The following is a 144,179-nucleotide window of genomic DNA, read 5'->3' on the forward strand; positions in this document are numbered from 1 at the left end:
TTAAGATTTTTCTCTTTATTACTGGTTTTCAGCAATTTGATTATAATGTGGCTTCACATGTTTTTTTTTTGTGTGTGTGTGTTTATCATGCTTGATGTTAGTTGAGTTTTGGGATCTTCGGATTTATAGTTTCATTAAATTTAATGAAGCTTAGATGCTTCTTTTTCTGCAATGTCTAAATTTCACTAAGACCACCCAGGAAATTTTTCATTTCAAATATTGCCTTTCTCAGCTCAAGAAATTTCATGCTACTTAAAAAAAATTAGTTACATATATTACATAATAGTATGTAGTATAACAGTATAATAATCTTTTATATCTTGTATTCCTACTTTTATTATGTTTTTATTTAAATTCTTTAGCATATTAATATCTGCTTTAAAGTATCCATTAAAATTCACCATCTCTATAATTTCTGAGCATGTTTCTATTGATTGATTACTTGTTGGAATGTTTTATGTCTTGCAACTTTATATTGAGTTCAGGATAGGGAAAGGTTTGTGTGTATGTTTGTGTGGTGGTTGTTTTTGTTTTTGGTGCTGGGGATTGAACTTAGGTCCTAAAACATTCTAAGTTTGGGCTCTACTACTGAACTACATTCCCTGTCTTCTCATCTTTTAAAAAAATGAAAGTTTGTTGGGTCAGCATTTAATTTATTTTGAATCAGTTTGAATCTTTCAAGATTGCTTCTGCAGTTCGGTCAGGGTTTGATCAACAGCAATCTTAACACTAGGACTAATTTAACCCTACTATTAAGGTGTGATCTTTCTCTATTAAATATTCAGGTAGTTCAAAGAGGACTCCATGGTAGGGCTTGTTGAAAATAAAATATCTTTCAGTCCTGTGTGAGTAATGGGAATTTTTCTGTTCTGAGCTCCTAAATCATTGCAGGTGCAGCTTGCTATTCCACAACAGACTCTCAGTGGTAACTCTTGCAGGTGTTTGGAGTACTTGTCTGCTCTCTCTCCCTTCCAGTTCTTAGCACTTCAAATGTCAAGTGACTAGGCTTCCCCTAATTCTGGTATCTGTCACCCCTTCTCTAATTTGTTTAACTCTTTCCTCACCATGGTCCTGAAAATGCCTTCAGGTGCAAAGCTGGAAAGATCCCAGGCATCACCTCAATTTTTCTCTGTTCTCAGTCCTGCAGTGCTTGTTGTCCAATGTATGAAAACAGTTGTTTCCTTAAATTTTGTCAAGTTTTCTAATGTCTTTATGTTTTAATATGCAGAGGGTGCTAAGAGCCATAGCCAAGTAGTAATGATGCATGGCATTTTTGGTTAAAATGATATGATTATGTTAAGATCTGCATTCAAATGGATATTAGACCCCTGCTGTCCACCTCAGCCACGGGACTCCTGGAGAATTCCCATTGGTTGGGGAAGTGTGGTAAGAGGGAATTCCGGAGGAGGGATTTCCTGTTGGTATGTGTCCGGGAGAACGCCGCGTGTGTGGGTCGGCATATTTCCCGGGAGCTTACAGGGCATTGGCGGGAGTTTCAAAAATAAAATTTGTTCCTGTTTGAGTGGCTCGTGATTTTTGTGCCCAGCCAGACTGCGGCAAGAGGGTAATCAGGTTTGATTTACTTTAATGACTAAAGACAGAGTGCACATTAGAGAAAATAGATTTCTCACAGTGCCAACTGTTGAACCCTGACACAAAGAAAAGACCACCAACTCCAATTTTAAATCAAATTAAAGTAAGCTTGAATTTGTGTACACAAGGAGAGCTGATCAGCGGCTGTCTCTTCTAACATGGGTTAGAGACCAGCACCCCAGCTTTCCAGGAATGAGGTTTTAGAGCACAAAAAGTTGTAAACGGGAGTGTCTTGAGAACTTACAGATAACAGGGTTTTGACAAGCATAATACAAAGGCAGATAGTAGGTTAATGATCTACATGGCATGATATTTCAAGATAGAAAGTAAATTCAGATCCCAACATCAGAATTTATGAGGCACCACTAAGGTTTTAGAGAGGGTTGTTATCTGGTCAGGGAAAGCCAGGCATGGGTGAATAGAAGGCATGGACAGAAATTCCAAACAAGTTTAGAAATCGCAGTAATTTATAATAAAACAGAAATTAACTTTTCATGACTTTGTGATGAGATGGCTTCCAATCTTAAGCTGGAATTAGGCTGGGTTCATCACCCAGGCCAAATTCGTGATTGTGGTCAACTTGTCTTGAACATTTACTATTGAAGTTTCTGTTTCCCCTCCATCCACTGCAGCTGTACTAGCTGAGAACCCAGATTTCACCATGTAGAAGTGCTTTCAGTTTCAGAGTCAGAGATAGAAATTAGGAAAACAAAGAAAGTAGAGCTACCTGGTCCCTCAGGCCATTATTTTTGTTATTGCTGAAGTACCTCATCCTCACTCCAACTGGGCCAAATGCCCAGATTGTGGTGAACTTCACAGCTGACAGGGATTCACTTGTGGCCATTATTTATTAACCTAGGTAATATAAATTTAATTAATATTCTTTAAACTATTTATGAACACTTATGTCCTGTAGGTTTGAGATATTTCACAATAAAAATTAAGAGTTCTGCTTACAGTAAGGTTGAAACTTTATAACTATAAAATTCACATTTCATATTTCAACATTTGTGAGGTGAGCATATTCCCATGGATTCATTGTTACCAGAAAACAATAAGCAAAGCAAACAAATAAACCAAGAAACAAAAAAACCTACCTGCCAATGAACTATCAACTCCAAAGACAAGGCATCTAGAGAAAATTATTAATGTTTATGAGGAACCTGATTAAGCATATTTCACTATTTCAGTACTATTTTAAAATGGTTTTATCAATATGATAAAATGTAGTTTCTACTTTCAAGGAACTACAAGGTGTATGTGACAGTGAGGTGGGGGAAGCATAGGTTTAAAGGAATAATTAGAAAATAATAGATGAGTATAGGTGAAAGAGAGCAGATGGATATTTTTGCAGCACAAAGGGAAAGATTTTTACATAAAAGTGGCACATTAACTGACTCCAGTAAAGTAAGCAGAAATTAATTAGGCAAAAGGCATATATGTATGATGTGATGTGGCATAGCATAGTGTGGCAAAGTTAGGAAGATCTTAACCAGACATAAAGAAGGGCAGTAAATGCCGCAGTCTGGCTGGGCACAAATAACCGAGCCGCCACAAAGCCTTGTAGGTTCAAACAGCAATTCTTTATTCCCCAACTCTCACCGGCACTGCACACACACTCTTCGCGAACAACACACCTTCCACCTCATCTCCCTGAACCCCACGGGAACTCCAAAGTAGCGGGCGCCCGAGGAAGATTCCCGGAGCCGCCCTATTCCCGGAGCAGGGTCCATATACAACTCAATCAATCAATCCAGCATCACAGCAATTATATACAGATTAAATCATCATCTCAATGGTTTGCTGGCATCACCTTTCAACCATTCCCTCTGGCGATATGCCAGGCGTCATTCTGACTTCGCTGTGGCTCTCAACAAGTAAATCAAGAAATGGTATGGTGGGTACAGAAACCGGGGGCATTCTGTTGGCTGAAACATAAAGTGGAAGTCTTGGAGGACCTGGTAATGAGACAGCATGTTAGGAAAAGTTTGTACACCATGTTACAAGATTGGGCTTCGTTCTGCCATGAAGGAAAGTCAGCAAAGGATTTTAAGGTTTTGTCCCAGTTTTGTGTTTTACATAGAGCAGAATGTGGAGTTAATAGAGAAAAGAACAGCAATTACAAGAGGCAAAAGGTTACTGCAGTAATTAAGAGATGCAGCCTGTCCCTAAATGAAGGATAATGATAGGCAAGAGGGAATAATTGATGGAATAAGGACATTGGTGATATAACACAAGGAACTGAAAGATGTACTTGTCATCCTCAAGACCAGAAGAAAGGAGTATAAATGGCTCATATAAATTATTTAAAAGGTAAGAGATTGGCAAGCTAAGAAAGTTTGTGTTTCATGGCTTTATTTTTCTCAATGAAAAGTCATGGGTAAAGAGTTGACAAGATGTGTGAAGATTTAGAATAGTAGTTGAGAAAAAGGAGTCTATGTGTAAATCAAAGGATTAAGAGGAGAAGCCAAGGATCCCACTCAGGTTTGGAAATATAGCATCACTAAGACTGGGAGATTTTTCACTAGCCACATACAACTTCTCAAGTATAGAAAAGGGAAGATGATGGATTGGAGCTCTGATTGGAGGTTTTATTGGGCTGTGTAGGGAGAATGGGATATCAGAATTTCTCTGAGTAGCAGCCAAAAATCTTCCTTGAGGTGACCGGAGCCTTTATTTTCCCCAGCACTTGTAAAATCAAAACCAAAAGAAAAGGTCCCCTTTATTTTAAAACTTCTCTCCAATATACCCATAATGGGAGGGTTGTATTTATCAGTTTCTTTGGGGAAGAACAATGTACAGTCTTATTTAGAGTCATTTGGAGTTGAGGTTAAAGACTCATAAAGGGTGTCTCACTAAAATGTTCAACCAAGAAGAAAGAGATTACAAACATAAGAAAGACAGGAGCAGAAAGAGATCTCAGAAATCTGACTCCTGCACAGGAATACTCTTCATTGTCACCCCTAAGAATGTGAGAATAACTTCATGAATACTTGTTGGGAATTAATTTATCATGTAAACTAGACAAGGATGAAATTTCACATATGGATTAGTGCAAGGTATTCATATGTAGTATACACAGATACAGGAACTGAAGGCAGAATGGATCCGGAGGATTTGAGCCCCTAGGTGTGCACATCCATATTGCACACCCAGTTTACCAAGTATCAGGATGATGCCTACTACAGATTTTCAAGGACAAAGATTCAAACCAGTCCCTCTGTGTCTCCTGACTGCCTGGCTATGCCTAATACATGGGAGGCATTCAGTTGATAAACTCTATTCTGAGGCATTCCTCTCAAGGACATCTTTTATAAGAGGAACTGAAAAGAAAGAGTGACTGGATCTCTGACCTTTCACTGAATCCAAATAAACAACTCAAAGCCCAGCTCAGTACTGTCATTTTCATATAACAAGGGCATGACATTTTCAAACATCAGCGCACTATGATAGCTCATGAAAATTTTCTGAGAAAAACAGAATAACAAGAAACATATGTGTTTAGTAACTATTGTACAATTGTGTGGCTGGGCTACAAATGAAGTCACCTTAATAACAACCCCATGCCAAAACTGGCAGTCATCTGTTCCTAATGGTAAATCCTGGCTTTCAGATCTCTTCTGGCTGGTCCAGGATATTGTTTGGAAAGTTTGTCAGATTGGTCACTATTGTGGCTAATATTGGATTAACCAACAGTCATATCAAATCTGTGCTTAGGATGTCAGCCTAGCAGGGCTATTGCAACAATCATATAGGAAAATGTATTGGGCAAGATTTAGATTTCTTTTGATTTGAGAGGAGACTGAAAGAAAGCAGGAGATTGAAAACATGCTTTTGTAGGCAATTATATCTTCAAAAAGTATTCTGTTGCCTCTGTGGATGGATATTGTCAGCAGATATCGTGCCATCTAGTCCTAAATGAAGAGGCAACAAACACATGAGATACTCACTGTGTTAATCATCCATTTGTTGTTGTGACAAAATACAAGGAATAAACAGCTTAAAATGAGGAATTTTTTTTTTTTTTTTTTAGCTCAGAGTTTCAGAGGTTTCAGTTCACAGTCGTTTGACTCTATTGATTTGGGCCCATGGGAAGGCAGAATATCACTGTAGATAGGGGAGAGTGAAGCAAAATTCCTTGGCTGGAATGATTAGGAAGGAGATGTTGGGGGAAGAACAAGGGTCATACATGACCTAACTTCTTTTTACTTGACCACAACTCTGTAAAGTCCTACCACTTCCCAGTAGCATGACCCTGGTGACCAATCTTTCAACACATGAGCCTTTGGGGCTCCAGATCCAAAGTATAGCAGTCACCGAGGAGGAAAGGGAGCATGTCCAAGTTTATCTGACAAAGATAAAAGGCAGAATATGTTTCACAATATCACTTTATTCATGCAGCTACAGAGTATCAAGGAACTCAAACTCTAACTAAAAGCTAACAGCATTTTGACTAATAGAAGTCCTGAGGGGACTGATTTAATGGATAGATAATAATTATTCATAAATTAATTATAATTAGCATATCAATTGTATGTAAATCCATTACTTCTGAAGCACTTGAAGGTGTTGAAGGTGCATAGAAAAAGTAATTTATAATCTACTTTATTTTAAACATACAGCTTACAAGTAAACTGTACTGTCTTGTGAGCAAAGAATTACTTTGGCAAAGATTAACTTATTTTGAGTAACTTCTAAATTATCTGAATATTGTGAAGTTAATAAAATATGAATGAATTTTCTATTTCTCCTTCTGATTCTCCTCCTCCTCCTCTTTCTCTTTTTCTTCATCATATTCTTTCCTCCTCTTCCTTTTTTTAGGGAAGGAAAGCCAGAAGATGTGCCTATATTTGACATGAATAAATTAAGATCTAAGGACAACTTAAAAAATTATAAATCATTAAAAATTTATCTTAAAATATACCATAATTGGTCATTTTGCATTCCAAACCACATATAACATCAGAGAGGCCAGTCCCATATCTTCTATTGTACTGTAGCCATGTGACCAATGGGACAAAGTTTTTCTGTTGCTGCCAAAATCCAACAAATCTCTCTGTATTCATGGAAAATGGGAAAAAGGGATATCTTTGATGAGATAAAATAAGCTCTGTTTCTTTTTAATATCAAAATGGTATAATACATTATATTTATATTATATAAAATTATTATATTATTTATGTGAATCTCAGTGGGAAAATATACTATTGGCCTACAGAAGCTTCCAAATAAATTCCCAAGACATTATAAGTATCGTTAGAGAGCAACTAACCTAAATATCTTAGAACTTACTTATCATGTATTCTTGTTAATATTAAATAGAAACTATATATTCATTGTTCTCTTCTTCTAAGATATTGAGTCTCAGTGGCCAACTGTTGAGAGCCACAGCCGAGTTGGAATGGCCCCTGGCATTTTGCCAGAAGTAATGGTTGAGAGGCGAGCCATTAAGATGATGCAGGATTGAAACAGGCTCTGTATTCAATTGTATATAGACCCCTGCTGTCCGACTCAGGCGCCCACCCGCTACTTTGGAGTTCTCCCAGGGATTCCTGGGGAGTTCGTGTTGGTTGGTGAAGTTCCGGTGGAGGGGGTTCCAGTTGGTGTGTGGTGTTCCTGGAAGGGCCCTGTGGGTGGCGTTCACTTGAGTTCGGAAATAAAGTTTGTTCTTGCTTGAGTGGCTTGTGATTTGTGCCCAGCCAGACTGCGGCAGCCAACTGTTTTATAAAATAGTCTTGTAACTTTAGAAAGGTTAAAATCTCAAATGCTTACTTTGAATTTCTACATAAATATCTCATATACCTCACGTCCTTCTGCTCCTTAAAGTCTTGCAATAACTCCCTATTACTTTATTTAAGATAAGGTTTAAATTCATTACATGGCAAATTCAGATATTTCAAGATAAGATTCATCATCATTCTCCATTCCTTATACTAAAATCCTCAATATTATTATTTTACCGCTTTTACCGGTTCTAAGCATTCTATTCACTTTTGTGGCTTCCTATCTTTGCACTTGTGGTTCTCTGTTTTTTTTTTACCCCATGTACCTATTGACAATTTGACAGCTGAAGCTTCAGTCACTCAAAAAAGTTGATCATGTATCCATAACTGCTATGGAGATATATATATATATATATGAGAGAGAGAGAGAGAGAGAGAGAATGATTAGGAAGGAGATGTTGGGGGAAGAATGCCGCATTCTGGCTGCAGCAAAATAAGGGGGGGGGGGGTGACGGGCAACTTGTGGGAGAAGGAGTGGGAGCCCTTTATTGTAGGACAGGAGGGGTATATATACATTCCACAGAGCTTATCTTAATTAACATAAACTAGATACAGCAGTCAACCAATAAGGAATCTCCACACTTAATGGCTCGCTGGCATTACTTCACAAACCACTCCCTCTGGCAAAATGCCAGGCGCCATCTTGACTTGTTTACAGACCCTAACATTTCCTCCTTTTGTTAATTTAAATAACGACCATAGTGGTTTTTACACAGACACCATAAATAATCTGCTACAAGCAGAAGGGGAGGATACAAAATGCCACAATACCAAGCCAATTGATGGCTTCATGCAAGAAGCCTTTGGAAAAATTATACCAGCAATGACACCATTAGCAAAGGTACCGAGTTACAATTTGTTGTAGATTACAGTTTGTTGTCTCAGTCCAGGTAAAGCAGTGTCTCAATAGATTAACTCACAGTCCAGGTAAATCACAGTCCAGGTAAGTTCTGCAGGCAGCTAGTTTAAATCACAATCCAGGTAAGTTCTGCAGGCAGCTAGCTTGATCCGAAGTCTTGTCCGGTTCTCAGCAACACTGGAAATTCTTCCACCCTCGTCCTCACTGGCACTGGGACAAAGGTAGGAACTCCGGCAATGATGTTAAAGAAAGTCCTGTAGTATTCCAGCAGGAGCTAAGAAAACAACCTTCTGAACAATTTAGTACATTATCTCAAGGTTTTTTACATTTGAAATAAGCCTTAATAGTGCTCATTACTCATTAGCTTCCAGGTGTGGGAGAACCATTGTAGTTACTGGCCTTGGAAATGATCAAACTTCAGGGATGCGGGACCTCTTCCGCCTGCAGCATTCTGGGCAGCCCCAGATGGCCCCCGGAAGAGTCCGGGGAGTGTTCCGGACTCAAACTGCCACTGGGCACAGGGAGCAAGAGCCTGCGAGACTATGCCTCAGGGTCAGGTCTGGATTTGGGCTCTCGCAGTGGCGTCCTGCTCCCCGGGCGGGAGGCAGGGAAGGGCCGGCTGCCACTGCTTGGAAAGTCCTTGCTGCGCCATGACCGGCTCACGCTCGTGGCAGCCGCCGCGCCGATTCACACACCCTCCGGTAACGAAAAGTATTCAGTAGTAGCCTTCTGCTGCAACTTTTTCCTGATAATCCTTCTTCTTCTGAACTTTCTTTTTCTTTCTGACTAGAGTTCCTGGGCTCTTATCAACACATGGTTCCACTGGGGTGCCTCTTTCCCTTATCAATTTACTTAACACCCCTTCCATATTTTCGTCACAAAGACAATACAATACACTGAGACAAAACAAGACACAAACATACTGCATCAATCTTCTCCATTTTCTCAAAATGGCCATTTTTCCTCTCGCCCTATCTAGGGACGAGCAGATTTGCCCCCGTCCTATCTATGGACGGGCAGCTTTTTTTTTTCGTCACTTACCCCTGAGTGTCCCGGGGCTCCCCGGACAGGCCACCATCTGCCGCAGTCCAGCTGCAGCAAAATAACCCCGGGGGGTGATGAGCAACTTGTGTACATTGATACAGCAGGAGTGGGCGCCCTTTATTGTAGGACAGGAGGGGTATATGTACATTACACACAGCTTATCTTAATTAACATAAACTAGATACAGCAGTCAACCAATAAGGAATCTCCACACTTGATGGCTCGCTGGCGTTACTTCACAAACCACTCCCTCTGCCAAAATGCCAGGCGCCATCTTGACTTGTTTACAGACCCTAACAGAAGAACAAGGTTCATGCTGACCTAACTTCTTTTTACTTGGCCACAACTCTTTAAAGTTCTACCACTTCGCAGTAGTGGTATATATATATATATCCATATCAAAATTCACAGGTTGGCAACAATCCCCAAATTCATGTGTTCATGGTATTTGGAGTTGGGGCCTTTCAGGTCATGAAGGTGGGGCTCCCATTATTGAGGTTGATGGTTTCATAAGAAGAGAGTGATAGAGCTTGTATCTGGCAAGGAAGGCCCTCACTAGATGTTGGCTAGATATTGGACTTCCCAGACTCCAGAACTAAAGAAACAAATTTCTTTATAAATTACCAGAATGTGGTACTCTGCTATAATAACAGAAAAAAATGGACCAAAATACTAACTTTCAATTCACATCATGAAAATATTACATAGAAACTCTCTTTGGGGTTTCTCCTGGATATCCTGATGCTCAACTGAATTATAATCATTGATTTACTTGTCTCTCCTCTGCATTAGAAGTCAAGTTACTTGAGGTTGAAGACAGTTAAATTTGTTGTTTCATCTTTATGATCCCAGAAAAACCTACCTAAATTTTTTCAATTTGCAATCTTTACATACTGCTTTTTTAATTATCCTTTTCCTTGGCTTAGATGCCACCTTAACAGAATAGCCTTCCCTAATTTCCTTACTGAAAGACAGCATGCAGTTCTCACTGTGTTACACTTTTCCTATCAGGACTTGTTATTTTTCCACATAGTAGTTTCTTTGTGTATTCTTAATGGCACTTAAGGTAACATTTGTAGTTATTACTTCTGGGGGGAGGGGTACTAGGGATTGAACTCATGGGCATTCAACCACTAAGCCACATCCCCTGCTCTATTTATATTTTATTTAGAGACAGGGTCTCACTAAGTTGCTTAGTGCCTCTCTTTTGCTGAGGCTGACTTTGAACTCAAGATCCTCCTGTCTCAGCCTCCCGAGCTGCTGGGATTACAGGTGTGGGCCACTGCACCTGACACTATTTCTTATAATTAGCAAATGGTTCAATCAAAAATCCCTTCTTCCCCATTGTTATGTTTTGGCTATGAGATGTCTCCCAAATGCTCCTGTGTTATTATGCAGAAATATTCAGATGTGAAATTATTAAATATGAGAGCTGTGATCTAATCAGTCCATCCTACTTTGAATGAATTGACTGATGGTAACTGTGGGCAGGTGGGGCATAGAGGAGGTGGGTCACTGGGGGACATGCCCTGAAAGGATTCATGTTCCCTGTGGCCAGTTCCCCTTCTCTCTCTGCTTCCTGGCAGCCATCAAGTGAGCAGTGCTCCTCCACCTTGCCCTTCCACCATGATGTCTTTGGCCCAGAGCAAAGGAGTTGGGCCACCATAGACTAACCCTCTGAAACCATCAGCCAAAATAAACTTTTCATCTTTTAACTTGTTCTTGTTGGGTACTTTCGTCACAGCAATGAAAATCTGACTTACACACATACCCTGGAACTTATTGCAATTCCTGCTTGATAAAAATGATTAGAATTTCACTTTGATCCATAACACCTGTTTTATCAAACTCACAATAATACCAGCACCTAAACCTAAAAGAACAAAAGAATTAGAGAAAGGCCAGGAATAAAAAATACTAATAACCTTCCAAAGTGAGTGGGACATAATAATGGCTTTAAGGTACCGAAATAGAAATACATAGTATATCTGTGAAGTCCCAAAATACTCAGCATCATAGAGCTATAGCATAATATCTTTAGAAGTTTGTATTAGAAACTAATATAATTGTGGGCTGGGGTTGTGGCTCAGAGTAGAGCGCTCATGTAGCATGTGTGAGGCCCTGAGTTTGTTACCCAGCACCAGATAAAAATAAATAAATAAAACAAAGGTATTGTGTCCAATTACAACTAAAAAATGAATATTAAAAAAAGAAACTAATATAATTGTAATGATGGCAAAGCAGAAATGTCATTGTAAGAAGTGTCATAGGACTTATTTTTTTTCAATTAATTTAGTGTATGCCATTGGTGCATACAGAAAATTTTATTTTTACCCTCTTTACATTATTGATAGAAAACTTTATTTATCCACTCAGATTTTAAACATATATAAACTAAGGTTATAATTAAAATAAGATGATTATTGGTCATGACTCTTAAGTTGCAAGTAATAGAAATGACCAGCTTAAGAGAAAGAGGAGGGAAAGAAGAGGGAGAGGGACAGAGACAAAAGAAAAAAACAGAGAAATTCAAGGATAAGAATGTCATTGGGCCTTAGGAGAGACTGGGATTATGATCTGGGAACCCATTGTAGGTAGCTAGACAGTACAGTCCCTGTCTCTTCAGTCCCTGCCACTTAGTTTTGTTCTCTTTTTGTATCAGCTTTATCTTTTTACTCCTTCTTTCAACCAAGTGTCTCCCATCTGCTTCACATGGTGGAAAATGGCTGTCCATTTACTTCTGTGTTAACATGTTACCTTTCTAATCCCCTAAGAAGACCACGGGAGTCTTTTCTCCTCTCTAAATTTGTTAGTGGAAGAAACTGACTGGCACTCTTTGATAAGCTGCCTATTCCTGATCTAATCAACTATGGCCAAAGGGATTTCTCCCACACAGCACAAATAGGGTGGCCAAAAGCCCATCCATGTGAAGAGGGTCAAGGAATTAGGAAAGAGATAAATCATAGAGCAAGAGGATTTCGTTCATGGGATAAACAGATATCCCATAAGTGCCCACATCAAAATACTTCATAACAAATTCTAGAGCAAAAAGGGACCCCTCTCAAAAAAAAAAAAAAAAAAAAATCACCAAGTTCAATCCATTCCCAGTGCAGGAATCCCTTCTCTAGTAGATGCATTCAGCCTCTGCTTCCACACTCATAATAGAGATCTGACTAAAGCAGGAGGCAGCTCATTCCAGTGTGAGGCAGCATTATTGTTAGAAGCTTCTTTCTTATGCTGAGCTGAAATTGGCCTCTCTGTAACTTTAATTCATTCTGCTTTGTAGAACAAAAAATAATATGCCTAATTCCTCTTTTTATATGACAGCTCTTTATTTATTTGAAGATAACTAACATGTTCACTGGTTTTCCCCAAGGTAAATATCTCCAACTCCTTCAAATATTCTTTCTTTGATATGGATGACTTATCCTTCATTATTTTAGTAGTTAGTTTGTTTTCAATTGTTTAGAAAAGATATTCCTACCAAAAATGTATAAAGCAATGAGGAATGACCTTAGCTCACATCAGATTCAGTCTTCAGAAGATCTATGATCCAGCAGCCTGGCTACTCATTCATCTTTCCACACATATTTAGGGAACATGTACTATATGCCAGGCATTTGTACTAGGCATTTGAAATATTTCAGGGACTAAATAAACTGTCATTCTAGAGTTTACATTCCATTGGAGGGAGATGGATAAATGCAAAATAAAATTAAATAGTATTTTAGAATATGATATGTGTTTTGAACAAAGAGTAGAACATGGAAAGAGGGACTGAGCTTGTTGGGGAGGTATCAAAGGGGCAGTATTAATAGTGTGATTTGAGTACATTTCACTAAGAATGGGAGATTTGATCAAAGACTTAAAAATGAAGGAATGATCTGGGTGGAGGCAGGGAATATTTAAGGGAAGACCAAAGAAACATCTTAAGCAAAGGCCCTAAGAGGAGACAGTATATGACATGCTTTAGGAACACTAAAGTAGGTCAGTACTTTGGTGAGGAATGAGTTAAGAGGAGAGTTGTTAAGGACAAGGTCAGAGAGAGGACCGAAGACCAGATGATGTTGAGCTTATAAACTTTATAAGAATCTTAGCTTTTACTCAGAATGAAATCATGTTTCATTTCAGGATTCTGAGCAGAGAAGTGACGTGATCTTATATTTTATAAGGATCTCCCTGGTTTCTGTTAATAGACTGTTCAGATGCAGGATTTCTGTCAGTCTTTCTGTAGGTTTTAGATTTAGGTAAGCTTCTTTTGTGTTTAGTGTAGACACAAGCATTGCTCAGAGCTACATGCATCCATTAAATACCTTTGTGCCCATCCACAAACATAAATTACAAACATAAATTCCATACTTATTGACTCACCTGTGAACCAGTCCCTGGATTCAATGGAGTGCCAAGCTTTTATTGACTTTAGGTCTATATTACCAGAAATTATTGTGATAGAAGGCAAAAGATTACATGAATTAGTCCCCCCAGGGAGGGGGGAAAGAGAGTCATACCTACCCAAATCCCATGGCTACTCAACAAGGGAAGAATAGAATGAACATTTAGCTGCCAATCACAATACCCTCCACAATTGTCCCTAGTATTATTATTTTCCTAACTGTTATTCTAACTCAACATAATCAGTGGGCAAAATTTGAATAGAGCTCAGTGGGCCTATGGCATCTTTAAATAAATATTTTAATATCATTGACAAACTCTAATATTTTAATTGTTTTGGATCGGTTGCTCATGACTTCTTCATAGGGACTGCAACCAAGGCAAGCATCTCCTTACATGTAGGGTATTTTTGCTGCTGAAGTTTTTAAACTAAATGAGTCTTTATATTTATATTCCTTTTTAATAGCATTTTGACTGCTGATTCTATCTTCTCAGTATGTTATCCATCATTTGCAAAATTTGTTAAGCATATTTTATTGTAAATATTAAATAAGAACAAAATCACATTCCCTTCTCCTCTTAAAAGGATATTTTATTTCTGTAGTTGAAAATGGATTTAGAGGATGAGGAGATCATATATTGAAGGGAATCTATTGATGTCTTGAACAGAGACATCTATTACAAAACAAGAGACAACCAAATCAGAACTATTTCATATCTCATTTCTCAGTTCATCATTGCCATTACTAAGGATTTGAACTTCTTTGAAGACTCCAATATATTCAAAGACTTTCAAAAGGCTAATGGCTTCCATTTGTTATGTGGTTCCTTCATTTCTAAAGTTGTCAAAGAACTTAGCTTGGAAGAGTTACTCATGCCAGGTATGTGTTTAAACTTATATGGTGACTGAAATTGCAGTATTTTTGTTTACAAATCACATGTCCTTAGTTTTCACTTATATGACTATTTGCATAAAGCCACAGACATTATGATGTGGATTTTTGTAATATTTTTATTTCACAATGTTTAATATTATGAAGCAAAATGATGTTGTTTCTTTTGTATCAACCTTTCCCCCCCATCTTTTACTTTTCTGTGTCTCTTTACTTTTCTCATTCTCTCCCCACTATAAGTCTTTATGTATGATCATTCTAAAAAACTGCTGATCTACTCAAAACTATTGTGTTCTCCTCCAAGAATAATCTTCATTATGTGCGCAGTATAGAAAGGACAGCCAGCTATGCTGAGCTTTTTTCAGTAAACATGTAGATAAGCAGTCACTATTGCTGAATACAAAAGAGGCGATGTTTGTGCTAAAAATGTCCTTTGCTCCCTGCCATCTAATCCCATCTCTTTTTTAATGTAAAATTTATTTTTATCAAAGGAAAACCTGCACAGTTTAAAAAGTAAAGAATTCTGCAAGATTTATCACGAAATAAAATCCCAGACTACACTCTTCTATCTCATTCTTTCTCATCCACAAGTCTCATGTCCCAGAAGCAACCACTTTTAATTCTCCTTTGATTCTCAGGCCACTGAATAATAGGTTCATCTGCTATCTTCTCATCTATCAATTATAGACCCTATCTGCTGACTTCCTACTCTGGAAGATAAAGATGTATAACCCCATTTCACATACATATACACACATTCATACTTCCCTTCTATCCTACTAAATGATTCACAATCTTAATTTTATTAATATTTAGTGGTTATATTATTATAAAGACATAGCTTTTAAACAACTGAATCACAGGTATGACTATGATTATGACTATATTTCCAACTACTTTTTATTTGTTCTAGAGTTATTATTTTTTAAAAAAAATCTAAATATTTTTAATTAATGCTTTTCCTAAGCTTACCAATAGCCCTATAAACCTCTGCTCAATATATTTAGTGTTTTTTTTTTAATCTATATGTTCCATGTTTTTCCTGAAGATATCTTTCATGGAGACCTCTAGCCCCACATTCCACTGGAACACAGGGCCTGCTATATGGCTCTTGGCATAGGGCTTCTTTCACCAACATCCAATTTCCTTTTCCTCTCCTACATGTTGGATCTCAGATTTTCTTGGATCCTGTGTTTGATAACCTTTTTTAAAATTTAAATGTATTTTACCTAGTAATTTTGTTTATAGTATTTATCCAGCAGATCTTTATGTGGGAAATGACTTAGAAATGAGATTATTCATTACAAAATTATTTGTAAAAAACAAGATTGGAGGCAACCTAAATTTCCATCAATATCATCTAGTTAAACAAATTCTGACTGACTAACTCAGTGGAATATTATGCAGCCATATATTAAAAAATAGGGTAGTTCTAAATATACAGATAAGGAAAAATCTCCAAGATACTTATTTCAAGATTACAAAATATATTGCAGAACAGTGTGCATAGCAGTGACCACTTTTTAATGAAAAGAATAAATATGTTTATGAACTATATAAGTGGTAGAATATCTCCAAAAGGATAAGCAGTAAGCTGATAAAATGGATTACTTCAGGAATAAGAAACTCAGTAGTTGGAGGGCAGGAGTACAAAGCATATGCCTTTACTTTTTGTAACAACTTTATTAATATATAATTTATATACTTTAAAATTTACAAATATTATGTGCTTAATTCAATGAATTTGAATATATTTAAGTTATATAACTTCACTAGAATCTAGGTTTGGGTCATTTACATCATCCTATAAAAAAATCTTTATGTAAATTTACTTTTATTTCCACTCCCACTCCAAGTCCTAGGCAATCATTTAATCTACTTTCTGTCTCTACATTTTTACTTTTTTATATTTACACATTTATATTTTTTAATTTTTTTTCTCAATTTTGAACTTATACCACCTATTTGAAAATAAAACATTTAATTGACCCTGTTATTATTCCTTCTACTCATAAGAAGAAACTGACTCATGAAAAAAGTGATATATTTAGTACTATAAGCAGACAAGAGGCGGGGCTAGGAATTAAATTAGAGCATTATGAACATGATCCCATTTCCTATTTTTACTGCCTCAATATTAGACTTCATTTTGGCTTAGCATAAACTGAAATTTAGATTTAATCATTGTTCACATAAGTGTAAATCTCTGTAAAAGGTCAAAACATTTACCATTCAGATGGGAAAGAACAAATCATTGTACTGAAAAAATATATGGGTATGAAAATAATACTGCTTAAGCACTTCACTTTTTATTGCCTTATTTTGTTAGGAATCCATAAACACTAATATAATCTTGTCATCTATTAAAAAAGGTTGGCCATCTGCTAATGTTGAGATTAATAATCTACCCCATAGTTAACTCATAAAATCATACAAATTTAGATTCAAATGGGACTTTAGAAATTTATCTATGACATTTCCCCAGATTTATTCCTCTAGATACCAGCCAATCTAATTACTTTAGTGACATGTTTAACCTTTTTGAAAATCTTTATATAGATTTATTTATATGAATATTACTGGCTGTTAAAATCTAAGAACCAAATTTGTGGCTCATTCCTTCTCCAGTGAATAGTAATAGCAATAACAAAATAATAAGGATGATGATAGCATCCTATATTAAGTAATTACTGTGGCCAGTCATTGAGCTTTGGGAGGTGCTTTACATACATTAAGTCATGTAGACCTTGAAACCATCTAGGATAAAGAACTTATTTTTTAACCCCATTTTCAGTAAGGATACTTTTTCCTATGGAGGTTAAAGAAGATGCCTAACGTGACATAGCCACTAAATGAAAGATCTCAAATGTGAATCCAGGATTTAATTAACCAGTTTTTGTAGTGCCCCTATCCATAGGGAATGTGTTCCAAGACCCTCAGCAAATGCCTGAAACTGTAGATGGTATCAACCTCTCTATGTGTTGTCTCTCCTGGTACACCCACACCTATGTTAAAATTTAGCCTACATATTAGGCACAATAAGAGATTAACAGCAATATTTTTAAAAGAACATTGGTCACAACATGAAAGTTATGTAAATGTTGTATCTCTCAAAATACCTCAACTATACTTTCATCTTTTTTCTTCAAAGAAGCACTTTTTGGCTTCTCTTCGGCATCTGAATTGCCAGCTTTACTACTCTTGGATTTGGGGGCCATTATTGAATAAAACAAGTATTACTCAAATACAAAAGAACTGAGATTACATGATGATCAAATTGATTAGAGACACAATTGCTAAGTGATTGTTGGAGGGTAGAATGTATAACTTGTATACATTGAACAAAGGGATGATTCACATCCTAGGTGAGACAGAGGCATGGTAGAGATTTCATCATTCCTTACTCGGAATGGGCACAATTTAAAACTTATACATTGTTTATTTCTAAATTTTCCATTTAAAATTTCAAGATGTTTGTTAACCATCAAAACTGAAACCTTGGATAAGAGAGGGAAGGGATAATACTGCTGTATGTTGCTGAATTAGCCTCATTCCTGATTCATGTTTGTTTTGTCTTAATTCTTAGTTCATTTTTTTAACCTAGTACTTTATGTTAGCTCAACTTGTAAACTACCTTAAATCCTTTCTAGAAAATGTTTGCTTAAATAATTAAGCCTATTGACTATTGTTTATTTGCCATATTGTACTTTATTAGGAAGAAAAAGAAATTCTGTACCCCCTCATGGAAGAGTTTGTCTTTGCCAATATAAAGCAAGAACAAATTAATCAATATTGATTGAGCCAATGTGGGGAACTCAGAGAACTAATGTGATAGGTCTTGTCCCTTGGGAGCATATGTATTTAATTGTTAAGTGAAAATGCATGTATAAAACCACAAATGTATGAAAAGTGATTATGAATCGCACTGATAATAGGTCCTTAATCATAAGTCAATGATTAAGGAGAAGAGGAGAAGATTGAAGAAATTAAATTCTAAGAAATTAAGAAATTAATTAAATAATAAATTCTAATAAATTAAAAATAATTCTAATAAATAAGGTTAATTTTTAAGGAATTAAATTTTATTTTGTTTAGAAATGAAAATTCCTTAATGAAATCAAGACTATTTAAACATTCGAGTATTCTGAAGAGTTCTATGACAATAATTTTGTTTCTGTTTTGAAGCAGAGTCTAAGTTGCCCAGGCTGGTTTGGAACTCCTGGGCTTGAGTGATCTTCCTGCTCAAACTAACTCTCTGGTAGGTGAAATTACAGGCATGAACTGCGCCATGACCAGTTCATGGTATTTGGATAAGATGCTCTATAAGGTTCTGTCCTATTTAAATAGTAATAGTAATATTATTATTATTACTAAGTAGTAATAAAAATAATACAGAAATTACCATTTACTTAATATAGTGAATGAAATTCCAGTTAGTAAATGACATGAGGTTTTCTTGAAGGAGATATGGGAAAACCTAGAGTGAGTATTTATAGTAATTGGTGAAATGTAGGGAATATTTGTTATTCCCTAAGATGGTTGGTGTGTGTTGGGAGTTGGGGTGAATGGTGAGAGAAGACGGCTGGCAAAGGAGTCACCATTGACCAAATTTTCCAAATATGGGTGCCTTTTCAAACTCTGTTGGTTGTCTGATAAGAGTATGTTAAATGAAATTGCCCACTGTGCCTTTTACAATTAAAATTTGAGACCATCCTGCAAATCTGGAGGCTGAAGCAGGAAGATTGCAAGGTCCAAGCCAACCAAGGCAACTTAGCAAGGGCTAAGTCGTTAAAAAAAAGCTAGGGAAGTAGCACAGTGGTAAAGTTGCCCTGGATTCAGTCACCAGTAGTTGTGCGTAATACGTACGTTGTATATACCATACATAATAAGTATGTATAATTAAAAATAAGATTGAGAGTGTGAGACACATGGAAAACAATGTTTCTATCCTCTCTAACCAAAAGTGAATGAAGACTCATTTGTCCCTACTTTCATCCCTACTTTCCCGTTTACACCCCCAAACGTTAGACCCTAAGGATTGGTGGCATTTTTATACAAACACTAAGACTTGGCTCAACCTGTGTTTTCTACTCAGGACACTGTGATCATTTTCCACAGGTGCACGCTAATTATCAACTGAAATGAGAATCACTTGATGTGATTGATGCCAGTTTTGCAAGTAACAGCTTCTAATGAGTTACTTGCTTTCGAAGTATTGCTTTTACTAAACAATGGTCTTGGTTCAGTCGAGTGAATTTTTGTTTCAGAGGATGAAGAGAGTCTGTAAATAAAAGATGGCATAGGAGGCAAGTGATAACATATTTTCCCGTTGGTCCGCAAAGGTAGAGGGTAGCCCAGTTGGAACTGGGATCAGAGGAAACATTGGAGGTAGTCCTGCAGCCCAGGGCCATCCTAGGGCAGATGGTATCGAGGGCCGGGAGGTGGCCGGTTCATACCGCCCAGGGAAGAAGCCAAGACGCTAAGCCCCGCAGCAGCAGCAGCAGCAGCAGCAGGCCAGGTCCCGGTGGGCGGAGGGAGCCCAGCGCGCGGCGTCGCGAAGGAGGCGACGGCTGCGGCGCCCACTCCCCCTTGTCCCCGCGCCGGGCCGCTCGTCTCCAGCGGCGGGGCGCCGGCGCGCTCGGCTCTTTCCGCCGCTGCCGCTGCCGCGCGCTGCCCGGTGCGCTCCGGCACCTTCGGCAATTTCCGTCGGGCTCTGGCCGCCATTTTCTCGCCGCTTGTGTGGCTCGCTGGCTGCGTGGCTCGGTTCTTGTGAGCGAAGCTTTGTCCGGTTCGGCAATGGACGGGTATGTAATGGGGTCGGTGAAAAGATGTGTGCGAGAGAGGAGTTGGACCGTCCTTCGGCCGGTGTCCGGGGTCGGGGAGAAACCCTCGGGCGGCCCCTCCCAGGGCTGGGCTGCCGTTACCCAACCCCCGCCCCATCGCACACACCCCTCCCCTTGCTTCCCCCGGCGGGCTCTGGTCGAGAAAATGGGAAGAAAGCGGGCTCCGAGGCCGGGGAAGCATTGGGGCGACGGCGGGGGGGCGGCCCCGGGGAGGGGGGCGGGCACCGGCGTGGCGGCGGGGGATGGGGAGGGAACCCCGGGACGTCGCACCCGCCCCTGCCCCCTCTAGGAGCCATTTCGATCGGTACCCCGGGACCCGAGCCCTGGGCTAGGGGTTCCCGTAGGAGCCAACGGCGTGGGCAGAGACGGGTCCGTGGTGCGGGATTCATGGGGATTCGAGAGGCACTCGCCGTGGACCTGGCCATCCCCGGCCTCCCCGGCCTCGCCCGCCCTGGCCGGGAGAGATGCCGGTGGCGGGAGCTCCGGGGAAAGCCGAGTGGGAGCCGCTGGGGAAGGGGGGAGGGCGTGCGGCGGAGGGGGAGGGCAGATGTCATACTCCTTTGTTTTCATCCGAGTCTGGGAACGGGGGCAGGAGGCATTAAAAAAAATGCCTTTTTGTGGGGCCTAAGAACATTCAAGGCTTGGCAAAAGGGCCTAGAAATTAAATCATGCAAAAAAAACCCCGAAGTGTTTGAGGTCGACATCAGTCACATGGGCAAAGGCCAACAGCCATGGCAGAAACAAGAGCAGGTAGTCAACATTGGGCCACCTTTTTAGCTACTTTGGCTAGTTTGCGGAAAAAACAGAAACTACCAAAAGATAGAACCGCGTTGCATCTTTGAGAGCCTAAGAGTGAAGATAGAATGGTGAGAGGTGAGAAACGCGCGGGCTTTGGGAAATGATATGGACCACTGTCTCTCTGGTACTAATAAGGCTCCACATCTGAAATGACTCAGTTTAATTCATTGTTAAAAGGGGGGCACAGGTTAGGGCAAAAATATAGCAGTCCACAGCCCCTTTGGCTGTGAAAAACCAGTGTCAATTAGCAGGTACATTTATTAAAGTTAGTGACAGTGTCTGAAGAGTCAAAAGTAAAAATCTTAATTTATTTTGGTTAAGTGTAAGTGTCTAGAGTTTCATGTTTTTAAAGATACTAAATGAAAATCATGAGAGCTAACAGGCCCTAGAGCTTAATTCATCCAAGAAGTTATTTTAAAGATGATTTTCCAGCTCAAACAGATGCAAAGAAGTACAGTATTCACCCCCCTCTCCCCCAATCACCATGGGAAATTGATGGCAAAACTTGTGCTGGAATTCATGTTTTACAATTCCCAGATTCTACCTAGTATACTAAAAAGTTTTAAGTGTTAAATTATTAATATAGGACTGGCATTATAGTGTTTTTTTTTTTTTTTTTTGGATTTTTATCTTTGCTATTGAAAATGTTGTTAAAAAATACCTTATGTTTACTGAAGTGTGTCTTATGTTTGAAAGTTATTTGTAGATAACAGTTTAATAATATTATAAAGAAGTTTCATTGACCATCAGTCTATTTGTTTTCCATCTATATTATAAAGTGTCTTGAGGAATTATGAATGATGAATTACTCTGAAAAGTTTGAGAGTCAAATGATGATCATTAGAAGAATAACAAGAAGTTGAAATTATTTATTTTTTTCTTACAGAATTGTCACTGAGGTTGCTGTTGGTGTGAAGGTAGGAGAAGATTGTTTGAAACTAACTTGAAAAATAGAGGATTTTTGGATCTACTATTATTGCAATTAATGGAGAATTTCATTTAGCTTTGAAAACTAAGACACAGCTAAAAAAAAAAACCCAAGCATAAAATTAATTTGTAAAGTCAGATTGTATGAATAATCAACTACCATAAAGTTGGTTAATCTTAATAAATAACCATATGTTTTTGTTGAACTGGAAGTTTGTAAGAATACAAACTTTCTTTTGTCTTATGAAAATATTTTTTATCAATAGTAAGACACACTAGAAATGAGTTGTCCTGACCCTTAAAAAGAAAGTGTTTTAGGCAATTAGCTTTAAATTTGAGTCACATAAATTTGTCTATTAAAGGAAATTGACCTTCCTCACTTTTTGGCTAAAAATAATACTCATCTTTTATGCTTTGGTACTAATGGTTAGGTCTTTTTATTCTTTCAGTAATTAGACTTTCAAATATCTTGGTGTTTTTGTTTTTGTTTCTAAACCTGTTAGGGCATGATTCTTGTCATTTATTTATTTATTTTTCCTTTGGTCTTGGGGATTGAACCCAGGGCCTTGTACACACTACTGTTCTTACTACTGAGATGTTCCCCTAGCCTAATCCTTGTTTTTAAACTTTATTTTCCCAAGCCTGGCACAATAATGAGATTCCCCCTACCCCTTCAACCACTGCCCTTGCCAGTGTGAGTAGTCTTGGGAATGCTGTTTAGTCCTTTGAAACTGACTGTTTATTATGTTTTTTGGAATTCTTAGAATTGCATCCACAAGAGTGTGATTTTTTTGGGGTTTTTTTTTGTAGTTGTAAGTAGACAGCATGTCTTTAATTTATTTATTTTTATGTGGTGCTGAAGATCGAACCCAGTGCCTCACATGTGCTAGGCAACTTTTAACTCTGCCACTGAGCTACAGCCCCAGTCCAGTGTGATAATTCTTTAGAATATTTTTGCAGATGTTGCTCTTGTTTTTTAGTGAACTAGATATTTGTCCATGCATTAATATTTAGGCTTATTTCTTGAGTTCATATTATATAGATTGGGGGAGAAATAATGAACTTGCATATTTAATTTGGATATTGATTTTTTCAAAATTGAAAGTTATGGGATTTAAAATAGGGAATAACTCAAAGAGTTCAAAATGTAGTTGTTGGAGTTAATATTCAACTAAATTTCTAATGTGAATTTTGTAAAATAATAAATGACACAAGTTTCTTTTGTAAAAAAATAAATTAATACAAGTATGAGTTTTTCATCATTAGTGAAAGAGAAAAGAAAAAAAAAAGAAAGAGAAAAGAAAATTATAGACAAGACCTAGAATGAAAAGGAAGAAAAAAGTGATATTTGGAATAGGATGTTCATATATGATGTATTGGTTATGTCAGTTTTTTATATTAGTGATTTGAGGAAGAAACATTACAAAATGATATAAAAATAGTTACCAACAATTTAGAAAACAGTTTTATATGAAAGTTGGAATAACTAAAGTTAGTTTTCTAGGATTATGGTTAAAAGACTTTTTGCTTTGATGTCAGACTGTACAATTAGGTTTCTTTAAAAAAAGTTATTTAAAAAAATTTTTTTGGTAGTTGTAGATGGACAGCATACCTTTATTATTTATTTTTATGTGGTGCTAAGGATTGAACCTAGTGCCTCCTGGGTGTGTGGCAAGCACTCTGCTACCAAGCTATAGTTCCAGCCCTAAAAAAGTTATTTTTAAAGAAAGTAACACGTGCTTATTTTTTAAAAATGTAAAGTGAAACATTTCTTCCTGATTGAGTTCTTTTCTTTCGTTAGGTAATTATTTTAATTTTTTCCTGAAATTATTGATTTACATATTACTATGGCTATCTTTGTTTACACAGATGGATTAAAAGTAGTACGTGTTTTGGTCCACATCTTGCCTTTAAAAAAAATAACTTTATTGAGATGTAATTTAACATAAACCAACCCGTATCTACAGTCTATAATGCTTTCACATGTATATGTCAAATCAGCAAGATAGTATCTATTGCTTTGAGAAATATCTTGCCCAGAAATACCATCTTGCCCCTTTTTAATCCTCCCTTCTTCCTTTCTTCTCCCAAATAGCCACTCTTTTGCTGTCACTATAGTTTGCAGTTTTTAGACTTAAATAAATGGAATCATGCAATATGTATCTTTTTTTTTTTATGTGTGTGACTATTCCACACATCATAAATAATTTGAGATTTACTTGTGTATCAGTAGTCCATTTTTTTCTGTTGCTTAGTGGCATCCTGTATGGCTATATGGCAGTTTATTTATTTAACTTTTTTTTTTTTTTTTTGGCGGTACTTGGGCTTGAACCCAGGGATGCTCTACTACTAAGCGACATCACCTACATCTCTACCCCTTTTTATTTTGGGATAGGTTCTTGCTTAGTTGTCCAGTCTGGCCTCAAACTGGGGACCCTTCTACCTCAGCCTGCTGTGTGGCTAGGATTGCAGGCATGCACCTCTGCTATTGATTAATTTCTGAGTGGACATTTGTGTTTCAAGTTTGGGACTACTATAAATAAAGTTGTAAGCTTTCCTGCATGTCTTTGTGTGACTATATGCTCCCCCCTATTGGAGCCCATAATCAAAATGGATAGATCATATGATAGGCATATCTTTAAGAAAATGCATACTGTTTTCCATGGTGGTTGTACCATTTTATAGGCCATCTGTAGGGTATGAGATTTCCAGTTTCTCTATATCTTTTCCAATGTCTGTTGTTATCTGTATTTTTTGATCATAGATATCCTAATGTCTACGAAGTGATAGTTACAGTTTAGTTTGTATTCCATAGATGCTGAACATCTTTTCGTCGGCTATTATGATCTTCTGTGAAGTGTCTGTTTAAATCTTTTGCCCAACTTTTAAAATTTTGATTATTTATTTTATGAGTTTTGAGAAGCCTTTATTCTAGATGAAAGTCCTTTATCAATTAATATGGTTCACAAACATTTTCTGTTACTTTTCATTCTCTAAACGTATTTTGAAGAGCAGCAGTTACTAACTGAGGAATTCCATTCAGTTTACTAGTTTATTCTTTTATGGACAATGCTTTTTTGCTTTTACGAATCAGTCATCCTTTTTTTCTTTTTTGTACTGTAGATTGAATCCAGAGGACACTTAACCACTGAGCCATATCACAGCTCTTTATTTTTTTATTTTGAGACAGGGTCTTGCTAAGTTGCTTAGGACCTCACTAAGTTGTTGAGGCTTACTTTGTACTTGGAGGATCCTCCTTCCTCAGCCTCCCAAGCCACTGGGATTACAGGTGTGCACTACTTTGTCCATCTATCAGTCAAATCTTTACCTAACTTAAAAATACTTTATTTACTAACGGATATTTTATATTTTGGTTTAAAACTGATAATTTGAGTTAATTTTTTGAATATAGTACAAAGTATGGGTCAAGTTTTTGGATTTGGATGTGCACATCCAGTTTTTCTGTTGCAAGTTGTTGAAAAGACTTTTTTTCTCCATTGAATTGGCTTTGTAGCTTTGTCAAAAATCAATTATCTATGTATGTGTGATTCTATTTCTGTACTCTGCTCTTTTCCATTGACCCATTTTTGTCTATCCAGATGCCAAAAACGTTGTCTTAATCGCTAGCTATGTATTGAGACTTGAAATCAGGTAGTCTTGGTCCTCCAACTTTGTTCCTTTTGAAACTTGTTTTGGCTCTTCTGGATCACAGAAAATATGCTGAGATTTTACTGAATTTGAGTTGAATTTGTAGAGCAGTTCAGAGAAAATTGACATCTTAAGGTTTCGTCCTTTGTACCCTCTTTGTTTACATAATATTTATAATTCAGTATTGTTTTTAGTTTTGAGTTTGCAGGATTTCTACATCTTTTGTTAGAATCATCCTTAAATATTTCATATCTTTTGATGTTATTATAAATGATGTTTTTAAAAATGCAACTTCCAGGTGTTTGGTGCTAGTGTTTAGATACACAAATGATTTTTGCATGATGCTCTTGTATCCAACACCTTGTTAAACTAATATCATTGATCTGATAGATTAAAAAAATTTTTTTTTAGTTGAGGGTGGACACAATACCTTTGTTTTACTTATTTATCTTTATGTGGTGCTGAGGATCGAACCCAGTTCCTCAGGTGCTAGGCAAGTACTCTACCACTGAGCCACAACCCTAGCCTTTTATGTACATTTTGTTGGATGTTCTGTATAGACTATTTACATCCAATTGTTGGCAGACAGTTTTCTCCCTATTTGGGTGTTCCTGCCTCCTTTTTCCCTTATGACGGCTTGTACAGTGTTCAAAAAAAGCAATGAGAGTGGGCATTTACTCACTTTACCTTGTTCATCATATTAGGGTGAATGCTCCACTTTGTATTCTTTCTTTCTTATTTTTCTTAACCATGCCTGTGAAATGTGCAAACAGTTAAGGAAGGAATAATACCATTTTTAGTAATGTAAAAGTGAAGCTACATGGGCTTCTTTGTGGGGAAATTTTAAAATTATGTATTCAGGGCTCTTCAGGTTACCTAGTTTTTCTTGGGTGAGCTTTGGTAAATTGTGTATATAATTAGTCCATTTCCTCTAAGTTGCTGAATGATTATTTGCATAGAGTTGTTTATTATTTTGTGTAGAATTATATATATGATTGGATGCCTTTTGAATCTGTAGTGATATCAACATTCTCATTCCTATTAGTGAATATTTAGTAGGCTTTTTTCCCCCCTTATCAGTCTTTATAGAAGTTTATTGGTTTTTATTAATCTTCTCCAAAAGATCAGCTATTGGTTTCCTTGGGGTTTTTGTTGTTGTTGTTGTTTCCTATTTTATTGATTTCTGTTTCTATTTTTTGTTTTATGTTTTTGCTGTTTTTTCTACTTAATTTTAACTTTGAAGCTAATGTCATTGTCATGATATCTTTTCTAATGTTGGGGTTCAGTGCTGTATACTTTTAGATAGTGCTTTCATAGCATTCCTCAAATTTTGGTATGTATATATTTTTCATTCATTTCAATTTTCTAAGAATTTAAAAAATTTCTTTGCTTTATGGCTACTCAGTATAATCAAATGTTGACTTTTTAGAGAAAGATTTTAAGTATGGTGAAATTTGTAGCAGTTCTTTTAATAAGTTGACTAAATCAAGATGTTGTAATTGGATAACTAATGAAGTATACCTATTTCTTAAAATAAGTTGGGTTTTTACTAGTATTTTGAAAGCACTGATTTTAAATTGCTCAACTTGCAATTTAAGTTGTAGTATTGGTTTGCTTAGATACTTGCAGCTAAGTAATACTGAATAATAATAATATTAAATAATATTTAACATGATTTTTTTATAATAGTTGAATATAACTGCTTTTTATAATATGGTTTTCAAAACTTTGTTGTTTGTTTTTTTTTTTTTTTAGATTTTTCTTAAAATGCTTTTCTTAAATGCTCCATAAGTCGTGCTAATTATTTTTATTAAAATTTCAGTATCTGAATATTAGTAATGTGTCTACTAAATGACAGCACTGTGTTAGTAACTAGTTTATTAAAAAAAAATTGGAGCTAGAATATATGTTCCTTGAGGGCAGAGACCTTAAGTTTATTGTTCCTCCATTATTTATTGTGCTATTTGAATAGTTTATTCTATTTAATGACTCTAGAAGTGTCTGGACTTCAATATGAATATAATCTGTGAGCCATTTATCAATAGGAAGGTAAATACTAATTGTGTTGCACTATATTCCTTTCATTGGAGATCCAAAAGAGACTCTCTCTTTTAGGAGGACCTCCTCTAGTTGGAGAGATAAATACCCAGGGTTTTAAGTAAGTGCCCTATAGCTACAGTAAGAGAGATTACTTTTGGTTGAGGGTATTAGAGGAGGTTTCATTTATTAGGCTATGACCTGTACCTTGTAGATAGGTTGAAATAGGGGAGGGAGTAGAGATCAAAACATGTTGTGCCTGTAGGCTGTCATAAATTTACAGCCATTGAATAGTGAGTTGAATAATTTGCTTTTGTTTTCTTTGGGGGGATGAATATTAACACTTAAAAAATATAGAAAAAAGAATACTGATCAACATTTTTTTTTTTTTTTTTGCACAAAATCATGCTTAGCATAAATAAGGTGAAGCAGAAATACAAAAAATGTTCTTGGGAATAAACATTGCACATTTAACATCAGATACCAAGTTTTATAGTGTCAAAACGCACTACCCCTTATAAAGTAGTATTATCAAAAACAAAAACAAAAACGAAGAGTGTGATCAAGTCTTTAGGTCCAACTGAATTTACTGGGAGACTGTGTTAAACTACATCGTCAGAATACTCTCTGTGAGCAAATCTTTAAAACCGAAAACCAGTTCTTTGCAACAAATAAACAGTAATGGAAAAATGGGGGAAGAGTGGAGAAAGAACTTGTAAGTTGAAAGGTATTGAAGAGACAAAATTGACCAGTCCAGTGTTTTGCATTAGATTCTAATCCTCTCCCCAACTAAAATACCCTGTAAAAATACTATGACTTTTATAAGAAGAAATTTTTACACAAATTTGATATTTGATGATAATAGTAAATAATTATTAAGATTTTTGGTTGCCTAATAGTATTATAGAAAGAGTTCTTATCTTTTAAGGATATCCACTGAAATATGAAACAATATGGATATCTGGAATTTGTCACAGTAACAGGAAGAGAAAATTTATGGGTGACTGTTAGAACTGATTGATAGATGCATAATGGTTTGATATTATTGTATCTAAATTTTGCTACAATAGTTATACAAAAAAGAATAGCTGCTCAAAAATATCTTGTGATAACTAGTGATACATAACTGCTTTAAAGTAAAAATATTACTTAACCACCTTATTTCCTAATGTAGTATGTCTAAAACTAAATTAAGAATGCTATTACAGTTTAGCTACACAAATAGACCAACAGTTTTGTTCACATTAAATTGATCTTGAACTCTTTTTATGTTCTTGTTAAAAATGCATTAAAAGAATAATCTATTGATAGTTTTAAAAGAATAATATATTGATAGTTTTGGCAATAAATTTTGACTTTGAGAGTCTTATTTTTTTAAATTTCATTATAAAAGCTGTAATATGTTTCAAAAATAGAGGGAATGTTGTAATACACTTCTTTTTCTTTTTTGTTGGAGAGAATGTTAAAGCATATCTCAGATAATTTCTTATCATCCCCAGATACTGAGTACATATCTTCCAGATATACTCTCTCTTAATGGTGACATTGATGCCAATACAATTCCTGGTAAAATGTAGAATAATTTCTTTAATTTCATCTAATTGCCAACAGTATTCAAAATACTTTTTCCACCTTTCATATCAGGAACCAAGGAAAGTTAATATGTTCATTTGGTTAATGTCTAAAATCTCTTAATCAGTAAATGACTTTACCTTACCCCTCCTCTTTTCTTGCTTATTTATTTATTTATTTGTTATTGATGTTAGAGAAATTGGGTCATCTGGACAATTTCAATTTTCTGAATTTTTCTGATTATACCTTGTTTCATGTCACATGTTCTTCATATTCTTTGCATTTCCTGTAAATTTATAGTTAGATGAACCTTGGTCAGATACAGGTTTAATTTTTAGCAGGAATATTTTGTAGATGTGCTTTATGTAATTCCTGTTGTATTATTGCAAGAGGAACAGAACAGAATGTCTGGTTATCTTTGTGACATTGACATTCATCAGTAGGTTGAGTTTCTGTAAGCTTGAGGCATCCAATGTAGAGTGTTCTCATTATCCTTTTATTTTTTATTTTAAGACAGAGCCTCAGGAAGTTGCTTAGGACCTGAGTTGCTGAGACTGGCCTCAAACTTTGAATCCTGCCTTAGCCTGCAAGCCACTTCACCTGTCAAAAATGATGAAATTCTTTTCTCTCCAAATACTAGATAGAATTCCGCCATTAAAAACTTTGTCCATGAACTAGTTGGTCACATTGAAGTACCTTTTTTATAAGAAAAGCAGGATAGATTTTGACTTAAAAAATATTTTTCCTGATGAGTTTGTACTCTTTTAACATGTAAAATTTTCCACTCTTTTGCAGTCATCATTCTTTAAAATACTTAAATTATTTCATTTTGAGCCAGGTACAGTTTATAATACCAAATGTTTTGATACTTGCTTGAAGTAGCATTTCTTGCTTCTGATCTTTAATCAGTCACTGATTTCTTTAAAAAATCCTGGTTCCTATGAATGGAAGATGATCCTTAGAAACCACAATAATGTGCCTGCCAGGGTGTGAATTGCTTTTAGATGTTAATGCTTAGGGCCCTTTCAGTGGACAAAGATAGCATTTTTTTTTTCCTTTCTGAGCAACATCAGTATTGCATTAACATTATTGAATGTAATTTTTTGTAATCATTTTTGTCTTTTTGAGTATATTCCACAGAGAATGTATAGTACAATCATAGAATGGTAAAGTTTATTGAACTAATTCTCTTTGTGGTTTTACCACCAGTTGGTTTTAATTTTTTGGAATTTTTTCCCCACTTTTAACTGAATTTCCAAAATCAAAACTAATATTACTTACATTGAGAGAAGTCTAGCCAAACACTCTTATCTAGTCTGCTTTGTTTTTTCTCTCCACTTTTAGGTATTTGTTTTAATCAGTTTTTCATTTATCACTTTTTTGATACTGTAAACAAATGTGAACTTTTTCCTACCTTCTTTATGCAGTAGATAAAAGGTAGCATAGTATACAATGTTTTATATTTTGACTTTTAAACTTAATGGTAAATACATCCTGGAGATCACTCCATGTTATATGTGGAAAAAAATTTTTTTTCTTTAGATTGTTTCATAGCTTTGTAGACTAATAGATATTTGGGTGTTTTCCTCCAGTCTTTTAGTATTACAGATTATGTTATAGTGAATAGCTTTATGTATATATACTCTTCCAGTATATTAAAGAAAAAAAAAAGCCAGAATGTTTTTTTCAGAATAGCTCCTAGATGTGAAATTGCTGGGTCAGTGTGTAAATACAAATGTAATATTGCTAGATATTGCTGAATTTCTTTTAGTATAGAGTTGTATTTTGTTGTACAATAAGTATGAGTGGCTGTTTCCCATAACTTGCCCAACAGAGTATATTGTCAAAAGTTGCGAGTTTTTCCATTCTAATAAATGAAATGGCACCTAAATGTAGTATTAATTTGGATTTGTCTTACTGTAAGCAAGATTTTCAATCTAAGCATAATTTCTACTTCCTGTACTGAGAACTTGTCTTATTTCTGTTAACCCCTTTTCTGTAACTGGTTTTATAATTCTGAATTTGAAGTTTAGATTCCCTTTTTGATCCAGTTATTAAAAAAAGTTATTTCAAAATTTAATTTGATTAAACTTGATGTTTTTGACCCAATATGATGGATTTTGCTGAGGTATTCATTATATATGACCCGCTTTTGTGATTTTTATGAACATTTAAATAAAATGAGTTACCAAAATATACTGCAATACGTGATTTTAAAGACTGGAATAGCAATATTAGTAGAATATTAGCTGGGCATGGTGGCGCTCGCCTGTAATCCCAGTAGCTCAGGAGACTGAGGCAGGAGGATCCCAAGTTCAAAGCTAGCTTTAGCAATTTAGCAAGATCCTCAAGCAATTTAGTGTGATTCTGTCTCAAAATAAATAAAGGGGTCTGGGGGTTTGGCTCCATGGTTAAGTGCCCCTGGGTTCATCCACCTCCCCCCCCAAAATAATATATGTATGTGCATGTATTAGTAAAATGTTGTTCAGCTGTTGAGAGAATAAAGCAGATTTTCATGTGCTGATTTTTTTGTTTGTTTTAAAAGAGAACAATGCTAGTCAGCTTGTGTGATGTGATCTGTTTTTGATTTCTTTTTGTCTGAATTTTTTAGAGAAAGAATTATAGAAAATTTACGGATAGTTGATTTTGAAGTAGGGGAAAACTTTCACTTGATATTTTCTATTTTTTTTAAATTTGAATTTCCTAAGTTAAAAAGTTTGAAAATTTAAAAAAGAATTTTTGTTTTTAACATCAACCGAGTTATCTGACCAGAAAATCATGGTCCATGTTTTCTTCCTGTGTATGTCTATATTTTAAAAATGCAGTGTATGTATTTTTAAAAGCTTTGCTTGGTATTGGAGAGATGGCCAAAATATGAGACAAAATTTTTTAATGAGTTTTTTAGGTCTCATATCTTGGTCAGTGAAGATTAGAAAGAGAAAGCACATTTAGGGGTGGCTTTACTTGTGGGAGATGTCATGTAGTCTTCCCTGGTTCAGTAAATATTAAGTCATTTTTATATACTTAGTGTCTTAAGTTTATTACTTTTATTCTCACTGTTTTTTGTTTACATTGCTTATAAAATAATTGTTATATTAATCTTCCATTCTGATTGTAGTTTAATTAAATTCTTCCACTATTTATATCTGATAGTGAGGCCTCATACTTATTAAATTTTGATAAATGTGAGTAATATAACACACATGTGATGTTTTACTTGAGGGTCTTATTTAAACGTTTTGATTGTTTGTTACTCTTTCTTGCTTACATTTCTTATTGTTTATATTTTCTTTCATCGAAGTGTCCCATTTCGGGTGATAAAATATATTGTCATCCTGTCCTAATTTGTTATTTTCTCCCTAGAATCTTTTATTATTCAAGATTTATTTATGAGAATATTATTAACAACATGAATATGCCACTTAAAAAAAAAAAAAAAACAGCTTGAATGTTACCAGTATTGTTATACATATCCATGTGCTCCTTTTTTTATCCCCCTCATTACCCTGACACAGATATGTACTACTGCAAATTTTTTTCTTCCTCTTTCCATTGTGGCCTTTGTGTATGTGTGTGTGTGTGTGTGTGTGTGTGTGTGTGTGTGAGAGAGAGAGAGAGAGAGAGAGAGAGAGAGAGAGAGAGAGAAATACGCTTCAGCTCTCCCAATCCACGGGTTCTGCATCCAGTCAACCTCAGAATGAAACTATTTGTGAAAACAATTGCTTCTGTACTATGGGCAGACTTCCTTTTCTTACTATTCCCTAAACAATGCAATGTAACAGCTTTTTACATACCATTTACATTGTATTAGGTATTGTAAGTAATTTAGATGATTTAAAATATGGTGAAGGATGTTCCTAGTTTATATGCAAATATCCCATTTTATACAGGAGACTTAGTGATCATGCAGTTTTTGTTATCCCTTAGGAATTCTAAAACCAGCCCCCCTTATACTGAAGGAGTATTTTTTTTAAATTTTATGAAAATAATATACCCATGTAATGTTAAAATGTGTTTTAATTAAATAAGGATTTTAATAGCCATATTTTTGTGTGTATTTGTATAATACCCATTGCTGGGAACAACTCTTGGTAAAAATAATTTCTCTCTTTTTCTGGATATTTCAGTTGGTAGATGTTTGGGTTAAGGTTTTTGACTTTAAGAACAATGTTGCTCTGAACCTTTTTGTGTTTGTTTTCTAGTTCATTTATATTAAAGTTTTCGAGACTATATATCTAAGGATATATATTGCTAGGGGGTAGAGTACAGTGAATTTGATAAGATATTACTATTATTTTCCCATACATTGTTCTAACTTATGCCTCACCAGTAGAGCATGTGTTCTTTTGTTAAAAATATTTTATTAGTTGTTGATGGGCCTTTATTTATTTATATATGGTCCTGAGACTCGAACCCAGTGCCTTACACACGCTAGGCAAGTGCTCTACCATTGAGCCACAACCCCAGCCCTGCATGTGTTCTTATGTGTTCTTACTGTTTAAAATAGTTACCAGCTGTTGGTTAAGTATTTAATTTCTTGATTTTTGACACTGTGGTATGTTAAATCTTTGGTCTTTGTATTTCCCTAATTATTAAAGAGGTATACATGTTTTTCATTTTATGGTCATTAGTGTTGCTTTTATGAAATTGTATGAGATGCCTATGTATCTTTTACTTAATAAAATTTTGTATTTAATTTTATATATTTTAAAGAATACATTGTGGCTACTGATTGTTGATTGTGTGTGTTGCTAATATTTTTTCCCAGTTTGTAGCTAGCTAGCCTTGTCATTTGCTTATACTGTCTTGGTGAAGTTACTAATTTTATTAGTATGTCACAGGTTCCCTTAGAATTCTAAAAAAAACTATATGATCCTAATTCTTAGATGTTTTAAGTTTTTTCCTGTTTGTCTGGATGTCGTCTGTTGATAAGATAGAAACTTAAAAGAATTTTGTTGGGAAAAACAAACTGCTTTTCCTCTTTCTTACACATACCCCACAACTTTCAACAAGAAGACTTTCTGTGACCCTCCCCCAAAAAACAATTAAGGAGATTTCTTCCCACCAACAAGCAAGCAGTTAATTTGAGAGCAGCAGACACCAGCTAGGTGTCCTCTAATTCTGACACATTTACCTCCAGAGAGCTTCCTATCCCATAGTTTGAAGGCTTAATCTTCAAGACTTTCCCCAATTTCAGATCCCAGTCACAAGCTCCAGGTTGTTTAACTTGTGTTGCTGATGAATGGCTATAAATTGGAGTTACCACAATCCCCTCCTCAGGTTCAGTAAATTTTATAGCAAGGACTCAGAAAAACACATTTACTGGCTTATAAAGGATTTTACAAAGAATAGAATGAAGTAATGTGTAAGGCCAGTTACGAGAGAAGGGGTATTGAGATTGTGTGACCTCTCTGGGTGTGCTACCCTCCAGGAACCTCCACATGTTCAGCTATTTGGAAGGTTTGTGAACCCTACCCTTCGGAGTTTTATGTAGACTTCTTTATATAGGCACAATTGGTTATATCTTTGACCATTAGTAATGAATTTAACTAACATCACCTCTCCCCTCCCTGAACATTGTAGGACGAGACAGAAAGTCCAGCCTTTTAATCCTACCTTAATTTTCTTCAATTGTTAACCACCACCCCCAAGTTACCAGAGGCTGCCAGCAATCAGTGAAATAATTTTGGAGATTCCAAGGATTTTAAGAGTTTGTATGCAAGACCAAATATATATTTTACAATACCATACAATCCTTAATTACAGTTTTTAGGGTTTTTTTAAATTATTATTTTTACCATATGGTTTCTTTTGTGTATCAGGAATTGAACCCCAGGCGTTATTAACTTATGAGCTATATCCCCAGTCCTTTTTTACTTCTTATATTGAGACAGGATCTTGTTGAGCTGCTTAGGGTCTTGCTGAGTTGCTTAGGCTGGCTTTGAACTTGGGATGCTCCTGTGTCATCCCCACTAGCTGCTGGGATTACAGGTGTGTGCCACCACACTAGGCTCATACAGTTTCTTAATAGAGATTTTTGTGGCTACTTTATGGAAGAATTTATTAGTATTTCCTTTTTTGTTTGTTTCCTTTCTGTTTGAAAGTCTTTACAAAGAGCTTCTAAAGATATATTCTAAATTTTTTGAAGCTTCTCTTTTTACATTTGGTACTCAAATTGTCTTTTGTTTGCATATTGGGTAGGGATCCATTCCTCACCTCTGCCCCGCCCCATAGTTGGGCAATTAACTTAAAATCCAGAATCCAGAGTGCAACCTCTACCCACCCCACACACATTATGTGTATGTGTGTATGTATATGTATATATATCTTAGGATAAAGGATAAGCTACAAAATAGCAGAATGTAGCAAGACATTTCTTTCGTGAGAAAAGATCTCATGTAGGAAGAGAGAGCAATCTACTCCATAATGTTATACGCCAGAGCAAATTTCTTTCGTCTTCAAGCTTTTGTTTTTGGGTGCTTTTCTGATGATGTATTAATTGTGCTTTTTTTCCCCTTTTGGTTATTCTCCCTGGCAGTCCCTCTCTTTGTTGTTGTTGTTTTTAATCAGCTTTTGGTTTCATTGATCCTCTTTAGTATATGATTGTTTTATGTATTTTTACCGGTTTTATGAGTTACTTCTTCCCTAGTCTCTAATAGTGTAGCATACTCCTACCTATTCATTTCTTTGCCCTGTTTGAGAACACATATACTTGCTTGAACATGGACCTTCCTTCTCTGAAAATCTAGTTTGCCTCAGGAACTTGTTATTTCTGTCCTCTATCCATGTCTTTCTGCCATTATTCCCAGTCATCTCCAGAAGAGAAAGCTTTTGGCCAGATCTCAGTTCTGAATTCTGGCACAGTCAAGGGACTCTTACAAGCTTCAACCTACAGTTTTTAGCTTGCTTTCTTGCAGCCTGATGGCTCTAATACTTGGGAGTGGTAGATGGTAGTTGAATTGAGCTATTAGTATGAACAAAAATGTCCAGTAACCACGAGAAGAAAAATCAAATTTTTGTCATTGAAATTAATACCAAATAGTCTCTATTCTGTGTCTAGTTATGAAATTACCTTTTAAAAAACCTTCTAATTGACCAATGGATTTTTTTCTTCTGTGAACATTCTCCTAATTGTTTCTGTGGGATACTAATTTTTTAAAATTTTTACTTTTTTTTAAATGGTCATTGATATTACACAGGAAGATTACGTTTGTCAAGACATTTATTGCCAATCTTAACATTTATTTTTTTTTTAGTTGAATCTAAAATCAATTGACTTCTTTCTCAGATGAATTAAAAATTTTCAAGAGTTACATATTCTTAGTAGGTATTTTTTATTCCAAGTTTAGTACTAATTTCATTTGTTCTACTAATATGGAACAGCTACCACTCATTACCATTTTATAAATTTTATGTATATTCCAAGGTAAACAACTAGGCTGAGAAATTTTATGTAAAATTTTCCATCAGTGTGGTAATGTTAATGTTTGCCAGTATTGCACATCACTTCTTTTGAGCATAGTGGTAGTAAACCCTTTGACTCAGTGGAAAGGCAAACATAATTGCTTTTTTAATGAAAATATAATTTTTAAAAATACTCAAATTTATAAGTTCTCAGAATTGCAAATAATTTGCTATTTATTCTTCTGATTCAGTTATGATGCCTATTAAATGTATTGTCTTAACAGCAGGTATGAAATCCTTTAATGAAGAGAAATGACCACACACAATTTTTAAAAAGTTAAAAAGACTTTGTCAGGCATAAAGATTCATTGCAGAAAGGAAGAAGAGAGCCTTCTGCATACCATAAGTTAGAATTATAAGCTTTCTTTACTCCCATAGACTTTAAGATTTCCTGAACCCATCATCTTCCAGAATTACTTGTGATGCACTAGGTTGGAATGTTTTCATTCACAACAGTTAAAGAACGATACAGTGAGGAAAGTACTTTGGGTCTCTGCAGAATTTTTTTCTTTCTTTTTTTTTTTTTTTTTTTAAATATCTGGTGACACTGGGCTCTCTGTCAGCAACCTATAATCCCAGTGAGGCCCTAAGCAACAAAGCAAGACCCTGTCTCAAAATTACAAATAATTTTAGAAAAGGTCTGAGGATGTGGCTCAGTAGTTACGAGCCCTAGGTTTAATCCCTGGTACCAAAAACAAAACAAAACAAAACAAAAACTGATCTGCAATTTCGTTGATTAATGGAAGGGCTGACTTTATTTGCTCTGTGTAAGATACCTCCTATGGTTGGAGGCCACCCTTTCTTTGTTTATGGTTAACATGTTTTTTTTCATTTATTTGACCCAAGAAAAAAAGGCCTTTCTAAAATACATTTATTCTCCTTTATCCATGGTTTCACTTTCTGTGTAGTTTCATTAACCTTCAGTTAGCCTCAGTTTGAAAATATTAAATGAATATTCCAGAAATAATCCATCAGTTTTAAATTGTGTGCTATTCTGAGCAGTGTGATAAAATCTCATGCTGCTTCATCTTGCCTGGGAACATGAATCATCCCTTTGTCTAGCCTATCCTCATTGTATATATTGCTCACCCATTAGTCCCTTAGTAACCAGCTTAGATGACAGATATCAGATGGACTGTTGTGGCATCACAGTGCTTGGGTTCAAGTAACTCTTATTTTACTTAATAATGGCTTCACAGTGCAAGAGTAGTGATGCAAAGGAAGCACTAGAGCATAAAGCTTCTAAGGACAGACTAACTGGTACCATGTGGCAGTGCTGTAGCACAAATAGGAAAAATCATAATATATGCAGGGTTCAGTACTGCCTGAAATTTCAGACATCCACTGGAGGTATCGGAACACTCCCCTTCCCTCAAATAAGGGGTACTGAAATATATACCAGGTTTTAATGATAATATTCCTTCACTATTTGTATTTTTCAGCTTTCTGATAACTGTGTAACAAATGCCTGAGGTAAATCAACTTAAAAATAAAAGATTTATTTTGGCTTACAGTTTTAGACATTTCAGAACATGACCAATTGATCCCCTTGGTTTGGGTCTGCAGTGATACAGTATATCATAGCAGGAGTACACAGTGGTAGTGGTCCATTCATCTCATGACTGGAAATTGAATGAGAGGAAGAAAAAGAATCTGGAGTCCTGGTATCCCCTTCAAGAACATGTTCATAATGACCAGAATACCTCTCATTAGTCCCCATCTTCTAAAGGTTCAGCCACCTTCTAATAGTGCCATAGGCTGGGACCAAGTCTTTACTACAAGGGCCTTAGCGGGACAGTTATCCAAACCATAGCATTATCTGTGTGGACCTTGTCTATGGTTGATTCTTGGGAATGTTTAAGTGAACACTACTGATGGGGATCAGGCATTTTGCCTTGTAATCACTGTGTGTGTATTATCATATTTAATTCTAAGGGCTCTGATGTAGATGTTGTAAATGAAGAATTTAAGGCTTAGCATGATTAACAGAGTTACATAGTTAATAAGTGGAACCTAAGGTCCAGAGTTGATTTTTTTAACACTATGTTGAATACTTGTCATGAAAACATAAAGAAATATAGGCAGCATTTTTAAGTTTTTGGTAATGAACCAGGCTGCATAAAGAAATAAAACAAAGAAATATATGTAACATTTTAAAATTTTTGGTAATATAACCATATTTTATTACAATATGAATATATGTTCAATATGAATATATGCTTATAAAATATTTTTATCTTTGTAGCAGAAACACCTAGAGATTTTGTTATATTTGGGTTGCTGGGTCCCACCCTCAGAGTTTATTTAGTAGGTCTGGATTAGACTTGGGAAATACACATTGCCAGGAAGCTTCTGAGTCTACTGCTGGTCTTAGGGACCATACTTTGAAAATTTCTGTCCTATCTATTTCTGCTCATCATGTTCTTGTAGATACTAACTATAACTATGCCATGACAGATCTTCCATACTTTGATTAGAAATTAGAGTTGGTATAAATATGGCATTAATGTGGCCTGAAATCATATTTTTATTTTTCTCCTACTTGTCTTTTTATGAGCAATTTGAGGCTATGTAGAAGGTTTTGAAAACATTTAAGAAACATGATCTAAGTATTTTTTTTAAACATTTTTATATCCTGATACAGCTTATGAGTTTAAATACAAATTTGCAGAAATTTCTGGGTTAGTTTGATTTTCTTTTTGAACTTTTAAAAATGCTTTAATAAATTATCTTTTAAACATTTTTTTTCGTTATCACGGTACCATTCAGCTTCTTTATGCTGATTATTTAAATCAGCCAGTATTTAGTTATTATTAATACCCTTGTGTGTAATATACACATACTTAAAATAGGCACAACAGTTGATTTAACTATTTTAAATATTCTGTTCATGCATGTTTCTGTAAATGCAAGGATTTTCAAAATAGTTAAAACATTGCTGGCAGTTTCTGAACATAAAAATGTATAACCTTTTCATTAAAGGATTTAAGAACATGATTCAGTTTCTTTTTAATTTTCACAGAAAGAAATTTCTTATTTCAAAGATTTTGCTTTTGTTTTCAGTGTTTTAGTCATGATGTTTATACATAAGTATTTATTTTGCTGTTGAAGATTATGTTCAGAAGACTAGATGTGTGAATAGAGGGATGAAGTTAATTTTTAATTTTTTAAAAGGGATTAAAATTTTTAAACTATTGCCATAGTGTAATATTTGTAATATTTTTAAAGTGAATATTTGAAGAATTGCAGGTAAGTGATATTTTCATATTAATATTTTAAAATTTAAAGATGTCTTATGTTAATTTTTTTTTTGTTTTGTTTTTATAGAGAGGATCTGACGAACTACTCTCAGGCAGTGTTCTGAGTAGTCCAAACTCTAATATGAGTGGCATGGTTGTTACAGGTAACTGTTATTCTCTTAATAAGCCTGTCATTTACTATTTTATGGAGTAGAATGTTAAAACTAATATTTACTCTGTATTCTTAGTCTTTATTTTTAAATGCTGTGTTAAAACATTTTAAAGGAAATTTTATTGGAGTATTTATGTTCTTTTAATTTTTAAATGCCTTATTGAAATGTTTTAGAGAAAATTTTATTAGAGTATTTATGTTTCAAGTCAGAAATTCTGAAGTTGGTGACTTTATGGGCAAGTAACTTTAAGTCTTTTTTAAAAATTAAGTCTCCTTTTTCCCTGTGGTCCTGGAACTTAAACATAAGTCCTTGCACATGCTAGGCAAGCATTCTACCACATAGTCATACCTAAAGTCTTAAATAAATTTATTGTTTTTGATTATATCATGATTTAATTTTTTTTAAATTTAAATTTACATATAGTAATTTAAATATGTACTGTATGTAATTAGGTTAGGGAATTAACCTTTCTATCATCCCAGACATTATTACATCGTTTATCATTTCAGTGTGTTGAGATTACCTTGAAATCCTTGATTATTTATTTATTATTTATTGAGATGAGGTCTTGTTATGTTGCCCATGTTATCCTAGAACGCAGTAGCCTTCAGTGATCCTCCATCCTGCCTCAGCTTCTCAGACTCCTGAATAGCTGGGATTAAAGACATTGTCACTGCTCCTGGTTCTTGATTGCTTTTTTTTTTTAAACCACCAACGTATAACCATTCCTCTTTCCTGTTATAATCTCAGATGCCCCTTTTATATTCTTCTTGTATTTTTATTTTTTTTGTTTGTGTCATCTGTTTTGAAGTATTTCTTCTTTATTCCATGAATCCTAAAGCCTAAAGTGTAAGTAAAAACCAAACAATTAAGGTACATCATTTTCTTTTTGTGGCATCATCCTTTTTTTATTTGCTGTGCCAATATTTTAATTCTTTGAATTGATTTTCCTTAGGTTATCTAGTTGGAAATTTAACATGATTTACTTAGTCTTGTTTTTCCTGAATTCTGTATATCTGAAATAATATTGTTTTTTAATGTCCATCTGTAAATAAATTTGAGACCTTAGTTTTATGGCTAAAAGACCAAATTTTTAATCTATTATTGAATGAATTTATTCTATAGCCCTATATCTCACTTTGTATACCTAAAAGCAAAGTTTCTTTCTTTTTTTTTTTTTTTTTTCTGTATTTTTTCCTGAATTAATTTCTTAAGGAACTAATTACATTATGCAGTAACATTTTAATTTCCTTCAGGTAGCCTGTATATATGTATACCTTGACATATACATGCCCATTCCTGACAGTTCAGGTTACTAAAAGTTATAATGAAATACTGATTCAAATATAGATATAGTGGTATGAAGATGAATTTGTCAATACATATTTTTACTAATTTTTCTGTGCAGTGATTACACAGCAAAACCACAAGGCCATGGTTTTGTTAACCAAAGTGTCATGTGCAGATAATTGAAACTCAAGTTTCAATTGTCTGTAACTCTTGCTTTGTCTTTTTTTTTGACACAATACATAATACTGTTTGAATGGTTTTATTTATTTATTTTTTTTAGTTGTCAGTGGACCTTTATTTAATTTATTTATATGCAGAGATTTGGACCCAGGCCCTCACACATGCCAGGCAAGTGCTCTACCACTGAGCCACAACCCCAGCCCCTCTGTTTGAATGTTTTAAAAGTTAATATTCAGGATCATGAGAGAGTAAATGATAGCAGCCTTGGCCTCTTTATTTCTAGTGTACCCCCCAAACCAAAAGCTGTGTAACAGAATAAAACACTTAGGACAGCTGCTGTCTGGAATTAATGAACAGAAGTACAAGATCACTATCTTGAGTGAAAGGATACACATGAGGAGAATCTCTTAACTTTCAACTTTGGAGTACCTTTCTGCTTTAGCACAGGGAAATAGAGCCTGAGTATAGCACAGAGGTCTCACTGAAGAGACTGAGATTGGAATTTAGAGGAGCTCAAACATCTGAGATTTGTGGGAAAGGGTTCTGAAGAAAAGAAATTGTTAAGAGGTTTAAGTATTGGGCAGTGGGCAGAATTTGGTGTAGGAGTTCACTTCATTTATAATTTTGGATTATGGCTAGGTTTTATATGTGCGGGCTGAGACTTCACTAAGTCTATCAGAAATTGCCTGCTATAGGCCTGGCAGCTGCATGGTGATTCTGTAGGTTGAACAGTGCTCAGAAACATTGGCGTTTTGGAAAGTTAGAATGCAGATACCTTGCAGAGTATCTTAAGCACCCACTTTAGAATACAGAAAGCCCATGACATAAGAGAATCATATTCTAGGAAGTGCCACGCATCAAAGAAACTTGAAAGTCTAATCTGACAGGATGTGAAGGATTCATCAGTAATTTAATTGCCTGCCAAAATAAAACAGCAGTCTTTATGGAAGACAACAAGATTCAGGCTTACAACTGTTGTCCATTGGTAGCATGCCATCAAAAAATACAAGTTGTACTTGAGTGTGGTGGCACTCGCCCGTCATCCTAGCGACTCAGGAGGCTGAGGCAGGAGGATCGCAAATTCAGAGAGAACCTCAGTGAGCTAAACAACTCAGTGAAACTCTGTCTCTAAATAAAATACAAAAAATAGGGCTGGGGACGTGACTCAGTAGTCAGGTGCTCCAGAGTTCAATCCCTGGTACTGCCCCACCTCCACCCCCCAAAATACAAGTTGTGAAAAAGCAGAAAAGCAAAACCCATAAACCAGAGAAGAAACATTCAATAGGAGCAGATTCATATAATGACCTAATTATTAGAATTAGCAGACAAGGACTCTAAATATTTTCAAACTATAAAGGAAAAATTTGACATAATGAGTGAACAGATGGAGTAATGTGTTGAGAACTATAAAGAAAGCATATAAAAAAAGTCTGATGGAAAACTAGAAAATTTACTGGTTAGGATTAATAGAATGGAGACAACAGAAGAAAGGTTGGAACTTGAATTCTGATGGATATAATTCATTCAGTGTTCACCCAAAGAAGACAAAATATACCTGTGGGACATTCATGCAGTCTTAACATTTATATAATTGGAATTCCAGAGAATGAACAGACAAATAGGCCAAAAAAAAAAATGTGTCTTTTGCGTATATGTGTGTATATTGTGTTCAGAAAATGGGGCAAAAAATGTATTCTATAAAAAGTATATTTTATATATGTGTGCATGGAACTAGAATGACCAAAAACTTGTAAAATATTAGAAGAAATATCAACAACATAGTTCTAAGAAACTCAGTAAACCTCACATGTAGATGTATGCTTAGATACATAATATTGAAAACTAATTATAATAGTTATAATATTAATAACTAATCATAAAGAATAACTCTTAAAAACAGCTAGGAAAAAGACATTTAACAGGAAATCAACACCTGTACTAAAATAACAGCTCACATCTTTAGACTGTGTGGCATTGTAGAGCTGCAGGAAGGTAGAGAGGAGTATTGATAATGGTAAAGATGTTAGAAAACAAAACCCGGTCTCAATTTTGTTGAAATTCCATGTACTGTCTCTTAAAAATAACAAAAGAAGTATAGATAGCGAAAAGCTATAGTGAAAAAATTGGAACATTGACTGCCTATCAAGAATTACTGTTAAACTACAGTAATTACAACAGTATTTTGTTGGTGCAAAGAAAGATGAATAGATCAGTGGAACAGAATCGAGAGTTCAGAAGTAAACTCATGCAATTATGGACAACTGATTTTTGATAAAAGTGCAAAGTCAGTTCAGTAGATAAACAGTTTATTTGAGTGCTGAAAAAATTGGGTATAGCCATATGCAAAAAAAAAAAAACCAACAACAACAAAAAACCCTAACTGGATCTGTATCTTCCAGTTCATATGAAAGTTAGCTTCAGATGGACCATGACCTAAATGTAATACCTAAAATAAAACTGCTGTATGAAAAATAGAAGATGTGACTTAAGGTTAAGCAGAAATTTCTTAGACATGACTCTAAAAGGACAGTCTATTAAAAAAACAAATGGAACTCGACATCAAAATTAAACATTTCTGTTCTTCAAAAGATACTTTTTTAAAAAAATTTTTTTTAGTTGTTTGTGGACCTTTATTTTACTCATTTATTTGTGGTGCTGAGAATCGAACCCAGTGTCTCACACATGTGAGGCAAATGTTCTACCACTTAGCCATGACCCCAGCCCAAAAGACACTGTATTAATTTTTTTTTGTAGTTGTAGATGAACAGCATGCCTTTATTTTGTTTGTTTATATGTGTTTCTAAGGATCAAACCCAGTGCTGCACACGTGCTAGGCAAGTGTTCTGCTACTGAGCTATAGCCCCAGCCCCAAAAGACAGTAAGAGAATGAAAAGATAAGCCATCAGGTGGCAGTACATCTCTACAAAGAAGTAGTTGACAAAGGACTTATATCCAGAATGTATATGTAAATTCAGAGTAAGTAAACTCAATAATGTGACTATTTTAACCAGTTGGCCAAAATATTTGAACAGGTAGTTCAGCAAAAAGATATTATGTTGAGACATAAACACGTGCACAATATCTTATTACTCTTTAGATAAATGTAGATTAAAGCTACAGTCAGATAACATTACATACCTGTCAGAATGACTAAACTTTAAAAAGACTGACCTTACCAAATGTTTTGGAAAGAATGTGGAGGAACTGTGACACTCATAAGTTGATACAAGTTTAAAATTATAGAACTATTTTGGATAACAATTTGTCAGTTTCTTAAAAAGTTAAATATTATTACTTTCTCTGTGATCCTCCTGTTTGCTAGGCATTTACCTAAGAAAAATGATGAAGATATATGTTCATTACAAAACTTGTATGTGAATGTTCATAGCAGCTTCATTTGTAATAACCCCAAACTAAAACTATACAATTGTCCATCAGCAGAGGATGGATAGAACGGGTTGTTCTGGCATTATGTGTTGTTTCATACTATGGAAAATTGCTCATCCATGTTGAGTGAGTTATTGATTGTAACAGTAGGGTGAGTTTCCAAATTACATCGTGGGAAATATGGGAGAAAATCATCCTGTGTGATTATATTAATTTGAAATTCTACAAGATTTAAACTAAAGCAAATTGGTGTTTGCAAGGAGTATTGAGGATGGTAAAGGTGGTAGGAATAGGGTGGCAAGGGGACACAAGGAAACTTGGGAGTGATAGATATATACACAGTCATATCTTGGTGTCTGTGAGATTAGTTATAGACACCCCATACCCAAATCCAAGAATTCTCAAATCCTGTTATGTAAAATGTCAGAGTATTTGTATATAACCTACACACATCTTCCTGTATGTTTAAGTTATGTCCAGATTAATAATATCTAATTCATTGGCTATACATTATTTCTTTTGCGTGGATATAGTAGAGTTATCAGTGCATAGCAAATTCAAGCTTTGTTTTTCAGAATTTTCTCAAATTTTTCACTTATTTTAAATCACAGTTGATTTAATCATTAGATGAGGAACTTTTGATCCAGAGAGCCAGCTATATTCTGTTGTTATGTATGAATGCTTATGCATGGATCCATATGTATGTCAAAATTTGTCAAGTTATACACTTTAAATATATACATACATATTAGAATGGCTAAAGTTCAGAATATTTTCAGCACCAGATGTTGGTGATGATTTGGCCAACAGGAACCGTCATTACTGGTAGAAATGCCTAGTGGAATAATTTGGAAAATTTTGTGATCTCTTACAAAACTGAACATACTCTTACAAAACTGAACTACCATACCATGTAGAGATTATGCCCCTGAGTATTTATTCAAGAAATTGAAATCTGCACACTGATGTTTACAGCAACTTTCTTCATAATTGTCAAAATGTGAAACCAACTGAGATATCTTTAATTAGGTAAATGGATAAAAAGTATGGTACATTCAGACAGTGGAATCATATTCAGTGCTAAAAGGAAATAGGCTATCAAGCCATGAAAAGATGTGGAGAAAGTGCAACCATATCTGTGTTTATCCATGTCCAACAAGTTTTTGTTAACATTTTTGGACAATCAAGGAGACAATCAAGGAGATTAAAAACTTACATATAGGTTAAAAAAGACATGGAGAAACCTTAAGTACATATTACCAAGTGAAAGAAACTAATATGAAAAGTCTATATACCATGTAATTCTAACTATATGACATTCCGGAAAAGGCGTATCTATGGAAATAGTAAGAAAAGAACAGTAGTTGGGTTTCAGATTTGGCGGGGGGATAGGTGAAGCACAGAGAGCATTTTTAAGACAGTGATGAAATATTTGATACTTAGATGATGGTGGCATGTCATGCATTTGTCCAGAATCAAGATTTATGGGGGAGGGGGCTGGGGTTGTGGCTCAGTGATAGAGCACTTGCCTCACATGTGTGAGGTACTGGGTTTAATTCTCAGCACCACATGTAAATAAATGAATAAAATAAAGGTCCATCAACAACTAAAAAATATTTATAAAAAAGAAAGAAAGAAAAGAACGTATGGCCCCGAGAGTGAACTCTAAACTCCACTGTGGGCTTTGTGTGATTATGATGTGTCAGTGTAGGCCTATCACTGGTAACAAATGTACCACACTGGTAAGAAAATTGAGGTTGTTAAAGGTTTTGCCTTTTTGATTTTGCTGTGAATCTTAAAATTGCCTTAAAAACTGAAGTCTTAAAAATTACTTTTGTGTGTTGCATTACACTTCTTGGATAATACTAGTATAAGCAGTCTAATTAAAAAGCAGAGATTGTCAGACTGGACTAAAAAACAAGACATAACTATGCTGTCTAGAGACAGGTTGAAATGCAAGGACATAGGCTAATAATAAGGAAAGTTATATTCCTTGCAAATAACACAAGAAAGTTGTGCTTTTATTGACGTGAGACAATGAAATTCAGATCAGGGAGCATCACTAAGTATAAAAATAACATTTCATACTGCTTAAAGTTTCAGTTTATCAAAAATCCTAACATTCCCGAACTTGTATGCTAGTAATAACAGAACTTCAAAAACTAGAAAGAGAAACTAAGAAATCCACAATCTTAGATGCTTGAGCATTCTTCATAGTAGTTGATAACAATTAGATATGCCTTGCCTAAATAAAAAGACACAGTAGAGAGAATTTGAACAATGCTTTACTTAACTCACATTTATAAAACTATACACAGTAACTGCAACATAATTTTTCAAGTATATTCACCACAATAGAACATATATTGGATCATAAGGTAACAATAAAGTTCAAATTATTGAAAAAGCTTATATAGTTACTGATTATCGTGGAATTAAATTAGAAATGAAAAAGTTAATAAAAGTACCAAATATTTAGAAATTACATAATTTCAAGCAATCCATGGATCAAAGAAGATATAAAAGGGTTTATTTTTGATTGGATGAAAATGAAAATCATCAAAATTTATTTGTTGTAACCTAAGAAGTGTATATGTAGGAAATATGTTTTGAAATACCTTTTCTAGAAAAAAGTACAGATGAAGTAAAGTTTTGAAGTGTTTTATTTCATATTTTTGTGCAATTGAAAGCATGTTGGTGAGTGAGGCTAAAATAATAAATATACAAATTAAATGAGAAGATAATTTTTGAAGATTAAGTGCTAAAGTATTTATAATAAGTAGGTAAAAATAGGAAGACCTTGGGACTAATAGTTTTGAAAACCGCAACAGTCTTTGGGATATTCAGCAAAAAGTTCTAAGCAGATATGAAATGAGTTAGGGAAGTAAGAAAATGAGAAGTAGAAATTATTAAGAGGTGCTATGAGAAGAGAGACTCAGTAAGGAAGGAAGAGAGAGAGAGAGTTTAACAGTTTCTTGGTCACTGATGGGTGTGGTGATTTAAATTCTTGGCAGTACCAGTTGATGTGAAACTGAAGGTAAAAGCCAGTGGAAAATAAAGGTCAGTCCAGAAACGAGTGATGGACTGACAAAGGCAAAGATGTTCATTTGAGGATTTGAAGTCCATAAATATCCTCCTTAAGCTTGAGTCTTTAAAATAACTGAGTAGTATATGGAAAATGTTATTGCTTTGTATCTCCAACTTATGTGCATGAGTAAAAGCATTGCTATATTCTTTGTTAATTGAATATAAAATTTTACTTTCCAAACTATTCTGGGTTTACCAGAATGGAAGAGAAAGGATCATGCGTAGAAGTCTAAATTATTCTCTGTTTCTAAGGAATCATAGATCTGAAGTCCAGACAGACCTAATTCTTTCTCTCTCATAGGGTAGATGTAGATGTTTCATAAGCTGAGGCCCTGCATTTTCTTTTGCCTTTTTATTAAGAATTCTCATTTCCCATTTTCACATTGTTACAGTATAAGTTACTTAAAGACTTTCATAGCACCAACATATGAATACTAGGTGGCTACTCTCTTGATACTGTTAACTGAGAATATCAGATAGTGGGAAGAGAGAGTAAATTTTGATGACTACCTAATAGCTGGCTTGGTCTTTGGGAAAAAAGGGAAAGATCTTTTTAGGTCATCATTTGTAATGTGAAATTTGTCTTTGGGATTGTCTTGTAGCATAGTAGTTAGAACATAGGCCATAGAACCCATACTCTGGTTTTTAATACTTTTTCTACTACATCTGTCTTTACCACTTAGTACCCATTTTAGTAATTGAGCATTTAACTAGCTTTTACCTATAAATAGAATTGATGGGTCATAATAACAGCAATCTTAAGAGTTTTAAATTGCACAACCTGTTAACTTTTTGAATGTTATTATTGATGTAAAGGACAATCGCATCTTTCTATATTTTTTCCAAGAAACCAAGATTTTTATCTTATTCTTTGTCAGTAGTATTCTACCTTCATCTGCTGCCACTGTCCAGAAAATGTGCAACACAAATCCAAAGCAATAAATTATTCTCTTAGTAGATTTAGGCAGGCTTTTGTATTGTGGGGATTACATTCTGAAAATCATTTGAAAGAAAAAGCCTTTTTTCCTTATAGGAATAACGATAGGTAGAATCTTTATTGTTAGTTTTCTCCCCTTGACATACTCTCAGAAGGAAAAGGACACACAAAGTAAGCGAAACTTAAATTTGCTGGTTTGAGTATCTTGAAACCATAACTCTTGGGGTTCAGCTTATGAAATTTTTGCCCTTGCTATTCAAACTAGTGAAGAAGAATAAACTACAGATTTCCTATTCTTGAGACTGTTTTATCAGGAAAAGGCCTTAGTCCTACATCAGAGGAATATGTGTATGTGCTAATTATATGTTTTAAGATACCTGTGTCCAATTCCCTGCTTTAACTTACACAGACCTAATGATAATTTGTTAGATAAAATGATATAAAATAGAAAGTTGGGGAGCCTGTGTGTGCACAAATCTTCCTGAGTAATGAAAGGAGGTGTGAATAGCTTCCTTTAGTTGTTCATATTTTTGGAGTGTAGAAGAGCTAGCAAGCCAAGATTTTCAGAATAATATATTCAGAAGCCTGAGCTCACTACTTTTCCTGTACAAAGGAAGCATAGGGTAATTATTAAATACATTGGCCAGCCATTCAAGTATATATGCCTAGGTGAAACTCTTAGTAAAATGATGGCTTTAAGTATAGCTTGATATTATAATGAGTTCACATCTTATCTCATAGAGATACTTTCTGTGGTTATACAATAAAGTCATTACTACCATCCTCTACCAGTCCTCAGATAAATCACTTTTAATCATATCACTCTGTTTTAGTTGATTTATAGCATTTATTATTACACAAGAAATTACTTGGTTTATGTACTAGTTAGTCTACCTCTCCTTCTATAGGAATTGTATTCATCTTTTATACAGCTGTATTTCCATAGCTTAAAGCAGTTCTAAACACATTTTTATACTTGGCAAATGTTTGAAGAATCAGTATGTAAATGAATTTTGAGGACAGATCAAGGTAATCTCAGAATTTTATTGATAACTTCTGAATGTACATTATATTGTTTTAGATGGTATTGCAAGTTTGGCGGGAGTTTGATGAAATACATAAAATTTGATACAAAATAGAGTATGCATGTATGTTTCTGAATGGAGACAGTTTCTCAAAAAATAAAAAGGGCTAGGGATGTGGCATTGATCCTGGGTTCAATGCCGAAAACAAACAACAACAAAAAAATGCTAGGGGGTTGTGTCCTAATTTTGGTTAGAGTCTCAAATGTCAATTATTCTTGAGTACCTAGAAGATGATTAATGATTGATCTGGTTTAGTGGGTAAAGTGCACATCTTTTCAGATGATTCTGCATAAAACCTAGCCTATTTTATAGGCATCTTAATTAGAGATTTTTACTTTTTGTGAGCTTTAGAATGAAGGCAAGGAAATAATTTATTGATTGAAATATTAGTTTACTTTAAAGTTTAGTTACTGAGTTCATGAGTGATTTATAGTATGTTGATATTTGAGTTCATGAGTAATTTACAGTATGTTGATATTAATAGTCACAAAATATTTAAATACATAGATTGTATGGTGATAATAACAAATTAGGAGAGTCTCATGGTATGGATTGATTACATAATCATTTTTATTTTATTCTCTCCTTTCATCCTGTTGTTTAGTAGGACATTTTCTAAGTTTAACAATGTATAATTTCTCAGGTAAAATTATGAACTTCCTGATTTTTATTAACCCAATTTTTTCCATTTTTTTTTCACATTTATCCGTACCCCATGCAGAGTTTTGCTTTCTATAGCTTTATTTACCAGCTTCAGCCTCAGCTGAAAATATTGAATAGAAAATTCCAGAAATAAAAAATTCATAGGTTATTAGTGTTGTACTATTCTGAGTTCTGTGGTGAAATCTCTTGTCCTACTCCCCCAAAATGTGAATCATCCCTTTGTTCAGTGTATCTACATTGTATGAGCTAATCCCCTGACACTTAGTAGCCATCTTGGACATAAGATTGTCTAGGTACCCAGTGTTTGTGTTGTAGTAACAATTTATTTGGCCCTAAAGTTCAAACTTTCATTTCAGTTTGTTACAATTGTTGTCTTTTATCTCTTATCATGTCTAATTTATAAATGAAATTTCATCATAGGTTAGTATGCATAGGAAAAAAAACCATGATACATGTAGAATTTGGTATTATCCATGATTTCAGACATACACTGGGAATCTGGGAATGTATTCAGGTAAGGGGGACCTGATATATTTGTGTTGGTCTGCAAAAGGATGGCTAAATTGCAATAATTGTTTTTTAGTTATTGTATGGTTTCTTTATGAAATTGTATTTTTATATTTTGGCTAATCACTTTATTACTATGTATATCAGAAATATTACTTAATAGCAATCATAACTTAATGGCTAACGTAATTTTATTTAATAATAATTGATGGATATGGTTTTCTCCATTTTATTGAAAGCCCAATTTTTGAAATTTTAGGAAATCGCTTAAGTGTAAAGACTGTGTTTTTAATTTCTTTCAGCCAATGGTAATGATAGTAAGAAATTTAAAGGAGAAGATAAAATGGATGGTGCTCCTTCTCGTGTACTTCATATTCGAAAATTACCTGGTGAAGTGACAGAAACTGAAGTTATTGCTTTAGGCTTACCTTTTGGTAAGGTAACCAACATCCTTATGCTGAAAGGAAAAAACCAGGTATATTTCTTTCAAGGTTTATGAAATGTAAAACCACAAACTATTCAGCAAACTAGTTTACTTAACAGTGGCCCTACAGTTCAAATTTTTATTTCATTATATTGTTATAATTTTGATTAACTGCCACTTAGTAAAAGGATTAGTTTTCTGAAAAAAAAAAATATTTTAAATGTATTCCTCTAACTTTTCCTGGTAGTTGCATATGGGAAACTACTGCTAGATAGAAAAAATGAATGAGTCACAGCAGTTTTCAGATTTTATCTTTTGAACTCATTTTATCACTTTGGTTTTGAGGAAGAGTCAGAATGACGTTGTGGCAAATACAAATGAAGTATTTCTTTTATTGTATTTATTGTATTGTATTTTTTTCTTTGTGATTTCAGAAATCAGTAGGGATGCTGGTAGCATTTTAACCTTAAGTTTATCCAATGAAAATATTTATCTGGTAGCATTTAGCTGAAATTAGTCATTAAATCTGGATATTCTTCATTTAGCATGTGTAACAGCATTAGGGGTCAGGTATAATAAATAGGAAATCTTGTCTTAAAATTTCTAATAATACTATTTAGATGAATTTATAAAATTAATATTCTCCTGTCTATAGCTGATGTTAATCTAACCTTCAATATTTAATGACTTTGAGACCTCTTATATTTTCTAGGTTAGGAGCATTAGAATTCTGATGCTGGGAAATGTTTATATTTTCTTTAGTTTTTAGTTGATAGAAATAGATTTGTGAGCTATGGAAAGTAGAATGCAGCAGCAGAGTGTATGCAAATGCTTTCTTAGGTTAGCTTTAATTGTATACCGAAACTTCAGTAAGACACTTGTAATTTTTCTTCTTAGCGCATGTAAATTAACATCAAGGTTATATTTTAGATTGCATAGATATTTGAATTATAATTTATTATTTATTTGAGTTTAATTCATAGTATTTTATATATATATTTTTTTAATTTTTTTTATTTTTTGCTATTTAAATTATCAGGCATTTTTGGAACTGGCAACAGAGGAAGCAGCTATTACTATGGTTAATTACTATTCTGCTGTGACACCTCATCTTCGTAACCAACCAATTTATATCCAGTACTCCAATCACAAAGAACTAAAGACAGATAATACATTAAACCAAGTGAGTATGTGTGGGTACATAATAAAATGGCTTCAAATGTATTAAAAATCTCATAAGTAAAAGAAGGTAAAATGTTTAGCCATTCAGAAGATATTTCTGTAGGCATTTTCTTATTATTTTTAAGGTGTTTTTATGCATAATATTCCTAAGTATTAAATATCATATTCTTATTTAAATTCCTCTAATGCCCTGGTTAGAAGTTTTTTTTTTTTTCTTGTTGCAAGTTAAAATTTTGTGTAGATACAAATATTCTGTTTATGATATAGAACTTACTATTAGCATATGTACTGCTGCTTAGATTTTAAGTTGGATGTTCAGTGCCTTTGGTAATTTGATTCTTTATAGTAGACCTTCATTTCTTATAGAAAAAATTCGTTTGAAGATGTGTTAATAATTTTCCTAGAATATAAAACCTAAGAAGCAAAAATATATGAATGTATTATTGATTTTATAAAAATATGGTACAGAAAATGTTATTTAAAATTATGTTCAAAAATAGCATACAAATGTGTTTAGAGCTAAATATGTAGGATTGCTGTAAAAACTTTCTTTTTTAATATTTTTCATCCAATTAAACCTTTGTGTTGAGTAATATAAATATAGTAATATAAACTATATCTTATTTTATTGAAAATTTAACAGGAAATAATTCCTGATAAATTTTCATCACTTTATAAAAAGTGACCTGAGATCCCCTTGATAGTTTTCAAAAAATAAGCTTGTAATGTTTTTGCCTAAAAGGGCTAATATTTCAGCTGTTTTTGTTGGTTTAATTTTCAAAATAAACTCTTAATTCCTTCTGATGAAGTGAACTTCTAAAATACCACGAAATATACCAAAAAGAATATCTGTTCTTTATTTTTTAACTTAGTTTTTACATTTGTTTTTACTATTTATTTTAAATTGATAAATAATAATTATGTAGTGTTTATGGAGTATAATGTGAGATTCAATACATGTATACATTTTAGGATGATCAAATCAGACTAACTTATCTACCATCTCAAATATTTTCCATTTTTTTGGGCTGAAAACATTTAAAATTCATTCTTTTAGCTATTCTGAAACATAAAATATGTTGTTATTAACTGTAGTTTTCAAGCTGTACAGTAGATCACCAGAACCTGTTCCTTCTGAGACTTTGTATCCTTAGACGAACCTCCCCACACCCTCCCATACCATTGCTGTCTTGGTAGCACTGTTGGCTCTACATTTGTGAATTGTTTTTTCAGAGTCTACATTTAAGTAAGATCATGTGGTATTTGTGTCTCTGTGTCTGTTTTATTTCATTTAATATACTCTGAAAATGGAATTAATTATCCTAATTTATTTATTAGTATTTTTATTAAAGTAATTTGTGAACACATTTTTATTTTATTTTACTTTTGCTGTGCTGGGTATCATATTTAGGACCTTGCACATACTATCCAAGCTATCTATCTACCCCTTAGTTATACCACCAGCACCACATTCTTGCTTTAAAAAAAAAAATAAAAAATCGAAAGAAAGCAATGAACAAAGAATAAAAATAAAGAGTCTGTAGAAGGATGTATGTGGGAGAGAGGAAATTGTAATTTAAAATAGGATGACCACTGAAAGCCCATTGAGAAGGAACATTGGAATACTGAATTACAAAGTGGTTAAGGAGTAAGCCACTTATTCCAGTCAGAGTTATTTTAGACTGAACAAAGAATGCAAAGTTCCTTCTGTTCAGGGGAGTGGGAAAAAAAAAAAAAAACTGTTTTGAAGTCATAGTTTTAATTTTAAATGTCCTTCAATCTTTTTTATATTGTAGTTGTCACATCTTAGGACTTAATTCTTTGAGAATTTCAATTACAATATTTTTTAAAAACCTTAGTATACACTGAATTGTCTTTCTTGTTCAGTGTTAGCTGTTTATTTTGTTCTAACTCTCCTTCTAAACCTTTTGTTTGTTCATATTTCAGAATGCATAATTAGATTTTGTTGTACTTTCATGCTTTCCCCATAGGGTAAAGTAATGAGGAGTTGAATACTAAGCTGGTTCCCCCATCCCCACCACCATTAGTGCTAAAGAGGCATTTAATCTGAGCCAACAAAACTTCCTTTAGAACTTCTGATGACTTTAAGGGAGGGTGTGTTATTATTTTTGTTTTTAGGTTGTAGGGGCTGTCAAAGGAGGAAAGAGGAGTTTAGTTGTTTGTACATTGGCTAGATGTTCCATTAATCCTTTTGTATTCATTCTCTTCCCTTCTCCTGCAAACCTGTCTGGTTTTAATCTGATTTCTATAATTGTCATCCCTTCATTGCTATGTTTTTACTATGTCTTCTGTTCCTTTTGGTTCCATTCCTTTTTCCTTTTCTGGGGAATTTAATTTTCAGCTAATGATGACCTTCTTTGCCTTTAGTGATTGCATTTGTTTCATTTGCTATACACTTATAGGAATTAGAGCTTCCTGGTAGAAGAGAGACAAAATGAAATATGTTTTAACCATAAATTCTCCTACAATCCTTCATTAATTACCAAATCCTATCAATTAATTATTAATTTTCTACCTACTGTATTTCACTGCATAATCATTGCCGATTTTATGCCAAATTATTTTCGCATAAGAGAGGGGTGTGAGGATTAGGTGAAGTCTTTTTAAAATTGTGCCAGTATTACTTCAGAATTATTTATTACTAAACTGGCTTTGCAAGATAGGGTGTACGCAGTATTCATGAATATATGTCCAAACTGGTGCACATCATTTCTTTGTGATAGTTCAGCAAACATTTTTCCAATGTGGGAAAAAGAAAGTTAACACACAGTTGTTACTGATTTGTGCATTACAGTCTAAATATTACACTTGATAAAATTTACTACTGTATTGCAAAGTATGTACTTAACGAAATTTAATCTCTTGTGTTTGAAGATTCTGCACTGCTGATTGGTTTCATTATCTGATATGCTGTTCTCAATGCCACTTATATAAAATTTATTTACTGTTAGTAGTGCAGCATTGTAAACAAACCACACAAGTCAGCTTTCAGAATATACTGACAACGTGTGTGCATTGAGAATTTTGGGCTTGTGGCTCACAGTGCGCAAGAAGACAAATGCACATCCATATGCCACTGGTGAATACGTTGCTGCTCTATTTACGTTTTAATCAGAGTGACCAACAGAGTTATACCATGAAACGAGTATGCAATGAAAGGTTATAGTGGCAACAATTGGGCCGTAAAATATGGTAGTTTTTGCCATCTGTCCTGCTACATATATTGCTCAGACACTATTGTCTCTTGGCTATATTACAACAGTTTCTTTACCAATCTACTTTCTTTTCCTCCTTGAATTTTTTTTTCTAGTACAACCAAGTCCATATCTTTCTAAAGCACACAAGCCAAACTAAGTTATTCCCCTGCAGCAGGTCCTTTTCATGAATAAAGATCTATTCCAAGGTGACTACTATATATATTTTTTGTCTTGTGGCCATCTGTTTTCCTATACTTCTGTCTTGAAAGTAATGATAGGTCCTCTAACATGACATGGTTTCTCTTCATTTTAGTCTTTTACTACCACTGTGCTGTCAACTATACATGGAATATCGTGCTCTGCTTGCCTTTGCACCAATTTTTCACTCCATACTTTACATGGCCTAAATCTAGCTGTTTCTTTTTTTAGAAAGCTGTCCCTGATCCATAAATAGTGGATTGGGTTTGAGGGCTTTTAATGCAGATTAAAATCACAGAAAGTTACTACCATAAACATACCAGATTGGCTAAAATTTTTTAAATATGTATTATCAAGTGTTTGGTGTTAATGTAGAGAAGCTAATATACAAGAGGTGGGAGTATAAATTGATAGAAAACCTGGAGTACCCACTAAAGTTGGACATAGGCATGTCTTTGACTTAGTAAATTTAATCCTAGTTATGTATTTGAGAGAACATATTATATATGTGAAACAAAAGATTCATTCAAGAAAGTTCATATAACTATATATAATACCCCAAAGGTGGAAGTGATCCAAGTATCCAGCAACAATAGAATAAATTTTGGTGTATTTATTCTTTGGAATACTGTGTGGCAATAAGAATGATAAGCTATTGGTACCTGCAAAACATAGGTGTTTATCATAAAATAATGTTTATTGAAAGAGACTAGATGAAAACAGAATATATATGGTATTATTCCATTTATATAACTGTTACCAGGCATGAGTTGGACTTCTAGAGCATTAATAATGTCCCTTTTTAAAAATAGGGGTAATTATTTTACAGAGATGTGCAGTTTGTGATATTTTATTGAGCACCATTCGTAGGATTGGTGTCCTTATCTCTGTATATGATTTTTTCCCCCCTCCACTACTGGGAACTGGAGCAAGGGGTACTTTCCCACTGAGCTATATCCTCAGCCCTTTTAATTTTTAATTTCAAGACAGAGTCTCTAAGTTGCTAAGGCAAGTCTCAAACTTGGAAACCTCTTGCTCAGCCTTCTGTGTTGCTGGGATTATAGGCATGTGCCATCACACCTAGTTTCTGTGTATATGTAGTGTTTTGATAAATTCATTTAAATCTAGATTAGCCATCTTAATTGCATGAATAGAAAAATAAACATCTAATAATTCATTTGTTACTGATAGAAGAGAACACAGTTGTTAGGCTAAAAAAGGAAGATGGAGAACAATGAATAATATTAGGGAAAAAAGTATGAAATAGTTGCATGCATATGTGTCTATATATGTAGATAGCCATCTCTGGAGTAATACCCAAGATCATTTTGGTATTGGGATGATAAGGGAAAACAGACTTGTGAGTCACAAGAGAAACGTCACCTTTTATTTTAGTTCAATTGTATATTATGAGCATTTGATTCCTATTTTTTAAAAAGCATTTCATTATTTGTAACAGTATATGTTAGTGCTTTTCTAAGTTGTGATATTTTGTGCTCATTTTTGTAGATAAATATATGTTAACATGATCACTAAAGAGGAAAATAATATTGCAGTGAACTACTTAAAATAATTAGAAAAATTACGTACTCTAGAAACCTTTTAAAATATATTTTCCATAGTAGCATTAGGGTGTCTATTATAAATATTCACCATGTCACAAAATAACAAGTTTTAATTGAGTTACTTGAGCTAATATATATAAGTTCACAGTTCATTATTTAATTTAAATGATGAGGCTTGTCTAGATGAGATTTTGTACTTCTTAAGTCTCAAGCAACATGATCCCTGGTAGTATTTCAGGGATTCTTACTTATTTTTATTAGTGAACATTCTTATTTATTCTTATTGGTGTCCTAATTCTTTTGTGTTCTCCTTCCATTTCATCTATCACTCTAGCATGTTTATATTCTGGTTTATCTGCAAATGTAGATTTTTCAAACCATAAATTAATGTAAAGAGATTTGTCATTGTTATGTGTAATAATTATTTACTTTGGTGTATGTTTTCTAACATTGGATAAGGTAGGAAGAAATTATTTTCTTATCAGAAATCTGTCAGAGTAATAGAAAAAGGTATATTAGTGATAATATACAGTTTTTTTAGTGCATTGAACATTTGTTTGACAGATTTCCTAAAACTACTATATTTTTTCACTTTTATGTTAATCTTTCACACTTAAAGCTCAGAGTCTTATAATATTCTATCAGTTAGGACAATTTTTTTTGAATAATCCAGTAGTTTTCTTGTTGAGATTTGCTGTGTACCTATTTTATGGAATGAATAATGTTAAAGTTTTATTTCTGTTTTTTATATATATATATAGTTTACCAAGTACTCTTATCCCATTTTTTATATATATATATAATATATCAGATCACATCCTGTTATATTGCCTATTTTTGATTGTTTGTCCAATGTTGGTGCCAAAACTTAAGTAACATTTTTTAAATAATACCAGTAGAATATGTGAATTACAGACAGACCGTAGTATAACATGTAACAAAGTATGAGTGAAAATGATAGGTGTCTTTTTAAAACTACTTTGTTTTTACATTTTCAGCGTGCACAAGCAGTGCTTCAGGCTGTGACAGCTGTCCAGACAGCAAACACTCCTCTTAGTGGCACCACAGTTAGTGAGAGCGCAGTGACTCCAGCCCAGAGTCCAGTACTTAGAATAATTATTGACAATATGTACTACCCTGTAACACTTGATGTTCTTCACCAAGTAAGTTTAATTTACATACTTATCTACAAAGAGAAGAAATAGTAATACAGTAGAGAAGAAATGTTTTGCTTTTACTGTTTTAACAGATATTTTCGAAGTTTGGTGCTGTATTGAAGATAATCACATTTACAAAAAACAACCAGTTTCAAGCTTTGCTCCAGTATGGTGATCCAGTAAATGCTCAACAAGCAAAACTAGTAAGTCTAGAGCTTCTTTTGAGTTAGTGGTATTTTTTCATTTATTTATATATATATATAAAATATGTATATATTATATATATAATGTACCCCTATGTATATTTATTATTTACATATACATAAAATATGTATATGCTTTATATATATATATAATGTACCTATTATAGTGTTATAAATCGATATTTGTGATATATACCTGTGCATATATAACATAATATATTGATCCTTATGTAACTTAATAATGCATATTGCATTATAGGTAGTAAAAATATTAACATAATTTAGGATACCTTAATAATTATAAAAATGTATATTTTAAGGGTAATCATGACTGTAGTTATATAGACTTGAATTATTTTACACTTTTTTAAAAATTTTTTTTATTACATTTTTAAGTGCAAAGTTTTGTGCTATTGAGAAGATAGGAGTGTATTGTGCATGCACACCTTTATCAAGATTTTTTGTAGTTTCCAATGGGAGTTTCAAAGTAATTTTGAGATAGTTTGGATTAAATATATAATGTAAATGTAGTTCAAATGCTGTGATAAGTTTTGATTTAAGATTATATCTTAATATTCTTTTAATCATTTCCTTTTTTAATAAAAACATTTCTTAAATAGATTCTGCTCTTTAATTCATATCTTTTTTTTTTTTTTGGCATTGTTAGATATGGAGGGGAAGAGATTTACTAATAGAAGTAAATTTCTGCATGTTACCTGCCATTGAAAACTACCATGCTAGTATATTTTGCTTCCAAATGGCTAAATCTTCTTTTTTGTGTATCTTACTTAATTCTATTTTATTGTCTGTTTAACTTCCTGTGCCATATTTTCTCATTATTATTATTCCATTAATTAAACCATTAAAAATACATTATGAAACCATTAAATCTTTATATACCTTTGTCTTAGCTCATTTTCTTTCTTTCCCTTATTTTTAAACTAATTATGGTTTCTAGTATTACAGTGCTTCTCTTGATCAAGGTTATTTATTTGGAACTCAGACCATTTTTGACTTTTGCTTCATTGTATTTTCATCCTCAGTCTCATTTGGGAAGTTGCTTTAGGTAGCAGAAAGTCTGTACTACTACTAATAATAGCATAATTATAATAGTTTACCAAGTACTCTTATCCCATTTTTTTCTCACCATTAATCTGTGTTTTAAAGAGAATAGGGTTTTTTCCCCTTCCTTTGTTACAGCATGATGCTAAGATGTAAAAAAGGTGAATTGCTTATAATACACACAATCTGTAAGGTAGACATTTTTCAGATAATCTTTTTATTCAATATGTTGCTACTCGCTCAGTGGTTCCCAGGTTATGTGAACTCATCTTACTATGCTTTCCATTTAAGGCATAGGTTAACATTCTTTTTTCCCCCAAAATAATGGTTCTTGACATGCACTGACCCCGCCCCCAACATTGTATATTGTATATAAAAATATAATATTTTGTATACATCGAGTTACCAAAATCAGAGTTGTTTTTATTAAGAGACAATGTAGAAGCCATGGTTTTAACAGCATTTTTTGCACCTTTAATCATATTTTAAAATGGTATACATTTTTTTGATGTGGAATATTTTATTTGCCATTCTCTTCTGATCTTAGAGGAAAAGTATTTGGTAAAGAAACAGTGAAGAAGGGGATAGGAAGGGCAGCAGAATACAACAGACACTAGTATGACAGTATGTAAAAACGTGGATGTGTAACCGATGTGATTCTGCAATCTGTATACGGGGTAAAAATGGGAGTTCATAATCCACTTGAATCAAATGTATGAAATATGATATGTCAAGAGCTTTGTAATGTTTTGAATAACTAACAATAAAAAAATAAAATTCAAAAAAAAAAAGAAACAGTGAAATAGGGTTTGATTAGAAGTTTTAGTGCATTGGGCTGTAATTCTTACAGGAAAAATATGTGTGCATCTTGTCTGAAGTAATCTGTAGTTACATTTAATTTCATGATAAAAGAGTGCCTCAATTATGTATTTGAGATTTTCATTTAACCAGTCTTTGGTGTGCTGATAAGAAGCATTAAACCATAGGTGTTTATGTATGTTTATCTTCATTCACTTATATCTTCTCTACAAAGATCTAAAATTATAATTAATTCTAAGAGAGGAGGTGAGTATGTTATTAAGTACGTATTCTATATTCTGGTAATTGAACTTAATTTCATGGCACTTACTCAAGAAGGGAAAACGTCTTTATTTTCTAAGCTTCCTTGCCCCATTGTTATATGATCTAGACCTCTTGGTAAAATATTTAATGACTTCAGTTCTGCACATTCTTCATAGCTGCATCAAGGCTGTACTCAAAGAACATTGAATATCATATTATCTGATAATTGTTATCAGTTAAACTCATGAGCATCATCTACAAAGAGACCTTCTATTCTTGCTTGAAAAATCTCTTTCCTTCAAGGAGAATGTTGTCTTTCACAGTGACCATATCAGATAGAAATTTCCCCTTTCACTGTGTCTTTACTCACTCTTACTTATTTGTAGAAAATCATCTGTTGGAAACTCCATTGATTAATTTTTTTTTTAATCTGTATGTGCACCAATCTTTCTCTTTGAATAAAAGGTATAGATATTTCTTTACCTAAGATCAGTAAAAAACAGATCCCATAATCTACTGCCTCCTAAGACACTTGGCACTTTCATCTCTTCTTTCCCTTTTATTTTCTCTATATTGGCTACTTTTATCCAGTAGGTTCAAACCTCTTCTATTTTAAATTTACCTCAACTTCAGGTAACTCTCCCTCTATAATTCTAGATATCTTTCCGACTATCACCCTGCTTCTCCTCTCCCTTTTGATTTATAACCAGACTTCTTAAATAAGCTGTCTTTGCTGTCTACAACTTTAATATCCTCATTATTTTTCTAGTGTAATTTTATTTCAGCCCTGTTTACCCAAATTAGTCTTCTGAGTATCACCAGTGATCATTAAAAGTACCTAAATCCCTATAGTATTATTCGGTATTAAATGAGGGTAACATTTGACACAGTAGACCACTGTCTTTAACATTTTCTCTACTGGTCTCTCAATACTTCTCACCTAGATTTATCCTCTTTGGGTATTTCTTGTTACATCCTTCTGACTTGGAAGCCTTATCTATTCTCCAAGCTCATTCTTGGTTATGCATACCATATCATTTTCTCTAGCTCAGACCTTTTCTCAGTGACTCCAGACCAAGAATGCAGTAGACCATTGGACCCTTTCAAATGAGTATATTCAGCTTCTGCTTCTGGCATTCCCTATGTCACAGCATAAGGTACCAACTAGAGTCTCTTCAGCAATCCAGAAAACAGAATTATTCTTCTTTCTTCCAGTCTAGCACCAAATATTGATTCTAGCTCCTAAATTTCTGTTTGAATCTGATCAGTTGTCTCCAGCTCTCCTGTTACCTAAACAGGTATTTTTCAGAGAACTGATAATCTGAGGCTTTTAGGGGCTTTGCCTAAGTACAAACCAACATACTTCTAGCCTCAGTATGCCAACTATTGATGTTGATGTAAATTATAACACAGTTTCTTATCTTCATGCAGAGTGGCTTGGGCTGCTGGTTCATGGACTTTTTTTTGAGTAGCCCTGGTCTTAGCCATCCTCTCAGAAATTTCTGCTTATTGGTCTTCTGACTAAACTCACCACTTTGACATCTTCCCCTACACCCATTATTTTTCCACAGAGTACTGAGAATAGTCTCAAAATTTTATTTCTTCTATTCTCAGTGCCTTTTAGTGATTGACTTTTGTCCTTTAGGATAAAGTCTAAAGTCATTAACATAACTTATGAGATTATAAATCATTCCTTAACTTGCTTCTCCTGTCTTATCTCCCATCTCTTTGGCTCTATTTAACTTTAAGTAGCTTGCATATGCTGTTTTTTCAGATCCTTTAGGTTTACAAGTTGCTATTTCATTTGCTAATAGTGCTTTTTTATCTCCTTATGCTTAACTTCTGCTCATCTTCCTCTTTCAAGTATCAGGTTAGAAGCCTTGTCTCAGAAAGTTCTTCTTTATCACCTGGATTAGATTTTTATAATTATTTGTTAAATGTCTGTGTATTTTCTGTCAGATTATATATTAAGGTGGATACCATGTCAGCTTCGTATCTGTTAAATTTATTGAACATTGACCTTTAAGTTGGTAATCAAAAGCCATACTAACAATCCAGTTATCAAAAAGAAACTGATCTTGCGCACACCTGTAATCCCAGAGGCTCTGGAAGCTGAGGTAGAAGGATCTTGATCAAGTTCAAAGCCAGCCTCCCAGCAATTTAGTGAGGCCCTGAGCAACTCACCAAGACCCTGTGTCTAAATAAGATATAAAAATGGTCGGGGATGTGGTTTTGGTACCAGGCCCCTGGGATCAATGCCTGGTACCAAAAAAAAAAAAAAAAAAAAAGTGGCAAACCGTACACTTACTGATCTAAGGTCAGTGAACCCAATAAAGGTAAAACAGCAAATCATATTAGGTTACATTTTAGTCAACTTGCTGAAAAAACAAATCAAGACAAATAGAATGTTTTTGATCAGAAGAACAAATCACATACAGGAGAACAATTATCTATGAATGATAATAGGACATTCAGAAAGAAAGGAATTAAAAGTCAAGGAAACATCTTCAAAATACTTAAAAGGAAAATGGGGCAAAGTTTCTTAAAATATGCTATATTCATACAATAGAGTACTATTTGGCATTATAAAATGATGTGGAACTGAGACATTTAGCAACATTATTTGGCTGAGTAAAAGATACTGGATACAAAGGAGTACTTTTGGTTCTGTTTATGATGAAAACTATCAGATCTGTCATCATTTGCAGGTGGTTCACTGGCTGGGAAGGGATATTAGGGTCTTTGTGTGAAGATGATAATATACTACACATATAGAGTAGCATGGGTTACAGATATATACATTTCTCAAAGTTAATTGCACAGATTAGAAGACCCAGGAAGAGTGTCAGACCCAAGTCTGAGGTAGAGATGAGTTGGTGGGTGCAGAATGATCTGCAGGCTCAGCCCTTTTCCACACTAACAGGACCAGGACCAGCCAGAGGATCCACTTCCGTGTGCATTCTGATGGAAGTTATAGCACATAGACCTCATTAAAAATTGACATGTCTTCTCTAGTTGATCACTCCATTGATTAAATTAATACATATTTTATTATATTTTATCATGTGGGTATATATTAAATATAAAATTATGTTTATATTTTATAAATAAATATCTAAATCAATAAAAATGTAACTGATCTTCACGTTTATGTATTATCTTTTAGAAAAGTCTTGTTGATGTTTTGTAGTATGAAATATGAACACATAGGCTTTCCCTTGGCTTTATTTTTTGTGATACTGGGGATTGAACCCAGGGGCGCTACCACTGAGCTATACCCTCAGTCCTTTTTAAAAATTTTTAATTTTTATTTTTAGACAAGGTCTTGGTAAGATCCTGAGTACCTCCAACTGTGATCCTCCTGCTTCAGCCACCTGAATTGCTGGAATAATGTGTGCACCACCACATACAGCTTCTTTGACTTTCATGGTTTGTTTGTTTGTTTTTTGGTACTGGGGATTGAACTCAGGGACATTTGACCACAGAGCCACACTCCCAGCCCTATTTTATATTTATTTAGAGACAGGGTCTCACTGAGTTGCTTAGCACCTCACTAAATTGCTGAGGTTGACTTTGAACTTGCCATTGTCCTGCTTCAGCTTCCCAAGCCACTGGGATTAAAGGTGTGCACCACTATGCCTGGCTAGCTTTTATGTTTTTGAGGAATAAAATTAATACATAAAAATAGCCCAGTTTTTTTAAATAGTAAGACATGATATAGTTTCCTTTTCTCTTGGACTTTATAAAGTTTTTTATGTGGCTAAATTGTAGTACACATGAGTAGGAAATGACTTTTTTGTTTCTGTTTTTGTTATGAGAATCAGCTTTTCATGAGCATTACCTCTTTCAGTTAGGAATATCTCTAATAGTATTCCTAACTGAAAGAGGTAATCCATTTGTTCATTTTAGCATACTTCTGGATTCTTTTAAACTATTTATTCCTTTTGGAGAACACATCCTCGGTTACTAATAGTTAAAAATAGAGTGAAATGCTTGTAAAAGCATATCATTCATTTAAATTTTTTTGAGAGACCTAATGGAATTATCTTTTCCTACTTTTTAAGACATTCTCTTTGACATCTGTTTAATTCTATTTCACCCTTTTAGCATTTACTATTTGTGTATTCCAAATTCATATTAATGAAGGGTTTATTATGAAACCCATGGTTTTAGAATATTTAGGGAACTCCTGCATAATCTGTTAGAATTTTATGTTGGTAAATAAAAGGTCTTAAGTATTTTATCAATGTTCTAAGCCTAATATTATATTCTTGACTTTGATTTTTTTTCCTGACTTGCTAAAAACTGGTTAGTAAGATAGTTAAACAATTTGGAGCTTAAGGTTTCCCTGAGCATTTGTTAAATTCCCCCAAGAATCATTCTCATAAAAATAAGTTAGGCAAATAAATAGTAAACATTGAAACAAAATGGAAACGTTATTGGGACTTTTCATATTTTTAATCTACATGCAGTGTTTCATTGTGCTGTTTCAAATGCATTCTGTGTCTTAACATCTTTCTTGCATTTTGATGACCATGTTTTAATCAAATTTTAAATTCACTATGAAATTTTGTTCCTGATAGTTTCTTTTTATTGTCAAAGCTGTCATTGTGAGTTGGTACATTTGAAAGATCTTATTGCAGAGTATCTTGCTTTTATTATCAAAAATCTTTGCTACAGCAAGATCACTGAATTTCCTGTAGCTAAACCACAGGACTTACTTGTGTGCTATTCTTTCCTGGATATTGTAAATACATGAGCTTGAAGTGAGATTGTATATTTTTTTTAACTTGATTTTTCTTTCTACTTTGTTTATGATTACTTCAGCTAGCTACTGAAAATTCCTGGATTGCTGTGTACAGGCATCCTTATTTTTCTCTGTTGCAGACAGTTTTAATTTAGTTCTTGTTTGTGTTTTTCCCCAACTCTTATACCTTAGGTATGATTGTGTAATTTCCACCTACATAAAGATTTTTCTAAAAGTTTAAAAGGAAAATGTCAAAAGTTTCTAGAAGACTTTCTAACACTTGGCGAAATTATTGTTGACAATTTGGTAGTATAATTCCATGTTGCTTGGAAATAGCTCTCAAAAGACTTTGTTTGAATTCAGTAAATTTTTGTCAGTACTTTACTTTTAACATTAATCTAGATGACTCAAAGCTAAATCTTACAAGATCTCATTTTCACTTTGATATTATTGAACTAGTAACCTGAGAGTAATTCGTTATTCATTTATTTTATTTTTTACATATTGTATGGAAATATACATTCTAGAATTTATTTGATTGATATTTTCTTTATATGAATACTACATGAGTAAATTTTCAGTGTTTGCCTTTACAGCAGGGTATTGGATTAATTTATATTATAATGACTGGTAAAATTGACACTTGGCTTCTACTTTTATGAGATGGTAGGTGCCTTAACCCAAATGGAGTTTAAATGCTAACGTGTATAAAGTCCCTTTAAGATGAATTTTCACCATTGGTTTATAATGGATGAATTTCTGTTGAATTAGTTTTTAGGTTTTTAACTTGGCAAATACAATCATATAGAACTCAATCTTGTGTATTAAGGGAAGATTTGTTTTTTGAGAGAATGAGAATATGTGAATGAATTAAAGATTTATGTACTTAAGCAGCTGTAGAGGTTTACTCTTTCTGTTACAGGACATGTGTATTCTAGTGAAAATATTCTATTTAAAGAAAATAGTGCTTGGTGGAAATTAATACATTTACAGTGAGAACAGCACAGTATGATGTTTGAAATTTGCATCTTTTTCCTGTTTTGCTAATTTGCAAATGTTATTAAAGATCACTGATGTATTTTATTCACTTTTACAGGCCCTAGATGGTCAGAATATTTATAATGCTTGCTGTACCCTAAGGATTGATTTTTCCAAACTTGTGAATTTGAATGTAAAATACAACAATGATAAAAGTAGGGATTATACTCGACCTGATCTTCCATCTGGAGATGGGCAGCCTGCCTTGGACCCAGCTATTGCTGCAGCATTTGCCAAGGAAACATCTCTTTTAGGTATGATTTTTATTGTCTCTTCCACTTTCTCCCATTTGTTAAATGGGACAGTGCCTCTTAAATTCCAGTAAGTATAATGAATCACTCATTTTGGACTTTTAACAAATTATGTCAGGTTTTATGACCTATTGTTTTTCTTACATGAGAAGGCATATGAATGCTGTTAGAAAAAGTATTCTTCATTTGTTTAATATAGTGTTAGTTTGTTCTCCCAAAACAAAAGTAGAAAAGTTTTATTAAAAAATATCATAGAGTTTTAATAATATGTTTATGCTTCAAATTTGATGTCATACTTTCTGTATCTAAGTCTAGGCCTAAGACCCTTGTTCCTATTCTTTAGGGAAACATCTTACTGTTTTACTTTAGTGCTGCATAGAAACAGTGATGTGTTAATAAACAAAGCATGTAACTAGAGTAGGTGTATAGGTTTTTTGAAGCATATTTTTAAAATGATGATTTTTGAAAAAATATGTTTTGCTATTTGCATTTTCTCTTATTTACATTTTATCTTGTCTACCATGGATTTAAGCCATCTACTACAGTATGGAAATATGCAACTGATAGTTGATGGGGTCGAAGAAAAAAATAAGGGAAAATGCTATTTTTGTAAGTAAGATGATCATAGTGGTTTACAGCTCAGATGGAATTTTAGCTGTTTGGAAAATTGATTGTTTTGGTATTTGTAACATTACTTTAAATCACTTTTCTTTTCCTCCATATGCAGTCCAAGGTTTTTGGTTGACATACTGACTCTTGAGTTTAGTTTATGTCCATTTTACAAAGTAATTTTAAAGAATCTTATAATGAAGTGATTTTTGGAAATATTTATTTGCTATGGAGCTGTAATAATAATGCTGTTCATTTGTAAGTATGTATGCATAAATGTTACGTATGTGAAATGAGAAACTAGAATGTGCAAATGAGCAGTTGATATTTGAAGGTGATTCTGATGACTTCAAACAAAAATGACCCTTGCAGTTTTCTGATGTGTCTGGCATAGGCCACAGTATTTATCATGGCTGTAATAGAAACTTTAGGTTGCTAACACTCTTTCCATACAGAATCTCTCTTGCTATATGGGCCTAGTTGAATTGAAGCCTTCAGTTTGGCTTGCAAGTTAATAACATGACTATTTTGGAGTATACAGTTTTTAAAGACAAGGTCAAGACTGAGACGACAGTGAATGATACATGACTCTTGCTTTTAATTCTTACTATCTGTTATTAAATTCTACTGATATAATTTATATTAACTTATAGAAGAAAATAGAATCAATCAACATTTACTTACTGAGTAGTTTCTAGATCTTAGGCATTCTGCCAGGCACTTGGCAGCTATATAAGAATCCTTACAATAGTCAAATAAAGGAGATGTTAGCACTGATTTTGTGGTTTCTGAAAATTTTAAAAATTCATGTGCAACTCATTAAAGAAATAATTTAAGGATAAAATACCAAGAAACTCCCATCTAGCATCAAGCATGAACCATAGTAATCATTTCCTTGGACTCTTAAGAATCTATGTGTTCGCCCATTTGGTTATGCTGGATGTGTTTGGTTTCTGAGTAAGTTGTATTTAGAAGTTACCTGATTGTTCTCCTAGGGAATTCATCAACCCCACCCCCATCCCTGTGATCTTGAGAGTTGGGTGAAATTTTTAAAGAAATAATAAATATTTTTTATAGAAGATAACAAAACCCTAGCACAATTTACCTTCTATCTTACTTCATACTTCATGCTCATATTCATTTTTTTAGTGTATTACATTTTTGCATTAAATGCATGTAAATGTCTCAGGTTTTTTGTTTTGCACACAGTGCCTTGGATCAAACCCAGGGCCTTAAGCATATCACGCAGATACTGTACCATTGAGCTAAGTTGCTTAGTTCTTTTTTTGTTGTTGCTGTTATTATTGTTTTGTTTTTTCCTTTTTTTATTTTGGAATGCAAGGCATTGAATATTGTACACATGTGCTCTGCCACTGAGCCCCGTTGCTTAGTTCTTAATAAATTTGTCTAGTGTCTTCCAGTCTTATATTGAATTTTTTTATAGCATAATTTGTTTTGGCATTTCTGTATGATAAGAAAAAGGAAAACATTTGGTGGTGAAAACATGGTGAATTCACCTTTCCTAAATACCTTCATGTTTTGCCTATTTTAATGGTTTTGTATCTTTTTATAACAGGAGTTTTTATTGTAAGCATTCTCAAATTGCTTTGAAAGTAAGTGATTGTACTTTAAAAATCAAATCATGGAGGGCTGGGGATGTGGCTCAAGCAGTAGCGCGCTTGCTTGGCATGCGTGTGGCCCTGGTTCGATCCTCAGCACCACATACAAACAAAGATGTTGTGTCTGCCGAAAACTAAAAAATAAATATTAAAAAATTCTCTCTGTCTCTCTCTCCCTCTCTCAGTCTCTCTTTAAAAAAAAATAATCAAATCATAGACTCTTTAGTATTGATGTTTATAAGATATAACCACTCATATTTTGATATTACCTGTGAAAATACTTTTTTATAGAAAATTGAAGTCATACTGTAGTTGTAGTTTTGTGTTATTTTTTAGAAATTGTAATTTTAATTAGAACTTCTAACAATAAAAATTTTATATCTATACATTATGGTATTGAATTGTCATACTTTTGAAAGTAAATTAGTCTACTTTTGTACTTTACTAAAACAACCTGTATAGGACTTTTTGCCCTCCAAATTATTTCCTTAGATTGGATTTTTAGAACAAGAACTATTGAGTCAAAGAAACTGTTAAAATCTATTGATGGTTTTGGAAAGTTCTTCCCAGAAGGACAGTATTAATTTAAGCTAAAATGAATGGTTATTCTGTTTCCATATGATATTAATTTGATAGGAAAGTATCTGTTTAATTTGTATTATGAACTAGTTCGTTTCTTTTTTGTGCTGAGGCTCAAACCCAGAACCACCTAACATATGCTAGGTGAGCACTCTACTACTGAGGTACACCCCCAGCCCAAGTTTGCAAATTTTAGATACTTATTTGATATTTACAATTCCTGAATGAGTTGTCTGGACTCTTCCTGTTAGAATATGATGTAGTTCTTACAAAGTGCATTAAGGATTTACGTTCATTGTTTGGTATCTCCTTAAATACTTCATATCAACAGAAAATTGTCCATTTGCAGACACAAATATAAATTGATAACTCTTTTGCTAAATATTCAGAAGCAGATTCACTGTGTGTATGTGTGTTTCTAACCTCTTGACTGTATTTCCTTACTTTCAAATTAGTATTACAAATTTTATTTTAAACAGTTATTTCTTAAAGCTACTATTTATACCTAGTTTGCATTTTTTCTTTAGTGCTAGGATCACAGTAACTCAGAAAATGTAATTTATCCAAAGAATGGAGACAGTGCTTTATAATTAGTTAGAAATCTGACATCTAAGTGCATAATCATAAATCTGGCAGACTATTAGTCATTCACATATTCTATTTCAAAGAACAAGGTGGTCAAAAGTCCTTGAGATTATAAATTAAGACATCATTATAATGATCATTTTGTCATGTTAAAAAGTGTAGTTAATTTATTAGGGGGTGGATCACTTTTAGGAAAATTGCCAGAAGTAATTTTTCATGATCATGTTGTCTACATTTAAAAATTAAAGTATATAAAACATCAAAAGAATACTTACTTCAGCATTTTCTATGTACTTTAAATAAAATAATAGCCATTATTATCATATAGTCTTAAAGATAAAGCAAACTTTTGTTGGCAATCTGATGACAGTTGTAAAGAGATAAAGTAAATCTTTTTAAATTAAAGTAAATAGCCCTTAATTAGTGTTAATCAAACTTTTGCTGCATATTAAGATCACTAGGCCCTGCCCCACACACTGAGAATCACTGGGAGGCATTGGTCCAGGACATTAGTATTTTTAAGATCCCAAGACTGTTTTCCTGTGTAGTGAGAGTTGCAAATTACTGCTATAGAAAAAAGTTTTTCATTTTTTTAGTCATAATATGATCATTACACTTAACAAAATTGACAAGATGACTTCTTAATATTACCAAATACCTAGCCATATTAAAATTTTCTGTTTTTAAGTCTTCTGCTTCCAACTCAGATCCATTGATTTAATGAAATAACTTAGTTACTGTTCTGGAAGTTCCATAGTTTAAATTGGTCTGTTTCTTTGTAATATCATGTTAATTTGTTTCTCTGTTTGCTGAAGTGGGTAAACTAGGAGTTAGCTCCAAAAACTATGTTACATTCAGATTCTGGTAAAAATTCTAGCAAAAATGGTAAGTGTTTGTGGTTCATCATATTTGTCTCAGTAAGTGGCATATAACAGCTGGTTATCCACTTTTAGCAATTTTAGTGATGCATTAAGATTGGTTGTGGTACTGGGTGTGGCGGCGGTACACACTTGTAATCTCAGCTACTCAGGAGGCGCAGGCAAGAGAATTGCAAGTTCAAAGCCAGCCTCAGAAACCTAGTTAGGCCCTGTCTCAAAATTTTAAAAAATAAGTAAAAAGAGCTGGGGATGTAGCTTAGTGGTTAAGTGCCCCTGGATTCAACCCACCCCCACCCCCAAAGAAAAACAAATATTGTAGTTTCTGGTAGCCACATTGATCCTTCCATTATTTTTTCTGCTAATGTTTTTAGTGTTCACTAATGGCTTGTGCCTTAATTTATTATACCAAAAAGCAGGTGTGAAGATTTTTCGCTCTACTATATGTATTCTTTCTAGATTAATTGAAAATATAAAATAGAACTCTCCTTCATAAGCTATAACTATTTACCTTAACAGTTTGTGCAACACAGTTAAATTCTTATATTTATTTGCTAATTTCAAATGGAACAAATTGTGTCCAGCTTTTATTTTTGGTTAAATATTTAAAACAGTTTATGATGGGTAAAGCATTGATTCTTTCCCATGTCTGCTTTAAATTTCATAATCTGTTCATTGTTCCCAGGTTCTGGTAGCCCCAGAGTGGTTGAGATGGTGATCTTAGCCTAGAAGTGAACAATTTTATTTTTTCATTTATTATTTTGAAATTTTATTATTATTGTATGTAATTATCCTACCTCAGCTGCCCATAAATGGAAGGGAAGAGGATAAAGGACTAAACAGAGTTAATTAAAATTTAGACAGGTTTCTCAAAGAAATTCATTCCCATTAAATAAAAAACCAGAAAGTATGAAATTTTCTTAGTAAACACCAGTAGGTTATTTCTTAACAGCTAATTATGAAAAGAAAATAGCCTCCATCTATGACTGAATTATTCAGTAAAAGAGTTAACATCCTTTAGATGTTTTTTTTTTTTTCCCCCTATAGGTGTATATGTGTAGTCTGTGCATATTTAGTCATTTTTAATATGATTCTATAAGATGTACAGAAAAACACCTTTTTGTTGAACATTGTTGTATGTGTGCTTTTATATTTCCTCATTTTGGAATAATGAGAAGAAGAACTATAATGCTAGACAAATGCTAGAACCACAAATGCTAGAATGTAGTAGTTGGGTAATAGTACCATATAGCTTTTGAAATGGATATAGGTAAAGCTTATATATTTTAAGGAAATAAGGTTCATTGTTGTCTTTTAGATATTAATAAATTTGAGGCTATGCAGAGTTTCACTATTCATCAATGATTCTGTTGCTAATTTTTTTTAATGAACCTTTCAGTAGCTTCAGAGCTTAGAAAGAATGGAAATACTGGTTGGTATTTTCATAAATTTTAGTTAAGGCTATTTTCAGTTAACTAATGTGATGTAGGCAATTAAGTACTTTATCCTAAAAGGAAACCCCAATGAAAAGAGTCATGAGAATACGTATATACCAGTTTCTAAGAAGTGGGGTAGTTGAGTACTTACGAAGTATTATGGACTGCAGCCATAATGTAAACAGTAGAAGATAAAAGTTATTACATCAGTTCGGTCTTACTTATTGACCATGTTCTGAATAATATGCCATTACTATAGGACAAAAATGTTATTCATAAGCATTCTTTTGACTATCCCACGTAGAATTTTTTCATGAAGTTCTTAATCATGTTTCTTTTATTTTTTATTTTTTAGATTCTCAGATTTTTTAAATTTTATTTTTAGTTGTAGATAGAGCATAATACCTTTATTTTATTTATTTTTATGTGGTGCTAAGAATCAAATCCAGTGCTTTACATGTGCTAGGCAGGTGCTCTACCACTGAACAACCCCAGCCCTTAATGATCTTTCTTATTATATTGTTCTCAGCTGTAGTTTTAAGAAATTTCTTCTATTTATTAATCTTGTATCTACCTTCCTTTACTTTGCCCATGACAGTCTTGTCAGATATTTGAAAACCCTCTCTTATATTCACCCTACACTTAGTACTTTAAGGCCAAATACCTTGAATTCTGAGATAATCAACTTTAGCCCTTGGATACAGAAGATAGTATTAAATACAATCAGATTGTAGATTTTATTTTGAAGAAATTTGTTTTTTTTTTTTTTTAATTTTTTATTGTGGGTTGTTCAAAACATTACAAATTTCTTGACATATCATATTCCACACTTTGATTCAAGTGGGTTATGAACTCCCACCTTCATCCCATACACAGATTGCAGAATCACATCAGTTACACATCCATTGATTTACAAATTGCCATACTAGTGTCTGTTGTGCTCCACTGCCTTTCCCATCCTCCACCCTCCCCCCTCCCCACCTCTCCCCTCCCCTCCCCTCCTCTCTCTCTACCTCCTCCACTGTATAACCCTGAGGGTCTCCTTCCATTACCATGCAGTTTTCCTTCTCTCTCCCTTTCCCTCCCACCTCTCATCCCTGTTAAATGTTAATCTTCTTCTCCTGTTCTTCGTCCCTACACTGTTCTTAGTTACTCTCCTTATATCAAAGAAGACATTTGGCATTTGTTTTTTAGGGATTGGCTAGCTTCACTTAGCATAATCTGCTCTAATGCCATCCATTTCCCTGTAAATTCTATGATTTTGTCATTTTTTAATGCAGAGTAATACTCCATTGTGTATAAATGCCACATTTTTTTTTATCCATTCGTCTATTGAAGGGCATCTAGGTTGGTTCCACAGTCTTGCTATTGTGAACTGTGCTGCTATGAACATCGATGTAGCAGTGTCCCTGTAGCATGCTCTTTTTAGGTCTTTAGGGAATAGACCAAGAAGGGGAATAGCTGGGTCAAATGGTGGCTCCATTCCCAGCTTTCCAAGAAATCTCCATACTGCTTTCCAAATTGGCTGCACCAATCTGCAGTCCCACCAGCAATGTACAAGTGTACCCTTTTCCCCACATCCTCGCCAGCACTTGTTGTTGTTTGACTTCCTAATGGCTGCCAATCTTACTGGAGTGAGATGGTATCTTAGGGTGGTTTTGATTTGCATTTCTCTGACAGCTAGAGATGTTGAGCATTTTTTCATGTACTTGTTGATTGACTGTATGTCCTCCTCTGAGAAGTGTCTGTTCAGGTCCTTGGCCCATTTGTTGATTGGGTTGTTTGTTTTCTTATTGTCTAATTTTTTGAGTTCTTTGTATACTCTGGATATTAGGGCTCTATCTGAAGTGTGAGGAGTAAAGATTTGTTCCCAGGGTGTAGGCTCCCTATTTACCTCTCTTATTGTTTCTTTTGCTGAGAAAAACTTTTTAGTTTGAGTAAGTCCCATTTGTTGATTCTAGTTATTAACTTTTGTGCTATGGGTGTCCTATTGAGGAATTTGGAGCCCGACCCCACCGACTGTAGATTGTAGCCAACTTTTTCTTCTATCAGACGGCGCGTCTCTGATTTGATATCAAGCTCCTTGATCCATTTTGAATTCACTTTTGCACATGGCGAGAGAAAGGGATTCAGTTTCATTTTGTTGCATATGGATTTCCAGTTTTCCCAGCACCATTTGTTGAAGATGCTATCCTTCCTCCATTGCATGCTTTTAGCCCCTTTATCAAATATAAGATAGTTGTAGTTTTGTGGATTGGTTTCTGTGTCCTCTATTCTGTACCATTGGTCCACCTGCCTGTTTTGGTACCAGTACCATGCTGTTTTTGTTACTATTGCTCTGTAGTATAGTTTGAAGTCTGGTATCGCTATACCGCCTGATTCACACTTCCTGCTTAGCATTGTTTTTGCTATTCTGGGTCTTTTATTTTTCCATATGAATTTCATGATTGCTTTCTCTATTTCTACAAGAAATGCCGTTGGGATTTTGATTGGCATTGCATTAAACCTATAGAGAACTTTTGGTAATATCGCCATTTTGATGATGTTAGTTCTGCCTATCCATGAACAGGGTATATTTTTCCATCTTCTAAGATCTTCTTCTATTTCTCTCTTTAGGGTTCTGTAGTTTTCATTGTATAAGTCTTTCACCTCTTTTGTTAGGTTGATTCCCAAGTATTTTATTTTTTTTGAAGATATTGTGAATGGAGTGGTTGTCCTCATTTCCATTTCAGAGGATTTGTCGCTGATATACAGGAATGCCTTTGATTTATGCGTGTTGATTTTATATCCTGCCACTTTGCTGAATTCATTTATTAGCTCTAATAGTTTCTTTGTAGGCCCTTTTGGGTCTGCTAGGTATAGAATCATATCATCTGCAAATAGTGATAATTTAAGTTCTTCTTTTCCTATTTTGATGCCTTTAATTTCTTTCGTCTGTCTAATTGCTCTGGCCAGTGTTTCGAGAACTATGTTGAACAGAAGTGGAGAGAGAGGGCATCCCTGTCTAGTTCCAGATTTTAGAGGGAATGCCTTCAGTTTTTCTCCATTCAGAATGATGGCTGAGGCTTAGCATAGATTGCTTTTACAATATTGAGGTATGTTCCTGTTATCCCTAGTTTTTCTAGAGTTTTGAACATAAAGGGATGCTGTACTTTGTCAAATGCTTTTTCCGCATCTATCGAGATGATCATATGGTTCTTATTTTTAAGTCTATTGATGTGGTGAATAACATTTGTTGATTTCCGTATATTGAACCAGCCTTGCATCCCAGGGATGAATCCTACTTGATCATGGTGTACAATTTTTTTGATATGTTTTTGTATCCGATTCGCCAGAATTTTATTGAGGATTTTTGCATCTAGGTTCATTAGAGATATTGGTCTGTAGTTTTCTTTCTTTGAAGTGTCTTTGTCTGGTTTAGGTATCAGGGTGATGTTGGCCTCATAGAATGAATTTGGAAGTTCTCCCTCCTTTTCTATTTCCTGAAGTAGCTTGAAAAGTATTGGTATTAGTTCTTCTTTAAAGGTTTTGTAAAATTCTGCTGTATACCCATCCGGACCTGGGCTTTTCTTAGTTGGTAGTCTTTTTATGGTTTCTTCTATTTCCTCAATTGATATTGGTCTGTTTAGGTTTTCTATATCCTCCTGACTCAATCTGGGCAGATCATATGACTTAAGAAATTTATCTATGCCTTCACTATCTTCTAATTTGTTGGAGTATAAGGATTCAAAATAGTTTTTGATTATCTTCTGTATTTCTGAAGTGTCTGTTGTGATATTGCCTTTTTCATCCCATATGCTAGTAATTTGAGTTCTCTCTCTTCTTCTCTTCGCTAGCATGGCTAAGGGTCTGTCGATTTTGTTTATTTTTTCAAAGAACCAACTTTTAGTTTTGTCAATTTTTTCAATTGTTTCTTTTGTTTCGATTTCATTAATTTCAGCTCTGATTTTAATTATTTCTTGCCTTCTACTTCTTTTGCTGTTGTTTTGCTCTTCTTTTTCAAGGATTTTGAGATGAAGTATGAGATCATTTATTTGTTGGTTTTTTCTTTTTTTAAGGAATGAACTCCAAGCAATGAATTTTCCTCTTAGAACTGCTTTCAATGTGTCCCATAGATTCCGATATGTTGTGTCTGTGTTTTCATTTATCTCTAAGAATTTTTTAATTTCCTTCTTGATGTCTTCTATAACCCATTGATCATTCAGTAACCTATTGTTCATTCTCCAAGTGATGTATGCTTTTTCCTTCCTTCTTTTATCATTGATTTTCAGTTTTATTCCATTATGATCAGATAAGATGCATGGTATTATCTCTACTCCTTTATATTGTCTAAGAGTTGCCCTGTGACATAATATATGATCTATTTTTGAGAAGGATCCATGTGCTGCTGAGAAAAAAGTGTAACTGCTTGATGTTGGGTGGTATATTCTATATATGTCAATTAGGTCTAGGTTATTAATAGTGTTATTGAGTTCTATAGTTTCCTTATTCAACTTTTGTTTGGAAGATCTGTCCAGTGGCGAGAGAGGTGTGTTGAAGTCTCCCATGATTATGGTATGGTGGTCTATTAGACTCTTGAACTTGAGAAGAGTTTGTTTGACGAACATAGCTGCACCATTGTTTGGGGCATAAATATTTATGATTGTTATGTCTTGTTGTTGTATGGTTCCCTTAAGCAGTATGTAGTGTCCCTCTTTATCTCTTTTGATTAACTTTGGCTTGAAATCTATTTTATTTGATATGAGTATGGACACTCCTGCTTGTTTCCGACGTCCATATGAGTGATGTGATTTTTCCCAACCTTTCACCTTCAGCCTATGTATGTCTTTTCCTATCAAATGCGTCTCCTGTAGGCAGCATATTGTTGGGTCTTGTTTTGTTATCCATTCTACTAGCCTGTGTCTCTTAATTGGTGACTTTAAGCCATTAACATTTAGGGTTATTATTGAGATATGGGTTGTTCTTCCAGCCATATTTGTTTATTTCTGTTACTAAACATGGTTTGTTTTCCTCTTTGATTATTCCCCCCCCCCCTTTACTGCCCTACCTCCCACTGTTGGTTTTCATTGTTATTTTCCATTTCCTCTTCCTGTAATGCTTTGGCGAGGATGTTTTGAAGAGATGGTTTTCTAGCTGCGAATTCTTTAAACTTTTGTTTATCGTGGAAGGTTTTAATTTCATCCTCCATCCTGAAGCTTAATTTCACTGGATACACAATTCTTGGTTGGAACCCATTTTCTTTCAGTGTTTGAAATATGTTATTCCAGGATCTTCTAGCTTTCAGAGTCTGTGTTGAAAGATCAGCTGTTATCCTGATTGGCTTACCCCTAAATGTAATCTGCTTCCTTTCTCTTGTAGGTTTTAAAATTCTCTCCTTATTCTGTATGTTGAGCATCTTCATTATAATGTGTCTAGGTATGGATCTCTTATGATTTTGCACATTCGGCGTCCTGTAGGCTTCTAGGATTTGGGATTCTGTCTCATTCTTCAAGTCTGGGAAGTTTTCTTGTATTATTTCATTGAATAGACTTCTCATTCCTTTGGTTTGGAGCTCTGTACCTTCCTGTATCCCAATGACTCTTAAGTTTGGTCTCTTAATGTTATCCCATATTTCTTGGATGTTCTGCTCATGGTTTCTTAACAGTCTTGCTGAGCTGTCTATGTTCTTTTCCAGTTGAAATACTTTGTCTTCATTGTCTGATGTTCTATCTTCTAAGTGTTCTAATCTGCTGGTAGTATTCTCCATTGAGTTTTTAAGTTGGTTTATTGCTTCCTGCATTTCTAGGATTTCTGTTTGTTTGTTTTTTATAACCTCTATCTCCCTGTATAGTTGATCCTTTGCTTCCTGGATTTGTTTGCGTAATTCGTTGTCGAAGTGATCTTTCATTGTCTGATTTTGCTGTTTAATGTCTTCCTTGATACTCCATTTCATCTGAAGCATGTATATCCTGAATTCTTTATCTGACATTCCATCTGCTGCAGCTGTTACCTCTTCTAAAGTTGCGTTGACCTGCATTGCTTGTGGTCCTTTCTTTCCTTGTCTTTTCATACTGCTTGCGTATCTTCCCTGCAGGTGCGGGCGGCGGCTCTGCTCTCTCCTTATTCCAATTGGGGTGTCGTGGCTACCACGCCAGCAGGTCACTGGGCCTGTTCTGGGAGCTGGCGGCGGCTCTGTTCTGCCCCTACTCCAATTGGGGTGACGAGTGTACCACGCCGGCAGGCCACCGGGCCAGATCCGCCGGTCGGTTGCAGGTTTGCCTACCCTGCAGGCGCGGGCGGCGGCTCTACTCTGCCCCTACTGCAAATGGGGTGACGTGTCTGTCGTACCGGCAGGCCACTGGGCCTGTCCCGCTGGTCGGTCGCAGATCTGCCCACCTTTCGGGCACGGGTGGAGGCTCTGCTCTGCCCCTACTCCAATTGGGGTGTCGTGACTACCCCGCCTGCAGGACGCTGGGCCTGTTCCTGGCACGGGCGGCGACTCTGCTCTGCCACTACTCCAATTAGGGTGGTGTTTGTACCACGCCGGCAGGCTCCTGGGCCTGATCCGCCGGTCTGTTGTAGGTCTGCCTACCTTGGAGGCGCGGGCGGATCTGCCCTGTCCCTCCTACCACGCCTGCGGATCCCTGGGCCTGATCTGCAGGTTAATCACTGGTCTGCTCACCCTGCGGGCACGGGTGGCGGTTCCGCTCCGCCCCCACTCCAATTGGGGTCACGTGACCACCACACCGGCAGGGCCTGATCCGGGCGTGGGAGAAGGATCTGCTCTGCCCCTACTCCAGTTGGGGTGACGTGTGTACCACAATGGCAGGCCACTGGGCCTGACCCGCCAGGCTGTCACAGTTCTGTTTACCTTGCACGCTCTTTCGTCACAGCGCGAACCGCGGCTCTGCCCTGCCCCTCCTACCACGCCCATGTACCACTGGGTTGCGGGTCTGCCCACCTTGCGGTTGCGGGTGGCGGCTCCACTCCGCCCCCTCTCCAATTGGGGTCACGCGGTCACCACGCTGGCGAGCCGCTGGGCCTGCTCCGGGCGCTGGCGGCGGCCCGGCTCCTTCCCTCTGGCTCGACGACAAATTGAGGAGACTCGGGTGACTGTGCCTCACCCCCCCTACCAGGAGACCAACTGCTTATGTCACCACTGGTATTGATGAAGTTCCCTCCTCCGCCGCTTTCTGCAGACATCAGATCTCTGCCATGTTGGTATCCTATGCGAATGGCAGCATTTCGTTCCCCTTGCCGGGCAACCAAAGCACCGGGTGAGTCCTGACCGGCCCTCAGCAGGACCCGGACCGAGAAGCAGTTTCCGCGGGCTCCTAGCCCCGGGCCAGGGAAGTTCCGGGAGCCGGAACTCGGCCGCTCCGTGCTCGGTGTAAGCTCCTATAAATGTAAGCTCCAAGAAGCAGTCCCCGCGGGCTCAGTTCCGGGAGCCGTAATTCGGCTGCTTAGTGCTTGTTGTATGCTCTGGTAGGAGCAGGGTCCAAGAAGCAGCCTCCGCAGGCTCAGCAGCCCTGGGCCAGGGCGGTTCCGGGAGCCGGAACTCGGCCGCCCCGCGCTTGGTATTCACTCCGATAAGATCAGGTTCTAAGAAGCACCCAGGCGCTGAACCCTAGCAATCTGTCTGCAAGCCGCAGGCAAATTGCAGCCTGAAATTACCTGTTCTATGGCTAAATGAGCTGCAGTCAGTCGAAAACAGGGGTGGTGACGTCAGTTTACCAACATGGTGGCTGCTGGCCTCCTCTGTGGTCTGACCGGTGTGGAGAACCGAGATGGACCGCTTCCTTTCCCCGTCTCGAACCCAGAATTCAGCCCTGAGTACGGTGCTTGCGCGGCTGGCAGAAACTGCAGCGCTGTAACCCTGCGTCTCTATCCCAGCGCGCGCTGCAAACTCTAGCCGCGGGGCGATTTGCTGAATAAGCAGTGTTACCCTCCGTGCGACAAACCTCTCGCGTTTGAGTCCCCGTAGCTGATCCTCGTGCGATGGAAATCCTTCCTCCAGGTTCCGGAGCACCCCACTATTGCTGGAAATTCCTAACAAGATATCCTTTAGCCGTCCTGACTTGTCATACTCCCACACAGTGAAGCAGCACATGGGGGCAATGCACTCCCCTCGCCGCCATCTTCCCTCAAGAAATTTGTTTTTAAGGGTTGATAATTTTATATGGGATGGCTAAATCAAAGAAAAAAATTCTAAAGAAGTAAATTACTGCTGTTTCTGCATTTAGTAGAAGTAAAACTGTGTTTATGACTTCAGTATAAAATGGGTCTCTATCCAAAGAAGTAAAAACTATACATGAGATTTTCACTGTCAACTCTAAAGATACTCTACAAAATTATAAGATACGGATAGGACATTTTATTTGGATGACATTCTTGATTTTTTTTTCCCCCTGAGATTTTTTTACCTTTTATTTCTTATCCTTTTTATTTATTTCACTTGGGTCTTGTTCTTAATTTAGAAGAGGCATTGTTTCCCCACTCCTTCTGTGAATACCCTTCCTGTTTTCCCCACTTTTCCAGATTTTCTCATGCCCTTCTTAAGTAATTGCCATGTATATTTCATATTTCTAGAAGGATTCTGCTTCTCCTCATTGGCATCCTGGATAATTCATTCGTTATACTATTTGAACACTTCTAGGTACTGCAGGGACACAGAATAATAATAATGCTTCTGTTTTCAAAACTTGCATTCTGGTGAAAGCATTAAATGAGTGTAGCAGAGGCAAACTGAAATAATACATAGTATAAGTATTGTATTAGAACACAATGAGTGTTTTTTCCATCGAAAGGAGAAATTGTGAGGGTTTTATGGGTCAGAAACGCATCATGTAACAGTAAAGGTCATATTTTAGGACTGGCAAATGTTATGAGTGATGCATAGGATAATTGGAAAAATGTGAAAGGTAGTGATGCTACAAAGAATTATGTGGGACAAGATCTTAGAAACAATGTTATCCAAGAAATGTGAATTTTATACTGGAATTACTAGTGTCTTTAAAGATCAAATGATGAGAGCTTCAGCATATCTGTAAACATCTCATGACAGCATGTACTAAGTCTAAGGTATTTGGCCTTCACCAGATCAGAGGAGTAACTGACGAAAAAATTGGCTAAGAACTTTTGCTGTGAATAATCATCAGCTGTTTTTAAGCAGTTGAGTAAAACTGATCAGTTCAGTTTTAATACACCAACAGTGATTCCAGGCTGTTAGTTGAAAATGAGACTGGGATTACTAGATCAGAGATTGTTGGTCTAAGTAAGATATAATTGTGAATCTAAAGTAGAAGTAGGAAATGAGAAAACAATGTTGCTATAAATATGGGCAACATTAAATATAAAAGTAACACCATATGGCATTTGATATGATTATTTATGAAATGTAGAGAACTCCACCAGACCATATGAAATTTTGTCTAGAACTTAAGAGTTCTGTGAGGTTATGAATTCAGAGGCCACAGGTATGATATTGAAGGCTCAAACAAATATGATTAAAATTAGAAGTGACCATTTAATCCAGCAATTATCATAATTGGGTATCAAATTGCAAGAGAGTAAGGATATAAATATGATTCTTAAAAAGTACCTAGTATTGTATGAAGAAATATGCCACAGAAAGGAAGGAGAAATGGGTTAGTAGTTTCGGAATTAAGTGTTACCCAAAGGGAAACGTTTCTAGCCAGGCAGTATGCATAATTATAGGCTTCAGGTTCAACTTTCCAGAGTTCAAAATCTGGTTTGCCTTCATTATCTCAACTTTCACATTTATAATAGATAGGATCATAATCCCTGTCATCTAAGGTTGTTGTGGGAATTAAATGTGTTAATATGTGCAAAGAATTTTGCACAGTGCTTGGCTTGTAATGATGCTTGCAACATGATAGCCAGTATTTGTTTCTGAAGCTAACTTAAGTCCTTGAATTTATTTTATTAGATTGGATCAAAAATACAGTAGAAATTTTGAGGATTAGAAAATAAGAGATACTCTTAAGGACCATTGTGAGTCTTAGTGGGATTTTTTAAAATCATGTTTATATAGACAAAGTTATCTTATTGATAATTATAGAATAGCAGTTCTGAAAGTAATATTGGGTGGTAATATTGATGAATAAAGCACTTTTTCTTCCCTTTGGGGAAAGGTTTAGGGAGATAAATTGACTTTGAGGCGTTATTGAGGTTTTTCCATTATGACAAATTTTACTGTATTTTGAATTACAAAGCAAACTTGTAATGCAAAATATAGTTGGTAATGATAGAAAAGAGTAGATTTCAGAGAACAAAATAGGTATTGATGGGAAGGTTGTGGAAAATGAGGAATGGATTGTTTCAGGAAATAATCAAAATTATCATTTTTTAAAAAACAAATTTTTACTTCCAATACATGAAATGTCATAAGAATTGCCTTTCATATCTAGGACTCCATACTTAAAGAGTTAGATGGGGCTTTTGGAGTTCCACCACCAGTGGTGTTCTGGACAGAAGTAATAAAGATTATTAACTACCAGATGTCTTGATCAGGGAAGCGAAGAATGATTAAAAGAAATTATGTAATTAACTTTGGATGGAAGTTTTAGAATGGCAAGTGCAAGGATTAAAAATAAAATTCTTCATTTTTAAAAATCACAGGGTAAACATTTATTAGTTAAGAGTTGCTTAAGGAAACATAACAAAATATGATATGGAATTTTAGAAAAAGAAGAAGAATATTATGTGTAAAGTAAGGAAATATGAATGAAGTGTAGACTTCAGTAAATATATATTGGCTGATTAATTGTACCAACTATTCCATGCCAATCTATGATGTTGTAAGGGAAAATTTGGTGCTCAAATTCTATAGAAACTTCATAATGTCTTTAATTTTTCTGTAAATATAATACTTTCAAATAAAGTTAATTAGAAATCACAATTAAAAATTGTCAATGGTTTGAAATAAATTAGTAAAACTCATTTAATTCTTTAGTTAAAATGTGTGGACTTAAGGATGCTTATGTGTTTCAGTGAAATATGACTTTAAAGAAAGAGGGATAGCTAAATTATATCCCTTCTGTCCAATGTATGACTGTGTGGCTATCATCAGTTTATAATTTTATTTTTAGTTGCCAATGGATCTCTATTTAATTTATTTATTTACATGAGGTGCTGAGAATTGAACCCAATGCCTTACACATACTAGGCAGTTGCTCTACCACTGAGTTGCTCTACCAACCCCTATCATCAGTTTTGAGTGGAAGAAAGGTTAGTAATGCTACAATATCAGAACTAACATGAAAACTTTATAAATTTTTACGTCACTCAGAATATCTGGGTGGCCTAGCTAATGAAGATCATTTTATGTGGAAAAGATCCCTGTGGTACTTTTTTCTTCAGCATGTGGCAATTTACAAAAAAAGCTCTTCAATGTTATTTTGTCCTTATAACAGTCCTGGGAGTAGAACAGGCATTTTGATCTCTCATCATCAATATATGTAAATAGTGGTTTTTCCAGCATACCTTCTGCCTTAGTGATGGTTGGATATGATTTGTCCACCAAGGGTTTGTGTGTTGGAAATTTGGTCCCCAGTGATGGGAATGTTAACAAGTGGTGTGACCTTTAAGAGAGAGAGATTAGTGGAGGTTGTTGTGTCAGTGAAGGTATTGCCCTCTGAAGGAATTGATGTAGTTCTTATGGTACTCTGATTCTTAAGAGATGAACCATGGACTGGCTACTTCCCAGTTGCTGACTTTTGGCTTCATTAGTATCTTGCCATGTGATATCTCCTTGCATGCACTCTCATCTTAATGCCATTCACCATGTTATAACACGGCCAGGGAAGCTATAACCAGAGGCCAGACAGATGGAGCTTGCCTGATATGTGACTTTCAACTTCCAAAACTGAACTTAAAAAATGTAAGTACCTAGTTTCAGGTACTTGATTATAGTAACAGAAAATGGATTAATACTTAGCTACAAATGCAAATCATTGCAATTATGATTTTTATAACTAAAAATACTATATTGGGAGCCAGTCTCTGTGTGTGTACGTGTATGATGTTTTATACAGCTTTGACAAAGTGAAAATGGTAAAATTATTATGTTATACTTAGTAGTTCACATTTACATGAAAAATACAGTGCAGAATTCTTTGCAGAATTTATTATAATAAGAATAGAACATCATGAAGTATTTTGTAGGTTTTTATATCCCCCACCCCCAGTACTGGGGATTAAATTCAGGAGTCCTCTACCACTGAATGATTCCCAGCACTTTTTAAAAAATTTTTGAGACAGGGACTCACTAAATTGACCATGTTGGCCTTGGACTGAGTTGCTGGGATTACATACTAGTTGGTTTTTATATTTTCATTGCAATAAACATAATTTAGATTAAGTATAATGTGTTTTATTAATCTGATTAACAGTAATTTTTCAGAGAAGAGTATATTACTTATCCTCAGAGGCTTTAAAAGTCCAGTAAAATTTTAAACTACCCTAGTGATTTAAAACTTTATAAAGGTAGTGTATGTTTTCTTCTAAGTTACCAGCTCAGAGAAGGAAATAATAAGGAAAAAAACCATATTACTGGCATTAAGAGCAGATGCTGGGGGGGAAAAGCAGATGGTAACTGCCCCTTGTCTCTTAAAGAACACTGTAGTACAGACTGTTTGAAATATAGAAAGATCCTTTGATGTAACAGATCACCTTACATAGTGTCATGGTGGGCAAGAAAGGTAATAAAGAAAAAAGTGGGGGACTATGAATTAGTGTTTGTAACAACAGTGGGAGTGTCCCAGCTTAATTCCACTTTTTGGTTAAGATTTTTATTACCTCCTTATTAGAGGGAAGTAAATTGCATCTGTTGAGTCTCAGCTTTTCTTTATTGGATAGTTGCCAGTCTTTTTGCTAAAGAACATTATCATTTGTTAGAATACAGCTTTTCTGCATTTTTTTTTCCTTTTGGCAAGAATGTTTTTGTTTTTTTTTAATCTTTTATGTCTTCCATACTAAAAAGGGGGGGTTCCTACTTGCCATGTTAAATTCATTTTAATTATTAATTTTTTTAATCCCAATAATAATTTTGTCATGTTAAGACTTGATATTCTAAATAATACTGTACCACCAAGTTATCTCCATTATAACAACCCACATCGCAAGACAAAAACACATTTTAAGAAATTATTTTTTAAATATTAAGTGTTTTTTAGCAAGTTTTCTACCATATTTGAATTTATTGGTAAATTAAATAATCTCTAATTAGATTATTTAATTTGATTGACATGATAGAAATGTATCAGTTTTTCACAAAAATTATATATTTAGATGATTGAATTTTTATAGAATTTTGTATGTTTTATGTATTTGTGATTTTTTTTTGAAAAGTCAACAAGGACTTAGAACTATAAATTTTGCAAGTGCCAGTAATGTATAATTTAAGTATGTACCTTAACATTTTTAAAAATGTCATATATTACAGCATTTTCTTTTCTTTGAAGTGAGTTAAATTCATTTTTAAAATTTGTTTGTATTTTTTTTTAGGAATTCTTTTATACAAAGCACCATGCCAAGTATACCAATATTTGCAAAATGTTATCTAGAGATCCTTGGAAGTCCCTGATGCCTTCTCATAGGGTCCACTAAGTCAAAACTATTTTCATAGTACAAAATGTATCTGGCATTTTTCACTTTTATTTTCTTGCTCATGGTGGAATATTCTGTATTACCCGGAAGGTCAATAGGATGTGTGATATTTAAAAAGAAGTTCTTGGTTTTAATTTTTAATTTCTATTATGATAGGTGTCACTAGATATAACCCCAATAAACAAAAGCTCTTTGTGATCCTCAGTAATTTTTAAAAGTGTAGAAGGGCTTCTGACAAAGAAAAGTTTCAAAACTTCTTCACTGTGGGATACAAAGTTCAAAACAATTCCAGTAAATAAACAGGAGATAGAGTATTTTAAATAAATAGGAAATAGTATGAGTCAAGAGTCAAGAAAATTCTAGGAATTCAGAAGTTATTTTAATCTGGGTACCCATCTGTCTAATTAATTCTTCAGTTAAGTTTTTCTGGGTTAGCGGACCCTGTGAATCATGTCATGTCTGTCCAAAATGAAATAGATTTTTTGTTTTTATCGTAGGAAAGTGGTTATAAGTTGAGCACTTGCCTCACACGTGTGAAGCAGAGAGAATTTGAGATTTGATACTGAACTTTTTTTTTTTTGCATGCCATGTATTGCAGTTGGTGGTTTTGTTTTTTGATTTTTTTTTTTGCTATCAACTTTGGATCTCATAAAGACCATAGAATTTAACTGAATTTTAAGTTACTTTTTTTTTTTTCCTACTAAGAGCCAATTAAAGGCAGGAAAACAAAGAAATGATTTGACAATATAATGACTACATCTGGAATTTCCACTACTATTAAATAATTGTGTTGTCAACTTAAGTTGAATACTGTGTGCATTTGGCCAGAGCTGTCTGAAGTACCAAAATAGTGTTTAAAAAAAAGTGTGGAGAGGTCCCTTTCCAAAAGAATGCAAGAAAAAGATTACTAAGTGTGAGTGTTTACTTAAGAATTAGAGGTGTATCTTTATATGTATGTATCTTGGCAAAAAATGAAAATATTCATTATTAAGTGGAAACTGCTTGTGAAATTTAATAATAACTATAGTATTTAATATGGAGAATTTAGTAATATAATACAGTAGTTGGTTAAAAGGATCCTCACTCATGGATCCAGAAAAGCACTGAAGACTGATGTGCATTAGTAAATATTAATCATGAGAATTTTCTGTTTTTATTTATTTTTTCCCACCATCCAAATCTTGACTTTACTTTTAATATAAAAATGTGAATTTTCTATTTTAAAATAAGATTCATATCTCTGGGATTTACTTTAAAAATAAAATAGGTGAGTAGGTGAAACAAGATCGTGTCTGAAGTGATAATTATTAAACTTGGGAGATGGTGATTCATTCTAGTCTCTCTTCACTTATATATTGGAAAATTTTCAAAACAGAAAGGAAAGTCAAAAGAAGAAAACAAGAAGGAAAGGGAGTTCTAAAAATGCTGTGGGCAAAAACTGTAAAATATATTCATCTAGAGCAAGAGTATAAATTGAGAAACATATTTCCACTTACAGAGTACTTAGGAGGGATAAAGGTGGAATTGAGAGATAACAAGAGGGAAAAATTTTTGTCAGAAACTTAGGTAAGAATTGTGAATCTCAAAGAACTCTTCACACTGCCAGTGAAAGGTCATACTAGTTTCTGTAAAATGATGTAAAACTTGAATAAGATCTCCGAACTAAAGGTAACAGCAGATCCTTATGAAATGCACAGAAGTCTGGAAAGAGAAGAAGGAATAAAAGGTGAACTAATGGAACGACCGTGCTAAGGGCCAGTTCCACCCAGGTATGTCATGAGGTCAACATCATTTGGAATGTCCCTTTATCATGGGGAGGTAAAAAATAATAATAATAAATTTTTTTGTAAATTTGATATGTAAGAATTTAAGGATGAAAGTATTCTTCAAAGAGTGCTTAAGGGAATTCTTAAAAAGTCAAAAGGGATGACTTTTAAAAAAGACAACAGATGGGAAACTAGGACCATAGAAATTAGGAACTAGGACCATAGAAATTAGGTTGGAAGCAAAGTTTATAATAGAATGAAATTTGTTCTCTCTACTGGGAGAGCCTTGTTTGAGAAACTTATATTTATTATAACTACTTGAGTGTGAAATGAAGACAAGTTTGCTAAGATTTTCTTTTAAGTCATTTGGATGAATTAAATGCTTAGGGTAACATTGTCTTTTGGAACTGAAGAACTTACTACATTTGTGTTGTAGGCAGAAACTGATTTCAGATGTGAGTTTATGAAGGCAGTAGCTCTTGTAGAAAAAGGATAGGTGTTATATTGAGAACGGTATTTTTTATACTTCTCACTATAAACCAGGGAAGTGAATTTTTCAAGTCTCCGACTTGAAAATACATTCCTCATACTTTGTTTGCTTTTCCATAGGATGGTGGAATGTTATATATTTAATTTTTTTAACAATACAGGTATGTACCCTAGTTCTAATAATTAATGAGGATGTTGAAATCAGTTACTTTACTACATATCACCACACCATTTTGCTAAACATGAAAATTAACTTTCAGGAACCTTTTGGAACGGTCAGCTGCCATAAGCCATGCAGCCATCGTGCTTAAATTGGTTTTTGTAAACGACTTGTGTGTGTTTCGTAAAATATGCTTTATTTTAAAATTAGGGCTTCCTGTTGCAGCTGTTCCAGGAGCTCTGAGTCCTTTGGCTATTCCAAATGCTGCTGCAGCAGCTGCTGCAGCTGCTGCTGGCCGAGTGGGTATGCCTGGAGTCTCAGCTGGTGGCAATACAGTCCTGTTGGTTAGCAATTTAAATGAAGAGGTTAGTAAAATAATTTTCTAATGTTTATTCTTTAACTCCATTTCATTTGTGAAAGTTTTTCATGTTTATTTCATTTTGCACTTGCCTTTCTTTTTATGTACATTCATTAGCCAAAATATTTTCTGTGTTTCTATTTCTGAATAAAATCTATGTATTTGTTTAGGTAATACTTATTTCCTTAGACAGTCATATCTCTTTATATATGTATATATTTTTAACCTAACTACCTATTTTTCCTAAGAAAAATATGGTGAAGTACCGTAGTTTGGCTTTTTATCTTTTTGTTGTTCTCAAATGCAAATATGATCTAATTTGCAAATTTAACTGTAAAACAATTTTGCTCTTTGCCTTTTCTAATTATTTGCTTGTTCATTTCATGCTTATGTGTCATTGCATTTTTTTTAAATCTTATTTTATGTGAACTACTCTAATACATTTTTCTTTGAAGGTTCTTCCAAAGATCTTGACGAGGCACTCTTCCAGTCTTTCTTAGTAATTTTTTCTTTGCAGTTATTAGTCATTGTCTTCTAAAAATATTTTCAACTTTTATCCCCCACCCCTTTCTTGTTAAATAAAATTGCTGTTATTTTCTGTAGTTGTACATTTTATGTCTGGTATATTTTATTTTGATTGCTATGAGAGCTGGTATGAAATGTGGGAAGCTAAGTGTTATCAGTTTATGATGTCTAATTTGAATACTTTTTCATTTTTAATTGGCCTCTGTTAATATGAACATTAAGCTTATTTTATCATTTAATACTGTTATCATTCACAGTTCTGCATGCTAAAATGTTTGAATCAGAGTACCTTTGTTTTTATTTTAAGACTTTTGCCTGCATTTCATAACCAGCCATGCTTATGCAGTTAAAGTTCAAAGTTTAAAATTCCTATGCATGCTCTCCTTCCCTATGTTGAGATGAAATGCTGTAATTTACTCTTTGATATAGATGTACTTTACCCATATTTGTCTTGGATGACTACATTTTACTCAGTTTTTCTTGTACAGTACATAAACCAACCATTTTCTGACCAAATTCCTGCATTTCCTATGTACTGACCTATATTTTATTTTTTTTTTGTTCCCCAATTCCTTATTTTTTTCTTCTGCATTGCTGTTTCCCTTCCCCATTTCATCCTTTTCCCTGTGTGTTCACCTTCCCTTTCCTTGTCTTTTCCCAAATGCCCATTCCCTTCCCTGTCTTATCCTTTATTTTCCTTGTCCTTGTCTTCATTCCCTGTCTCCATTCCCTATGTTCATGCTTCTGTGCTTGAACAAATGTTCCTCGGACCAACTTGCCCCAATTAACCGCCTTGAACCATGATCCATGACCACCTCACCATTCTGCGGGAACCACCCTTCGTTATGGATGATCTGTTCATCTCCGCTCTTCCTCGACTCTTCTCTCTTCTTGTCTTACGCTGCTTGCTCTTCTCTCCTTCTAAAGATGGTTACGCCCCAAAGTCTGTTTACCCTCTTCGGTATGTTATTGTTAGCACTATACTTTTATTATTGATTTGATTTTTGTTTCACCTTAATTCTTATTTGTAGCTAGCACTTTGGCTTAAAGTTGAATAGTAAATCTTTTGCTATTTTTCTTTGCTATTTAAAACTCTCCATAGACACAAAATTTGTTTTAATGCATGCTGATTTATTTTGCATGGTCTTTAATTTAATATCATTCACATAGCTTTGAGGGTTTATCAAAAATTATTCTTTTCAAAATTCACTGTTCAAAATCTTGATCTTCTTTATTCATTTGTGAGAATGATGAGATTGAATGAGTGATCATGTTGATGTCTGAATGTTTCATTGATATGTCAGAAAGATTAGTTGTTAGCTGCCTTGCACGTAAAATTAATTCCATTTTTGGATTACCTCTCTGTGGCTCCAAAAAAGGTGTTTATGGAGATGTGCAGCGCGTGAAGATTTTGTACAATAAGAAAGACAGTGCTCTAATACAGATGGCTGATGGAAACCAATCACAACTTGGTAAGATTAAACTACATGTTTATATGTTTTCAATTCCAAATTAAAACATTTAATTTTACAAATCAGAGTAAAATTAAATGCCTTTACATCAGTAAGAAATTGTTGTTGTTGTTATTGTTGTTTGTTTTTTAATGGCCAAGGCTCAAAATGTCATTTTAATTTTCATATTTTAATGTGATTATTTGTACATGATGAGTATATTTGTATTTTTCTGTTTTCCTCCTATCATTTCTCAAGCAGTTATATTGGGAAAATATTTTAGCTCCAGAATTGCAAGAATTATTTAACACTCTTCTACTCTCTTTATGTGGTGCTAGATGGGGATTGAACCCAGACCCTTGCACATTGTAGACAACTATTCTACCACTGAGCTATATCCCCAGCCAAAGAATTGCAACTTTTATATTGATGATTCTTAGTAGTTTTTATTTCTGGCTATTCTGTGTATTAGAAGCTGTATTTGGCTAAACTTAGAAATGGAAAAGGTCACCTGGAATGTGTCTTTCAGGGTTACCAAGTTCTTACAAAATGAAAAACCTCTGTCAATGGGAATATTAAACCTGTGTCTTTGAGAATATTAAATTGTACTTTAGTCAAATTACATGTACATCATTGCTTAGATAATAATTTAATTTAAATTATATTTTTTTGGACTTCACACACAAATCAAATCACATAAATCTGAAATACAACTATATATTCAAAATGTGATTGACTATAAATTTTACCAAGTTTTTAGTTTATAATTGGATTTATTGAGTTTCAGGGACATTGCTGCCTCAGACTGGTTGTGTTCACATTGTTAATTTTTGAAATTTACTATTTTGGAAGTAAGGAATAGTGTGTTTTTGCTGTTATATTTGTGTGACACTTGGGGGTGAATATGATACACTTGACCAATTTCAGCCATTAAAATCAGAAAAGTTTGAATTTCAAACAGTTAAGTTTGAACTTAGTGTTTCTTGGCGGTGGTTTTGGTATTTCATATAAGATATAAAATTATCCATCTGGCTCTCCAGTTTTAAAATCACAATATCTGTCTTAAAGGAAAGATAAAAAAGAGCTGTTTATGTCATAGGTGTTTAGTATATTGTTTCCCCCTCCTCAGTTTGTGTATACTTCTGTATTCTGGTGAGGGTGATTATTACCATTTTTTAAATATACACTTGAAAGTAGCATTTGACAGTGCTTCATAATCAACATAGCATTCTCAAATATTTCATGTTTTTAAAATTACTGTTTGAGGTTTGGGTGGCATTAAATTCACTTATACAAAGAATGCCGAATCATTTGAGGGAAAATTTAAAGAAGTAACTTCTGAATTTGTTGTTGTTGTTGGTGGTGGTGGTGGTGCTGCTGCTGCTGCTGCTGGGAATTGAACCCAGGGCCTTATGCTTACAAGGCAAGCACTCTATCAACTGAGCTATATCCCCAGCGCTTTTTTTTCTTTTTTTTTAATGTGTAGATTTTAATTTTTATCATACTTACATTGGTCTGCTTAGGCTACAGAACAAAATAATATGCTTTGTAGCTTAAACAAAATTTATTTCCTCATGAATTTTAAATACTAAAGTTTCAGATCTCAAGGTGCTAGCAGATTTGGATTTTGAAGACTCTCTCTTGGCTTGTAGCTCTCTGCCCGTGTTCTTACATGGACTTTTCATTGTGTAAGCATAATGAGAGTTCAACTTCTCTTGTGAGGATACCAGTCCTATTGAATTAGGGCCCCACCATGATGACCTCATTTAACCTTCATAACTTCCTTAAAGGTCCTGCCTTTATAGATTGTCATTAGAAATTAGGGCTTCCACATATGCATTGACTGGGAATGGGGGCCACATTTTAGTCCATTTAGTACTTACATATGTAAATCATTTATCCCCAATGTTACCAGATATTGACAGTAAAGTTTTGACATAATTTTTGGACTATAAGTATTGATAAATAATATCTTATTCTCATTGCTGCTAGGATAAATTTTACTTTCTTGAGGTAAATGACAATAAAAATATGTGCTTATATCATCAGTGCCTGTAAAACACACTCAAATTCCAAACAAAAAAATAGGGTGTGCCAAGGAAGTGAGAAATTAAAGACTAGAAATTAGTAGTATAGATGACAGCAAAGCAAAACCATAAATTGTCTTTGAAAAGACTAATAAAATAGACAAGTGTCTGTAAACAACAACAACAAAATGAGAGCAGCAATACATATTTTATTTTGAATTATAAAGGGAGAACTCTTAATAAGCTCTATGTAAACTCCTATTATTTATGAATTTGTGTTAAATTTTCATTATTCCCTAACATCTTCTTCAGACTTGTAAGGAAAAGGTAAAAAACTATATTCAGTCAATAATGCCATTGTCAGCCAGGTGCAGTGGCACACACCTGTAATCCCAGTGGCTTGGGAGGCTGAGGCAGGAGGATTGTGAGTTCAAAGCCACATGCTAAGCAACTCAAGACCTGTCCCTAAATAAAATACAAAATGGGGCTGGGGATGTGGCTCAGTGGTTGACTGCCTAATCCCAGGTACTTACCAGAGAGGGGGAAAAAAAATGCCATTCTCTGAAGCACGTTACTTTATCTATTTATGCCATATTTTTTACAAGTAGACTTTATAAGATTCCCATTGTTAAAAACAGAAAGAGTAGAGATTCTGATCTCATTTTCCTACTCTTGTTCATTGCCTTTGTCTCTGCTATTCATACAGTGTGGTTATAGTCAGACCTTTAATTTGAATTTAAAAAAATATATATATAGCTTTTTAAAAATATCAGACCAATTCATTTCTTTTAAAAATAACCCAACAACTATGTTAAGAAGTAGTCATATTGTTATAGAGTTGAGGTCTTCTGGGAGACTGAGGCAGCATAAAGATGATCCCCCTTTAAACCCCAGTTCTTGCGATCAAGTCAGGAAGATTTTAGACCTGTTGCTCAGAGTCATAGTCATGAGTTTATTGAAGGGATAGGAAAAGGGAAGGGGGGAGGACCCTATCAAGGGAGAAAGTGGGTCTTCTTCTGTCTTCCAGTTTATTGGGGATCACAGTGAAGTTTCTACAGGGTCCCACCTGCTGACGTTTTGACTGGCAACAGGATGACATTAGCTTTTCGGGTCCCCACTGCCATGACAACTCTAGGTCATCTTGGTCCATGCTGACCAGTTTCCAAGTAGAATCTTCATCATAAGTTCTTAGAGATTTTATGATTAAGAATTATCTCCTGAGTTTCTGGATCTAATCTGTGAAAAGGGTCACAAAAGTCTCCCCTGTCAGAGTAATGTGGGTTCCTCTTATCAACATTATTTCAGGCCTGCATTTCTTCTGCAGATAATAGGTAGTTTGCTAAGGAATGGGGTGTAGCCTATCCACTTAAGGCAGACAGGGCTGCAAGTAAATTGCGTCTTTGAAAATAAAGCTTGTGGGGGTCAATGCAGTGGACCCATTTTATAAAATTAATCTCTTTAACCTCACGTTCCCACCGTTCACACCTACCTTACCCCTAACAATATAATATTCTGTGTTCACATACTTCTGTGTGCTAGGGTAAGACAGAGTCCTGTCTTTGTGTATCTTGCAGTCTGAAGGAGGAAAATATATGTAATTGCAGTAAATTATGATGATCTTTAAAAAAGGTACAAGGTACTATCTATTACCTAAGGAATATCTAGTGAATTTCTGGATCTTTTTGAAGGATGAAGGAAAACCCTTTTTGGAAAAGTGAGTTTGAAGAATGAGTAGACTAAGAGGAATAGTAAAAAGTATAGGAAATTGTTACAAAATAAAACAGCATGTATACAAGAATAAAGGTGAGGAAAAACTAGCACTTAGTGTCAGGATATATGTTTTCGGTATTTATAGCATAAAGTACAAGGAGTGTAATATTAAGGTATAACACAAGTTCCATGATGATTGTGATGGTTTCTTACTACTTTATTCCCAGTACCACTATAGTTATTAGAATTGCATAGATTAAAAAACTACCTATTCATAGAGGCTAGAAGATATAAGGGTCAGACAGGGAAAGATACAGGCTATGTTAAAGGATGAGTTTATATTTTGTTCCTAAGGGTTTTAAGCTGATAATGCTGGAATCACATTTGTAATTTGTGAAGGTCATTTAGCTGCCTTGTGTATAGAATGAATTGGAGAAAAGTAGAGAGATGTTCAACAGGAAAGCAATTGGAGATAAAGTTTAAATGGCAGTATAAAGTAGAAAGTGGATAGAACATGAATTTGAGAGATAATTGGAGAAAGAATATCATAGTAGCTGGGCATGGTGGCACATGCCTGTAATCTTAGTGGCTCAGGCAGCTGAGGCAGGAGGATTGCAAGCTCAGAGCTAACCTCAGCAACTTAACAAGGCCCTAAGAAACTAAGCAAGACCCTGTCTCAGTGGTCCCTGGTACCAAAGGGGTGGGGGGAAAGACCTTAGTAAAGGATTTAGTAATTAGGATAGCAGAAGGAACAAAAAGTTAAGAATGGCTACTAAATTTCTTTCTTGGGAGACTAAAAATGTAATTTATCATCAAGATGTTGGTGGGTAGTGGGTATTGAACCCAGTGACACTGTGATATATCCTCGGTTCTTTTTGTTAGTTTGTTTCTTTGGTGGTGGTGGTTTTATTTTTTGCATTTTGGGGTTTGTTTGGTTTTTTTTGTTTTGATTTGTTTTGTTTTGTTTTTTGGAGGTAGAGCCTTACTAAATTGCCAAGACTAGCCTTGAACTCATAATCCTCCTAAGCATCCTGAGTTTCTGAGATTATAGGCTACACCACTACTCCTAGCAAGCATCAGCAGGATTCTTGAGAAAGATAAATATTTATAATCTTGATATTTGTTCTATGAGAGAAACTTTTTTTTTTTGCCACGTGTCTTGTCTAGTAGAGATTAAAATGGAATTTGTCTTAATCACTGGTAGCTATGGTAAATACATATTTATTTTAAAACAATAAGAAAATAGTTGTAAATTATTATTTTAAATTTAGAATTGTTTTCATTTTGAACTTTGAAATTGTTTTTTTAATAGGAATACTTTGGTTTTTTTTAGCCATGAATCATCTTAATGGACAGAAAATGTACGGAAAAATTATTCGTGTTACTCTCTCTAAACATCAGACTGTACAACTACCTCGAGAGGGACTTGATGATCAAGGGCTAACAAAAGATTTTGGTAATTCCCCATTGCATCGTTTTAAGAAACCTGGATCGAAAAATTTTCAGAATATATTTCCTCCTTCTGCAACCCTTCACCTATCTAATATCCCGTAAGTATTTAAGCCAGCGTTTATTAAGGATGTACATATTGTTTTAATAAAACATCGAATTTATTATTAATGTTTTTAATACTTTTTTCCCCCATTTACTTTTCCTAGTCCTTCAGTAGCAGAAGAGGATCTGCGAACACTGTTTGCTAACACTGGGGGCACTGTGAAGGCATTTAAGTTTTTTCAGTAAGCAAGCTTCCTTGTTTTTAAATTAGTGACTTGATAGAAGTAAAAATTTTTTTCAAGTAGTTTTTAGTCTGCTTTTAGAAATTTTTATCTGGAATGGGCAGAATTTAAGTATTCTGACTTTTTATGAGGCATCTAATTTCATAATTTCGTTTCAGAAGAGATCACAAAATGGCTCTTCTTCAGATGGCAACGGTGGAAGAAGCTATTCAGGCCTTGATTGATCTTCATAATTATAACCTTGGTGAAAACCATCATCTGAGAGTGTCTTTCTCCAAGTCAACAATTTAAAGGGGAGATGAAGATTGGGGGTGAATCACATTGTTCAGTGTCATCACCTATTGACTGTTCAGAAAAGTGGGGACCAGAGTTTGATTTTTTTTTTTCATTTTTTCTTTTTTTTTCATGCTGTTATCATTCCTTGGTTATAAAATGAAATGGCATATGTAAAGGCAGAGTTATTAACTGCTGTATTTCATCTGTTCTATAGGAAGCCATTTTTATTGTCTGTTTAAAATTTTAGTTTAATTTTGCTTTATTTTTTCAACTTAGTTGACATACGTGCCTTAAAAAGGAAAACTAGTGTTGCTATTGTGCATTTACTAGAAAAAAGGAATTGGTTGTCTAGGGCACATTGTTATATGGGAATTAAAATATGTTTAGGCAGGGGTGTGTAAAAAGGTTAAGTTTTTGTTTCTCCTGCTTGGAACTTATTTTGAATTATTGGCTTATCACATTTCTTTCTATTTAATCAAATAAGATTCTTGATATTGAATGAATAAAGCAGCATTTTTAGTTTTTACTACTTTAGGCTTTATTGCTTTTTAAAAAAACATTGGCCTTTTTTATCACAATTCTGGTCTAGATTCAGTTATGAATGTAGGCATTAGTTAAAATTAACAAGATGCAGAGTATTAATTTCTTAAGACAACAAAGTGATTTCTGTAAGTTTGAGCCCTATGTGGAAAGCATTGTGGAATCTTAACCTTTTTGTACACACTCTTGTGGGACGTATCATATAAATGTCAGCACTAAGTAATGTCTTGTTTGTGGCTGAATATTTTTCGTAGATGTTTTTGAAGTTGACATGACTTACGTGCATTTAAATATATATTGCCATCCTTAGTTTGTAATTAAGATTTGGAATATGGTTGTGGATTTCTGAGCATGTGCAGACTGGTCTAGCTAGTTCAGGAACTGGTGCATGTATTTTTCAAAGACAAAGAAAGTGTACTGCGAAAATTTGCAGGAAGATTAATTTTGTGGCAGTTTTTTAAAACTGACAACCAGGTGGGACCAAAGTTTATGTGCCTTTAGTCTTAATTTACCTTGCATTGTAATATTGAGTTTTAATAAATCTTCAAAATATTTTGTATTTAGGAATAGATCTGACTTTAATAAAAACATGGCTCAGAATCTACAGGTCAAATTAATTTGAACAGTTCTTGTCAATCTGAATTGTTGATTCTGTTAAATGACCAATACTTTTTGAAATTGATGTACTTAGTTTCAAGATTCATAGATTCTGTTATCTATGTAGACAGAATGGTCATGTATATTTTCTATTAGTTGAGTTTTTACATCTTTAGAAATGTAAAATTCAGTATAGTTTGAAAGCGGCACAATTAAAAATTAATTTTCTAACAAAGTTGGGAGGTTTGATGGTTGTTTAATTTCATTTTGTGTGTACTCTGCTTACCTCTGTAGCATGCTCAATAAACACTTCTGTAGCTCTGTATTCACCTTTTCTGTCTTTCTCTGCTGCCTTTTCTCTCTTTTCTTCTTTGTTTTCACTCCACTGTGCTTCTGAATTCATGTTTATTCTCTGCCAGGGTGGGAAAGGAGTAATAATATTACAATTCTATGGCTTTAAACCATAAATAAATCTAGATGCTGTGAAAATATACCAGCTGTTTTTTTTTTTTTTTTTTTTTCCATGTAAAAGATGGTAAATACTTTTCAGGAGGACACATATTAAACATTTCCCACCCTGATTATAATCTACTGCTTTAAAGACATAACTTCTATTGTAGCTTGTTAATTCTTTCTATCTCTTTTGTTGTTGTTGTTGTTGTTTTTCCAGTAGATTTATGCACTAAATAGATCTTTTGGATTTGCCATGCTCTCTCGCTGCAGTTTCATCTTTCATCTTCTATGTCTGCTAAAGATTTCTAACTAATCTTAGAATAGCTTGTAATTTTTAACAAAGAGTACTTGACGAAGAGTAGCATGTTATCTGCTTTCACTGTATGTGAGAAGAAAGATACATTCAGGTATTTAAAAATGTGTAATTTACATTGAACAAGTGCAGGTGTTAGTTACTACTTTCACTTTTTATTCAGCTGCAATTAGGGTGCTATTTATATTACTCAAAACATTTTTGGTCACTTTATAAACAGGTATATCGGTGTCAAATAATTTTAGAATTATACATTTTTATTAGGTTTATTCTTATAAAATATCTGAAAATCATGCAAATTTTATACATTAGAATGATAAAAAAATGAAGGAGCAAATATACTAAATACAAAAATTCAAGTCACCCCCCAACAAAGAATATAGTAAGTAAAAATAGTTTTGTTTATATTCGAGTCAACAATTTGTGGGTGATTTGGAAGCTAGGTGATCTCCCTTTTTCTTAAAATACAATCTAGCAATATCAAATATGTCTGAACTCTATCAAAAACCAATACCATATACAATTAATGAATAATATTTAAAACTTAAGTGGAGTTTTTCTCAGTATTGTGTTGTGGTTATGATACCTGAAAGTAGATTTTATCCCCTTTTCAGTTAGTTCCTTATGGATAGAATTGAAGAAATAAAGTCCTCAACTTTATTTATTTGCTGGGCTAGGAAGAGTTCTCAGTGTCTCCTTGTTAAGGGTTGATAGGAAAACAAAGTTTCTCCCACCTCTGGACCTGTCAGGTTTTACAGTCTCTTATGCTCACATCCAATCTTAGTTTCAAAGCCCCACATCAGTGAAGTGGGAGTTTCAACATTCTAGAATACTTTCAGTTTAGTACATTAAATTATATTACCCCAAACCTTGGCATATACTGAATTATATAATGTTAGGTATATGCTTTGTTGTTATGACTGCTCAGTCCTTATGTGAACTAGCTAATTTTGAAGTATTCTTAGTATCAAGCTGCTTTGTTAATAGAGCTTTTAGAAGTGTTTCAAAGCATCTGCTTAAGGAATAGAGTTATATAGTTTATAGTTTATATTTAGCCTGTTTTAGCATTTGAAAACTGGCGAAGAATGGAAAACTCTTGCTTTATCAGGAACCAGACCATCCTATAAGTTGCCCTAGGAATGATACTAATACTTGAGGCATTTTAGCTTAAAAATTTATAGTTAATAAAAGTTATGGTAATTAACTTAATTTGTTGGTATAATTCTAGTTGTGTCATGTAGTTTATAGGAAGAGGACAAGTCACTTTTCTAAGCCTCAGTTTCTTTATTTGTAAAAGGGAGACAATAAACTCTGCTCTGTTGTGAGGTCCAAATAGGATAAGTGCAGGGATGCTATTTTAAATGAAAAAGTTATGTCAAAGTTCCTGGCCTGCCAGATTTGCCCAAAGGTAAGCCAGTTATCCACAAAAAATATCCTAGTATATCTCTTCTTGTTATAAAGAAATATTTACTAAATGTTTTTAAATTATTTAAATTTTACTCTGGTAAAGCAAAAAGATGCAGAGTACAGTTTTGTAGTGCATTCCAAGGCCAAATGAAGAGAGCATCCTTGGATTTAGCCTTATTTTTCTGTTTAAAATGTTTGTTAGTTAAATAATAAAATGTGGATTTTTATTTAATTATAGACTCCGAATAAAAATGGAATTTTATATGTCTAAGCCTTTAAAATTTCTGAAATTTGAAAAACTTAGGAAGAAAAAAATTTTTTTTTCTTGTGTAGCTGAGGACTTCAAGCAAGAATTTCTGGCTACTTTATATTAAAAAGCTAAAACCTGAAAACATGTTGCTTTCATTCAGTTGAAGGAGAGTATAGATATATTTGGTGAAATTGAATATACATAGGTTTCAATTTTAGCTAAATATTTTCTAGATTATTGGCAAGAATTCAGGAAAATTTTAAACAATTTTAGAATATATTCACTAGTCATCAAAATCTTAACTTTATAGTTGTTTATTATTCTGAATACATTCCCCTTAAATTATTATTTTCAGTTTAAGATTTCGCTAGTACAAATTTCATAGTTAATAGTATCAGTTACTCAAAGGACAAAATGAAGTCTTCACATGTATAGAAAATTTTTTAAAAACTCATAACCACCTATATACCTATTTCACTACCTAACATTTTCCATATTTAAAGGTAATATTTATATATGACACAAACATTTCAGATTGAATCAAAATTCCATATTCACTTTTTTTCTGATCTTGATCCCTACCTCATTCTTACCTTGGAGGTAATTACCTTGAATTTAGTGTTTTACTGTTCAGTGGTTGCTTTTCAAGGGGAAATTCATCCTATACTCTATAGTCTAAATTTTTCATCTGTCTAGTTAACAAAAATACTGCAAATACTTTAATACTTATGCTGTTAAGTATTTTATTATCTTATACTTTGTTAAGGTTAAGATGTGTAGGTAACTGATAATCTCCTCATCAAACCTCATCATGTAACTGATTTTTTTAAGGAGGTTTTTAAATCCTTTTCAATAAATATTGAGTCTCAGGGTTCTTTTAAAGATGTATGAAGTAAATAAGGAGGTAGTATTTTAAAAGCTGGAGTTACGTGTAAGTTCCTTACAGACAACCATACCTTTTCTGACTTTACATCACCCCCACCTCTACCCTCACCCCACCCCCCACAACTTCTTGCAACTTTTTGCCTTCAGTCCTTTCCTTTCTTTCTCTCTCCCATGTCATTGGACAGAAAGAGCATTTGGCATCTCTGTTGTCATCCCCTTAACCTGGTGTTAGTGTTGTGTAGGATTTTGGCATCAAAGATATTTATTTTTTTTTTTATGAGAGCTTTCGATTACACCAAAAGACAGAAGAATATAACTTACCCCTATCACTCAGCTTTAGTTACCAACAGCATTCTGATTCCCTCCATTCACTTGTCTTCGGTAGTATTTTTTCCAGACATTTATCATGAAACTTTGTGGCATTTTTTTCTCCATAATGTTTTATTCTTGGCCATAGTCTATTCTAATAAAATAATGGACTAGTCTAGTTTTCTAATATGTTCTTCAAATCTTAGAACCTTACTATTCAAAAAGGAGCAATTAGTATCATCTGGGGGCTTATTAGAAACTCAATCTCTGTCTACATTAGAACAAGATTGGCAGGGGGTGTATTTGGATGCATAAGTTTCTTTCAAACTTCTTGGCACTGCTTCTTGCAGTTTAAGTTCCCCTGCCCCCAGCACCAAAAATTGTTATATTTCACTGGTAATCTTAAGTTACTTAAAGATATGTATTGTTAACACTAAGAAAAAAGGACTCCAGATATCTAGTTATCTATTTTAAGCAAATGGTTCTAGAGAGGTCAAATGAATATTTACCGACATATTTATAGTGACACAGGTCCCTGGGGTTCCAGTGTTCAATGAATTAAACTGTTGAAAATAAGTAAGAGGCCTGCTGTTAGTACACATAAATTGAAACCACTGTTATGTACAAGTTGATAGGTAAATAGTTAATAATCAAAATCATTTTGGGGGTCTGTGTGTGAGATTTTTTTGTTTTGTTGTATTAAACATCAAATTCAGCCTAACAGGAAAGGAATTCCCATGTGAATTGACTTTTTAAAATGACTACAAATTAATACTCTTAACCTCTGATTCATTTATTATGTGGTGTAATAAGATGCCCTTGGGTCATTTTAGCAAATAAAGTTTTTTCTTTTCACTTAACACTACTCCAATTGGATAGCACCATCTTATAGTTGAAATGGCTAAGCTTCATAGAGTAATAACTGATCTTCTCTCTCTCTGTGAGATATTTTGCAATAAATACAGATTTAGCTGTGCAATAGTATGCCTTCAGAAGCCATTCCCAATACCTTTAGCACAGTCTTTAAAAGTATTCTTGGGGCTAGCAATTTTCTCTATTATGTCTTGCTGTTTCCTGCTCACCACCTCCATTGCTATGTCTAAACTTTGTTGCTGCTTTAGCTGTCCATTTTATGCTTTTTATTCATATTTTTCTATCATCTCTTTGCAATTAAATTTTGTGCTCCTATGAAATTTTTGTAATCATAACCAACCAATTTTATTATTCCTTTTTATTTCTGGTTAATGCATTGACAAATTATAGTACATAATATGTGTGTAATAATCAGGTGTTTTGCTATATTTTTGTCGGGTTCACCTTAAAATTTTTTTTTCAACTTTTTTTGCTTTTTTATTTTTATCTCTGGGATTGTAACAGTTCAGAATTTTCCAGAAACTTGAAGCATTCATGTATTTTATTACTAGTATACTCAATTTTAATGGAAAGAAGTTGGTCAAACAGTTGTAGTTAAAGATCTTAAAGATGAGCAGAATTCCAAGAGGTGATTTTAATTTACATAAGCACAGTTCCTAGAAATTAGCTGCAGAGAGAGCATACTAACATTGCTATAGTTGTCTCAACCCTTCCCAGAGTCTGGAATTTTCTAAAGTAAAACTTTACAACTAAATGTGTGACATTTTCTGGACAAAGCATAAGCACTGACATGAGACTAAACATGGATTTCTACCTTATTTTTCTTCTTAGTAGCTATCAGATCTTTACGAGCCTTTTCTCACAAGATGGAGATACCCACTTTCTATGTTTGTATATGAAGATATATGTGAAGTATATAGTTCTGTTCCATGGAGGATATTTTTCCCTACTGGGGGGGGGGGGATTTTGGGCATTTTATTTATGAAAGTATACTTTTTTCCCCCTAAAAACTAAATTGGGCTTGTTTTTAGATGATTTTCTGTTTTGGGTGGTGCTGGGGATTGAACCCATGGCTTTGTGCATGTGAGGCAAACACTCTACCAACTGAACTATATTCCTAGCTCTCAATTGGGCTTGTTTACAACTTCAAGGCATTTATTAGACATTTGCTGTGTGCCTGGTAGGAAATGCAGAAATAAATAGGACCATGGTACAGTTTTCTATAACACTTCAAAAATGTGAATTTGTTCCAACTTATTACGGAACAATTAAGCCTGATATAAATTTCATATTTACCCACATTCCAGTTTCTAAATGAGGAGAAGTAGGTAAAAACAAAACTGGACCCAGCTGAACTGCAATATGTAGAAATATACAGAGTGCACCCCTGTGCACCTCAGTTCTGTCAACTCCTTCAGTTCTATGTGTGTTGACAACATTCATCTGCCTCAAGTGTTACCAACTTTTCCACCTACTTTTAGAGAACCCTCCCTCCAATGCTTTGTAGTAACTCAAGCAGCAACCTTCCTGTCACCCTCAGGTATACGTCAGGTCTTTTTAAAAATGAAGGGTCATATTTATAGAATTATATATTCCTTAACCATATAACATGTAAAGCATATTATTTTCTTTTTTGTGTGTCATAAAGATTTTGATTTTTGTGCCCTTAACCTGACCATTTTTTTCCCCCAAAGTTCTGTTTTCTTAATGATGTGATTTTGCACAGTGTGGCAATTTTTGGAAATGCTTGTGTTATAGTAAAACTGACATTCTACATTCAAAGACCTCCTACTATAGTTCACATTAAGACAGGAAATGATAAAATAATCAGCATTGGACTCAGAAAACAGGAATTTAAGTTGGTCTATTACCATTTGCTAATCATAATAGCTTGCCTAAGGCCCTTAAGTTATCTGAGCCCAAATTGTCTGTAAATTGGAGCTGATGGTAATTGATGTCCTTTTAGGGTTATTCTTACTTTCAAACAAGACAGTTTGTGCAAACACTTTGTAAAATTATCACTGTAGAAATAAAGTTTGAAAATGTCGATAGTGGTAAAAAGACACCTTTTGGACCAATTTTAAGATGAGATGATTATGACATTTTTCTGAGTGAATGGACACATTTTTTTTTTTTTTTGTCTTGAAAGCCCATTGTGCTCTAGAATTCTGTACCACATTAACAGTGTACATGAGCAGTGATTAATGTCATTGTGACATTTGTTGAAAGCAACTGAGTCTTAATTTACATGTTTATAAAATTAACTGCAAGAGAACATCAGAAGAGGAAGAGTTTAGTTCTGAAGTTTTTTTGTCAGTGTAAAACAATCAGTATTATGTTTTCAAATTAAATAGCCCATAAAAATGGATTTCTCCTAACTAGAAACCTAAATCTTAGTTTTATAATAAATTTTAAACTTTATTTACTAACTTCAATTTTTAACCTCTTAAGAATCTTTATTTAGAAAATACTACCCACTATGTTCTAGCTTAGATACTGGGGGGATAAAACAGCCACTAAGACACAATTTCTTCCCGTGATGGGATTTTTGGTTCAGTAAACAATCACATAGTTTCATACATTTTATGGAGGAAACTACTAGATATTATTACAGTATGCCGGTCCATTGGCAGGTAGGAAAGGATTCTTGGGAGTTATTTATATAAGAATTACCTGGGCTTAAGGGAAGGGTGAGGGATATAAATTGTAGACAGAGTAGTTGGTATAGGGGAGAAAACACATTTAATTAAGACTGTAGCATCCTGGAGAAACCAAAGTTTCAGAATGGCTAAGTCATAAATTATTAGGCAAGAAATGAATAGAGGCATAGGAAGAAGTCAGGTTATAGGTCATGCTGAAAAGTTTTTAGTATTCTGAAAAGAGCAAATACCCAGTAGGGATTTTAAACATAATTATTGGTAAATTGAATTTAGAAAAATGGACAGAGTTTGAAGAGAGAACAGTGGTGAATTTAGCATGTTCATTGAAGTATTCCTTTTGATTAGTTTTTTTTTCTAACTAAAAAAAAAAAAAAAAGTGTAAGCCATTCTAAGAACTGCATGCAAAACTGTGTACTCTCTTTTAAGGTACACAAAATTAAGACTTCCAAAAGAATCTTGTAGAAACCCATTAAAAGGAAGATGCTTATCTGATAAGGCTGCATTATTCATCCCCAGGAGTTTAAATCCCATAACCATGCTTTTCTCTATGATAAGGATGAGACAAAGCCATGAAGCAAGCATATGTGTTTTTGGATTGTCTTTATGGTAATTTAAAAAACACTGGTTTTAAATATGGTTTAAATATATATTTTGGTTTTAAAAACAAGCCAATATATAAGGAGATTACAAAGCAGAGATTGCAAATTACAGCCAAAGATTTAAGATGAAATTAAGTTGTATAAGCTGCTCTTTGAAAGCTATTTTAGGCTTGTGAATTCTGAGAACCATTAAGTAATATAGAAATTTTAAATCTGAAATTTTTTGAGTCAGAAAAATTTAAAAGTGAGCAAAAATTCCTTTGTAAAAAATGTTTTACAATTTTAAAAAGTTTGAAGCCTCATAGTAAGATTAAATATTACTTGTAAAAGTACATGTTAACAATAATATATCAAATCAAGTAGAATTGTACATTCAATGTATTTGTGAGTTAATGTTCACATACAAAACCCATTTATCGAAAATTAAATGCTTTACCATCTGTGCCTCTCATTTTGCTATCTCTAACTCAACTTACCATTTTGTATATAAAAGTTATAGGTAATTGAGATTAATGAAAATTATTTGAAATCAAATAGATAACATGTCTATGGAAGTATTGAACTTTATAATAGATAAATAGAATTTCCAAAAATGTTTGTGTGAGCATTTGCTTTTTTGTCGTCACTGAATCCCTTAGTTAACCTAGAACTCTATAGATTCCTTACCAATATCATATTCTCTCTGAAGTATTTTTTTTGTTGTTTTATTAATCATTCAATCCTGATATGATGTATGGAGTTGATATAGGTCAAATCCCTGTTCAGGAACTACAAAAGATTCTAATTTTGGCATTTCAAAATAATTGTTACCTAGATAACAAATTAGTTGTAATTAGTTTGGTTTGATCAAGCCAAGCAAATCAAAGAACTCCCATTTTATTTATTCCATATTTATTGCATAAATCCCAGACCATATTAATTTATAAATAGCCATATAAATGCAAAATAAATAGCAAAAATTTGTTCCATTTGCCATCTCACATTTCCACTAAATTCTGAATATGAACACAATGTATATGTACTAATAACACTAGTACATGAGGGTTTTCAATGTTCAAAGGTAGATTGTTGTCTTCCATTGGCATTGGACAGTGTAAGGATATAATTTAATGTAATGATAGGAAATAATTCAGGTGATAAGAGTAGTGAAGTCAAAATGTGGAACAGTTTCTATAAGAACACAAGCATTTTCTTCATGCTTGTACTACACTCTACTTCATTCATCAGCTTTTCATAATATTGGGATCTGAAATCCTGAGGACTTAAAAAAAAAAAAAGCTAAAGATCCAATAGCTGTTTGACAATTTATTGAAAATTTAAGATTCAGCACAAGAAGCTAAGTTTATGCTGTTCAATTGCTGTGATAAAGACATAACGAAAATCAATTATGGTATCTGCCCATGGATGTGATCTGACTTTGTTAAGTTTGTAGTACAAGAATAATACTTCAGAAGAGTTCATCCATGTTTTAAACACTAATACACTGTTATCAACCTAGCCCACCCACAGACTTTTAATAACACATTATTGTGTATCTCCCTATATATGCAAGATTTTCTTTTGACACATTTATTTTTTATCCTCTTTGCCCTACCTTCCCCAGGTTCAGAGTCAAGTGATGAAACAAATAAGCAAAGTTAGGATTACTTATTCTAGTATGCATGGGTTAGTTGTTATTGACAAAAGCTGGACAGTCACATTCAAAATCTTGACCTTGACTTGTGCCTATAATGGATGTGTATGTATATGAAATAATTATAATCTGTTTTAGCCAGACTGCTTTCTAACATATATGCAGTTTTTTTCTTGGAGTTAGTTTTTGTTTCTCCACTAAGCTTTCTTCTTCTAGCTCTAATATCTTTTCAGCATCATTATTAAATGATGACTCTCTGTAATCACCTTCTCTGATGTCTAGAGATCACAAGCATTTGTACTATTTACTTGATTGTTCATTCAAAATAGGCCTTTTATTATTGACTTCAAATTGCCAGGGATGCATCTGTATTTAGGGCCTAAGTTGATGGTTCTTTCAATTGTAGCCCCTGGGCCAGCATTAGCATTACCTCAGAATTTGACATAAGTGCGTATTCTTGAGACTCATCATCTGCTGAATTAGAAATAGGAAGCGCGAGCCTCAACCATCTAGGTTTTATGGTGTTTTGTTGTTTGTTTTTGTTTGTTTGTTTTAATAAGCCCTCTAGATGACTCTGATGGATACTAAAGTTTGAGACCCAATGGCCTGAAAGCTAGGGTACTGATTACTCCAACACCTGTGCCCATGTAGCAGGCCTCTGATTCCTCACTGTTTGTATTGAATTCAATGTACTGAGATCTCAGTCCAGAGTTTCTTAATACATTGGCCTTCATTTCCATGGAGAACATAATCTTGCTATTAGCTTCAGCATCTACAAATCAGACCTCTGATTCTCCTGGGCTTTAGCATTGATAGTTAATATTAATGGATAATAATAGTTAATATTTAAAAACTGCTATGCAAGCTCTACGTGAAGTACTTTATACAATTTTCAAAGTCACAGAGTCCGTTAAGTGGCAAAGCTACAATTTTACCTTAGGTTCTAGAGACAGACATAGGAAGTCAGTGCTCTGTCTGCTGCACTGTGCTCTTGGTAGCACTTATGTAGGCTAAGTGCATTCATCACTGTTCATAATATCATTTCCTCAAGTCATTTATCATCTTTTGCCTCGTGGTCACCTCCATACTTTTCTGGGCTCTTCTGAATCAAACTTTCCATTCTCACTCCCGCCCTGACATTTGTACCAGGCCTATGGCACCCTCACTCCTTACCCATATACAAAGTTTTCTGTATCCTAGAGTTCATATAATGCCCTCTTCACCCTGGGATCCTAACTAAAACCTCCTTCTTCTTTTACATGCATTCCAGAGAGACCAGAAAATAGTGCATACTCTTCTCTCTGTGGCTGCTTCTCAGGAACTTCTACTTCGGAAAAAAAAAAAAAAAAAAAAAACTACCACTTCAATGAAATAGCCACATCTAATTATTTCTTCCTCTGCCCATTTTCAGCTTATCAGTCTCGCAATCTCCTGCTCATTCTTTCATGTTCATGAAAGACTTTTGCACTTGACTTTTTTTCCTAATCATCTAAGTCTTGATGTCCTGATTAAGTTCTTGTTGTGGTTGTGATTTCTGTATTTATGGACTATGCTGTCGTTACAGCTTCTTGTTCTAGACTCAAGAGATCGGGACCTCTACTACTCTTGTCATACTTTCCCATAACAATGCAGGGACTTTGTGTTTTCCAGAACAAATTCATCTCTGAAAATTTGAACTTCAAAAAACATCTTGGGACTTTTGTCTCCCACCGCCCCCAGCTCCCCTTTCACTGCATCTCCAGTAGCTAAAACAGTTATTTGGCACATAGTAAATGCTTGGTGAATACTTACTGAATTTATGAATAACACTTTATAATTTCTCAATCCCAGTATATCTGGTTTTAGAAAAAAAGCTTGTGTCCCTGAAAAAATGGTTTGTCTATAAATTCTGGAACCAGGACTGATCATCTGAATGGCACTTCCACTAACATAATTTTTCTTGTACCTGTTTGCTTATGTTGTACTTGTCCAATAAATCCAAACCCAAAACAGTATCAAAATCTATATTCTTTACTTGAATTCCTAAGTATAGTTGAATAATATCTTACATCCTTGCAGATTAGCTCAACTCATCTGAGACCTTAGCAACATCTTTTAATCATTTGGGGGATCAAATTCTATTTTCTTCTCCCATTTTCCTTAGCCTACACAAATGCTTTTCAACTTTATCACTAGCAAATACTCAGATTACTGAACGTAACTTTTTGCACATGTTTGTCTCTCTGCCTAGAATGTTCCTACATCTTTCCTAGCCTGCTGATTTGTATTTATCCCTAGGGTTGACTTGTGTTACTGATTTGTACTCTGCTAATAAAAACTTTGTCTGTATCACTGCACTTGCCACATTTGTTCAAGCAAAAATTGCAAAAATGGCCCAAAACAGGGTCTAGCAAAGCAATCATAAGACAACCATATCACAATGGTTAGAATTGAGATGTATATATATAATTGTGCTACGTGTACACATGAAGGATAATTAGTGCTATCAGAAAGGAAGTGGTATTTGACTAGAGTAAGTAGGCATGTACCAATAGACATGAAAAGGTACAGTAAAAGATTTGTGCAGAGGTGTAGAATAATGACAACATTTTGTTTAGCTCATATGAAGAGTTCCACATGGCAGGTGAGGAGTAGCAAGAAACAAAACTGAAGAAGTTGGTAGGTTGTGTCTGTCAGGCTGAAGATTTTAGTCTTCTAATAGCAAGAATGAATATTTACATAGGGCTTCTTGTGAGCAGATGAAGATGCACTGCAGGAAAGAGATCCCAGAGTAATTGAGATCATTTGGAGAAATTCTTGATAAGTGTAGGACAAAGATACTGCTATGAGCTCAGGAAGCACAAATGGAGAGAATTAGAGGGATATTTCATAGATGGATTAGGGGTTGGACTAAATGAGAGAATGTGAAGGAAAGGAGGAGCTGACCAGAGATGTAAGCTATTAATGTGCTAGGGAAAAAAAATAGAAAGAGTAGTTTTTATAGTATCATATGAGACAGTCGAAGATTACTGAGTTGTACATCAGTTAAAAATTTGTCGAGGCCGGGTGCGGTGGCAAACACCTGTAATCCCAGAGGCTCAGAAGTCTGAGACATCATGAGTTCAAAGCCAGCCTCAGCAAGAGCAAGACCCTGTCTCTAAATAAAATACAGAATAGGGCTGGGGATGTGGCTCAGTAGTCAAGTGCCCCTGAGTTAAATCCCCACTACTGCCCCCCCCCCCCAAATTGTTGTCACATGTTGTGAAAGCATATATGAATCACAGAAAAGAGATGGAGATTATACTTGAGGAGTGTTTTGGCCTTATCATATAGATAATTGTTTAAACAGTGAGAATGGATAAGATTATCTATTGAGATTGTATTTTTGCCTGTTTCACATTCGGTCTGTCTCCTCTGTTCCAGTAGACTGCGTGTTCCTTGAGGATGGGATTGAGTCACATTTTATAGACCTGGGAAAGCCCAGTAGCAGAAGATGATACTTTAAACACCAATGGAAGAATATTTGCTGAAGAACTTCCCCCCCTCCTCTTTGCTCTTTTTTTTTTTTTTTTTAATTTAAAGAACTTTCCTTTCTTTGCTCACACACACTCTCTGTTCAATTCAGCACAGAGAGTAATTTAGAAAGTAATTTCTGGCAAGGTGCATAATGTAATGAAATTCTACCACAGGGAAAGAATCTGAATGCTCTGTGGAACTTACTTTAGAACTCTAGACAGTTTCTTTTCACCTTAGAGACTTTTCAAGAACATAGAAAAGCCTCTCTCTCTCCCTCCCTGCCTCCAAAGTGATGTTGATGATGTAACTTCTATTGTTCTGCTTTGGAGTTTGAAGATATGCTAATCAGAAAGGCCAGGACATACCCGTGCTTGGGATCTGTATGGTTTTTACCACGTGTATGAAAAAAGGGCTTAGAATATCATTGATTATACTATAATGATATAAATTACAGATATACTATTATAGAGAAAATATATAGTCCTATGTCTACATATACTCTATGTTGATGAACTGAATATTTGTAGATACTTTTTAAATTTTTATTTTTATTTAACATTTTTTCTTAATAATTTCCTCTATCTGGCTTAGCAAGTCTCCCTATCCACCCCACCCCTTTTTTTTCTCTCTCTCTCTACACACTCCTTGTTCCATTAAAATCTTAGAGTTAAATAAGCAATTTTCTAAGATGTCCTTGTCAGGCAACGTTATGGAAATTATTTGAATATCATTGCGAAGCCAGGTGAGCCATTTAAAAATGTAAATAATTTGCAATACCATGAATCTAGCTGATGAAGAGCAACCTTAATGCTGATTGATTTATTAGAATCTTTTCCTGATTAGTAATTGCTTCAACATCTCTTTTCTATGGTTCAGTTTATCATTTTAGTGCCAGTTCTTAATATATGGCAGTATAACTATCAAATATGTATCTAATAAGCATTTCATGTCATTAGTTACCCTCTACTTTTCCAGCCAGTAGTAGAAGGCCAGTAACTGTAGATTTCTTACAGCTATTGACTGCTTCTACTTCATGCTGGGTTGATAGTATTAATGATCTGATTTATAAATATTTAAATCTTTGTACTGGTCCTATTCGGCACTATGTTTTTTTCCCAGGGCATTCTATTTTTAAGTATATATTACGGCCACAAAACAACATTCAAGTCACAAAATTTCTTTACAATTACTTTAAAGAAAAGATATAATCAGGACCTTGAGGCATTTTGAACTTGAGCTTTGCTCGAAATTCACAAACATGATTATAATTTCAAGAAGCACTGTCTTAAAGTTGTCTTATTGCTGTAATGAAGCTGCTAGAAATTTCATTTATTCTCAAGTTAAATCTCAGGAAACCTATTTTATCATAGGAAATCAGTCAGTCCTAAAATACTGCTTTGACTCTGGAGTTCAAATTTATTCATATAACTCCTGAGAAATGCCTATCAGTCAATCACAGAAATTTTATTGCCTATCATATTTATTTTTTAATATAAATTTCAATTTAGCATTCTCTGAGGGTAAGTACTCTGGGTATTGCTACTTTTATCACATGTATATCTTCCTTTTTTAAACTATGGTGCATCAGGGAGTTTGCCATACTCTACACATCATGGATTTTGGTTGTGTTGTGATAGTAGGATTTAAGTATTATATACATTAACTCTAAAACCTGTGATTATTACTGATTTTCAGTCTTTCATTTAACAGAGATACAATATGTGCTATGTAAGAATGTTTTTACTTTGGAAATGAGCATGACCATGAAGTCATTTTGGCAGCTGTTATTATCGTAACAACTATGACTTACTGATGCCAACTAATACTTGCTATATCCCCCCAAATGTGAGGATACTAAGGATAAAATACTAAAATAAGGATAAAATACTAAAATAAGAACAAATGCATATCTCTTAAAATGTTCATTAGTAGCTCAGTCTTATATATCTGTACTGTTTTGTTCCAAAAATATCCCTCCATAAAAACAAAAATCCTTGCATTTTATTAACTTCTCAAAATATAACTACTTTTCTAAAAAAGAAAAAAAAAGCCCTTAGTTATATAAACTATTATATAACTATTATATATAAACTATTATATATAGTTTATATATTAGTTATATAAACTATTGCTAGTATCTATTATTTTCAAAATAATTATTCTTAAATCAAGGAATTCAGTGTGTTTCGAAAAATCTGAAGACAATATATACCACAGTAGTGTGGGTAAAATATGATTACTCTTTATGTATTCATGTAAATATTAAATTATTTTTATACCTAGAGGCATATATAAGTTTTATTTTTAAACTCCGTAGCCTTTCTTATGAAGTACAGGTTAATTTCATTCCATTTGTGTTTGACCTGGCAAGAATTTGTGAGTCTTAAGTAGACCACTTGTTTGAAATAATATCAAAATTTAAGATTAACATCATTTCTGAAGTCAACAGAGGAGAAATGACAAACTGGAAAGATCCTAACTATAGTAAAAATTTAGAACTTATTTTTTCCCTCAGATAATTTTATTAAACTGTTTCTTCTTTCAATTGATTAAATAAAATACGGTTTTAAAAGGCTTAATGAGAACTTAAAAGTAAATAAGTACATCTTAAATAAAAATAAAATTTTATGGGCTGGGGTTGTGGCTCAGTGGTAGAGCACTCACCTCGCACGTGTGAGGCACTGGGTTCAGTTCTCAGCACCACATAAAAATAAATAAAATAAAGGTATTGTGTCCAACTACAACTAAAAAAAAATAAATTAAAAAATCTTATTTATTTTACTTATTATGAAGCATATTTGTATAACCTAAAGACTTTGTAAACCTGACTTATAACATTTAGTTCAGTTATATTTTCATTCTACTGGGATTTTTAAATTTAAAATTTAACATATAAGGGAACACATCAAAAAGTTCAGGAAGAGTGAGCCAGTATTGACACTGATTGAAATCTGAACTTGAATTTAACTATTTAGTAAATAAGTTTTCTCATAAATAAATTCAATATGATTATTAATGAAATTTCAGAGAAACTAAAATTTTTTTATCTAGGAAAAATATCTTTCTATCTGTCTTTTCATTTCCACAGGAAACATTGTACCTTAAAAAGAAAAGAAAAACTGTTGACAATAAATTATGCTTTTAATTGTAAAGTAATTGGAGATTTGATCTCTAGAAAGAAAGCACACTAAGAAGATTCAGAAGAAAAAAACTAAAGTGTAGTTGGAAAAAAATTGATTTAGACAAGCTGGGTTTCTTTTTCTTTTCTTTTCTTTTCTTTTTTTTTTTTTAGTTGTCAATGGACCTTTATTTTATTTATTGATACGTGGTGCTGAGAATCGGACCCAGTGCCTCACAAATGCTAGGCAAGCCCTCTGCCACTGAGCTATAACCCCAGCCCACTAACTGGGTTTCTAAAAGAGTCTCTTCCTCTAACACAGACTCAGCACCAGTGCTTTCATCCTGAAGATCATGGTTGGCTTGGAAAAGCTCTACAGGACTTTAAAAATATAACATCTATGATATAAGATCATAATAGGCTTAGAATACATAAAATATAAAATGCTGATGGAGAGCTCCTTGGAACACTACTATGGTTGTTTTAGATGAATGAGATTCTTTAAAGAATATGTCTGGTAGGATTCAAATGACAAAACTTACCATTAATGTCAGTTGTTTGGTAGCGTGTTTGCCTATACTGCTAATATAGTCTTATAATCAGACTTCACCATTTCCACATCTGGACTGAAGATCCAATGATGAAGATAGGCTCACAATTATCAGATTGAGACAATCATAAATTTGGGCTTCCCAATTTTTTTTTTTTTTTTGGTTCTGGATACTCACTACCAATTTTTTTTTTTTTTTTTTTTGCACCAGGGATTGAACTCAGAGGCACCTGACCACTGAGCCACAGCCCCAGGCCTATTTTGTACTTTATTTAGAGACAACGTTTCACTGTGTTGCTTAGCACCTCACTTTTGCTGAGGCTGGCTGTGAACTCACAATCCTCCTGCCTCAGTCTCCTGAGCCACTGGGATTACAGGCATGTGGCGCCGCTCCCAGCTTCTACCAATCATTTCAATTTACCTCAGGAAACCCCTACTCCTCTACCAACACATTACCCGAAACTGCCCCCTCTTTTTACCTTTATTTTATTTATTTATTTTTATGTGTGCTGCCTCACACATGCTAGTAAGTGCTGTATCACTGAGCTACAGTCCTGGAACACTCTTCTTTTTTTCCTTTAATTTTTAAAAATTTTACTTATTTATTTATTCTGGTTAGGTATGTATGACAGCAGAATGCATTTTGATTCACTGTAACAATTGCAGCACAACTTTTTATTTTCCTGGTTATACACGATGTAGCATCACACCATATGTGCAAGTCATACATTTACCTAGTAAGGTAAAGATGTCCATCTCATTCCACCATCTTTCCTGCCCCCATACCCTCTCCCTTTCCCTTTCTCCCCTTTGCCCAATCACAGTTTGTCTATTTTTTCCATGCCCCCCACACATTATGGATCAGCATCCACTTATCAGAGAGAACATTCGGCCTTTGATTTTTTGGGATTAGCTTACTTCACTTAGCTTGATATTATCCAACTCCATCCATTTACCTGCAAATGCCAAAATTTTATTCTCTTTTAATGCTGAGTAATATTCCATTGTGGAACACCTTTTTTTTTTTTTTTTTTTTTTTTATTAAGCACAGACATACACATACCCAGCCCTAAGACACTTGCACACATGCAGTTCCACTCAGTAGATGATCCTGGGATACCACCTCCCCTCTTCCTGCCCAATCAAACTAGAAACCATCAAGTCAATTTTCTCAACTCCTCTCTAGCAACATAACTGTCTCCCATCTCTGCTGTTTCAGAGAAAGAGTTGATTCTATTCTAGGATAATTCCCCTCAATTCTCTTCTTCCTACCTTTTCAAGAACTCCTCTTTGAATTACTCTTTCCTGTCTCTTTGGATTCTGTTTTAGGCTATAAACTTGTTCAATTTCCTAAAATTATCATACACATGAAACATACAGACATCTTTGATCTTGGCTGTTTTTGAACAGTACTAGAAATAGAACCCAGGAGCTCAGGGCCTCATGTGCTATAGGCAAGCACTCTACTATTTAACTATACCCCTCTTTAAAATTTCATATCTTCTTCTCAATAAAATTCAATATAATCTTCCCTTCTCGTTCAAGCTGCATATAGGTATAACCTGTACTCAACTCCAGAGGCCATATTATTTTTCAGTGAACTGCAGTCTGACTTCAGCCACCAAAATGTCACAGAAGTGTCTGTTCAGTTCCTTAGCCGATTTATTGATTGGGTTATTTAGTTTTTTGGTGTTAAGTTTTTTAAGTTCTTTATATATCCTGGCTATTAGTGTTCTGATGTGTGTGTGGTAAGAATTTGTTCCCGTTCTGTAGGCTCTCTATTCAACTCACTGATTGTTTCTTTTGCTGAGAAGAAGCTTTTCAGTTTGAATCCATCCCATTTATTGATCCTTGGTTTTATTTCTTACGCTTTAGGAGTCTTGTTAAGGAAGTTGGAGCCTAATCTGACATGATAAAGATTTGACTCTACTTTTTATTCTATTAGGTGTAGGGTCTCTGGTCTAATTCCTAGGTCCGTAATCCACTTTGAGTTGAGTTTTATGCATGATGAGAGACAGGAGCTTAATTTCATTTTGCTGTGAATGGATTTCCAGTTTTTCCAGCACCATTTTTTGAAGAGGCTAATTTTTTCTCCAATGTATGTTTTTAGCACCTTTGTCTAGTATGAGATAACTGTATTTCTGTGGGTTTGACTCTGTGTCCTATAATCTGTATCATTGGTCTACAAGTCTATTTTAGTGCCAATACAATGCTGTTTTTGTTACTATTGCTCTGTAGTATAGTTTAAGCTCTGGTATTGTGATGCCACCTGCTTCACTCTTCTTGCTAAGGATTAGGAAAGATGGTGGAAAGAGATAGATATCACTACCATAGGTACATGTATGAAGACCTGAATTGTGTGATTCTACTTTGTGTACAATCAGAGAAATGAAAAATCGTGCTTCATTTGTGTACTATGAGTTGAAATGTATTCTGCTGTCATGTATAACAAATTAGCACAAATAAATAAATAAATAGAAAAAAGTCACAAAAACTGCTTTTTCCAAATTAATGATCTTCTAATTGCTAAATTTGCTATGTGAGTGATTTACATATATTACTGCATGTTTTCCTCTAACATCCTATTATGTGTATATTCTTACCTAGTATTGGAGATGAAGAACTCTACTTCCTAGTAACTCCTCAAATCCCAGAAGTTATCCTGATGGGATCAACATATGTCATGTGCTAATTCTTGAGTTAATCACTATGGCCAGGACATACACCTTCACCAACTGGGTAAGTTTGGATCATGTGCCTCATTGAGCCAATCAGATTAGCTAGGGGAATTTGATGTTGGGTTGGGCAAGATTGGTTCCTTTCTCTACCCCACCAGGCCAAAGCACATAACTAATAGGGGAAAGGTACATGCACAAAGGAAATCTTTTCTACCCATCTTTATATCTCTTTTGATTTTTTTCTATCAAAAAGCTATTCTCTGCCTCCTTTATGTTAGCAGATCTTTGGTAAAAATAATCTTCCTTAATTCCATAAATGTATTAAAGTCAAACTATGTCTTAGGTGTTACAGTAAGTTCTATGGGTACAATATGTAACATGATATACACAGCCCTTACTATAACAAAGCTTACACTATACAACTATGATCTTCAATAGTTCAATATTTTTTGCTTATGTACTTCCAACAGAACTTTGAAAGGTATGCACTTCTTAGTGTATTTTAAGCTGTTACCTAAAATTCCTCATTAGCAATTGGAATAAACATAAATGATTTAATTTTCATAATATTATATATATTAAGAACAAAATCATTGAGATTTACCCTCTTTTTCCTTTTCATGGGATAGAAGAAGCACACATCTGGATTCAGTTTATTCCAACAGGGTCCAAAATTCCACATTTGTAATATAAGCTTTATCCTTAATAAGAATACACAATGATAAGAAAATACAAAAATATTTATGGGTCTATGAAATCTCTCTTAATTATTGAAAGCTTCATCTGCACATTTTAGCAATCTGGAGGCTTTCAAACTTTCAGCAATAAAACATAGTAAGATTGAATATGTAGGAGAGGTATGCCTTCATTAGTAGAGAGGATGGAGTCCATTTCCAGGCAGTCCTCAAGAAAACTAGTTTTTAAAAGAATACTATGGGGGGCTGCAGTTGTGGCTCAGTGGCAGAGTGTTTGCCTAGTACATATGACACACTGGGTATAAAGGCATCATGTCCATCTACAACTAAAATAATAATAATAATAGTAATGATGATGATGATGATGATGATGATGATGATGATGATGATGATGGAGTCAAGGGTCTGGAGGCTGATTGCCTGAAGACTGTCCATGTTATTTTCCTCTGGACCATCTTGGCATACCCTGAATGTTCATGGCCAAGCCCAAATTGATTGGTGGAAAGATTTTACATCTTAAGATATTTAAGAAGGCACAGGAAATAGTGTGCTGAAAAGGAATCTATGACTAATCAAGGGAAGGGTTGTGACTATCATTGTTTGAGAAGGGGAAGATAGCAAGTGGATCTGTGCTCAACAATGATAGGAGCTTCTTGTCCTGATATACTTCCTCTTTTCCTTTAGATATCATTGTTAACATACCCTGTTGCATTATCTATCATTTCACCCTTTCATATGACAATTGATATGATAGCATAAGGTTAGTCTACATGTGCTTAAGAAATCTTGTGTTATTTACTCATAAAATGCTGTCAGAATTGGAGGCTCTTTTGGCAGTGATGGTTTCATTAGGTATAGCCTTTGATCTAAAATTTCACATAGATATATGTACAGAGACTTTTTTTGCATTCTAGATTTTAATAGCAAAAACGTAAGTATCCTTCAACAAAAAACTGATTCAATTATGGTGCATATCATAACATGATAGAATACTATGTAGCTATTAAAAAGGACATGAGTTTGCTTAAACAGTTTTTGTACCCCTGGACAAAATAGCAGCAAGCAGACTTCTTGCTCTCCAAATCACCATTCAATGTAAGTTTTTCGTGAAAGAAAAAGAGTTTCTTTTGTACTTAGACACTGGAATTTCTGGCTGTATCTTCTTCAACAGCCTATCATTGCTCTTAACAAATACACATTACATTATCCATGTAGAATTTCCATTCCATGGCTCCCTTTTTGCTTATTAGCCTTTAAACCTGCTCTCCTATTAGATAGAATCCTGCTAAAACTGTCGGCTTTGCCACTGCCTTTATTTCCTGAGTCTCACACAGACAAGAAAGTATCCTACCCTCCAACACTACGTTAAAAGAACTTTCAATATACCAAATCTACTTCAACTGTTGTTCTTCAAATATTCTTCAATAGAAACCAAGATGTGCTTGTCTGACAGGACTATACATTCTGTAAAAATTCCTCCAATCTTTTTTGGTGGGTTGAGGATTTTTTCATTCCATCAAAAAATAATTATGACTTCACAAAAATTCTTAGTACTTTTTGATTGAGAGAGTACAGAGAAAAACTATAATTTTAAGTGGATCTTCTATTTTTATTAAACACACACGATTAAAACATTTCAATATAGATTCGATCAGTGCTTGTGTGCTCTCAGCTTGTAAATCCCTTGCAACAACCATCAGGACTCTGTAGGGCACGGGTGGCAACCAGTGATTTCTCAGTGGGTGTTATACTCACTTCCAAAGGATTCAAGACAAATGAGCAACAACATTTTGGTTACTACCAAAAGAAGAGGATATTGTTCATATTGACTAAATCCTGCTCCAGAAAGACTTAAAATCAGTATACAAGTAAAAGTGGAGAAAAATAAAACCTGAGACAGGACAACATGGGAGTAGGATAAGAGACTGCATTTTCCATATACGTATTTCCGTCTCTAGCTCCTCTTGTTTCTGGCATTATTTCTTGGTGTAAGTTTGTGCTAATTTTCTTCTCTAGTAGTTTTTTTTTTTTTTAACTTTTGCTCCTGTCATCCCTCCAAAATCCATCTCTTTCATTACCTCTTTCTAAATTTCTCTCTTCTTGCTACATCCCCAACCTTTCCAGTGGCTTCTGTAACATTTGTTTGGGAACATACTACCCACTTGAATATTTTTTCATTTTTTTTCCTTTCTATCCCAGAACCTTTCACCTATTTGCCTGTGTCTTTCTCTCTCCTGTTATGAGAAATTTGGGGGCAGGGCCATAGATAAGGAAGCATACTGGAAGTCATACCTACAAATGCAAGGTTGGTTCTCTACCCCAGTCACTTATAGGGGAGGCACTGAGGTGACCATTTCCACATGGGAGCCGCTCTCTATGATATATAACATTAAACTCACGTTGGTATCTCTAGGCTGGCTTATTTTTTTGTTTGAGAACTCACTAGTTTGTACCAGGCCCACCCACACTGCTTATTTTATGGAGCTGTTGGTCCGTCACCGTCATTACCAGTCTTGAATGGAATGAGCAGAGGCTCCAGGTGGTGTCATCTCTGAGTGCCTACCACCACCACCCCCTTCTTCTGTACCATCCCCAAAACAAGTCAGAGTTGTCTTCTGTTGATAGCTCATGCCTCGCTTATTCCTTCAGTTTGAATGATGCGAAACCTACCTGTTGGCTCTGACTTTATTGAATGAATGAGAGAGAGTTCTGCTCTGTGATGCTTCACAGTAGATTGTGTGAAAGTTACCAGAATCGAAAGAGACTCATTTCAGACTCATTTACATCAAACCATAATAAAATGGAATCAGGGAGGTCATCGGGTGATGCCCTCATGCGTATTTGCCTGATAACAAACTATTGCAAGAGATTCGCCACAATCATAACCTTGCTGTTTAAGGCCACCTCTGTGAGGACCCCTTCCCAGGAACAGCCAGTCCTAACTGCAGTTTTGCATGTAAGCCACTACCTGCCCTCCGAATGGCCTTTGTGAAGAGTAACAGCCAGGGGCAAAATGTCACTGCCTGTGATAAGCTTCTGAACCAATAAAATTTTGTTTCAAAACAACCTGGGTATATTTCTCCTTTTGGTCTTTAAAAGTTTCCCTTTGCCTTTACCTCCCCAGAGGTGCCTGTCATCTGTGATAACACACATAGTCTAGGTTGTAATCCCTGCTATATTATCCGATAAACTCATCTCCTTAGGTAGTCACTCTCTCTGTTTGGCACTTCTGTCCCACAGGAGGCAGAGACCCCAAGGGACCTCTTGCTTCACAGTGCACTCCCCACTTCTCCTCTGACAACCTGCCTGATCCAAGGAGTCAAACATTGGCTGGTCCAGAGATGAGCTGCCTGCTTCTGTAAATATGTGCTCATTTATTTATATATTGTCCACAGCTGCTTTTCTGCTACCGTGGGAGGTCCTTTCAACAGGGATCTCAGGACTTGTACAGAGCTTTGCGGAAACATCTGCCAACCCCCTGACCAGGGCATTGGCAGAATCTAGTTTCCTCAGCCTAGTGTTGTATGGCAGATGAAATGGCTACTGTGCTTAGGTAGATGAACTTGAAACAATAATAGCCAAATGATTTCTCCTTCATTCAATGGGGCAAAAAGGTGGAGAAAAGTTTAAGACAGTCTGGTAATGTTTTTCATAGCATGTGTGGCATAGAAGCAGCAGAATAATGACTGTAAAGGAAAAACCAAAAATGCCACTGGAGCTTGGAGGAGCTAGCATAGATAAGACTAAAAGGGATAATCCATTAGCATCCCTTGTGATCCAATGGCCAATGACCCACAGGATGACTGATGTCATGTCAGACACTCGTTTGCTCTAAGAACCTATAGCAGAGACCAGGTGCTTCCCACTTTCCATGCCAGGACATAAACTGCCTTCAGTGAACATCAGGGAGGGGAGAATGGAGACCCTATATCCATTCATTTGTTTATTCAACCACTTAACAACAACTCAGAGAATCTGTTATTTTCCTAGCATTGATTTAGGAATGGGAGACACAAAATTAACAACAACAACAAAAAAAAAAACTTTTTTGCATAATTATTTTCACTATGAAAGACAGTGTAACAAGTTCAAAGAATGTGAAATTCCCCCAAAGACAGCATGTCCTCAAAGCAAAGGTAAATTTCTAGAACTTACTTGCAATAAAGGGAGAATCCCATCTTGAACAGTGACTTCCCAGAAAGGAAAAGTCAAAAGTAAAATGTTATATGACTTTAGGGTTTGAACTTGAGTTGGCCATGGAAGAGCTCTTCTAGATCCAGGAAGTGAATGGAATTGAACTGAGAGAGGGACATAAACTTTAAGGATTGGTGAACACGGAAGGGTGGGTCTGGTGAATCTTGTTAAGTCAACTGTGGTTGTTGGGTGAACTCTTTGTGCATGTGAGCTGTTGGTTACCTCTGAATAAATTTTTCTCAGGGGATTTCCTAGAGAAAACTGTGAAGTTATTTATTGGTTTACAACTTTGCCTTTTTTTCCACAAAGCTTTTCTGAAACAATCGGTTTGTGCTGACATAGGTGATTTATTGTCACCTAAGTCATATTAGCACATGTGCTCTCAGGTCTCAATGAAGTCTTCAAGCAGCTGCCATTCTAGTGGTGAAAGTCTGACAATAAACAGATTGTCTCTTTTTGAACCTTTATTTAGATATCTAAATCTACATCTATGTACCTACCTATCATCTATTTCAATAAGTGCTATGCAGGAAAAAAAAATAAAGCAGAACAAGGAGGAGAGATTGGGGTAGAGTAGGGTGCTATTTTCTGTAAAGTGATATGGGAGATTTCACTGATAAGGGAACATTGGAGTAGCATCCCAAAGGCAGTGTGAGAGAGCAACAAGGACCAAGACAAGAATTACCTGAGAGTACCCACCACTTTAAAAGTAAGGTCTCAATAATTAGTTCAATCAGAGAAAAATGCAGTTACATTTCTTCTTCTCTTGAGTCTAAATTTTGTACCTTTTCCCTGCCCTTTCCGGTCTTCGCCCACCGTGCTGTGTCAACTGTTGACCTCTTTCGGGGGCATATTACATCTCCCCTGGGTCTGCTGCAGGGAAAGCACTTTGGATTTTCCAATCTCCAAGTTTCTCTTCCACATTTCATCATGCTTCAGTTTCCTCTTCTACTTGCTGAACTTTCTAGGAGGTTCACTGCCTAGAAAACACTCCTCTCCTGGGTGCCCCAGAGCATCCTGCCCTGTGCTCACCACTAGGGGAGCTGGGAAGGCCAGGCACACAGAGATGTTGTGCTAAAGAGAAAACTGAGGCATCGATTATGAAAGGATTTCTCCAGTGTACAACCTGAAGGCTGTAAAAAGCAGCTGAGATTTTCTGACACCTTACTCTGATCTGCTGAATAAGTCTCCCAAGCCCTGTTTGGAACATGCTACCTGGCTCTGAAAGCAGCTTATTAAGGTTTTACATTGCCTGGCAGATCTCAGACTCTTAGGTCTGGACTTTTTGTTTAAAATAATTATGCATTACATGTAGCACTCTGTAGTTTGGAATGCCTTTCTAAATTCATTTGCGCTTTACTTAACACTCTCTGAGGTATTCTAAGTAATGACAGGTATGATGATGATGATGATGATGATAGCAACTTTTAGTGGATCATTGTGACCTTCTATCAGTCCTAGAGATTTACATGTATTATCATTTCACCCTCACAAAATCCTCTGTGATTACCATTCCTGCTTTACTGTTTGGGAAACTGAGCCAAGCTAAGCCCGGTGGCACATGCCTGTAATTCCATGATTCAAGGGGCTAAGGCAGGAGGATTACAAGTTTGAGGCCAGCCTCAGCAGCTCTGCAAGGCCCTAAGCAATTTAAACCCTTTAAATAAATAAATAAATAATGAATTGGGGATGTGTCTCAGTGGTAAAGCATCCCTGAGTTCAATCCCCAGTACAAATAAATAAATAAATAAGCAGACTGAGCCCAGTAACTTGTCGCACGAGTGTGGTTTGTAGGTGATTGAGTCTTGAATTAAAACCAGGTGGTCTGATCTAGAGCCTGTTCCCTCAACACCCTACATACCATAGGCCTCCTGAGTACCCCAATTTTAGAGACATGCAAGCAGAGGTCTTGACATTGACATTTCTATTTGTAGAAATAGAACCCACAGTTTAGTAATTTTTTACTCCATAAAAGCTCCCTTGTAAATAGTACTTTTTAGCCAAACTCAAAATGGAAGCCAGAGGAAGTGACTTTGTTTAACCTGGAGAAGATAAAAATAGGCTAAGAATGGGGGTAGCTTTTTAAAGTTGGTCTAAGAAAATCCAAATTTTACAATCTAACCCTTTCCTTCTTCCCATAGCCTATGGTAATGGGTCCTTGCTCACAAAAATCACTGCCTTACACAAGCTCAATGTAAAGGCCAGATGTCCCCTGAAATGAAGACCAGTCTCCACGCAGACTTGTCAAAATATTTTAAAACTCCATTCTCATATCCTGAACATGAACCCTCATGCTCCCCTTGAGGACTGCTTGCTTTGTGACACTTGGAATACTTATTTTCTGTAGTTTCTCTTTTCCTGACTTGTAAACAGTTTGCAGCTAGACATTAAAGCAAAAGAGCCAGGGTGGATATATTTAATGGATTCATCTGGACATTAGCTACAGCTCGAAATAAACAGCTGCTCAGTGAATGACTTTATTTTTAGAATATTCTGGTTTATTCTTTTAAATATTCTGTTGCTCACCCTGGTCTCTACAAGTGCATATACTTATTATGCAGCACCCCCAGCAGCTAAAACACAGTGAATGCAAAGTACAGAGATTAATTTTGGTATACAGTTCCACATGTTTTCCTGTTCTCTCTCTGCTGGGTTCTTCAGCTCACCAGTAGGAGTACTGTATTCATCCATTTTCCTCTCCAAAGAATATTTTTAGACAGTTGGTCTGTTAGTCAACTTTTGGTCACTTTGATAAAATATCTAAGATAATCAACTTTTAAAGAAGGAAAGTTCATTTTGGCTCATGGCTTCAGAGGTTTCAGTCCATGGTCAGCTGGCTCTGTTGTTTTGGGCCTGTGGTGAGGCAGAGTTCCATGGCTGGGGGTGCATGGTGGGGCAGAGATGCTCACCTCATGGTGGCCAGGAAACACAGAGAAAAATAGGAAGGGGCCAAGGTCACAAAACTCCCTTCAAAGACCTGCCCCTAGTGGCCTAACTTCCTTCCACTAGCCCCACCTCTGAAAGCTTCCACCATCTCTCAATAGCACCATGGGCTGGTGGCCAAACCTTGAACATGTGGGCCACTTGCAAGCCAAAGCAACGGGTGATTTATCTTTGTAACTTTATTATCTGTCTTTTATAGGTGAAGAAACGGAGGTAGAAAAGTCAAGAAGTTAAGACACTTGCTAAAAGTTAAGGAGGGTGTTTTATGAGACCTGAGATTAAGATGAGGCCAAATCTTTGTCTCAGTATTTGTTCTCACAGTTTTCCTGCTCATAGTTTTCCTGCTCCATGAAAAAAAAAAATGCCATTTAAAATTTACATGTTGCTACTAGTAGAAGAAATAATGCCAGCAAATTAAGCAGCCATAAGGTGATTAAAACACTCACCCAGGCCTCCCCAGTAAATCTATTATTATTTTCTTATTGACTCTCAGATACCTGTGATCCGTCTTCATGGACTACTCATCCCATGACTGGCAGGGAGTGGATATTTATCTTAGGGCAGCCAGAGATGGCAGCATGACTCTTAGAAAAAAAAAAAAAAAATCACTCTCTGGGGGTCTGGTGTGAACCAGAATTTAGCTCCCGTTGTTTCTTGCTTCTACTATTTCTTGAACGAAGGGTTGCCTCTGCTCCCTGTTTCATTAAATGAATTCCTATAGCTACAAGTAGGGTTGTGTTCCTTACTAGCCCCCAGGTTCTGTAGCCACTAACCCAGGTGAGCTTATGTATGACTGTGTGTTTCTCCCCAACCCAGCAAGTTCTTTCTCTGAGGCAGGCTGAGTACACTCAGTTTCCTGTCTAGGAATTGTTCCCTAGCCCTTTCCTTTGCACTTTAGCAGGTTATATTGGTCTTTCTGCTACTCTCACTGGCAAAGGAGTCACAGGGATTCTTCCTTTTTGCATTAAGGCAATTCTTGTGAACTTTGCTGGATGAGATTCCTTTATTGGTCAGCCTTCCCCCCAACTCTGGGCTCTCTCTTTCTATTAATTTTCTTTTCTGCTCTTCTTTTTTCTTCTTTTCTCTCTCTCTCCTCCTCCTCCTCCCCCCTCCTCCCCTTCTCCTCTTCCTCCTCCTCCTCCTCCTCCTCCTCCTCCTCCTCCTCCTCGTCCTCCTCCTTCTCCTTCTCATCCTCTCCTCCTCCTCCTCCTCTCCTCCTCTTCCTCCTCCTCCTTCTTCCTCCTCCTTCTCCTCCTCCTTCTTCCTCCTTCTTCTCCTCCTTCTTCGCTACCCCGCTTCTTCTAGTCCCCTATTTGTGACTTTGTCACTACCACTGAGAATTTTGGTCTGTGTTCTGGAGACAGGACTAGGATATGGCTCCTAGTTTGCATGCAGACAGAAGTTGACTTAAAGCCTAGCTTTCTGGCATCCCCTAAGGCCACAGACTTTTGTCAATTAAAAGGATGGGGAGACTTTTCTACCAGAAAATAATTCAGTTGTAGGCAAGTATTTATAGTAAGAAGAATCCTCAAACCAGAAACACCTCATTCATTCTGTCTGAAAATATTCTCATGAGTTCTGATACTGTATAATCATGATTGCCTGTCCTCCAGGAACTCATAGAATAATGGAGGAGACAGAGGTCATCAGTATTCAACAGGTGAGATACGTACCCTAACAGGTGTGTACCTGTGGAGTACCAAAGTTGAACTGTTAGCCTAATGGAAGAAACGATGCCAAAGTTTAATCGTGATGCATAGAGAGTAGCTGCAGATAAGACAGTAGTTAGGAGGTTGTTGCAATTGTGAGGTAAAGAAAAGGAATTTACAGGACCTGGCAAGACACTGGCTTAGGGTTGCAGGATTGGTAGTGAGAGGAACAAATTTAGGAACAGCTGTCAGATTTCTCTTTGGAGTGTATGGCTGGATGGAAGGGCTAGTCATTGAGATGGGAATGAAAGAAGGGATGGGGTTTGTCAGACAGGAAATGAACTTGTTTCTAGACATGTTGCTTTTGAGGTGCTTGCAGATCATCCAAATGAAGATGACATTGCACTTGCCTGTGTTTCACTGTCCTATCTGAACACTGGACGCATCCCGAGGCCCAGCAGGGTGATTTCCAATTAGTAAGAAGTCTTTTGTTTTCTGAGCTGCAGAAAACTTGCTCAAGTTTTTCATGGACTCTTAGAAATGGAAGTGCCCTTAGAGAACAATGACTGCCCCTATTTGAAGATTCTCATCTAGCCTTACAAGCAAGCTTTCGGTACCTTTAGAAGAAACAAGTACCACATTTGGAAGGACAAAAGAGGCTGCCCTGACACAGAATGCTATGGATTATGAGGCTCTTCTCTGCACTAATTCTAAGCCTAATTTGTTTAAAGATGAATAAGAATCTAGAAGGTACATACTTACCAAATTATGCTGCAAATCAGCAACTTTATCTGAGAAAGACATCCTTCTCCCCCTCAGAACTCAAAAATTCTTAGTGATTTAGGATATATCTGTTTCTTTAAATCTTCCTGCTAAGGTCTAGGAGGACTGGAATTAGAATCAAATGGCAAGTAAAATTTCTCTTGACATTTCCCCCTCATACTCAATTCTATAAACTAGAAAAATCCAGCTAGGTGCAATGGTGCATGCCTGCAATTCCCGCTACTCAGGAGGCTGAGGCAGGAAGATGACAAGTTTGAGGCCAGCCTCAGCAACTTGCTAAGAATCAATCTCAAATAAAACATAAAAAAGAGCTTGGGGGATATAGTTCAGAGTAAATTTCCCTGGGTTCAATCCCCAATACTGGAAAAATAAATTGATATTTCTTGAATTTTCTGCACCAAATACTGCTAAGTACTAAATCAGAAACAGAAAGAGAAGTAAGGTATGACTTCAACCTCAGAGTGCTTATGGCCTAGCAAAAGAAATGTGTGTTTAAAGGAAACATTATAACATAAATTCTTGACTTGTTCTATTGACAGCTCTGTCTCTCAAAGAGTTAAGAAAGCAATGAGAAGAACCCATGTTTCGGATCTGAGAAAAATACAGGGAAGAATCATTAAAGGCACATTTTATTTTCCTCTTAAAAACTTATCTATAGAAAAAATACTAAATTAGACATTAGCCAAGAGAATTAAGGCCTGAGAGAGGAGGTAGATGACCTGCAATCTAGGTAGCTTTCAGAACTCTGGTAGATGAACTGCAGTCTAGGTTGCGCTCAGAACTTCCTGTGCACTCGAATGATGATTAGTGAGATTTTAGTAAATGAGGAGTCCTCAAGAGGTAGCTCCAAATGGAAGGCAATGGTCTCCTGGTTAAAAAAAAAAAAAAAAGAAAAAAGAAAAATAGAGAAACAGAAACTTACATTTTAACTACAAACAAATGAGTTTAATGACAACGCAGGGCAATGTTCTAGACTGGAATTGCTGTAATAAAAAATTTACAAATACTTAGAAAACGAAGCACAATGAACTGTATCAACCTTGTTAATGAAGAGAAAATCATGCCAAACTTGCCCCGCTTCCCCTTTCCAAATGACCCCTGCACCCACACATCTTGAAAACATGGTTGACGTGGTGTATCCAATTTGTTTGGGGACACCACATATGATTTTAGAGCCACAATTTCAGAGATGTTGCCAGAACATTAAAAATTCTCAGAACATAGGCTTTTAGCCTGTACTTTAGGTGTAATTAAATTCCCGTGTATTTGCAATGTCCTCGTGCCCAATGAACTGAAAGCCTTCGTGCAGCCCAGGAGGCTGTTAGAGAGAACCAATGGTTACATTTTAGTTATTTATTCACTTTATCTCATGCTCTACTCGCTCTCAACTCTTCAACCTTTCCATTAATCTGTTAGCCCGTCTCCAGACTCTGTTTGCTTTAAGTTGCTTTTTTCAGGCCCTGGGACTTGATTAAGGAAAATATCTATGCAATTCATCAAAGCCAGAGGAAAACCCCAAGCAGTCCTTCAAGTTTGGAGTGTAATGTAACCTTTCGCTTTGCCCCTGTATTTATTAACTAGGTCAAGTAGTGGACATGGGCCCCGGAGGGTCTCTGTTTGACCTTGATTTGGGCCTGGCTGCCTGGAGAAAACCAGCATGGACTATTTCTTATTTTGCTGACACTAGATCAATGGCTTTCCAGTCTTTTCTACTGTGACTCCCATTACAGATGGCCTTACATGTGCACCACACCCTCATGGTTATACTTGCTTAAAAGTTGAGACAAGGATCAGACAGGATGCAGATTATGTGCAATCTTTGGCAGCCTAGTTCTAAGTCCATGTTTTCCTTTGTCACTTAAAAGAACATACTCACTGAGCTGTGAGTGAAATTCATGCTATTACAGTGACGTAATCTTGACTCTGGCCTAATGTTCATGAAAAATCCATCTGTCCCTGTATCTTGGTATTTACTAAAGATGACAAGTTACTTATAATGTTTCGTGACTGATTATCTAGCACCAGTGGGTTGTGACTCTAGTACCAAGAACTGGACTGGATCATAGGGATGTGGACCATGGCTTAACACTTCAACACAAATTACTCACTATATTGAGGAAAAATACAGTTTGGAGGACCTTTTCATTGTAAGTGAGTAGGTTCCAGGCAGGTCAGTCTTTGTTTATCATGTTTTAGCTAATTGTTCCTTAGATTAGAACAACGACAACAACAAAATGCAAAAAGAATCCTCCGTTGCTAAGATTTTCCTCCTCTATGTGTATAATGTCTTGATTCTTTTTTCCTTCCTACCTATCAAAATCTGCACTTATGAAAAGGTCTAGCATCTGTCATTAATATCAAAGTATAAATTTAAGTCAGAGCACTTTGTATTTCCATGAGATGTATATTGTTTGTATTGGGAGGGGGGGTCTTATTTCAAGTGTGAAGTTCAAAGTATTTCTATCCATAGATGTAATTTTAAGAACCTGCCCTAAAACCAGCTTGACTCTGAAATCTGTTGGTAAGATGAGTTACCATTTTCTGAAGTCAGAAAAAAAGGCAGTTGCAAATAGAGGCAATGTTGATTCATAGCTTCCTCTACTGGGTGCCTGCAGAGCTTAGAGCCAACATCAGTTATTCCTCTCCACAGCCATGACTGGCCATCCACAAAGGGCCCATTTCACTGAAATTTTTAAATTGCCTTTTTTTTTTTTTTTAAGCAGGAAGAATAATTTAAAATAAACTCTTTCAGATAAGACTATTATAAGTTGCGTAATAAAGCCCAATGTCAAAACAGAAGACAGAAAAGACAATCATGTCTTCATATCAACCATAACCCAGAGATAGTACTAGGATGTGTGTCCTCAGTAATTCTTTTATAATTCTCTCTACACCCTTTCTGAGTTAGTTAAATATACGTGGTAGGCAACTAATCAGGGTTTGTTTTTTCTTTTTTAATTAAAAATTAGGGCTCAATACTGGGAGGAAAAAAGTTCTATCAAATAATTTAAGTGCTTCTGCACTTAAGTTCAGTTATAAACAACCATATGTCTGATTAGGTATTTGATACATTTTAATTTTTGTAATTTAAAAAGTCAAACTGAGAATAATAATTGCCATTTATCCCATTTTGTCTTATCATTCCAGATACGGAACACTTATAAAAACTTAAATGTAGTGTATAACTATAAAAATATAATTATATAATAATAAGAATATAATTATACTATAATAATGTTAATATTAATTAATATAATGATACATATATACTCTAGATTATGATTTCCAACCTGTCTTAATGCACCTGTGTTAATTTCATTGAAATATTTGCAGAACTGAAAACTTGGGACTTAATTGTGTCAAAATAAAAGAATCTAAAAAATGCCACAAACATTTGCAAGGAAGACAGAGGCATGGAATTTGAGGAAATGAGTAACAAAGTTTCCTTCTGGTGTGTTACTGTATTACTTTTCACAACCAGGTTAAAGTAAATAAGGGATCAGTTTCCTGCCAGTGTTTCCAAACTATAAAACTCTACCCTCTCTTCATGGCAGTTTCTGAGCATCTCTTTTATACTTGAGCATCATGATTGTGAGGAACCCTAAAGAGACTGCAAGTGTGGTTTCTGTTCTCAGTGTCACTGTGAGCTACCCAAGGCACAAGCTCACTGTCCTTATTAGCTGAGGCTGCTAAGAAAAAGCTTTAGACTGGGTGGCTTGAGCCACAGACACTTAACTCCTCATAGTTCTGGAGGCTGGAAGCGAGGTCAGGGTGACAGCATGGTTGGGGGCTGGACAGGGTCATCCTCCAGGTTTGCAGATGGTGGCCTCTTCCTTATCCTGATGTGGCAGGGATGCTCTAGTGTCTCTTTCTCTTCTTATTAAAGGCACAGTTTCCATCAAGAGGGCCTCGCCTTCATACCCATGGAACCCCAGTTCCCTCCCAGAGGCCCTACCTCCTAACACCACCACATTAGGGGTAGGTATTCAACATATGAATGGGGGGCACAGATATTCAGTGATTCAACATAACAAGTTGATTACTTAAAAGCCCTTTAAAGTATTCCCACCTGAGTTAGAATCCTTTCACACACTGCTCCCTGCCTGTTTCATCTCTCACCTACAGGCGACCCTCACCTATTGCATGTCACCTGCCCTGTGTTTTCTGATGACTTTTTGCATATCAAGTGGATTTGCCTGAGTTCCTTCCCTAATTTCCTTACTGTTTCAACCACAGCCTGTGTAGTCTTCTCTCCTCTCCCACATTTACCCTGTGGCTTTCCCTCATTCAGTCAACTAGGGCATTTGTTCTCTCTGTATTGTTTCAGGGGAAGCAGAAAGCAGAAGACAAAGAATTCCATCTCTGACTTTTGATTTTGAAAAGCTTTAGGCCCTCAGGGAAAGATGGGCCATGGATTTGAGAAAATAATGAAGCATAAAAGCAGCTTTCCCCCTACAACAGACAGAAGCACTGGAGACGAATCCCCTCTGCCCCTCAGCTGGTGTAGGGAAGGAGGAGCAGGAGGAGAGAGGAGCCTGAGTGAGCTGATGGGGCAGGGAGAGGCCTGACATATTCCCCCTGCAAAGCACAGCCCCAGAGAGGGGACAGCTGTGGGGGACCCATCTAGCCTAGGGCCCTGGAGCTCTGAGATAGGGTAGGGGCAGGAGCATCGCACAGAGATGTTAAGAGGCTGTGGTGGAGGGTTGCAGCATTGTGGTTTTTCAATGTGCAGCAGCAGAAAGGAAATTGCAAAGGTTTGATCTTGCCTTTTGCTGGATGTGAGGGATGACTGGTTGTGAACTGTGTGGACCACCCTGAGGAGTATAGAAGGGATACTGGATGTGATTGTAGACGAGCACCCCCACCCCTGCTACTACATGCACGCCACCTAAGCACAGCAGCACCCCCAAAATGTGTGTGTATTCCAAACGGACTGAGGTGAAAAGTCAACCATTTGGCAGAATGGGCATACAATAGAGAAATTAAGTTGAATTAAAAAATAAATAAAACTCAACATATGGCACATTAGAATTGGTGGATTCAAACGCCACAAATGTTTACGTCTTACCTTAAACATCATTGTTATGGACCTTCTGATGTTCCTCCTGGGACAGTTAGGGATTGCCTCTTTTTAAAAAAATGGGGGGGGGGGGAACCTGCATAAGGTAAATATAAGGCTTTAAGATAGAATGTTTATAAAAGATTCAGCACAGTACCCGACTCATAGAAAACTGTTGATAACTTGTGATTTTTACTCCAATTTATCTTGTTCACCTTTGTTTGCATGGTACCTGGCACAAAGCAGATGCTCATATATGATCCCTGCATCGAACCCTGATCTGTAATCTAGGTAATAGAAAAGTCTCACACTTGTAAAATGTGAATATTTATGAATTATGTGGCACTCTATATTTGGTAGATGTAATCTATCAAAACAATAACTGTACAGGAGAGAGGAAGGAATATTATTTTTGTTATTAGTCCTGCTTCCTGAAATCTGAACTGAAGAGAAAAAGAACATTTGCTTAGCAAAGAAATCGGGTGCCTTTATCCAATACATAAGATCAATTATCTGCCATCTCCTGGACCACATATTTTGTCCCTGATTCCAGCTAAAGGAAAGGTGGTGCATATGCATAATAACTTTAGCAGCACTTTGTCCACGTATACATCAATTGACCCATAAAAATTCTTTGCAGGATTTGATTAAATTTGAGAATAGTAAAGAGGCCAGTAGGAAGGACAGGGCTGCCTTGCAGTGGGGACATGCCAGAGGCTGTGACAAGATGACAGGAAAGAACAGGGAAGACTGAGGATTGCAGAAAGAGGAAGCAGCAAGCAGCACCCCTCCTGGCTGAGTCCCAAGGCACCCCACCTTCTAGGCCCTTCCCGGGGCATCAGGTCACAGCATGGATTTTTCCACCTCTGGGAGGTCGGTGGCTGTGACTACTTGGCAGCATTAAGGAAGATGACACCAGCATCACTAATCAGATACCTGGTAAGTGTCTTTATCTGCATGAGGTAGAAAATTAATTGGAGAACAGACCTACCATGAAGGCGTGAGACAACCAGGAGGGTGACTTGATATACGCTGCGCTTGGCTGGAAAAAAAGAAATTCTGTAAATTAATTGCCAGATAAAAATGAAATGAAGTGTTCTGTTGGATCCAGCAGGCCTTCCCTTTCCTTTCTACCTACGCTTCCCTCCCCACCTCCTTCTCCTCCCTCTTTTTTCTCTCTGTACCCATATCCATTCATCAGTGGAACAGCCTTGGGGCAGCCACAGGGGAGAGAATTTTTTCCAAGTGAGACATAAAAATCCCAGACCTTCAAAGAGGATCCAGAAGGGAACAGAATTTCTTTTTTAAGAAGTTCTACATCCAGAAAAATGGAACAGAGGGACTATTGATGAGGCTTTGGTGTTAGCACAGGTTTGGCATGTGGAGAGGGCTGGCATCTGTCTTCTTCCACTGAGGTCAGACTGGTATTAACAGCCAAACTGGAGTAGGGATGGGAACACGGTATTAGGGACAATGCCTTGGGTTTATTGGGAAGGTGCTGAGACCTAGGGAGCCCAGATATATAGATTCACTTCAACTGGCTTAATGGGTGTAATATCATAAAGTCGTTAGATTCAACCAAGGTTTCTCCTCCTGTCCTTGTTGACATTCTGCACTGGGGGACCATCCTGGGCAGTGGAAGATATTTAGGAGCACTCCTGGCTTCTATCCACTAGGTGCAGTTTGCACTCTCCCAGGTTGCAACAACCAAAAATGTCTCCAGATGTTGCCAAATGTTCCCTTGGAGGTACATCTGTTTCTGACTGAGAACCACTGCATTAGAAGGTAGGCTAGCTGGATGCTCACAAATTATTTTAGCCCTAAGATTTCAGTAGAAAGTAGAGCAGACAGTGAATTGATCATGATTCCAGGACAACCCAAGTTTCTGAGTAGAGTGAATTGAAGTCAAGGAATTCCTTGACTTCTCTGGGTATAACTGGCCTATGGATAGCATTCATTTGGGGATGTGTGTATATCTAAAGCAATCCTTTAAAAAGCCTAAGGAAAAGAGTGTGCAATGTGAAAGAGGTGGATATCAAAGGAAGAATAAAGTTAGAAATAAGAGCTGTTTTACTTCTGTTGTCTAAAATTTTAAATCAATTCATAGAGATTAAAAATGACATCTTTTTTTCTTTAAGAGAGAGAGAGAATTTTTTAATATTTATTTTTCAGTTTTCGGAGGACACAATATCTTTATTTTATGTGGTGCTGAGGATCGAACCCAGCGCCCCGCGCATGCCACGCGAGCGCATTACCCCTTGAGCCACATCCCCGGCCCTAAAAATAACATCTTAATGACAAACTACACCACAATGAAAATGTTGAAGTGACACCAAAGCATCACCCAAACACAGCTGGTCATCTTTATCCACCCAGTCACTGGTCCACGACCAGAGCTCTGCTTACCACTCAAGGAATTCAGACTTGCTCATTAGCTGCTCCTCTTTGAAGTCCAGACACACAGGGGAAGAGCATTTGAACTGGGTTTGAATATTTAAAACAATGTGAAATATACCCGAGATAAAGTGGTGCTCTGAGACAGATGAACACATCTGGGGAGCAAGACATGCTTAAGTGTTCAACTGTAAGTAAATTCCACAAAAGGCTGTGTGAGGGGGAAAAAAAAAAAAGCACAGATGTTGGGTTACAAAACCAGAAACCTCCAACACAGGAAGCAGTGAATAAAAGAGCCTTCAACTCTTAACTAATAGTGTTAGCTCTTATAATACCTGCATTTGAGAGGTTAAAAAAAGTTTGGATGCTATATTCCACTTTGCCCTTTTCCACCCAGGTGCTTACAATAATCCTGATGCTTTTCTATTTTTCCCAAGGAACTTGACCCTGATCACACAAAACTCGCTGAGAGATTATAAAAAGTATTGTCCAGAGAATAATGGGAGCTGTGGATAAACCAGGATGACTTACAAAAAGGATACAAAGACTGGTTATCGTGGGCATGCTATAGGACTGGGATGTGGGTTGCTACTCTGTCAGTCCACCACACCATCCAGGCCCTTTTCACCTTGAAAAGAAGGTTAATGCGATATTGACCAAATTTGCAAATAGCACAAAGCTTGCAGGTAAGAGAGATAAAGAAGATGACATATTACAAACCCAGAAGGATAGAGATAATTCAGGGCACTGGTGAACAAAAGTGAGATGAGGTTTAATATAAAGACATGCAAGATAATATATGCACCTGAGAGAAAATAACTCTCAGCACAGATTCAAATTATGGGGATATTACTCAGGAAGCTGTCATGCTGGGTGAGATTTGGGGAGGATGGAGGATAACAAATTGAATAGGAGTTCATAGTGCCATGCCACAGCAGAAGAAGGGCAGTGCTGTTTGGAGATGGATAGACAATATAAAGTGATCTTTGAAAATACAAGGGAGAATGGAGTGTTGCTTTACACTATGTCGCTAACATCTCACCTTGAACTCCCTGGTGCCCTGACTTTAACAAAGATGTAATAAGAGGGAAGATTTAGCAAAGATAGTCATTTGAATGCTATTCAACATGATGCACAGGTCTCCCTAGGAGAAAGAGAATTGTCTTCTCATGCCAGACAGGCACACATTTATAAAAGAGTGTTTTTGTGTGTGTGTTTGATAAGGTCTTCCTGCTATTACATTTTCTTTTTGACTTTCAGGAAGGGGAAAATAATTATGAAGCAAGGGGAAAAAGAATATAGAAGGAAACACCCTATAAATTTTTTTTAGGCTGCTGAAGAAAAAGAGCATGTTTAATATATTCACAGCAATACTTATTAGGTCCTGCCTACTAAAATCTTTGCCTATTCGAAAAGAAATGAGAAAATTATCACACAAGACAAATGTAGCAAAAACAATGTTAGTTTACAGAGAATATAAGCTAGAATGATTCAAAGGAGAGAACTTGTCATGTGAGCCTGTTAGGGGGTTTTGCAAAGAGTTCTATCCCATTCATACTACTGAAGGATCAGTAAGGTGGGACTGGGGAAATGATCTGGAACCCAAGAGGCTGGTGAGAGGGCATGGCATGACAGGTACTTGGGATAGTTATGGGAGCATTGGGAATGCAAAGGGTCTGAAGAATAAGAGGGTTTAGGTGAAGGAAAAATCAGTAATACTTGGGAAGATCAAGGCTTTGGAATCAGACACACCAAATGATAATCTGGACACTAGTATGTTGTAGATACATTCATGTAATTTATTTAATATTTTCCAAAGGGAGATTATTTTAATCAGTTAAACTTTAGAAGCCGCTCTGCAAGATCACTATGAGAATCAAAGATAATATGTGTGAGGCACTTAGAAGTTAAAACCCGTAGAATGGCCACAATAGGTGTTTACAATTTTAGTCACTGTTTAGTTGTTGAAGCCACAGGGGAAAAAGAATAAAAGACTATGAGTCTTTGTTCCTGGAGTGGACTTTGGTAGTATTTTTAGAAATACAGAAGATAGGAGGAGGAGTGATTAGCTTGGCAAGATGCTTGAACTGAATTTTACCCATGTTGAGTTTGAAGAGAAGATAAAACACTCTGGCTTTTAACTTTGCCAGAAATTGCCTCTTCAGATCTTTTGTTGTTGTTGTTGTTTCTGAATATGATGAGAGTAGAGTCCTATAATATTACAGTTTGATAAAAATTGTGGACATGGTTTTCAGCACTTAGAGAAAATGACGAGGTGTTAGTATTTCTATAGAATAGATTTGGAACATTTTGATGAGTCCAGGTTAAATTAAAAAAGCATTCTGGGCTAAGAACCCTTGACTCAGTGGAACACATACTATTTTTAAAACACATAAGTACCAAGAAAAGTTATAGGAATTATTTGTGCTCAATTTCTCATTCACATATAATGTCACATAAATAATTAATTGGTGTTATGATTTGGATATAGATATGTCCCCTGAAAACCTTACGCTTTGAAAACATGGTCTCTAATGCATAAAGGTTCAGAGGTGGGGATTTGGGGCAATGATCAAAGCTCTAACCACATCAGTGGATTACTCACTCAGTGAAATAATAATTTGAATGAAGTGCTGGATGGTAACTGTAGGTAGGTAGGATGTGGCTGGAAGAAATAGAATCCTTGACCCCTTCCTCATTCTCTCTTTCTGCTTCCTGGCTTCCATGAACTGAGAAGCTTTCCTCCACCATTGCTTTCTGCCACAATGTTCTACTTCACCTCAGGCCCAGAGAAATGGAGTGGGCTGACCGTGGACTGAAACTTTGAAACTGTAAGCCCAGAATAAACTTTTTCTCCTCTAAGTCGTTCTTGTCAGGTATTTATATCACAGCAACAGAAAGCTGACTAACACAATTGGTGATTTCCCCCCCCCCCCCCATGAAAATCAAGAATATGGTTGGTGATTAAGAGTTCATATGGGGAAATTCAGATAAATAAATAAGCAAAACAATAAATTAATAATAATACAAATTCCTTTATATATGGCCAGAATATTTACTGTGGATTTGCAGCACTTTGCACTAGAAATGATATTAACTTTACCTTCTAAATCTATAAAATGCTACCAGTTCCATTGATCTATGGCCACAGAACAAAATATGAATATCTGGTTAAAACAGTCACTGTATGATGCTTCTTTGCATGCTTATTTATTCCATTTTGTTTTTATTCAAAAGACATTTTTACTCCTGTCATTCAAACAACAATCACTTCTTAAAACTTAAAATAATGTATTAAAATTTAAAATACAATTAGCATCGTAATGGCTGAAGTGTGTCTAATTTTACTGATGATAACTTGCTAACAGGGAGAGAAAGGTTAATATTAATGGTTACAATCATCTTTCAAATCATCTGAATTTATTTTCACACTCTTAGCATGCTAGAGCAAGGGTCAGCAAACGTGTCCTGTAAAAGACCAAATATTAGGTGTCTTGGATTTTGTGGCCGCCTAGACAAAGTCTAAGCTATCCTATAAGTACTTATAGATGAGAGAGAAAACATATGTCCACAAACAAATAAGACTATCTGATTTACAGGGCTCTTGTAGAAATGAAATGAGTTATTAAATGGAGAGGTTTTTGAAAGTATATGACATATTATAAAACACTCAAAATAAATATTGTTCTTATTTTTGTTTATTTATTTTTTATTTTTAAACTTTTGGGGGGTTACTGGGAATTAAACCCAGAGGCACTCTACATCCCTGCCCTTTTTATATTTTATTTTCAGATAGGATCCAACTAAGTTACTTAAGGCCTCATCAAGTTGCTAAGGTTGGTTTCAAACTTGTGAACCTCCTGCTTCAGTCTCTTCAGCCATTGGGATTAGGGATTTGATTTTTAAAATACCATAGAATCATTCATTTGCCCATTTATTGATTGGGATATTTGATTACTTGGTGGGTTTTTTGTTTGTTTGTTTATGTATTCTGGATAATAATTATATAAAAAATGTTCAATATCTTTATTCATCAAAGAAATGAAAATCAAAACTGCACTGAAATTCCATCTCACCCAAGTTCAGAATGGCTATTGTCAAGAATACAAATAGCAAATGATGGTGAAGATGTGGGGAAAAGGAACCCCATACAATGTGGGAATGTAAATTAGTATGACTACTATGGTAATCATAATGGAGGTTCATCAAAAAACTAAAATCAGAACCACCTTTATGATCCAACTGTTCCACTCCTTGGTATATATTCAAAGGAATTCAAGTCAGCATACTATAGAGCCACCTGTATGCCCATGTTCATTGCAGCACATTTCATAATAGCCAAGTTATGGGAATAGCCTAGGTGCCTGTCAACAGATAACTAGATAAAGAAAAGTGGTAATATACACAATGGAGTTTTATTGAGCCCTAAATAAGAACAAAATCATGTCACTGGCAGGAAAAATTGAGATCATTATATTAAAAAAAGTAAGCCAGACTCAGGAAAGCAAGTATCTTATGTTTCCTCTCACATATGGAGAATATATTGAAGAAGGAGGAAGAAGAGGAAGAGGAGGAGGAGGAGAAGAAGTGTAAGAAAGAGAGGGAGAGGCGGAAGAGGAAGAAGAAGAAAAACTGAAAGTAGAAGGGAGACTATTAGAGAAAAGAGATGGGACCAGAGGAAGGGTATAGGAGAGTAATGGGAGTTGGAAATTATCAAAATATGTTGCATGCATGTATGGAATATGCCACAACAAAACCCATTATTCTGTATAATTAATGTGCACTAAAAAAATCCTATAATTATGCAAGACTGTCCTTAGCTCACAGTTGGATCATGGACCGTGCTTTGGCAATATTTCTTTTCTCCTTAAATGATCATTATCAAAATTTAAGATCCAGAATGGATCTTAAGCTATCCCTGTCCTCTGAAAAGTGTCTTACTCAATGCTCAAAGTCACTAAGACCCAATGGTTAATTAACTTGCCCTCACCATCTGGTTGGTTTGTAATAGGTCCTATATTAAAACCCAAGTTTCTGGGACTTCCTACAATTGAAACAAAAAAAGTGCAGCTTAAGTTGGTGCTGGAAACAGAATGGCAGGAGTTGCCCTAGGTCAGAATTGGTGAATTCACATATTTAAATCTCACTATTCTGGCCTCCTGCCCAAGTCATAGTGGTTGTGAGGAGTTAGGAAATACTCCTCAGGAGTATGAGAGTCCAAGGAAAAGGCAGAATTGGCCATATATACCTCTTTCTGGTCTAGGATTCAAACTCTCATGGGATATATATTAGTTGGCTAGGACTGGTAAAACCGAGTACCAACCGAGTACCACACTAATTTTTTTCTTACAGGTTTGGAGACTAGAAATCCAAGATCTAGAGGGTTGATTCTTCTGAGGCCTTTCTTTGTGGACATCTTCTCCCTTTATCTTCATATGCTTTGTCCTCTGTACATATCCATCCTAATCTCTTCTTGTAAAGACACCAGACATACTGAATTCAGGCCCACTTGAGTAACCTCATTTCAATTAAATTACTCCTTTAAAGTCCCTCTGTCCAAATAATCACATTCTGAAGTACTGAGTGTTGGGACCTCAACAAGTGAATTTTGGGAGATATCTTTCAGCTCATAATAGGATCCCAACTCTGACACTTTAGAAAAGTATGTAGTGCCTACCCAACTCTATAAAATTCACAGTGGGCACAGGAGAGGGATTGGGATGAGATGGATGGCAAGAAACTCGAACAATCTTTCCCCTTTCAGAGTTGGAAGTAAGGTGAACTTTCATGGTCAAGTCTCCCAGATACTCCGTGAATCTTACTTTCCTCATCCATGAAACAAAAATTCTAACCTGACTCACAGAGGCCAAGCAAAAGTGAATAGATGTTTGCTAAGTATCTTGAGATACTAGAGGAAAGTAATTCCATCTTCCCAAAGCATCCAAGTTATATGCTGCATTTCTTAGATATACTTTTAATCAAGCAATGTTCCACAGGGATAGCACACTCACCTAATGAGGCCGTCTTGAATGTTAGTTGAAGGGAAATGATAAAATGTACCAACAAGATTTATTTTATCCAAAATATCCCTGAATTTTCCACACAATATAAGCTACAGAATAGTAGGCCTTTGGCACTCCACTTAAGGTCACCTTGCCCCATTCCAGACATTTAAATTAGTACACGGGGTATAGTACTTACCTTATAGAAGTTTTTGAGTATTTCTGATTAGAAATATAGACAAGAGTAACAGTTTCTAAGAAGAGTGTCAAAGGTAAAATTTATCTACATTACTCTGTATTCCTCTTTTAATGAGAAACCCTTATTTTTGGTAAAGTACCATTATTTTCCTTTGAGATAGACAGGAGAGATATCTTATAGATGAGGGAACTGACAAAGAGGTTTGATAATTTGCCCCAGGTCACAGTTATAAGTAGTGGAGTCAAGACTAGTGTACAAGTGAGTCCAACTCTATTCTAATATTATAGCATACTGCTTTTTCTGTCAGAATCCCTTTCACCATAGAAACCTAGTAACCTGAAGTGAAAAGACAACATACTTTGTGTACTAACTAGTCAGTCCCTTTTTTTTGTCTTCAAGTATAATAAAATGAACTCAAACTGACTTAGCCCCTTCCCATTGTGGCAGCTGTATGGTTGCCAATAGCAATGGCAGCAGAGAGATGGTTGTCTTTTTAGAGAAAGGGAAAACTGTTTCTGAAGAGCCCACCATAGTCTTCCTTTTGACTTACTGGCTGTAATAACTCACAGGGGCCCATTCCTGAACCAGTCAAGGGGAGGGGTTCAGCTGAGCCAGCCAAGCCCAATCTTTGAGTTGAGGTTAATTCCCTAATGGGTACTCCTGTTGTCGCTCTGTGGAGAAGTGGTGAAAGAAAGATTAGGACATAGACCGCAGTTCTACTCCCTCCCTAGTGACAGAGAGCACAAGCTCTGAATCTTTTCACATTCCCTCATCACGTTGGAATGTACTATATCTGCAGTCTAGTTTTCTCTGGAGTCTGTGATTTTTAAAGGACAGTGAGTTCTGATTTATTACCTGTCAGGTGGACCCATCCCTTTGCCAAAGATGCTCCCAGTGAAAAGAATTCCTTAGCCCAGCCAAAAAGTGGGGAGCCAACACCAGGACAGCCTGGCGCTAAGGCCATTCCCACGGGGAGTGTCTTTCCAAACAGACCACCTCTGTGGGCAGTTATCCAGGCCATTGAAGAGGAAAAAAGGGAGACAGAGATGCTCATGTCTTATTATAATTCTTAAAAGATACAACTTATTGGAGTTTTTAAAGGCATATACTTGCTCTTTTAGCTAATTACATTTTTAAAAACTTTTTAAAGTTTGTAAGGGAAGTATTTGTGCTTCTTTGGAAAGGTATTTTGCTAGAGATAATGTTTTGTATATTTAAAAGGATAAGAAATTTGTATCACTGGATCGTGAAGACAAACTACAAAATGTGCCTGTTACAGTGTCCTTGGCATTAATATAGCTAAATGGAAAAAAAAAATAATCCTGGAAAAAGAAACTTAAAAGTGGAAACATGTTTTGAAAGGAAACTTAGGTATCTCTTGGATCATTTACAAAGATTTATTTATTTATGTTGGTGCTATGAATTAAACCCAGGAACCCTCTACCACTGAGCTTTTTATTTTATATTTTATTTTATTTTAATTTTTTATTTTGAGACAGGGTCTCACTAAATTGCTGAGGCTAGACTTGAACTTACCTACTTCCTCCTGCTTCAGCCTCCTGAATTGCTGGGATTACAAATGTGAGTTACCATGCCCAGCGCAAAGTTGTTTTTAGAATGGTAGATCTTAGTGATAGAATATCATTTGCTATAATTATCAAAATTCAGAGATTAATTAACAGAGTTATGATAATAAATATTTAATAATTTGTAAGATATCAAATAATAGCTAGTACTTAACTGGGTTTTTAAAAATAACTTTAGAAGGAAGATGGCGGCGAGGGGAGTGCATTGCCCCCGTGTGCTGCTTCACTGTGTGGGAGTATGACAAGTCAGGACGGCTAAAGGATATCTTGTTAGGAATTTTCAGCAATAGTGGGGTGCTCCGGAACCTGGAGGAAGGATTTCCATCGCACGAGGATCAGCTACGGGGACTCAAACGCGAGAGGTTTGTCGCACGGAGGGTAACACTGCTTATTCAGCAAATCGCCCCGCGGCTAGAGTCTGCAGCGTGCGCTGGGATAGAGACGCAGGGTTACAGCGCTGCAGTTTCTGCCAGCCGCACAAGCACAGTACTCAGGGCTGAATTCTGGGTTCGAGACGGGGGAAGGAAGCGGTCCATCTCGGTTCTCCACACCGGTCAGACCACAGAGGAGGCCAGCAGCCACCATGTTGGTAAACTGACATCACCACCCCTGTTTTCGACTGACCGCAGCTCATTCAGCCATAGAACAGGTAATTTCAGGCTGCAATTCGCCTGCGGCTTGCAGACAGATTGCTAGGGTTCAGCGCCTGGGTGCTTCTTAGAACCTGATCTTATCGGAGCGAACACCGAGCGCGGGGCGGCCGAGTTCCGGCTCCCGGAACCGTCCCGGAACCGCCCTGGCCCAGGGCTGCTGAGCCTGCGGAGGCTGCTTCTTGGACCCTGCTCCTATCAGAGCATACAACAAGCACTAAGCAGCCGAATTCCGGCTCCCGGAACTGAGCCTGCGGGGACTGCTTCTTGGAGCTTACACTTATAGGAGCTTACACCGAGCACGGAGCGGCCGAGTTCCGGCTCCCGGAACTTCCCTGGCCCGGGGCT

The 144,179-nt window shown here is 35.3% G+C and overlaps 1 protein-coding gene across 5 annotated transcripts; it reads left to right on the forward strand.

Moving 5' to 3' along the window:
- The first annotated feature begins 20,293 nt into the window (after positions 1-20,293).
- Positions 20,294-98,945, forward strand: Ptbp2 (polypyrimidine tract binding protein 2). 5 transcript variants are annotated; one of them, XM_071618082.1, is made up of 14 exons: positions 20,294-20,368; positions 22,092-22,122; positions 40,181-40,256; positions 51,704-51,876; positions 52,865-53,008; positions 58,987-59,151; positions 59,238-59,348; positions 67,316-67,511; positions 89,445-89,599; positions 91,045-91,078; positions 91,497-91,589; positions 96,639-96,855; positions 96,964-97,041; positions 97,200-98,945. In XM_071618082.1, exons 1-14 carry the CDS (start codon positions 20,361-20,363, stop codon positions 97,330-97,332), a joined length of 1,614 nt encoding a protein of 537 aa, XP_071474183.1. In that variant the 5' UTR covers positions 20,294-20,360; the 3' UTR covers positions 97,333-98,945. The 5 variants fall into 5 exon arrangements, with proteins under 5 accessions (XP_071474183.1, XP_071474184.1, XP_027791051.1 ...); XM_071618083.1 differs by having other exon boundaries at positions 97,203-98,945; XM_027935250.2 differs by having other exon boundaries at positions 89,460-89,599.
- Positions 98,946-144,179: the final 45,234 nt, after the last annotated feature.

Source organism: Marmota flaviventris, chromosome 10 (assembly GCF_047511675.1).
Source record: "Marmota flaviventris isolate mMarFla1 chromosome 10, mMarFla1.hap1, whole genome shotgun sequence".
Classification (NCBI taxonomy): Eukaryota; Metazoa; Chordata; class Mammalia; order Rodentia; family Sciuridae; genus Marmota; species Marmota flaviventris.

Coding starts and splice junctions, on each gene's coding strand:
- Ptbp2 (XM_071618082.1), top strand. Junction 67,512..89,444: donor CAAGGAAACATCTCTTTTAG/GTATGATTTTTA, acceptor TTTTAAAATTAG/GGCTTCCTGTTGCAGCTGTT. Junction 89,600..91,044: donor TTAGCAATTTAAATGAAGAG/GTTAGTAAAATA, acceptor CTCCTTCTAAAG/ATGGTTACGCCCCAAAGTCT.